The 144,179-nt window shown below is 47.5% G+C and overlaps 1 protein-coding gene across 2 annotated transcripts; it reads right to left on the bottom strand.

Annotated features, from left to right (window-relative positions):
• Positions 1-32,723: 32,723 nt before the first annotated feature.
• FUS (FUS RNA binding protein) lies at positions 32,724-132,832 on the bottom strand. Of its 2 annotated transcripts, none has more exons than XM_030208809.1 (15): positions 132,700-132,832; positions 120,391-120,415; positions 120,152-120,306; positions 112,395-112,536; positions 94,502-94,671; positions 93,993-94,260; positions 92,191-92,225; positions 90,577-90,615; positions 77,439-77,548; positions 54,089-54,218; positions 53,592-53,693; positions 34,555-34,702; positions 34,125-34,213; positions 33,041-33,191; positions 32,724-32,948 (listed from the first exon to the last, which is right to left on the bottom strand). In XM_030208809.1, exons 1-15 carry the CDS (start codon positions 132,710-132,712, stop codon positions 32,909-32,911), a joined length of 1,617 nt encoding a protein of 538 aa, XP_030064669.1. In that variant the 5' UTR covers positions 132,713-132,832; the 3' UTR covers positions 32,724-32,908. The 2 variants fall into 2 exon arrangements, with proteins under 2 accessions (XP_030064669.1, XP_030064670.1); XM_030208810.1 differs by having other exon boundaries at positions 94,502-94,668; positions 132,700-132,831.
• Positions 132,833-144,179: the final 11,347 nt, after the last annotated feature.

Genomic DNA, 144,179 nt, shown 5'->3' with positions numbered 1-144,179 from the left:
AGCTTTGTGAACTCTGTATTAGGGTTGGCCTTCTTATTAAACCAGATTTATTGGGGGGGGGGGGGGGGGCATGGGCACTGTCACAGCTTCCCTCAGGGAAAGGGGGTCATCAAATTGAAGGATATCCAACTTGGCCCTAGGCTCATTCTCAGAATCCAACTCAAATGGGATAGACTTAGCCATTTCCTTCTCTGAGAGGGCCCAGGAACAATCCGAATCAGGCTCATTACATATATATATATTTTTTTTCCTCAAAGGTGTTTGAGTCTGTGCCTAAGTCTCCTTACACTCTGGTCAGGCCATGGGCAAGGGTGCTAAGGAACCAGTGACCTCCAAAACCCTGAGGGAGCTTCCTCCCTGAGGGTCTGGAGATTAACATGGTTTTGGTGCTTACCAGCTCTGATGTGCTTTGAGGCACCAGTGTCAATGCATGCCTCGAGGATGAGCTGGAGCCCAAGAGCAGCCAATGTCAATGCCTTAGATGCTGCAGCATCATGCCGGGTCAGAAGACACCCCATCTCTTCCTGCATCATGGCCTGGATTTGCTCCTCAAGGCCGCCATCAGTAAAGGCTGGGACTCAGCTGGTGTGGTCATGTCTGAGGAAGTCATTGGGGCCAAATCAGTGACCTGGTCTTGGCTCAATGGAAATCATAAGAGGATGAGTTCTCTTCACATCAGGAGCGCTTCGAACATATCGAAGAATTTGATGCCTTGGTGCTATCAACACTGTGCTTTGAAAGGGATCAATGCATATGCTTCTTGGCCTCCACCCTATACAGGGCATTGGGGGTCCCTCAGCCTCCAAGAGGATGAAGACAAATCCAACCTCGACCTCGGGTGTGGAATTGGAAGATTCCCACTCCTGATGGGTGCTACTGATGCTTGATGTTGAGGCAAGCCTTGATTTCAACATCAATGAGTCCCAGTGTCCAATGAAACTCTCAGAGCCATTGAGACCAATATATCTGATGTCAAAGTTGATGGACCAGACTTGTAGATGTCAAAAATTAATTTGTGATGTTTCTGATGACCTCTAATCCCTTTGACATCTGTGAACAGAGTTTACAAAGACAGGAATTATGGTCAGGCCCCAAGCATCAATTCTGGATGTCTGTAAGGGACATAGTTATGTTGCATCTGGTGCACTTCTCAAAACCACTAGGAATTTTAAGGGACATATCCCTTAAAATTAGCCAAAGTGAAATCAAACGACTTGAAGTTGAAGAAGAAACTGACCAGAATTTCTATGTCTAAGGGGGCCTGGTGAGCTTGGGGGGGGGGGGGGGGGGGGACGACAAAAAAATGCTGAACATTTGACTAAGAGAAATTAAGGGACACACACAAAAAGGGACATAGAAAATGCAGTACTGGCAAACCGCTGCAGAAAGGTCTGATGTGCAGAGAGGAGACAAACTAGTGTCCTCACTGCTCCACAGAAAACTGAACACTGACCTCACTTGGTTCCATGCGATGACAACAGGCAGGAAAGACATGCGCATGTCCAGTGAGGTATGATCAAAAGCTTCTGCAAAAGAATGTTGAGGAGTGTCTCTGCACCAGGACTCCCATCGGTGACATGAATATCTTCATCCAGCTTGTCCTTGGAGAAATGTACTTCCTATTGTTCTGAGCAAAATACAAAGACATCAGTGATCCACATCCCAAAGCTCACTAACCCCATTTCCCCCCTTTTATAAAGCCGTGCGGCTGGGGTAAGTTTTTAATTATAACAGCTCCCCACATTGATATTTCAGAATTACGGTTGTATTTTGACAGCAACTACCTGAAAATGTAATTGGAATTTAAAATACTGGGTATTATGATGGATAAGCATGTCTATGGAAAAACATTCCCAACAAATAGTCAAAAAAGCATTTAATGTACTAAAAACAATGAGACAAATATCATTGTCTTAATAAAGATAAAATCAAAGATTGTACCAATATTCTAAAATTATCACAGATTACTGTAATGTTTTAAATGTGGGTTACAGAGCACAAAAGCACAAATGGGCCTTCAAGACTGGGCTAATCAAGAGTTTTTTTATTGAAAAGACCTGACACGGGCTGTGTTTTGGCAAACAACCATCTGTATCTGAACTCTTGAATATATCAAGGGTAAGCCATTAAAAAGCAAAATGAAGTAGCTGCATCAAAGCACACTTGTCTAAATGTTACTATGTCAGCAAAGAACTAGAGCGGCAGTCAACCTATGCTGGATGTGAAGAACACTGTGTTTAGTGGAAAACTGTACACTCCCTCTCCTCTCAAAAACCTCTTGAATATCCCAGTGTTGAAGGCCTATTTGTGCTGTTTTGTTTTTTGCTCTGTTTGGTTTGTGTACTTGTGAACCCTGTCCCCATTTCATTTTATATGTGGGTTGCAGCACTTTACATAAAATTAACATAGCTGCTACATTTTGCACTGTTTGTAATCCTTTCCTTACTAAAGTTAAATATGAAAGTGACCCCCCTTTGTACATAGAATTACACTGGCTCCCAGTGGAGGGAAGAGGGATTTTTAAGCTTTGTACTATGATTCATTCAATACTGTATGGAACAATGCCTGAATATCTGAGTCACAGGATTTTACTTCCCAAGTATAGGAATAGGAGACTAACGGGTAATCGTTTGGACTTCATATTTCCCTCACCAAGAGGAATTAGATACAAGACATTACATGAAACAACTACATATTTAATCAGAAAAATGGTGGAATGATACACCAATCCAAATAAGAACAATATCTCACTATTGTATGTTCTGCAAGTCTCTGAAAACCTATTTGAGAAATATGCTTTGGGTATAATATAAGACGAACTTGTTTCTTTCTATTAATTTTTATTTTACAATAATATAACTTTCAGATGTACTTAATTTATTGTACCTGAATATAACTCACCTTGAGCTACTACTGAAAAAGGTGTGAGCAAAATCTAAATAAATAAATAAATCATAAATCGTACTGAACTCTTCTGGGTATGTTGGTGATTAATAACAAACCAACCTTTTTTCTACCTTTGCTGTCTGGGCTTTTACTTTTCCAGTCACATTGGTCCTAGTTTCTCTTTTTTCCTTTCCATCTGTCTTCTGCTCCCTTTTCAGTGGCTACTGGCCATTTATTCTTTTCCTTTTCTTCCATTCCCTCAACTACATTTGTCCCTCATATTGATGTTTCCCTTTAAACTTTCATCTTTTTTTGCATCTTCCAGATTTCACCCTTTTTCTTTCTCATTCTCCAATCTCCATTTTCCTTTCTACTTTTCACCTATCAACTTTCCATCTTGTTTTCTCACCTGTTGCCTAGCTCATCTCCTCTAGTTCTCCCATTTTCTGTTTCACTCCTTCCCCAGTCTTATTTCCTTCTAGATTTCACCCACTTCCCATTACCACATCTACTCTCAGTACTCATGATATTTCTCTCTACTCTCAATCTTGACTATCTTATATGGCTTCTACACGATTCCACTATGACTAGTATCCCCCCTCCCTTTTAAACCAGCATCTCCTCTTTCCCTTTCCCCCTCCCCACCCCCACCCTTGTAGCCTAGCATCCTTGTCTCCTCTCCTTTCACTCCCATGTTATAGTATCCTTTCCCTGTCCGTTCTTTCATCTCTATAGTCTAGTATAGCGAAGATACTTACCTGTAGCAGGTATTCTCCGAGGACAGCAGGCTGATTGTTCTCACACTTGGGTTGACGTTCACGTCGGTCCAGGATCAGAAGTTTTGCTAGCAAAAATGTCAAAAATCTTCCAGAGTCATCTGGCATGCGAGCAGCGCGTACTGCGCATGCATGGACCGTTTCCCGCCCGTTGCGTAAGGACCTCAGTGTTGTCCAAAAGCAAGAGGAGAACAATGAACAACTCCAAAGGGGAGGAGGGCGGGTTTGTGAGAACAATCAGCCTGCTGTCCTCTGAGAATACCTGCTACAGGTAAGTATCTTCTCTTTCTCCGAGGACAAGCAGGCTGCTTGTTCTCACACTTGGGGTATCCCTAGCTGCCAGGCTCACTCAAAACCATGAACATTGGTCAACAGGGCCTCGCAACGGTGATGACATAACATAGATTGACCTGAAAAGAAACACAATTAAGTGAGAGTGCAGCCTGGAACAGAACTGGGCCTAGGAGGGTGGAGTTGGATTCTAAACCCCGAACAGATTCTGCAGCACAGACTGCCCAAACCGACTGTCACGTCGGGTATCCTGCTGAAGGCAGCAGTGAGATGTGAATGTGTGGATTGATGACCATATTGCAGCCTTGCAAATCTCTTCAATAGAAACTGACTTAAAGTGAGCCACTGACGCAGCCCATGGCTCTGACATTATGAGCCGTGACATAGCCCTCTAGAGTCAGTCGAGCTTGGGCATAAGTAAAGGATATGCAATCCACTAGCCAATTAGAGATAGTGCGTTTTCCGATGGCGACTCCCCTCCTGTTCGAATCAAAAGAAACAAACAACTGGGCGGACTGTCTATAGGGCTTTGTCCGCTCCACGTAAAAGGCCAATACTCTCTTGCAGTCCAAGGTGTGCAACTTGTCTTCACCAGGGCGGGTATGAGGACAGGGAAAAAATGTTGGCAAGACAATTGACTGGTTGAGATGGAACTCAGACACCACCTTCGGCAAGAACTTAGGGTGAGTGCGGAGGACTACTCTGTTATGATGAAACTTAATATAAGGTGCATGCACTACCAGGGCTTGGAGCTCATTAACTCTACGAGCCGAAGTAACAGCCACCAAGAAAATGACCTTCCAGGTCAAGTACTTCAGATGGCAGGAATTCAGTGGCTCAAAAGGAGCTTTCATCAGCTGGGTGAGAATGACGTTGATCCCATGACACTGGTGGAGGTTTGACAGGGGGCTTTGACAAAAGCAAACCTCTCATGAAGTGAACTAAAGGCTGTCCAGAGATAGGCTTACCCTCTACACGTTGATGATAAGCACTAATTGCACTAAGGTGAACTCTTACGGAGTTGGTCATGAGACCAGACTCTGGTAAGTGTAGAAGGCATTAAAGCAGGGTCCGTGTAGGACAAGAAAAAGGATCTAGGGCCTTGCTGTCACACCAGAAGGCAAACCTCCTCCATTTGAAAAATTCTTTTTTGTGGAATCTTTCCTGGAAGCAAGCAAGACTCGGGAGACACCCTCTGAAAGACCTAAAGAGGCAATTTCTAAGCTCTCAACATCCAGGCCTTGAGAGCCAGAGACTGAAGGTTGGGGTGTAGAAGCGACCCCTCGTTCTGGGTGATGAGGGTCAGAAAACACTCCAATCTCCACGGTTCTTTGGAGGACACCACCAGAAGAAGAGGGAACCAGATCTGATGAGACCAGAAGGGAGCAACCAGGATCACTGTTCCGTGGTCTTGCTTGAGTTTCAGCAAAGTCTTCCCTACTAGAGGTATGGGAGGATACGCATACAGAATGCCTGTCCCCCAATGCAGGAGAAAGGCATCTGACGCTAGTCTGTCGTGGGCCTGAAGTCTGGAACAGAATTGAGGGACTTTTGTGATTGATCTGAGTGGCAAAAAGATCCACCGAAGGGAGTGCCCCACGCTCGGAAGATCTTGTGGACAACGCCCAGGTTTAGCAACCACTCGTGAGGTTGCATTATCCTGCTCAACCTGTCGGCCAGACTGTAGTTTACGCCTGCCAGATACGTGGCTTGGAGAAACATGCCGCGATGGCGCACCCAAAGCCACATCCGGACGGTTTCCTGACAGAGGGCGAGATCCGGTGCCACCCTGCTTGTTGGTGTAATACATAGCAACCTGATTGTCTGAATCAGAATGATTTGGTTGGACAGCCGATCTCTGAAAGCTTTGAGAGCATTCCAGATCGCTCGCAATTCCAGGAGGTTGATCTGAAGAACCTTTTCCGGAAAAAACCAAGCTCCTTGAGTGTGAAGCCCAGCGTGGAATGTTGCTACTAATTGGGTTTCTGCCAGGTACTTGTGACCTGGATTGGCCACCGTTGGAAGCAAGATACTGGGCTAGATGGAACATTGGTCTGACCCAGTACGGCATGTTCTTATGCATCCGTTGTCAACACTTTTTGAAGTTGAGGAATTTGGAAAGGATATCCCCAGGTCAAATTGGATCAAATGGTCCACCACTGAAGGGAACTGCAAAAATCGGTGGAGGATCTCACCCTCTAGATCCCCTGTGGCCTGACACCACTAGGAAGCTAGGGTCCATTGAGCTGATCTCATATGCAGGCGTGCCATGGGAGTTACATGAACTGTGGAAGCCATGTGTCCTAAGAGTCTCACCATCTGTTGAGCTGTGATCTGTTCAGACGCTTGAGCCATGGACATGAGGGCCAGAAGATTGTCTGCCCTTGCCTGGGGAAGATAAGCTTGAGACGTCCGTGTCCAACAGAGCTCCAATGAACTCCAATTTTTGAGCCGGGACAAGATGGGACTTGGGATAATTGATCACGAACCCCAGTAGCTCTAGAACTCGAATAGTCATCCGCATGGACTGTAGAGCGCCTGCCTCCGAAGTGCTCTTCACCAGCCAATCAATCATCGAGGTAAGGGAACACATGCACTCCCAGTCTGTGTAGCGATACTGTGACAACAGCCAGGCACTTTGTGAAAACTCTGGGCGCAGACGCGAGGCCAAAGGGCAGTACACAGTACTGAAAGTACTGAGTTCCCAACCAAAATCGAAGATACTTCATGTGAGCTGGGAGTATCGAGATGTGTGTATAAGCATCCTTTAAGTCCAGAGAGCAAAGCCAATCGTTTTCCTGAATCATGGGAAGAAGGGTGCCGAAGGAAACCATCCTGAACTTTTCTTGGACTAGGAATTTGTTCATGGCCCTTAGGTCTAGGATGGGACACATCCCCCGTTTTCCTTTGCACAAGGAAGTACCTGGAATAGAATCCCAGCCCTTCTTCCCCTGGTGGAACAGGTTCACCCGCACTGGCCTTGAGAAGGGCGGAGAGTTCCTCTGCAAGTACCTACTTGTACTGGGAGCTATAAGAATGAACTCCTGGTGAACAATTTGGAGGATTGGATTCAAGATTGAGAGTTTATCCTAACCGGAATATTTGAAGAATCCACCGGTCGGAGGTTATAAGAGGCCACCTTTGGTGAAAAAATATTATCCTCCCCCCAACCGGTGAGTCGTCCGGAACGGACACTTGCACTGTGGCTATGCTGCACTGGAGCCAGTCAAAAGCCCGTCCCTTGCTTTTGCTGGGGAGCCGCAGGGGCCTTAGACTCACGCTGTTGACGAGAACGAGCGCGCTGGGACTGAGCCTGGGTAGGCTGCTGAGAAGCAGGAGTGTACCTACGCCTATTATAGGAATAGGGAGCACTCCTCTTCCCTCCAAAAAACCTCCTAGATGAGGAGGTGGTAGCAGAAGACGACTGGCGGGAGAGAGAATCCATAGCATCATTGTGCTTTTTGATCTGATCAACCACATCATCTACTTTTTCACCAAAAAGGTTATCCCCGGCAAGGAACATCCGCCATTCGCTGCTGGATCTTATGATCCAGGTCAGAGACATGCAGCCATGAGAGTCTGCGCATCACTATACTTTGAGCAGCTATTCTGGATGTCACACCAAAAGTGTCTTAAGTACCCCTGGCCAGGAATTTTCGACACGCCTTCTGCTGCCTGACCACCTGATGAAAAGGTTCGGCCAGCTCCAGAGGAAGCACTTCGACCAAACTAGACAGTTGCCTCACCGAGTTCCGCAAGTGGATGCTCATGTAGAGCTAGTAAGTCTGAATCTTGGCTGCGAGCATAGCAGCCTAATACGTCTTCCTCCCAAAAGAATCCAAGGTCCTAGACTCTCTGCCTGGGGGCGCCGAGGCATAGTCCCTAGTACTCTTGGCTCTCTTGAGAGCAGAATCCACCACCATGGAATCGTGAGGTAGCTGAGACTTCACCATTACAGGCTCTCCGTGGACTATGTACTGGGACTCAACTTTTTTGGGGACCACTGGATTAGAGAGAGGGAACGACCAGTTTCACATAAGAACTTCCCTGAGTGTGTTATGCAAAGGAGCCGTTACAACCTCTATAGTCTTAGAAGGATAATCGAAGACCTTGAGCATCTCGGCCCTAGGCTCATCCACAACCTCCATAGGGAAGGGAATATCCTTAGACATTTCCCGAACAAAGGAGGAAAAAGAAAAGACTCTCAGGCGGAGACATCCTTCTCTCAATGGCTGGAGTAGGATCAGAGGGGACCCCATAGGACTCTTCTTCAGAAAAGTATCTGGGATCTTCCTCTTCCTCCCACGAACGCTCATCCTCGGTAAAGGACAAAAGCTCTCTAAGAGCAGCCCGAACCCAAGCCTGTCTCGACATCGAGGAACGACGACCTCAAGGGTGATGTTGAGAAGTCGACCCTGTGGCGAAGCTTCCTCCGCCGAAGAGGAGTCGACCCAAGTGGCAGCCGATGCCGCAGGCAGCACCGAGGTCGGGGACCTCACCACAGGCGAAGGACCAGATGCCGCTTCAACAGACGGTGCAGAAGGCGCAAGCACCCCTGACACCGAAGTAGACTGGAGCAGCAATCCCTCCAAAAGCTCTGGAATAAGGGCTCTTATGCGCTCGTCGAGAGCCACCATCGGAAAAGGCTGCGGGGTCGGTGCAGGAGCAGGTGGCAGAATCTGTGGGGGGCTCGAGAGCCGGTACCAGGCTGCCAGAAGGCCGACACATCGGCATCTCCTGTATAGAGGGTGAGCGGTCCTCTCGGCGCCGACACTTCTCAGGTGCCGAATCCCTCGGCTCCCCGGAGCTCTCGATACCGCGCATGGAAGGAGATCGATACTGTGCTTCTTAGCCTTCGCTCAACACCCGTCATCAAGACTCCTCGGTACCAAAGAGGACGTGGAATTCTCACGCCTCCTCGGGGCCGGGTCCAACGAAGGGCGGTCCTGGGGGGCCTGCAAAGCAGTAGGCCTCAAGACACGTGGAGACCCACTCGATGCCTCACTGCTCCCAGCGTGATGTGGTCGTTCAGCAGCCATTACCTGCGCTCTCGAAGTCGATGCTTCCCTCAACGTCGACGCCGCAGACCTCGGTACCGATGCCAACATCGAAGGACTGGACCGATCTGCAAAAGGTTTTTCTCGTTGAGCCTCCCAAGACACTTGGGTCCGTTTTTTCATCAAAGGACACCGCTTACAAGCAGCTGATAGATGATTGAGCACAAGGCACTGGAGACACCACGCGTGGGGATCAGTACCCTTAAAGCCACTGGGTGTCTTCGATGACATGGACGGAAAAACGGCATCTGCAAAATTAAAGGATGCGATTGTGCCAATTAAAAAGGCAAAAAAGGGAAACAAAAGACGGCCGCGGCGAAAAAAAAACCAAACCTAGTGACTAAAACTAAGAAAATAAAGGGAACTACTCTTTTTTTTTTAAACTTTGTATAAAGCGACAAAAAAAGAAGAAAAAACTAAGAAAAAGGAAACAATACGCACAGACTCTTTCCTGGGCCAAGAGGAACAAAGCGGTAAAACACAGGAGGCTCTTAAATAAACTGGATGGGCTGAAGATAGGACCCGAAGTGGTGAACTGGATTAGGAACTGGTTGACGGACAGACGCCAGAGGGTGGTGGTGAATGGAATTCGCTCAGAGGAGGGAAAGGTGAGTAGTGGAGTGCCTCAAGGATCGGTGCTGGGGCTGATTCTGTTCAATATATTTGTGAGTGACATTGCAGAAGAGTTAGAAGGTAAAGTTTGCCTATTTGCAGATGATACTAAGATCTGTAACAGAGTGGACACCCGGGAGGGAGTGGAAAACATGAAGAAGGATCTGAGGAAGCTAGAAGAGGTCTAAGAGGTCTCAGGTTTGGCAATTAAAATTCAATGTGAAGAAATGCAAAGTGATGCACTTAGGGAATAGAAATCCACGGGTGACCTATGTGTTAGGCGGGGAGAGTCTGATAGGTACGGACGGGGAGAGGGATCTTGGGGTGATAGTATCTGAAGATTTGAAGGCGACAAAACAGTGTGACAAGGCGGTGACCGTAGCTAGAAGGTTGTTAGGCTGTATAGAGAGGTGTGACCAGCAGTGTTGATGCCCCTGTATAAGTCGTTGGTGAGGCCCCACCTGGAGTATTGTGTTCAGTTTTGGAGGCCGTATCTTGCTAAGGATGTAAAAAGAATTGAAGCGGTGCAAAGAAAAGCTACGAGAATAGTATGGGATTTGCGTTACAAGACGTATGAGGAGAGACTTGCTGAACTAAACATGTATTCTCTGGAGGAAAGGAGAAACAGGGGTGATATGATACAGACGTTCAAATATTTGAAAGGTATTAATCCGCAAACGAACCTTTTCCGGAGATGCGAAGGCAGTAGAACGAGAGTTCATGAAATGAGATTGAAGGGGGGCAGACTCAAGAAAAATGTCAGGAAGTATTTTTTCACGGAGACAGTAGTGGATGCTTGGAATGCCCTCCCGCGGGAGGTGGTGGAAATGAAAACGGTAACGGAATTCAAACATGCGTGCGATAAGCATAAAGGAATCCTGTCCAGAAGGAATGGATCCTCAGCTTAGTCGAGATCGGGTGGCAGAGCCGGTGGTGGGAGGCAGGGATAGTGCTGGGCAGACTTATACGGTCTGTGCCAGAGCCGGTGGTGGGAGACGGGACTGGTGGTTGGGAGGCGGGGATAGTGCTGGGCAGACTTATACGGTCTGTGCCAGAGCTGGTGGCGGGGCTGGTGGTTGGGAGGCGGGGATAGTGCTGGGCAGACTTATACAGTCTGTGCCCTGAAGAGCACAGGTACAAATCAAAGTAGGGTATACACAAAAAGTGGCACATATGAGCTATCTTGTTGGGCAGACTGGATGGACCGTGCAGGTCTTTTTCTGCCATCATCTACTTTGTTACTATATCACCTCAGACGCGGAGGAAAAAATACTGAGGTCCTTACGCGATGGGCGGGAAACTGGTCCTCGCATGCGCGATGCATGCCACTTGCACATCAGAAGACTCTGGGAGATTTTTGCTAGCAAAAGTTCCGATCCTGGGCCGACGTGGATGTCGACCCAAGTGTGAGAACAAGCAGCCTGCTTGTCCTCGGAGAACACCCTGTACTCTCTCTCAACAGTAGACAATACCAAGCAAAACTGAGACCGGTACATGAGGCTCCTTCATTGCACCCATCCCACTCAGAATCTGGCAACCCCTCATCCCCACCAATAGCCCCCAACCTCCCCCTCCCCAACTACCCTCCACTACCAAACATACATACAGAAATAGTAGCCCTTTGTCAATTAGGCTAAGGTTGGAAATGTTTTCCAGGCATGACTCCCCCCCCCCCCCAACACTTAACAAAAGAGTGGGTCCTATGATATTTATGGCATCAAGTTTGTACATATTATACCATCCATCCAGCTTACCCCACCACCTGCTGCAAAACAAGAGACAGCCTGCCACCTGCAAGAAGCTACGACAATACAGGCAGCCACCAACCCCAGATGGAGCAGCTGCTCCTCTCCTTCTGCCAACCCTGGTATTGACATACTGAAAGCACAAACTTGAGGGAGCAAGCTGCCTATGGCATAGTTGAGACAACAAATGAAAAATCTAATTCCAAAGCTGGTTAATCACTCCACACTCCCACAGTTTTTCCAACACCTCCCATCCCCAACCCCGAACACCTTGCCGACCAAAATCAACATGGAATACCAGCAAAACAGTATTGTATACCCATTTTCCACAATAACAGTTGCAATTCCCAAAAGCTTGCACCTACTGCCATACAGCCTTCCACTCCCTCACCAAAATCTCCCTCCCACAATCTCTACTTCAATTGCAGTCCCCCTCCTACTATTCAAACACTTGTAAATTTGTGAGTTAGCCATTGGACCTAACAAATAATCAAAGCCATCTTCCCCTGTTCTAACTCAAGTTTTAACTTTGTAGATTGTATATAATGCTTCACCTGCAGATAAACTGTAATTTAGTCACAATTATTTAAACTGATTGCATCCTTCATATTTCCAGAATTCTTTCATATTTTCTTCATCTTTCTGCAATCTGCTTCAAACCTGTACTGGTGTAGGAGGAATGTAAGTACTGGATAAAGGAAATAAATCCCTCAGTTGCATATTTACCTCAACCTTGCTTACCAACATTGTCCCAAGTATACTGTGCCTCCATCAACAAAAAACAGCCAAGGTAAAATTATGCCTTACCTGCTGATGATTTTCTTTCCTTTAGTAGCAGCAGATGAATCCAAGAACTGGTGGGTTTTGTCCATCTACCAGCAGGTGGAGATAAAGATTACAAAGCTGAAGGCAGTGATACCAGACGGCCAGCTCCTCCTTCACCTCAGTACTTGTCTCATCACCAAGCAGAATCAGACAAGAAACCAGGAAGCCTTCCTCACCAACCATACAAAACAGAAACTTGTCAGTCTGACTTAAGAGAAACCACGACTGCAATGGACTCCTCTTCAGTGGTTTCTGTTCTCTTTCCTCATTTTTTTTTGTGTGTGTTATTTTGGAAACTAAAGACCACAACAAGAACAGATAGGCAAAACAAGTGTGGATGACAAAGGGAGGGATCCTGCATTCATCTGCTGCTACTGAAGGAAAGAAAATTATCAGCAGGTAAGGCATAATTTTACCTTCCTTAGCATATACAGCAGATGAATCCAAGAACTGGTGGGATGTACCAAAACAATCCCTAACTAGGGTGGGAAGTCACCGCTCCCAGAGACAGAATCGCTGCTGTAAAGGCAGCATCTGAATAGTGAAACCACACCCGTTCCGCCCAAGAAGTAGATAGCAAACTCGTGAAACAAGCCTGCAATACCACCAGCGGGACACAACCTTTCCAAAAAATCCAAAGTATCTGCAATCCAACAACAAAAAAAAAAAAATCAGATCAGACCAGAGACTGCCATTCCACAGCAAGAACCAGTGACAAAGACAAAGAGAAGATCTGAATGCTGAAAAACATGCAACATCTGCAAATACCGGAGAGCCCTCTGAACATCCAGAAGACCAAGTGCCGTGTACTCCATGTGAAAATCCCTCTCCCGAAAGGAGGGAAGAAAGATAGGCTGAAAAAGAAAAGCTAAACCACAGCTGGAAAAGAAAGAAAGAACCAAAAGCAAGGTCACTCCTGACTCAGCAAATTGCAGGAAAAAACAGCTGTGCTAAAAATTCAGACACTCTGCGTGCCAAAGAATTGGTGACCAAGAACAAAAGGAGTCGGAAGCAGTGCTTGGTAGACCAGGATCCCCAAGCTAGACTCTGAGAATACGAACGAGGTTTCAGGGAGAAGAAGGTCGCAGCAGCGGAGGAGCAAAGCACTCTGCCAGAAACGCACCACCTCCGAGTGCAAGGCCAGGCCAGGATCTTCTGCAACCCATCCTGCAATAAGAACCCAATCGCTGAGGAACAGACGCCTGCAATGAAGACCAAGCGTGAGCTGCACCCAGCCTCAAAAAACCCTAAACACCCGAGAATACACGATTGCAGTGGACCGCAAACCACATAAAAGATCGCAACAGAAGAGAATCCAAAGAACTCTGTTCCTTAGAGTTGGCCTCTCAAAACACCAGGCTGTAAGACCAAAGTGAGAGGGATCATCCACTCAGGAGTGGACCCAGAAGGAAGAGCCCGCAGTCAAGCGGATCCAAAACGAAGGCACCACCAGGAGCCTCACTATATCCGCATACCATGGGCGCCATGGTTAATCCGGAGCTACCAGAATGACTCGACCCCGGTGGAGAGCGATCCGAAAAGAACTCGGTCGCAGAAAGGCCACGGAGAAAACACTATCGAAGAACATCCTCCAGCTAAGGAAGAAATAGAACAATAGAACCCAGGTGCCCAGGGTTTCCAGGTGCTTTTTGGCTAAGATCAGCTGACCCTCAGGAGGAGGAATGCTGGCTTCGGCCTAACCCCTGGTAAGCCTTTCCTTGGCTGAGAGGTGCCCAGCTCTCCCACTGGCTGCCTTTCAGGTGCTGTGGAGGACTTGCAGCTTATCCACATATCCTCACAGCCTTCTCCGGGGTGACTCCCAGGTCCACTTCCATCCACTCAGGGTCTCCACTCTAGGTGCCCAGCGCTCTTCTTGGGGATTTTAACATTCGTGTTAATGATCCCTCTGACTCTTACGCTTCTCAGTTTCTTGCTTTAACATCCTCTTTCAATCAACTGTGCTCCACTACCCCCACTCACCAAACTGGCCACCGTCTTGATCTTATCCTCTTCTCAAACTGATCACTCTCCAATTTCTGTGCCTCAACTCTTTCCCTCTCTGACCATTATCTGATAACTTTCACACTTAAACACCCTCCTCCCCAACCCTGTCTAATCTTAACCAATACATTTAGGAATCTTCAGGCTATTGACCCTTCTATTCTGTCCTCCAGTGTTTCAAATCTCTTCTCTACCACTATGTTATCCAAGTCTGTCAATGAGGCTGTCTCTTCCTATAATACTATTCTCTCCTCTGCTCTGGATACTCTCGCTCCTCCCATTCCACGTTCTGTAGAACATACCAAACCCCAGCCTTGGCTGACCTCTAGAATCCGTTACCTACGTTCCTGAGCCCGCTCTGCCGAACACCTTTGGCTGAAATCCCGTGCCCATGCTGACTTCATACATTTCAAATTCTTGCTGACCTCCTTCCAGTCTGCTCTTTTACTTGCCAAACAGGACTATTACATCCAGTTGACTAATTCTCTTGGCTCAAACCCTTGACGTCTCTTTGCCACACTGAACTCTCTCCTCAAAGTGCCTTCACCTCCAACTCCCCCTTCCCTTTCTCCCCAGACTCTGGCTGAGTACTTTCATGATAAACTTCACAAGATTAAACTCAAATTCTCAACCAGGTCACCTCCACCTCTCCTTCCCTTAGTACATTCTCTCAACCATCCAACCCCTGCCTCCTTTTCTGAAATTACTGATCTTCTTTCCTCCTCGAAACTAACTACCTGATCCTCTGATCCTCCCCCCCCCCCCACCCACCTACTTAACACTATCTCTCCTACTGTCATCCCCTCAGTCTTTCACTTTCCACTGTGACTGTTCCTGATGCCTTCAAACATGCCGTAGTCACACCACTCCTTAAAAAACCTTCATTGGACCCTACTTGTCCTTCCAACTATCGCCCCATCTCCCTCCTCCCTTTCCTATCCAAGATACTTGAACGTGCTTGTTCACCACCGTTGCCTTGACTTTTTCATCTCAAGCTATTCTTGATCCACTTCAATCTGGCTTTTGCCCTCTTCATTCAACTGAAACAGCGCTTGCTAAAGTCTCCAATTACCTGTTCCTGGCCAGATCCAAAGGTCTCTATTCTATCCTCATCCTTCTCGATCTATCTGCTGCTTTTGCACTATTGATCACAGCCTACTCCTTGATATGCTGTTCTCACTTGGATTTCAGGGCTCTGTTCTTTCCTGGTTTTCTTATCACCCACAGTGTACTTTTAGTGTATACTCTGGTGGATCCTCCTCTACTTCTATCCCACTGTCAGTTGGTGTACCTCATGGATCTGTCCTGGGACCTCTTCTTTTCTCCATCTATACTTCTTCCTTAAATACTCTGATCTCATCCCATGGTTTTCAGTATCATCTTTATGCTGATGACTCCCAGATCTACCTCTCCACACCAGAAATCTCAGCAGGAATCCAGGCCAAAGTATCAGTCTGCCTGGATATCTCACCGCCATCTGAAACTAGACAAGACCAAGACTGAGCACTTCTTATCTTTCCCCTAAACCAACCTCTCCTCCTCCCCTATTCTCTATTTCTGTGGATAACACTCTCATCCTCCCTGTCTCATCAGCTCGTAACCTTGGGGTCATCTTCAACTCCTCTCTCTCCTCAGCACATATTCAGCAGATCACTAAAACCTGTCGTTTCTTTCTCTACATCACCAAAATTCGCCCTTTCCTTTCTGAGCAGGGACTGTCTTTCTTCTATGTTTGTGCAGCGCTGTGTTCACCTTGTAGCGCTATAGAAATGCTAAATAGTAGTAGTAGTAGTATCAGAACCCTCATCCACACTCTTATCACCTCTCGCTTAACTATTGCAACTTGCTTCTCACAGGTTTCCCACTTAGCCATCTCCTCTTCAATCTGTTCGAAATTCTGCTGCACGACTTATATTCCACCAGTGTCGCTATGCTCATATTAGCCCTCTCCTCAAGTCACTTCACTGGCTCCCTATCCGTTTTCACATACAGTTCAAACTCCTCTTATTGACTTATTAGTAAAAAAGGCCCGTTTCCGAAACCAATGAAACTGGTGCTAGCATGTGGCTTTTTTGTGTGTGTGTGTATGTGTCACAGAGTTTTCGTGTGTGTGTATGAGTATGTGAGGGGGTGTGTGTGCAGGTGTGATGGTGTCTTTTTTTTTTTAATTTGTTTTTTGGTGGGGGTTGGGGGATGTGCTGTGCTGTGCTGGCAAGTGGGATGGATTGGTGTGTGGCTTTGAGGGTGTGTTTCTGTTGTATTGTGTGTATGTGGTTTGTGGAGGGGGGTCTTTCTGTTGGTGAAATGTAAATGTGGTTGTAGGGGGGGGGGTCAGCCTTTGCTGAAGAGTGGATTGTTTTTTCCGGGTTTTTTTTTTTTTTGTGTGTTGTGCTGAGGCAGCAGTGTTGTTTTAGATGGGCGGAAGGTAGAGAAGCACGTTCTTGGTCTGTCTGTATTTTTTGGCTGTTTCAGGGCTGCTGTAGGGGAACGCTGGAAGTGAAATGTGCTGTGGGAAGCAGCGCCGTCTTTTTCCGTTGGGCTGGGGTTCTGGGCATCCTGGAGGTGGGAGACGGCTTGCCTGAGGACGCGGATGGTTGTTTTAAGTTGGCGGAATGGAGAGGAGCACGGTCTCTGGTCGTCGGGGGGGGGGGGGGTGATCTGGTATGTTCTGTCCATTTCAGGCCTGCTGCAGGGGAATGCTGGAACATTTATGCGCTGCGGGAAGCAGCACCATCTTTTTCCGGGTGCTTGGGAAATCCCCGAGGTGGGAGATGGCTTGCCTGAGGCTGGGGATGGTTGAGCACGTCCTTGGCCGCTTCAGCAAAAGGGGAAGAGGAAGGGGGTAGGGAGTTACCTGCAGCCGCGTGAGAAACCGGGTATTCTTTGTTTGTTTTGTATTATTAGTTTGCATTTCTGTTGTATAAAGAGTGGATGCCTTTCGAATGATGGAGGTGGTGTGTCGGTGTGCGGTTGTTTCGTTAGTTTTGCAGCCAATCTCCAGCGATTCCTAGGCAGGGAAGGAGTAGGGAAATTTGCTGCTGGCTGGGTCGCGGGTAATCCTTCCAGCTGGGCCACAGCTTGTCCTGTTCGCCCACGTCCCAGATGGTGAGGGGCACACTGTTCTCCGGCTCCACGTCTAGCGAACCCAAATATAGTCTGTGCTATAGGCCCTCCGGCACTCTTCAGTACCGGCATTAGGCATTTAAAAATTTCTTCCCCCCCCCCCCCTTCCGGTCTATTTTTGCACATACCCACAACAGGAATATTCTTCTCTCGTTCAAGCAGTGGTTCTGTGCTCTCCGTGCTGCACAGATAATGAGCCATTCTGCTAGTGAATGCTCCTCCCTTATTGCCACGTAGTGTCCTCTGATAGGTCCGTCTTACGTTGCCTAGTGTTGCCTGGGAACGGTTTTGTGATGGTCCTTTGTGTTTCAGAACATTGAGTGTGTTTTTTCTGATTTGTCCGGCATGCGAGGGCGGGGCTGAGAGACATGGTCAGTGTTGTGGCTTCACCACCATGAATCCATGAACCCTTCAGGGAGTGACTTCAGAACATTGAGGGTGAGTTTTATTATAGTAGATAAGTGCATTCACTCTGCAGCTCCTCAGTACCTCTCCACTCATCTCTCCCTACATTCCTCCCCTGGAACTTCGCTCACTGGGTAAATCTCTCTTATCTGCACCATTCTCCTCCACCACTAACTCCAGACTCCGTTCCTTTTCTCTTGCTGCACCATATGCCTGGAATAGACTTCCTGAGCCAGTATGTCAAGCTCCATCTCTGGCCGTCTTGAAATCTAAGCTAAAAGCCCACCTTTTTGATGCTACTTTTAACTCCTAACCCTTATTCACTTTTCAGTACCCTTATTTTATCATCCTCACCTTAATATTCCTTTATCTCCTGTTTGTCCTAATTAGATTGTAAGCTCTGACGAGCAGGGACTGTCTCTTCATGTTCAAGTGTACAGCGCTGCATACGTCTAGTAGCGCTATAGAAATGGTAAGTAGTAGTAGAACGACCAGCCCTGCCAAATGTCAGGTTCTCAGGTTCAGAGCCCGCGGGGCTGGGCTCTGGAGCAAACGTGAGCCCTTGGGCTGCTGACGAGGAGCGACAGCAGCAGGCAAAACCCACCAACCAACGCTGGGCAAGCACACCGGCAGGGACTGCAGGCACCGCCCAGCGAACCGGAACACATGGACTGGAATCCCCCGGACTGGAGGACACAGGACTGGAACACTGGACTAAAATCCCCCGGACTGGAGGACACAGGACAAACACTGGACTGAAACACCGGACCGGAACACACTGGACTGGAACACACACCAGACCGGAACACACTGGACTGGAGCACACTGGACAGGTCCGCACAGCTTCACCTGCACTTAGCCACTGCCCACCAAGGGTTGAGCCCTTGGGTTCGAGTGGCCGGCAGGACTTACCGGATACTGGAGGACACGGACCAGGACTGGAAACAGTAGTACTCCTAATTCCTAAACTGACCTAAGTGCTCCCAAGCGCTAAACCAACAGAAGTGTTCCTCACAGTAAACTAACAAAAGGACTTCCTAAGCCCTATACTAACAGGAGTGCCCCTAGGCACTGACCTAACAGGATTGCTTCTCACAGCACCAAAAGGAAAAGCAGGGGAGCCACAAGGAAGAACAGGGAAGCTAAACACAAGCCAAAAGTGCTTCCAAAGCACCAGACCCAACCGTGCTTCTAAAGCACCAAACACAGCAGAGCTTCCAAAGCCCTAGACACAGAAGTGCTTCTAAAGCACCAAGAGGGAAAAGCAGGGGAACCACAAGGGAAAAGCAGGAAAGCTAAACACACGGTCACAAGTGCACACTGCACTAACACTAACCTGGACCTAAAGCAAGTAGCAAAAGCAAACGTTGCAAAGGCCCTGAAGGGAAGAACACCACTTCCTTATCAAGGCCCTCCCTGATGATGTCACACTCCCTAGACCCAGGCAGACAGCACACTGAAACCCAGAGAGGCCCAACCCACACCAATGCAGCACCGTGATGCACTTGAAGCCAGTACACCCAGAGAGAGGTAGAGCTAACTCAGTCCACACACACAGCTATAGTAAAGTGAAACAATTAGAGTAATGCTGCTGGAAGCTGCCAGCATAGAGAGAGAGAGCCAGCTCAGAAAGGACAGACACAAGAAACAGAAGCCAGCTAAGAAGCTGACCACCAGGAAAAAGGTAAGTTTGAGAGGGGTTCTGACCACAATCATAACAGCACCTCCCCCTCAAGGCTCCCGTGTCCCCACGGGAGCTCCAGGTCTCCAAAGAAAATTTAGGTCTCCATGGGTAACTGTGATGAAATTTCCCAATGGGTTTCACAACATAAATCTGGACGGCTGGGCAGGAAGTAACTACTACATCTGGAATTTTGAAACCAGAGTGGCTTTGGCAGCCACGAGGCTCTTTAGGACAGCTGCCAGGCAGGATCAGAGTCTTGGATGCAACAAGTGGAGTCCAAGTCAACAGGAACCCTCTCCTGAAGGAGTCCATAATTTCCTTGACCTCCTGGCACTCCACTGTAGCAGCCGGAACTGGGCTAGAGCCAACACCCATCTTGAAGTCCGAAGCCGGACAGGGACTCAAACTGGACTTCGGACTGGACCTCGCCTCTTGGCTGGAACTGGAACTCAGAAGTGATTCCACATCTTGCCTGAAATGGGAACTTGGAGTCGCCTCAGCCTCTTGCCTGAGACTTGGTCCGGATTCAGCATCTTGACCGGAACTGCAACTCACCCCGGACTCAGCATCTTGGCCAGAATCACAACTTGACCCAGACTCAGCATCTTGGCCGGAATCACAACTTGACCCGGACTCAGCATCTTGGCCGGAATCACAACTTGACCCGGAATCAGCATCTTGACTGGAACTACAACTCAATCCAGACTCAGCATCTTGACTGGAACTCAAAACAGACTCAGGCACTGGGCTGGAACTCAGTGTGGACTCAGAAGCTTGGCGGGCAGAGCCCTTCAGGCTGGACTCAGAAGTTTGGCGGGAAAAATCAGGAAGCCACCTTCTTTCAGCTTGGGCTTCAGGAGTATCCCGCAGGGCTGGATCCGAGAGAAGCTGGAAGCGATAAAAGAAGAGCTTGGTAGAAGGATCAATAGCAGAAACTGGGTTATCTATGAATCCAAGCCAAGTGACACGCTTCCTCTCCGCTGCAGCTTCAGGAGTACCCGTCAAGGCTGGATCAGACAAAAGTGTGGCATGGTAATCACGAAGCGTCATAAGCGGATCCAGATCAAAAATGGGGTTGGAACTAGGATCCAAACTGATACTAGGAGGCTCAGTTGACAGCCCCACTCGAACTGGACTCAGAGGCTCGGTTAGGAGCGTCCCTTGGACGGGACTCAGAGGCTTGAGTGGAAGCGCCACTTGAACTGGAGTCGGCGACTCGGTTAGTAGCGTCCCTTGGACTAGGCTCCAAGGCTTGAGTTGAAGCACCCCTTGAACTGGAATTGTAGACTTGACTGGGCGCGCAGCTGGGACTGGACCCCTGCTGGGCCCAGAGCGTGGAATTCCCAAGATGTCTCCTCTCAGCGACAGCTTCAGGAGTATCCCCACAAAGCTGGATTCAAGACAAGGTTGCGTCGATACTCAGAGAGCGTGATAAAAGGGTCAATGTCCGAAACGGGGTTTTCCACGATCCCGAGCAGCCGGACACGTTTTCTCTCAGCTGCCACTTCAGGGGTCTTCTTCAAAACAGGATGAGACAAAAGTTTACCACGATACTTATGAAGCGTCATGGAAGGATCAAGAACTACGATGGAGCTGGACCCCACCTGGGTCAGCTGGGCGGGTGATCTTGCCGGGCTCAAGGCCTTTGCAATCTGTCAGGTTCTCAGGTTCAGAGCCCGCGGGGCTGGGCTCTGGAGCAAACATGAGCCCTTGGGCTGCTGACAAGGAGCGACAGCAGCAGGAAAAACCCACCAAAGCTGGGCAAGCACACCGGCACCGGCAGGGACTGCAGGCACCGCCCAGCGAGCCGAAACACATGGACTGGAATCCCCTGGACTGGAGGACACAGGACTGGAACACTGGACTGGAATCCCCCGGACTGGAGGACACTGGACTGAAACACCGACCGGAACACACCAGACTGGAGCACACCGGACTGGAACACACTGGACCGGTCCGCACAGCTTCACCTGCACTTAGCCACTGCCCACCAAGGGTTGAGCCCTTGGGTTCGAGTGGCCGGCAGGACTTACCGGATACCGGAGGACACGGACCAGGACTGGAAACAGTAGTACTCCTAATTCCTAAACTGACCTAAGTGCTCCCAAGCCCTAAACCAACAGAAGTGTTCCTCACAGTAAACTAACAAAAGGACTTCCTAAGCCCTATACTAACAGGAGTGACCCTAGGCACTGACCTAACAGGAGTGCTTCTCACAGCACCAAAAGGAAAAGCAGGGGAGCCACAAGGAAGAACAGGGAAGCTAAACACAAGCCAAAAGTGCTTCCAAAGCACCAGACCCAATCGTGCTTCTAAAGCACCAAACACAGCAGAGCTTCCAAAGCCCTAGACACAGAAGTGCTTCTAAAGCACCAAGAGGGAAAAGCAGGGGAACCACAAGGGAAAAGCAGGAAAGCTAAACACACTGTCACACGTGCACATTGCACTAACACTAACCTGGACCTAAAGCAAGTAGCAAAAGCAAACGTTGCAAAGGCCCTGAAGGGAAGAACACCACTTCCTTACCAAGGCCCTCCCTGATGATGTCACACTCCCTAGACCCAGGCAGACAGCACACTGAAACCAAGAGAGGCCCAACCCACACCAATGCAGCACCGTGAAGCACTTGAAGCCAGTACACCCAGAGAGAGGTAGAGCTAACTCAGTCCACACATACAGCTGTAGTAAAGTGAAACAATGAGTCATGCTGGTGGAAGCTGCCAGCATAGAGAGAGCCAGCTCAGAAAGGACAGACACAAGAAACAGAAGCCAGCTAAGAAGCTGACCACCAGGAAAAAGGTAAGTTTGAGAGGGGTTCTGACCACAATCATAACACCAAATTACCCTCTCTCCGAAGACAGAAGAAAGAAGGCGCCTGGGCGTCCATCTGGCACACTATCAGATCTACCTACGGAGCTCTCTACCTGAGGCCATGTTGGAGAAGCACTGGTGCAGAATAACCATTCTGCTGAGACCAGAAGATGGCAGAAAAAAGAACTCACCATAGGAAAAACCCGCAAAGTGGGCAGTGTAGAAACGGAACACGAGGTCCTCTGCCCACTCCATGAGGGCGACACGCCCTGATCGCCAGAGTCTGACTCCGAGTCCCACTCTGTTGAAGAAGCAGCCACTCATCTCCGATGGCAGAAGCACCACCTAGCCCACAATGTGTCCTGAAGTGCTAGAAGACAAACAGCATCAAAATTCAGGTCCAGGCGGGGGAGACAGCACAAGCACCGCCTGATCTGCAATGTGTCCTGAAAGGCTAGAAGACGAACACCGCTAAAAGCAGATCCAGGTGGGAGATCGGCTACACCGTCCCCTGTGCTATCCACCACCCCAGAGACAGAAGGGCTCTCCAGTCCGAGAGACTCGCATCAGTGACCACCACCATCCACTGTGGAGGCGCCAAGGCATCCCTTCCAATTCATGTGAAGGCATACAGAGAACAGCCACGGAAGACACTGCTGACACTCCTGGAACACAGACCACCCGTCGAGATGCAAGAGCTGTAGATGTTGTCTATGAGCACCGCCCACAGCACTACCTCCAAAGTGTCCACCACAGAGCCCAAGACATGAATGCATAGCCAGGCTCAAAGAGTCAGCGCCCTGAGCTGACTGCGCACCTCCAGCCCTCAGTCAAGAAAAAAATCGTACCAGAGCTGTCTGGAATGGGACGAGATGGCTCATTTGAAGAGTGACCACCCAGCTCAAGGATTCTGAGAAGATCTGGGAAGATAAACTCTCAGATCTCGTTGTCTAGAGCGAGGTGCACTCTGATGCTGTCCTTGCGGAGAATGCCGCAAAACTCCCAAACCTAGGAAAAGGTGAATGGAGCCATAGCCATGCCGACAGGCAAAGCCTGGAACTGAACATGAGGGCTCAGAACGGCCTAACAGAGAAACCACAGATGAGGGGGCCAAACAGGATTCCAAGATCAGAGATCAGGCACACTCAGGGTGGTGTGCTCATAGGCAATGCCTGTACTGCCAGTATAAAAAGTTTCACAAAGGAAGGAGGGAAACTTCCAAGCTGTTCAAGTAACTGCCCTCAGAAAAAGTGAGGGAACAGAAAGTCTGTAAATAAAAACACTAAATAGGCCCTTTCAGCAGCCCAACATACAAGGAGCCTTGCTTTGTTGCTGTTCACTGTTTCTCACACCAGGAACAGCCTTAGCCAACGCAGGAACTATAAGAAAATCTAAACTCACCAGACAGTGAGGCCTATTGCTATCAATGTACCCACTTAGGCAAACATGGCTTTCCAGCTCAGGTGATTCTTGCTGCCTTTGTGCAGAAAGGGACTGCCCTGAAAAGAGTCCTTCCAAATAGAGGAAGACAAGGGAGAAAAGGACCCTACTACTGAGCTGGAGAGAAAGCATCCCCTCTTCGGGGCAGGGTCCATCAGAAGAGATAGGGAACAAGCCAGAAAACTCCAAAGGCTGAACTAAAAAGGAACTGTCGGTTCCCCTACCAGACTTCTGCAACATATATGCATACAGAGCAGCAGAATGAGCTCGGGAGGGGGAGGTCAGAAGCCCCTTGCCCCAGAATGGCTGAAGTGCATTCTGAAGAAAAAAAAAGGCACATCCCAGGACCATCAGATTCGTTCTGGAAAACTTAGCCCTCTAGAACCCATCTGCCCGAGATGGGCATAAAAACTCCCCCAATCACAAAAAGGGCTAGAGGCCAAGCTCTCTTAAGAAGAAAGTTTCAAATTAAGGGTCCCAGAGCAGAGGACATCCTGCTCAGAAGATATAGAAACAGCTTAAATTAATTCTGTTCTTCCCTTGGATCCCTTTGCATAGTGGGGGCAGTTTAAGAATAAGTTATGCCACTGCCCCAGCTACATGCAAACAGTTTCTGACTCAACAGTGATTTTGGTAAAGAAAACCAAAGGCTGGAGAAAATAAAGGGGAATCCCCTGTACCAGCAGTCTCTAATGGAACACAAGGTCCTTTAGAAGCCACCCCTCCCCCAGCCCACATTAAGGCCACAGGGCGGGAAAGGATCAGAGCTGATATCAGGAGAAAAGAGAGGGCTGCGCCAGCAAAAAGGCGTGCATTCCTGCCATTCTAGTGCTGCTTGGGGAAGGGGAACTGCAGCACTTCCCTCCCCAGCGTTCAAACACACCACCACGCAGAGTCCCTCTCATCTGCTACCACAGCAGGAACAGCTTTCAAATGCCAGCATCACCCACATTAAAGCACAGTACCCCTGCGCCAAAAAGAGAAAGGCAGGGACTCATCGAACAGCAGGTGTGTTCTCCAGAGAAGCAGAGTCCCACAGACCCAGCAGCCTGCTGCCTAACTGGCACACAGACTAAAAGCATAGCACTAAAACAGGGAAACCCTGTACTGCCCGGTCCTGACAGAAATCTTCTGTGTCTTCGGGGTTTTTTTTTTTAACACCAAATGAAGGCAAAGGGGCTCTCTTGGGTTGTTAGCTGCTGGAGATAGAGATGTACAGAGGTGAAGGAGGAGCTGGCCGTCTGATATCATTGCCTTCAACTTTGTAATCTCTATCTGCACCTGCTGGTCGATGGACACAACCCACCAGTTCTTGGATTCATCTGCTGCATACGCTAAGGAATGCTGCATTAAAATGCTTTTAATAAGTATCTTCAAGGAAATATGACTATACACGGGCCATGTCTCAGCTCAATGGCCTGGCTCAGGAGTTGTGTATATGTAAATGAATTACAAAAATATTTATAAACTGCCATTAAAAAAAAACATACACACTAAAATTATGCACATAAATACAAAGGTGAATTGTACTGTTTTTTGATGAAGATACTGTATCTCTGTTTACTGCAAACATCGGGTGCCACACCTATTGGGCATTTTCAGGTAAAATAACTTCTTACAACTGTATCGTTTCTAGGTCTCCATGTCTAAAAATGTAGAGGCATATTTTCAAAGTACTTAGACTTACTAACCTATGGAACTTTGTAAGTCAAAGGACCTCTTTTACCAAACTGCGCTAGCGATTCCTGTGTGGCAATGCCAATGAAGCCCATTCAAAGTGAATGGGCTTTGTCAGCATTGCTGCACCAGGAACCACTACCAGTTTGGTAGTAGAGGCCCTAAGTGCTTTGAAAATCAGCCTCATAGGATGAGGTCTTATTTTGGATGCTGTTATCTAGTTCCCTCATTTGTTGTTCATTAAAGTCCTCTGACCTCATGTTGTTTTTAAAAGACCAATTCATGCCTGTTTCTGCATACACTTTTAATGTCTCCCGTGTGGTCATAAAATTATTTAAGCTTTTGTCATTTTAATTTTTACTTTGCATTTGTAATTTACATGTGCTCCTTTTATTTAAGTTTTAGTGTGTTTGTTAAGGATTTCACCTTTGCATTTATTTATACCCATATAGTTTATGTTTTTTACATAAGTTTATAAATATTTTTGTAATTGTTCATTTTTAGATATAGATTTTGGGGCAGGCCAATTGAGCCAAAATACAGCTGTTTTTGTATGTATTGCAAAGTGTGAAGTTTTGTTCTGGCATGTAAGAATAGGATATCTGGCCGCTCCCTCTACTCCAAACCTCCCACTATGCATGCCTGCACTTAAACTCCAATAAAGCCCTCAATTCTGCAGCCTGATACCACTTCTGTAAATTAATCTCAGCTCGCTAATTCTTTGGGCCAGAGGCTCAAAATCAGTAGCACAAGACTGGAGAAACAGGGCACTCCTACCAGGTGCCCCTATGTAGCTCAAAAGCCACCAAGTAGCTACCATTAACCTAGCAGAGCATTGTACAGTTCCTTAATCCAACCAAGCAAACAGGACCCCAACCCAATTTTATCCAAAACTGGAAACATAAAAGGCCAGGCCACCACTCAACAGCAGCACTAAGACCTTGCTCTAAACATGTTAAGTACCCACCGTACATCATTCCCATACCTGTCTACCTTGTATAAACCCAGATTGATCCAGGTGCACTAACTTCAGCACCCAGCTCATAAGACAATTGACCAAAATCCTAGTGAAAATTTTAGATCAACTCCCAACAAGGTGATAGACCAATACGAGCTAAAATCAGCACCCCTGCTACTTGCATAAAAATAAGGAAGTTTAGCTCCCTCACAAGTTCACAAACACAGTTGCACCAAAAGCTCATTATTGCTTATGAAATTTTAAGTGGACCAATCCAACCCCAGGGCCTTTCCAGGCTTCATGGTTCCTGTACCCTCTCTCTTGCTCAACAGTACATCATCTTCCCTCTCCCCTCCCCCCATACCACAGCACCATAGGGCCCTTGATTTGATTTCACTTCTGGTATGCTCTGGCCTATAAAATGGATACCTTTTGAAAGTTCTTAGGCCTTCATGTTTTATGCTGCAAACCCTGAGCTGCTTAATAAAGATAGTGGTAAGGACTTCTGTGACTCTCAAAATGACTGTGCTAAGTTGATGAAGAACTCAAATCTCCAAAGAGATGTTACAGATTATACGAATGACTTAGCTTACCTGTCATTATATCCTGCGCATCAGCCATTACATGCATGGTTTGGAGGATGATATGGCTCCGAGGGTCCGGGTTCTACTTGCTGATGCACCCTTGGAGACATTTTGTGAAATCTGGATGCTGAAGCAGTACCTAGGACCAGTAGTGTTTGTTTTTCAAGCTGAAAATAAGCACCTTCCCAATTCCTACCCATCTGCATCAGTGGAGATAACAGCTTTCAAACCCAGCTAGCTACAGTATATCTTGAACTTTTTTTTTTATTGGTAGGATAAGACGGCAATTCAACACAGCACCCTGATAACACAACGTTAAAGCTTATTCTACATGGAGACCCAGGCACCTGTATACATTTAGGCACCTCTATTTACTCCTTCTGTAAGGCACGATGGCAACTTTACAGTATTCCGTAAGTTTCCTACCTAAGTATCTGTCCCACCTTGTGAACATCCTACAAGCTTTGCCACTTGCAGACCACCAGTTAGGTACCCAAATGACATTGTCACGGGTCAAGTGTAAGCTTAGGCACCTAATAGCAGTATTCTGTACAGTTAGCACGTAGATGTAAGCAAATTGATATAGAATTATCCTGTAATCTGAGAGCTGAAATACTCCTGCTATTTTTGGAATAAAGTATCTAATGCAGAGGAGGCTCTTTGATCACTACTTGATTGGTTCACCTCCACCTCGTGGAAAGTGTCGAGATGGATGCTTAGAGGTCATTGAGAGTAATTTGGGTGGTGAGGGAAATTGGGAGGATGGTCTTTTAGCCTTGAACTATAAACCTTCAGTTCTCACCAATGTCTCAAGGGATTGTTAAAATAGATCTGAAGAAATGGGAGGGCTGCATCTCAAGCCCAGGAGAAACTGTGGTTGGTATTGACACCTACAGACTACAGCTACTACACAGGGAGCAGATAGCCTTTGATCTGTCGATTATGCTCAAAGTTTACATAAGGTAAATTAATGATCCTCAGTACAAGAGACACTGTCCTTGACCTTCTCAGAGGCAAGGGCCATCAGCAAGACAGTCATGCATATCCTTCTTAAAGTCCTGCTGCCCAGAATCACATCAGCCTCTGAACCCCAAAAGCAATGGCTACTGCTCCGGATATGATCCTAAGTATCTGTCAACCATATAAGGTACATTATATTAATTACAAATGCTATAATACTAATGTCAAGTTCAACAGAGCACTGGTACACTCCCCCACCCCCCACCCCAACTGTGCCCAGGGTACTGGGGTATTGCTAGGCAGTACGTTGGCAAAAGATCTGGGGCTCTTTTGTCTGATGGCTGCCTCAGTTATGTCCTGGGGCTGGATGCTTGTTGTAAAGGTCCAGTTAGGACAGATGTTTGACAGATCTAACCTGAGCTTCTAAAGAACATTGGCCAATTGCAATAGAACGTTAACATGTTTATTTTGCAAGGGTTTCTGGGGAGGCAAAGGGGATAGTGGGTGGAAAGCTCACGTAGGAAAGTAGGGGGGGGGGTCATGCTTAGGAACCTCAGGTTCAGTTTTCTAGGTCCAAGAATCAGCAAGAATACCTTGATAATCACCACTGTTGGCGCATATGCAAGATCATCCCCAGCAGCATCCTAGTCCTCATAGTATGGTAGTTATTTCAATTTGAATAAAAAGTGCTGTTGGGAAGGTGGAACAGGTAAAACTGAAGTGCTATTGAGCACTGCCAGTAGAAAGTTTGGGCCACTTACGGGGGAGACACATGGTGTCTAAAACCCATTTCTCTAGCTCCAAGAGCTGTTTGGAATAGCCCATTGGAAAACAGCTTCTGGCTTTCGTTTAATAAATGCATTTTCAGATACATTCTTACAACTACTGAAAAGAGAAAACTAAAGTTATTTTACATGGACTTGAAAACTCATTTTCATAAATTACACTAAGTAAAAAAATCCTGAAGTATCTCCTCTGCTTAACAAAATTCACATGAAACAATACACAAAGAATTACATTACAAACAAAAAAAATACACAATTAAGACATTAGCCACATCTACTAGGTTCCTAGAAGTAATCTTACCTGTAACAGAGGTTCTCCATAAGACAGCAGCATAATGCAGCCACACTTACAGATGAAATCTCCTGTGCCAGTGCACTCCTCCAAGTCAGTGGTCTTCATTAATTTTTAAGCTTGGGCCACTTTGGATTTCAATGAGCTGAACGAGAGCTGCCAAATATCCAACCACTGTGTGCCAATGCCTTGTCCTTCTGAGTACATTGGTTCTTCCTCCTACTTTCCGTTTTCTATTCTAAGTCTCGATAAAGAGGCACTCAAACACAATAGAGGCCCCCCCAGGTCTTGCATTAAAGAACTACATAAACCTTTTGGCTTAATGAGCATGTAGAAGAGTTGCTAAGCTTAGAACAGCTCCACCTTGTTTCTTCACTTTGGTGTTCTAGTTAGCTCATGGGGTTGACATGGACATAGAATAGTAATAGCAGGTGCATAGTGGGTGGGCAAGTTTTGCTTATTTGCACTTCGTATACCACAAAATTGCAAGTCAAAGCGGTTTACAGCTAAAACAATAGGAAACAGAAAATAACAACCATAGGAAAGTTTAAAGAGGAGTATGGCTGCATGGCCCTACTGACTACAGGGAAACCCTTTAACAGGTAAGCAACTTTGCTTTCTCCAGAAACAAGCAGGGGAGATGCAGGGACACTTGCAAGTGAGACCCTGAAGGTCCTCCACCAATCTCAGGAGGAAAAGAAGTTTCACAGAACCAAGTAACAATGCTATGTCTTTTTTTTTTTTTTTTTGGGGGGGGGTAGGGACAAGTTGCTGCCTTCCAGACATCCTGAAGGGAGATTATCTCTGTGGCAAGGTGGACTGCCGTGGCTTGGTCCATTTTTCTTTCTGGTAGCAAAACTCAATACAGTCACATACACAAGTTCATATGTTTGAGGACAGAAGGCCAGGCTTGTTTAAGTTCACCATAATGAAGAGTTGAGTGGATTTTCATATTTGTGTGCTTGAGATAGAGCACAGCATGACAACACCCTAGTATATGAAGGGTCAGGAAGAAAGACTGGTTCATGTGGAAGCGCATGCAACACCATCTTTCAAGTGATATGCTTCAGAAATGCAAGAACCCTTTGAACCTCAAGGCCTTTCGTGAAGCAGTCCAAAGCTATGTTGAGATCCCAGGATGGAGATGGATCTTTGCTTCCGAGGATAAGCCTGGTAGTTTTGATGTTGCAGAGCTGGGTTGCATAAGGTGTGAATTGTCATCAGGGATAAAAATTGGGTGAAGAAATGTTCAGACTTTCAGTAAGCAGTTGCAAAGGATCGCACATATTTTTTTTCCCCCAGTGGCTGGGTGGATAGTTAAAGGACAATTGTTCTACAACGTGTCATCTCAGACGCTCATCTAGCCTTTTCTACGAAAGAGAGTCTCCAAGGAGGGGTGGGAGAAACCAGCAAGTCAGGCATGCATGTCTTTCGCTAAAGTCAGAGGCTTTGAGCCATGCCAAATGGCAGGTAATACCATTGCTGCAGAAATGAGCTGCTGACTGGAAATATCATGATGCATCACAGGTGGAGCATAAGTACAATCTGAAGTTAGACAATAGTGATGGCATGTTTTTTTCCAAGTTGCTGTAGGATGGAATGCTGATAATTCTCTTTACTTGATTGCCTAATCCACTCTGTTCACCTGCATTATAACTATGTATTTCTCATTCCGGAATTGGTGATTGCCATTATGGAATTATGTAAGCCACATTGAGCCTGCAAATAGGTGGGAAAATGTAGGATACAAATGCTACAAAATAAATAAATGAGAATTGGAAGTTTATGGGCCTCTATTTTGAGAGTACTGACCCATGATTGATATCACCAGGCAGAGCTCTTTGGCTGAGGGAATATGGAGCAGAAGTTTGGAAGATTTAGTCTTCTTGATTATGGATTCAGAGACCAGGGAATGATTTGAGAGTTGAGGAAAAGTCCTGACCTGGGGCTTTCTGATCTGAGTGGAGGAGTGGCCTAGTGGTTAGGGTGGTGGACTTTGGTCCTGGGGAACTGAGTTCGATTCCCACTTCAGGCACAGGCAGCTCCTTGCGACTCTGGGTAAGTCACTTAACCCTCCATTGCCCCATGTAAGCCGCATTGAGCCTGCCACGAGTGGGAAAGAGCAGGGTACAAATGTAACAAAACAAAACCTTATATTTGAGCTCACTGAGCTTGGAACTGGATGGAGTTGCAAACAGGCAAACCTTCTCAAGCTGGAGCTCCTAGAGAACTTTATGCACCAGGAGGACCAGGACCTCCTTGCTGGGAGCCCCATAAGATTCAAGGGTAGTGAAGAAATCTTTCCTATTCCTCATCTCAGGATTTGAGTTAAGGGCTGAGGAGGAAGTCTTATGAAAGAAGATAGTAGTAGCTCCTGCTACATCTGTTTGCTGGATAGCAGTTGGTGCAATATGCAGTACAGTTGGGGTGGTTGTAGTCTGTGAAGTGGAGGTAATATCCTCTTCACACTTGGATTTGGAATAGATTTTGGAGAACATTCTGAGCAGTCAGAGGAGCAGGGTTCCCACTGGAGTTGGAACTATGTCCCATTTGTGGGGAAGGCAATATGGTCTACTTCTTTAATGTTGGGAGGATGCTGGGGGCAAATCCACAGTCCAAGGTAGGAAAGGGCAATGCAAGTGATGTGCAGAGTAGACACTGCTGCTTGCCATGGCATTCTGGCCAGCAGCCACAACACAGAAAGGATGCCATAGAAAGGGTTAATGTAGGCAAGCAGGAGGAATCAAATCCAGGAAGTTACAGGATCTGGTGAAGTGCCTATGTTCCGGTTGCTACTTTGGGATTTTTTATTTTTTGGGGGGGGGGGGGGGGGGGGGGGGGGGAGGGAGAACAGCTGAGACTATTCAGAAATAGGATATTAAAGAAAACTGAAAAAGCAATGGGGAGTTACTCCAAGTAACTCCCATACATGCCCAGTAAACCAAAAGGTTACGAGCACAGGTACGCAGGATCAGAGATTTCACCTGCAAGTGTGACCATCATCCCTGCTCGTCTATGGAGAACCATTAGTACCCAGAGCTACCTGTTTCAAAGCCAGAAGGCTGTACACCTCTCCTGTATAGCTTCAGAAAAGTTAGGGAAAACAATTTATCTTGACTTTAAAAAAAAAAAAAAAAAAAAGGAAACTATATTAAAGTTTCATAATCTAGGTTCCTGTTCAAGGTGACCAAGCAGAGTGCTTCAGCTGCAATATATTTAGATTCTAGGATTTCCACAGCCACCCTGCATTCTGGCTTTTGGATCCTGTGCCCAAGATAAACACAGAATGCCCTGGAAAATGGGAGGTATTTCCTTGGAAATTTACAAAGTCTCACTACTATACCCCCTTGACAAAAGCTTGGGGGGAATTCTCTTAAGGAATAACCTGATTCAGAAGCCATTAGCCCTAGAGTCCGATGGAATAGTTTGCATGTAAGCCATTATAGTTTAGTCCAAGCCAGTTCTGGGCTATCAAAGTTTATCATAGGAATCTGGAAGAATTTCTTTCCAGTTTAACAGTATTGCTGTCTACAAAGCTACTTAATCTTTGGTATAATGAGCAAGTGAGTAGTCACTAATGGGGAAAAGGGTCCTAAAGAAAAATGTGTATCCTAATTAGCATTGATCTCAAACAGATATGCAACCCAATTCAGCTCATTTAGAAAAATAGCCATTCTGGCTGCAAGACTTGCGTTTCTGGAAAAATCTGGCACATACGATTACAGGACAGAGAAACGGAAAGAAGTGAGCCAGAAGTACACCACCTTTCCTCCAGTTCATTTATTGTTCCTTGGGTAAAAACAGCAAGAACTTCAAATTGTTTTCCTGTTTTTAATGTGTACACTTCATACAGGCAAAGGGTAAAATTCAAGAAGGTACAAAGTTTTACACAGATGGAATAAGTTTACACAACAATTGACACCACATTTCGACACTATACAATATAAAAAAAAATACTAATGGCATTAGAAATTGCATGGTGGCCTTGGCTGATGTTTAATAGGGTCGCTCCCTTCGGTCCTGTCTGTGATCACCCCTGCAGAAGACAAACAAGATGTAGAATTATGTTCCAACAAAAATGAACAGCAGCAATATAAAAAAGGGAGAAAGGCAGAGACAGGTTCTTACCTGGAGTCCATTTTGCCTGCACCATATCCACCACGGTCTCCGCCTCTGCCTCCTCTGAAGCCCCCCCTGTCGCCACCCCGGCCTCTGAAACCTCCACGATCAAACCCACCTCTGCTTCCTCCTCTGCGCTCCTCCCCAAAGCCACCACCTCCTGAGATAAGGGAAGAGGAGGACAGCAACACAGCTGGTTAGCCTAAGAATTTACCAGATCCAAATTCAATATCCTTTCTAGTACAGTTTTTCAAAAGCTGTTGCTATGTTAGTCTGTCCTTTCTTTCCATTGTGCAGTATCTTCCATACTGATGGAAGTAAAGCACAAAAGGAAACTCACCAAAAAAGTTATTTTTTATTCTTTAATCAGGTCAGCGCAAAATTATCACTAATATAGTAAGAACAGTTTTATTGTAAGGTATTAAAAGCTGCTGATTCTGCATCCCAATTAATGAGAATTTTGTACATTTAGCCTTTCAGTGCACCAATGTGTTTGTTCAGCACACTTCCCATTGACTACAATTTAACAAAACCTTTTACAGATCACTACAGAAAGACCAGATACCAACGAAAGCTGTGTTGCATAGAAAATAGTATCAGTAGATAAAAGGTGATGGTCTAATAGTGATTTGTGGAATGGGATTATCTAGAGACTACCTCCAAAATGATGTAATATACATACAATACAAAAACCCTGCCCCTTATTCCATAAATATGTACACCTAAAGAACAAGGCATTCAAAAGATGTAAATAAGCTTTTCCAGTGGAAAGACCTAGGTATAATTCATGAAAGGAGAATTCAACAGGTTAGGACTCAGAAGTAACCTAAGGTGATATACCTCTACAAGAAAGAGAATGAATGTAAGGACAACCTTCCATTGAAGGGTGCAGCAAAACAGCAACCCAGTTCAAAATGGCATAGGATAGAGAATAGTATGCTGTGAAGAGGTAGGCTATACTCAACAGTATTGGAAAAGAAATAGAAATGGGTATACTATGGGGCAGCTGCAAATTAGCAACTTCTTGATCCAGGACAACACTTTCCTTCCCTCTTCTCCATTCAGAAACTTGGCAGAAAAGAGTCCAACTTACCCATGTGTGGCCCTCCAGGCCCCTCTGGTTTGGGTGCTTTGCACTGATTACATTCATTTCTCCAAGAGAAGTTCATGTTCTCACATGTCCTGAATACACAAAGGAAAAATATGTTTTGACAACTCATATTTCTACAAAATGTATGAATCTGAGGCATGCCTCTGTAGACATTGAACCAATGTATAGAGCACGAGAAACTGCAGCATAGGATTCAAAAGACTACAAACAATTAAAAATAAAATGTGAATCCCTTCCATAATGATTCTTTTGGATACAACTATTAAGTTGCTTGTAAAACCCAAGCAAAAGCCTACAAGACATGCAGAAGAAAATTTAGTATCCAGAAACAGGTTGAGCAGTATCTAGGAGTTACTACTACTACTACTATTTATCATTTCTATAGCGCTTTACTACTCTGAGCATTACTCACGGGTTAGGACACTTCCAGTCACCAGCTCGTTGCTGCCCTCCACCACTGCTGGGGAAGCCACCACCACTGTTGCCACCGCTACCTCGATTACTATTACCTCCTGGACCACCACCAGCACCTCCCCCAAATCCACCACGTCCCATGGGACCTGAAAAAAAAAAGGGAACACCATAATTAACAATAGAGTATGCAATGCAATTCTACAACTGCTCTTGCCAGACAAAGTATTTCCATGATTTTTGACTGAGGAGAGGTAAAGGCTTTTATTTTTCTAGGAGAACCACCACCCCAGCTGTACTAAGTCTCATTGAAAAGCTATATATATTCTGATCTCTCAAATTTTTGCAATCTGAATTACTCTCTACAACAAAGGAAAATTAGGTTTTCTAATTCGCTCCTTTAGCTCCTCCAGACCAGATGCATAGTTTGCCTTCTCCTGCCAGAAGAGGTTGAGAACCACTAGCAACATAGTTTAAGTATCCTGTACAGTCCTCACTAAGGAAACAAGGAAGTCTCTGCAAAACCCAAGACGGCAAAAAACAAAGCAGAAAAGGCAAAATAAAAGCCCCAAGTACGTTTTATTAGTAGATTTTGTTTTCAAATAAATGTACTCTGGACTTTTTTCCTGTTCTGCTCTGTTTTTTTTCACAGTCCCCTCACTAATCAGTATTTCAATAAAGCAGAAAGGACACAGTAAACCCCAAAACAAATCAAAAATTGAAGTTTAAATTGAACCAGGGCCAAACCAGCAAATGCAGAAGACAGCTACAGCATTCACAGCCTTATATATTATCTAAGCCACCTAGATTACTGTAATGCCATTTATGCAGGATGCAAAGAACAAATCATTAAGAAACTTCAAACTGCCCAAAACATAGCAGCCAGACTCGTATTTGGAAAAACGAAATTCGAAAGCGTCAAACCCTTAAGAGAAAAAAAACTACATTGACTCCCATTAAAAGAACACATTGCGTTCAAAGTTTGCACCCTGGTTCACAAAATCGTTCACGGAGAAGCCCCGATCTATATGTCAGACCTCATAGATCTGCCAACTAGGAACACAAAAAAATCAGCACGCAAGTTCTTGAATCTCCACGACCCCAGCTGTAAAGGACTTAAATATACATAGTAACATAGTAGATGATGGCAGAAAAAGACCTGCACGGTCCATCCAGTCTGCCCAACAAGATAAACTCATATGTGCTAGTTTTTTGTGTATACCTTACCTTGATTTGTACCTGTCTTTTTCAGGGCACAGACCGTATAAGTCCACCCAGTACTATCCCCGCCTCCCAACCACCAGCCCTGCCTCCCACCACCGGCTCTGGCACAGACCGTATAAGTCTAACCAGCACTATCCCCGCCTCCCAACCACCAGCCCTGGCACAGACCGTATAAGTCTGCCCAGCACTAGCCCCGCCTCCCAACTGTCTCTGCCACCCATTCAAGGCTAAGCTCATGAGGATCCCTTCCTTCTGAACAGGATTCCTTTATGTTTATCCCATGCATGTTTGAATTCCGTTACCGTTTTCCTCTCCACCACCTCCCGCGGGAGGGCATTCCAAGCATCCACCACCCTCTCTGTGAAAAAATACTTCCACATTTTTCATAAGTCTGCCCCCCTTCAATCTCATTTCATGCCCTCTCGTTCTACCGCCTTCCCATCTCTGGAAAAGGTTAGTTTGCGGATTAATACCTTTCAAATATTTGAACGTCTGTATCATATCACCCGTTTCTCCTTTCCTCCAGGGTATACATGTCCAGGTCAGCAAGTCTCTCCTCATACGTCTTGTAACGTAAATCCCAGCTTTTCTTTGCACCGCTTCAATTCTTTTTACATCCTTAGCAAGATACGGCCTCCAAAACTGAACACAATACTCCAGGTGGGGCCTCACCAACGACTTGTACAGGGGCATCAACACCTCTTTTCTTCTGCTGGTCACGCCTCTCCCTATACAGCCTAGCAACCTTCTAGCTACTGCCACCGCCTTGTCACACTGTTTCGTCGCCTTCAGATCCTATCACCACAAGATCCCTCTCCCTGTCAGTACCTAGCAGACTCTCCCCGCCTAACACATACGCCTCCCGTGGATTTCTACTCCCTAAGTGCATCACTTTGCATTTCTTCGCAATGAATTTAATTGCCAAACCTTAAACCATTCTTCTAGCTTTTTCAGATCCTTTTTCATGTTTTCCACTCCCTCCGGGGTGTCTACTGTGTTACAAATCTTAGTATCATCCGCAAATAGGCAAACTTTACCTTCTAACCCTTCGGCAATGTCACTCACAAATATATTGAACAGAATCGGCCCCAGCACCGATCCCTGAGGCACTCCACTACTCACCTTTCCCTCCTCCGAGCGAACTCCATTCTCCACCACCCTCTGGCGTCTGTCCGTCAACCAGTTCCTAATCCAGTTCACCACTTTGGGTCCCATCTTCAGCCCATCCAGTTTAAGAGCCTCCTGTGGGGAACCGTGTCAAAAGCCTTACTGAAATCTACGTAGATTACGTCTATAGCACGCCCACGGTTCAATTCTCCTGTCACCCAATCAAAGAATTCAATGAGATTCGTTTGGCACGATTTCCCTTTGGTGAAACCATGTTGTCTCGGATCTTTCAGCTCATTTTCTTCCAGGAAATTCACTATCCTTTCCTTCAGCATCGCTTCCATTACTTTTCCAATAATAGAAGTGAGGCTTACCGGCCTGTAGTTTCCAGTTTCTTCCCTATCACCACTTTTGTGAAGGGGGACCACTTCCGCCGTTCTCCAATCCCTCGGAACCTCTCCCATTTCTAAGGATTTATTAAACAACCATATATGCATCCAGCTTCTCCTACATTAGCACTCAACTCTGGAACGCACTACCGAAGACCATAAAAACAATGAACCACCTAACAAACTTCCAAAATCTACTGAAAACTGACCTATTCAAGAAGGCATACCATAACGATTCTTCCTAAATACCAGACAACTAGACGTTACACGAACTAGACAAAACCGAACTCTCTATTCTTGACGGACTACCTCGTTGCTACCAATATAAGCTACGCAATACCACTTTATTTCTTATGCTGGAAATGTTCTTCTATAGTTGACTATTTAACTTATGTTATAACCTATTCTATCAAGCAGGAACTTATATGTAATACCACTCTGTATTCCACTTTACCATCTATGTGCCTTAATGCAATATCATTTGTAATTCTTCACCTGGTAATGGCGATCGCCATTACGGCATAATGTAAGCCACATTGAGCCTGCAAATTGGTGGGAAAATGTGGGATACAAATGCTACAAATAAATAAAAATAAACCACTGCTAAACCTGGGTAGCATCGGGCTTGGTTTGAATGAACTAGAAGAAATTAAGTGGCAACACCCAATGTCTCTGTGGCAAAACAAGGAATTTTCCTGCTTGTAAACTGTATAGCCGTTTTTTCTGATGTGCATTTCCCTTGTTTGGCCAATAGATGGTGTCTGTCCTTTGTAAAGTTGTTACAGAAATGACAGTTTCTTCTTCCCTACAAAGATGAAGAAGTATCTGCACTGCTGTTCCTCAGAAGCCTCTCAAGTGTTGCTCTGCGTTCTGACTGAATCTGCTGGAAATCTTTAGTCTCAGAATGAGAATGTGGAAGGTACAAACCTCTATACTGAGACCCTGTTCAAAGACTGAGCAGCTAATTTCCTGAAGTTTCCCAGTCTCTACCCAGGTAGTGACAATGACAAAGTGTTTAGGCAGTATTGATACTTATTGCCTGTTACTTTTTCATCAGTTGTAACGTTGACTGTTCTAATTTTGTGCCAATAAACCTTATTGGCTCTGTTGTCCTGGACTAAGAATCCAGGTGGTTTGTGGTTTAGGTCTGTAGAAATCCTGAGTGTGGCCCCAGTAACCTAGAAATCAACAGGGAATAACTTGAGAGTGGGAGACTCGCTCAGAAGCAAGTGAGACCCAGTCGGTGGGGAGCAAGGTGCTAGTATATAGGATAAACGGCATGTGAATCTACGCAGGGCTGGGAACAGACCCTCCAGTGGCCGCAGGGTTAGCCCCAGGCGGGTGCTAGGCATTCCATGACAGTCTCCTTCCTTAGTATCCCTCCAGACCAGTCCAGATGCATTGGAAGTGCCAAAGGAGTAATCTTCAAGAGCAGAAAGACAGGTCAGTCTCAGTGTCAAACCACTGAAGCTTTTCAGTCCTTTAACAGGAGCACAACACTATGTACAAATAATGAAGCTGGTTCAAATCTGTACTTCCCATGTCCCCAGAAACACTGGAAGACACACCACTTTACAGAAACAGATGTAACCAGCCAAAGTCCACCTTCTCGCAAGGCATAACCAAGAAACGTTTGACAAGACTTGCAGCTCTGATATCATCCTTGCTGAATGTATACGATTATCTCTGGGAAAAGGTTAAAGTAGCAGATCCAAAATGTTGAGAATGGCCTATGTCCCCATGTCATGAGTCCGTAAGTACTTAAAAAATTACAACTATTTTTTTCACATAAAAGAATAAGGTTTGGACTATTGTATTAAAATCTTTTCAGAGATATAGCGAATGCTACATACCTGTAGAAGGTATTCTCAGAGGACAGCAGGCTGATTGTTCTCACTGATGGGCGACGTACACGGCAGCCCCTCCAATCGGAACACTTTACTAGCAAAGGCCTTTGCTAGTCCTCGTGCACCGATGCGCGGCCCTTTTCCCGCCCGAACCGGCTCGTGTTCGTCAGTCCCATATGTAGCAAGACAAAGACAAGGGAAGACACAACTCCAAAGGGGAGGCGGGCGGGTTTGTGAGAACAATCAGCCTGCTGTCCTCGGAGAATACCTTCTACAGGTATGTAGCATTCGCTTTCTCAGAGGACAAGCAGGCTGCTTGTTCTCATTGATGGGGTATCCCTAGCCCCCAGGCTCACTCAAAACAACAAACATGGTCAATTGGGCCTCGCAACGGCGAGGACATAACTGAGATTGACCTAACAATTTTTCCAACTAACAGAGTGTAGCCTGGAACAGAATAAACATGGGCCTAGGGGGGTGGAGTTGGATCCTAAACCCCGAACAGATTCTGAAGCACTGATTGCCCGAACCGACTGTCGCGTCGGGTATCCTGCTGCAGGCAGTAATGAGATGTGAATGTGTGGACAGATGACCACGTCGCAGCTTTGCAAATCTCTTCAATAGTGGCTGACTTCAAGTGGGCCACCGACGCTGCCATGGCTCTAACATTATGAGCCGTGACATGACCCTCAAGAGCCAGCCCAGCCTGGGCGTAAGTGAAGGAAATGCAATCTGCTAGCCAATTGGATATGGTGTGTTTCCCCACAGTCACTCCCCTCCTGTTGGGATCAAAAGAAACAAACAATTGGGCGGACTGTCTGTTGGGCTGTGTCCGCTCCAGATAGAAGGCCAATGCTCTTTTGCAGTCCAATGTGTGCAGCTGACGTTCAGCAGGGCAGGAATGAGGACGGGGAAAGAATGTTGGCAAGACAATTGACTGGTTCAGATGGAACTCCGACACAACCTTTGGCAAGAACTTAGGGTGAGTGCGGAGGACTACTCTTATGATGAAATTTGGTGTAAGGGGCCTGGGCTACCAAGGCCTGAAGCTCACTGACTCTACGAGCTGAAGTAACTGCCACCAAGAAAATGACCTTCCAGGTCAAGTACTTCAGATGGCAGGAGTTCAGTGGCTCAAAAGGAGGTTTCATCAGCTGGGTGAGAATGACATTGAGATCCCATGACACTGTAGGAGGTTTGACGGGGGGCTTTGACAAAAGCAAACCTCTCATGAAGCGAACTACTAAAGGCTGTCCTGAGATCGGCTTACCTTCCACACGGTAATGGTATGCACTGATTGCGCTAAGGTGAACCCTTACAGAGTTGGTCTTGAGACCAGACTCAGACAAGTGCAGAAGGTATTCAAGCAGGGTCTGTGTAGGACAAGAGCGAGGATCTAGGGCCTTGCTGTCACACCAGACGGCAAACCTCCTCCATAGAAAGAAGTAACTCCTCTTAGTGGAATCTTTCCTGGAAGCAAGCAAGATGCGGGAGACACCCTCTGACAGACCCAAAGAGGCGAAGTCTATGCTCTCAACATCCAGGCCGTGAGAGCCAGAGACCGGAGGTTGGGATGCAGAAGCACTCCTTCGTCCTGTGTGATGAGGGTCAGAAAACACTCCAATCTCCACGGTTCTTCGGAGGACAACTCCAGAAGAAGAGGGAACCAGATCTGATGCGGCCAAAAGGGAGCAATCAGAATCATGGTGCCTCGGTCTTGCTTGAGTTTCAACAAAGTCTTCCCCACCAGATGTATGGGAGGATAAGCATACAGCAGACCTTCCCCCCAGTCCAGGAGGAAGGCATCCGATGCCAGTCTGCCAGGGGCCTGAAGTCTGGAACAGAACTGAGGGACCTTGTGGTTGGCTCGAGATGCAAAGAGATCTACCAAGGGGGTGCCCCACACCTGGAAGATCTGGCGCACTACTCTGGAATTGAGCGACCACTCGTGAGGTTGCATAATCCTGCTCAACCTGTCGGCCAGACTGTTTACGCCTGCCAGATATGTGGCTTGGAGCACCATGCCGTGACGGCGAGCCCAGAGCCACATGCTGACGGCTTCCTGACACAGGGGGGCGAGATCCGGTGCCCCCCTGCTTGTTGATGTAATACATGGCAACCTGGTTGTCTGTCTGAATTTGGATAATTTGGTGGGACAGCCGATCTCTGAAAGCCTTCAGAGCGTTCCAGACCGCTCGTAACTCCAGGAGATTGATCTGCAGATCGCGTTCCTGGAGGGACCAGCTTCCCTGGGTGTGAAGCCCATCGACATGAGCCCCCCACCCCAGGAGAGACGCATCCGTAGTCAGCACTTTTTGTGGCTGAGGAATTTGGAAAGGGCGTCCCAGAGTCAAATTGGACAAAATCGTCCACCAATAAAGGGATTTGAGAAAACTCGTGGACAGGTGGATCACGTCTTCTAGATCCCCAGCAGCCTGAAACCACTGGGAAGCTAGGGTCCATTGAGCAGATCGCATGTGAAGGCGGGCCATGGGAGTCACATGAACTGTGGAGGCCATGTGGCCCAACAATCTCAACATCTGCCGAGCTGTGATCTGCTGGGACGCTCGCACCCGCGAGACGAGGGACAACAAGTTGTTGGCTCTCGCCTCTGGGAGATAGGCACGAGCCGTCCGAGAGTCCAGCAGAGCTCCTATGAATTCGAGTCTCTGCACTGAGAGAAGATGGGACACTGGATAATTTATCACAAACCCCAGTAGCTCCAGGAGTCAAATAGTCATCTGCATGGACTGCAGAGCTCCTGCCTAGGATGTGTTCTTTACCAGCCAATCGTCGAGATAGGGGAACACGTGCACTCCCAGCCTGCGAAGCGCCGCTGCTACTACAGCCAAGCACTTCGTGAACACTGGGTGCAGAGGCGAGCCCAAAGGGTAGCACACAGTACTGGAAGTGACATGTGCCCAGCTGAAATCGCAGATACTGTCTGTGAGCTGGCAGTATCAGGATGTGCGTGTAGGCGTCCTTCAAGTCCAGAGAGCATAGCCAGTCGTTTTCCTGAATCATGGGGAGAAGGGTGCCCAGGGAAAGCATCCTGAACTTTTCCTTGACCAGATAATTGTTCAGGGCCCTTAGGTCTAGGATGGGACGCATCCCCCCTGTTTTCTTTTCCACAAGGAAGTACCTGGAATAGAATCCCAAGCCTTCTTGCCCGGATGGCACGGGCTCGACCGCATTGGCGCTGAGAAGGGCGGAGAGTTCCTCTGCAAGTGCCTGCTTGTGCTGGAAGCTGTAGGATTGAGCTCCCGGTGGGCAATTTGGAGGTTTGGAAACCAAATTGAGGGTGTATCCTTGCCGGACTATTTGGAGAACCCACTGGTCGGAGGTTATGAGAGGCCACCTTTGGTGAAAAAATTTCAACCTCCCCCCCGACCGGCAGATCGTCCGGCACTGACATGTTGATGTCGGCTATGCTCTGGTGGAGCCAGTCAAAAGCTCGCCCCTTGCTTTTGCTGGGGAGCCGAGGCGCACGCTGCTGACGAGAGCGAAAGCGCACATCAATAAGGAGGTGAGCTTAGGAAGAGTGGCGGGCCCTTTCCATTATATGCCCTTCAAACAATTCATCGTGTCCCCATTGGCAATCATCCCCAAAAAAGAACCCGGAAAATACCAACTAATACATAATCTATCTTATCCGGCCAGCGACTCGGTGAACGATTTTCTCCCCCAAGAGGCAAGTTCAGTGCACTATGCCACCTTTGACATGGCGGTCCAGTTATTGCGAAAAGCAGGACAGGTATCCCTCATGGCCAAAGCAGACATCGAGACCGCTTTTCGACTCCTGCCGGTGCACCCCGACAACTTCCCCATATTAGGCTTCAAGTTCGATGGGCAATACTACTACGATAAATACATGCCCATGGGCTGTTCAGTATCCTGTTCCATATTCGAATGTTTCAGTACATTTCTGCACTGGGTAGTAGAAAGAGCATCAGGGAGCAAGATCATCATACACTACTTAGACGACTTCCTGTTTGTGGGTCCAGCAGACAGGCCGACATGCCAGTCCACATTCACTCATTTCCGCGCAGTCGCTGAGCCCTTTGGTATCCCCCTAGCTAAAGAGAAAACGTGGAGTCCGGGTTCGCGCCTACAGTTCCTAGGCATTGAGCTGGACTCCTGCGATATGGTTTCTTGGCTGCCCCTAGAAAAAATTGACAAGCTAAAAACGATAATAGCAGAAGTGTTGAGCAGAGAGAAGGTCACACTGCGGGAAATGCAGTCAGTGGTGGGCAACCTCAATTTTGCTTGCAGAGTTATTGTCATGGGTAGGAGGTTCCTGCACACGTTATCCAGCTCAATGTCCGGGGTGCGAAAACCATCACATCAGACTGACAAGGGACATGAAGGACGACCTCAGGGTACGGGACATATTTCTGAGGCACTTCAATGGCATAGTATGGCTAGACGCAACGATATCCAACACAGATTTGCAGCTATATACAGACGCAGCGGGTGGCGTAGGTTTTGGAATTTACTTCCAAGGGGAATGGTGCGCAGATGTATGGCCATCTAGCTGGAAAGAGCGGGCCATCACAAAAAATATCACCTTCCTAGAGCTTTTCCCAATAGTAGTGGCAGTCGCAATATGGAGGTCGAGGCTCAACAACAGGAGAGTAGTATTTTGGTCGGACAACAGAGCAGTTGTAGACATAATAAATAGGCACACTGTGCGATGCCCACTAGTATTAGGCTTGGCGCGCGAACTAGTAAAATTGTGTTTATTCAGCAACATATTGCTGCGCGCAAAGCATGTCCCTGGCGCATGCAACCCAATTGCTCTCTCGTTCAAAGTGGTAAGTCTTCAGGAAACTGGCACCACAAGCGGTGGCAAAGGGAGAGCCTGTACCTGGCTACCTATGGAGCTTCGGCGTCCCGAAGCATGGCGACTGCTGAAACAGTCCTTAGCGCCGCGAACATGGATGACTTACACAGCCGGTTACCAGAGAGTATGCTCCTTCCTGTATGCACAAGGATGGCACGGAGGCCCAGTGCCTGACAGCGCAATTACGGACTACATCGTCCATGCGAAACGGGCAGGAGGGACCCACAGCTCAGTAGCCAGACATCTGACAGCATTCTCGTTCTTTACGAAGATAGCAGGATGGGGTGACCCAAAAAATAGATTCATAATCAAAAAATTATTTGAAGGCTGGCGACGGGAACGCGGAGCCAGACCGGATTGGAGGCTACCAATCACGCACGACTTGTTGCTGGAGATATGGCACGCTCTAAAAAGCGTAGGCAATTCCAACTATGAGACCCGACTTTTCCAGGCAGCATTTATGCTGGCCTTCTTTGGGGCATTAAGGGTATGCGAGTTGGTAGCCCCATCCAAGAAAAACACGGCTAGGGCCGGTCTGAAATTCAGCGAGGTTACGATATCGGGCAACACGCTGCAAATCGTAATCCGCAGATCTAAAACGGACCAACTGGGCAAGGGGCAGACAATCACCCTCACCCAGGTGGAATCGCTCAGTACTTGCCCCTTAGCAAACATCAGAGAGTACCTAACTCTGAGGCCTACAGGTAGCGATACCCTATTAGTACACCTAGATAGATCCCTTCTAACCCTCTTCCAATTCACAGCAGTATTACGCAAATGCTTGACTAAGGCGGGGCGAGACCTGGGGAGCTACGGAACGCATTCCTTTAGGATAGGAGCCGCCACCTGCGCAGCATCCCTAGGCTTCCCACCACCGTCCATTAAAAAGTTAGGTAGATGGAAGTCAGAAGCTTACAAGGTATACATCAGGGAACAGTCTCTCGGACATCAGGGTCCCCCTTCAAACATGTAACATGCACACTATTCTATGTTGCAGGGTCACAAACGATGTGGATTGTCGGTCACTCTTACATTAAGTGGGCTGCGCGCAGAGCGGCAGTAAGGCCCGGTGGCCACCATTTAGGCCTGGCTATAAGAAGAGTGCAAATCCATTGGAGGGGGAGTTGGAGGTATGAAATGGCACCAGTTGGGCACATTACTACGGCGCAAAGCAGACACCTTGGCTGCTGCTGCAGCCATAGTCATACACCTAGGCGGGAACGACATCGGAACTCTTTCCTGCTTTGAAGTGGTACAGGCAGTGAAGCGCGAGCTGGCAATAGTCTCTCACCTTTTTCTCACACTAGCGTTGTTTGGTCCGACATACTGCCTAGATGGATACACAGAAACTCTAAATTGTGGGGCAGGCCCAGAAAGAAAGTGAACAGGCAGATCGCATCTTGGGTGATATGCAGGGGCGGATGGCAGATCACACACGAGTGGGCAGATGACATGTGCGAAGGATACTTCTGGAAGGATGGCACACATCTTTTCGCCATCGGAAACGACCTATAACAATGATTTGCTGGAGGTGTTGGAGAATAATTTCGGCACAACAGGCCGCAGCTGTTGGGGGGGGGGGGGGTGAGTGGGGCCAGCTGAGCTACCCCGGCCTGGTGGCGGGGTACCCAAGCCTGATGGTATTAGCTAGGCAGCTGGTAGCTGCACTTACAGTACGGCCCCCTTGCTGTGCGGCAGGGAGCTCGGTTCACGATTGGCCAGTCTTACTAAGGCGGCGGACTCGGCGTGGGGAAATGAGCCAGAGGCTGAAGCGGCTTGGGTATGCACAGATTGTATAGATGTTTTGTATCACAAAATAAAAGCTGCGGCCAAAATTGTGCCACATCAACAAAATACCAAGTGTGATGTCTTTATTAGGTTATGGTGGTAAATACAGTAAATGCTAGCTAGGCCCGAGGGGGTCTCGGCTGCCTATGTTAATATGCATATACACACATATACTCCCCCCCCTCCGTATACCTGACTAGTTGATAAATTTTGAATTAAAAATCCCTTATAATAAAAGGTCATCTTATCTATGAGGATGACAAAATTTTAGCACTCTTCCCCAATCCTGCCAGCTCCTAACACCTTTGCCACCCCAAGAGTCCAGCGTGTTATCAAGCAGCTCAGAGCTTTCATCAGCTCTGTAGAAACAATGTTGAGGTCCCATAACACTGTGGGTGGTATAATAAAGGGGCTTCAACAAAAGCAAACTGGATAGTTTATCACAAACCCTAGTAACTAACGTCCAGATAGTTCTTCATATTCATTCTTGAGCTCCTTCCTTTGATGTGCTCTATTATCCAATCATCCACATTGGGAAACAAGATAAAAAAATAAGAAATACTTTGACATATTTCAAGTGCTGAAGTAACAGCCACCAAGAAAATGACCTTCCAGGTTAAGTAGTTCAGATGGCAGGTATTCAGTAGCTCAAAAGGAGGTTTCATCAGCTGGGTGAGAACGACGTTGAGATCCCATGACACTGGTGGAGGTTTGACAGGGGGCTTTGACAAAAGCAAACCTCTCATGAAGCGAACTAAAGGCTGTCCAGAGATCGGCTTACCTTGCACACGACAATGAAAAGCACTGATTGCGCTAAGGTGAACTCTTTCGGAGTTGGTCTTGAGACCAGACTCTGACACGTGTAGAAGGTATTCAAGAAGGGTCTGCGTAAGACAAGAACGAGGATCTAGGGCCTTGCTATCACACCAGACTGCAAACCTCCTCCATTTGAAAAAATAACACTTCTTCGTGGAATCTTTCCTAGAAGCAAACAAGACTCGGGGGACACCCTCTGAAAGACCCAAGGAGGCGAATTCTACACTCTCAACATCCAGGCTGTGAGAGCCAGAGACTAGAGATTGGGATGCAGAAGCGCCCCCTCGTTCTGAGTTATGAGAGTTGGAAAACACTCCAACCTTCACGGTTCTTCGAAGGACAACTCCAGAAGAAGAGGGAAACAAATCTGATGCGCCCAGAAGGGAGCAATCAGAATCATGGTTCCGCCGTCTTGCTTCAGTTGTCTTCCCCACCAGAGGTATGAGAGGATAGGCATACAGAAGGCCTGCTCCCCAATGGAGGAGAAAGACATCTGACGCTACTCTGTTGTGAGCCTGAAGTCTGGAACAGAACTTAAGGACCTTGTGATAGTGATCTGAGTGGCAAAAAGATCCACCGAGGGGGTGCCCCATGCTCGGAAGATTTTGCGAACCACACCCGAGTTGAACGACCACTCGTGAGGTTGCATGATCCTGCTCAATCTGTCGGCCAGACTGTTGTTTACGCCTGCCAGACTGTTTACTCTTGAAGAACCATGCCGTGACGCGAGCCCAAAGCCACATCCAGATGGCTTCCCGACAGGGGGCAAGATCCGGTGCCCCCCTGCTTGCTGATATAGTACATCGCAACCTGATTGTCTATCTGAATTTGGATGATTTGATAGGACAGCCGATCTCAACTCCAGGAGATTGATCTAAAAACCTTTTCCTGGAGGGACCAAAGCCCTTGAGTGTGACGCCAATCGACATGGGCTCCCCCCACCCCAGGAGGGATGCATCCGTTGTCAGCACTTTTTGTGGCTGAGGAATTTGAAAAGGACGTCCAAAGGTCAAATTGGATCGAATTGTCCACCATTGCAGGGAATTGTGAAAATCGGTGGACAGCTGGATTGCATCCTCTAGATCCCCTGCAGCTTGATACCACGGGGAAGCTAGGGTCCATTGAGCTGATCTCATGTGAAAATGGGCCATGGGTGTCACATGAACTGTGGAGGCCATATGGCCTAGAAGTCTCAACATCTGACGAGCTGTAATACTACTAACTAGCATTTCTAAAGCGCTACTAGGGTTACGCAGCGCTGTACAATTTAAACATAGAAGGACGGTCCCTGCTCAAAGAGCTTACAATCTAAAAGACAAGAGAACAATCTAAAGACAAGTGAACAATCTAGAGGACGAGTGAGCAGTTAATCTAATAGAGGGGATAGATTGGGGCATTCTGTCTATCTAGAGCGGTTAGGCGCCGAAGGCAGCATAGAAGAGGTGAGTTTTAAGCAGAGATTTGAAGATGGGTAGGGAGGGGGCGTGGCGTATGGGTAAAGGAAGATTGTTCCAGGCATAGGGTGAAGCAAGGCAGAATGAGCGGAGCCTGGAGTTGGCAGTGGTGGAGAAGGGTACTGAGAGAAGGGCTTTGTCCTGTGACGCTCTGGCCATGGAAACTAGAGACAGAAGATTGTCTGCTCTCGCCCCTGGAAGATAGGCATGAGCCGTCTGTGAGTCCAGCAGAGCTCCTATGAATTCTAGTTCTTGAACTGGAAGAAGATGGGACTTTGGGTAATTTATAACAAACCCGAGTAGCTCCAGGAGTTGAATAGTCACCTGCATGGACTGTAGAGCTCCTGCCTCTGAGGTGTTCTTCACCAGCCAATTGTCGAGATAAGGGAACACACGCACTCCCAGTCTGCGTAGCGACGCTGCAACTACTGCCAGGCATTTTGTAAAGACCCTGGGTGCAGATGCCAGACCAAAGGGCAGCACACAATACTGGAAGTGCTGCGCTCCAAGACGGAATCGAAGATACTTCCTGTGAGCTTTAAGTATCGGGATGTGTGTATAAGCATCTTTTAAGTCCAGAGAGCATAGCCAATCCTTCTCCTGAATCATGGGAAGAAGGGTGCCCAGGGAAACCATCCTGAACCTTTCTCGGACTAAGTATTTGTTCAGGGCCCTTAGGTCTAGGATGAGACGCATCCCCCCTGTTTTCTTTTGCACAAGTACCTGGAATAGAATCCCAGCTCTTCTTGCACTGGTGGAACGGGCTCGACCACATTGGCGCTGAGAAGGGCAGAGAGTTCCTCTGCAAGTACCTGCCTGTGCTGGAAGCTGAAGGACTGAGCTCCTGGCGGGCAATTTGGAGGTGTGGAGATCAAATTGAGGGAGTATCCTTGCCAGACTATTTGAAGAACCCACTGATCGGAGGTTATGAGAGGCCACCATTGGTGAAAAAATTTTAACCTCCCTCCGACCAGAAGATCGTCCGGCACGGATACTTTTACGTCAGCTATGCTCAGCTGGAGCCAGTCAAAAGCCCGTCCCTTGGCACATGCTGTTGACGTGAATGAGCGCGCTGGGGATGAGCCTGAGAAGGCTGTCGAGAAGAAGTACTGTACCTACGCCTATTATAGGCATAGGGAGCATTCTTCCTTCCCCGGAAAAATCGTCTACCAGTTGAGGTAGAAGCAGAAGGTGCCCAGCGGGAGAGATTGTCCACCTGCTCGACTTTCTCGCCAAAAATGTTATCCCCCCGGCAAGTGACATCTGCAATATGCTACTGGACTGGATTGTCCAGGTCAGAGGAACGCAGCCATGAGAGTCTGCGCATCACTATAACTTGGGCAGCGGTTCTGGATGCAACATAAAAGAATCGTAAGCACCCCTGGACAGGAATTTACGACACGCCTTCTGCTGCCTGACCACCTCCTGAAAAGGTTTGGCCTGCTCCGGAGGGAGCTTATCGACCAAATCCGCCAGTTGCTTCACCGTGTTCCTCAAGTGAATGCTCGTGTAGAGCTGGTAGGATTGAATCTTGGCCACAAGCATGGAGGACTGGTAGGCCTTTCTCCTAAAAGAATCCAGGGTTCTAGATTCCCGCCCCAGGGGCGCCGAGGCAGTCTCTAGAACTCATGGCTCTCTTGAGAGCGGAATCCACAACCATAGAGTTGTGAGGTAACTGCGACTTCATCAACTCAGGTTCTCCATGAATCCGATATTGGGACTCAGCTTTTTTTTTTTTTAAGGATGGTGGGATTACTTAGTAGTTTCACCCAGTTCCTTAGAAGTGTCTCCTTAAGGACATTATGAAAAGGAACAGTCCTGGGCTCATCCTCTGATACCACAGGGAAGGGAATAGCCACAGATATTTCCCGGACAAATGAAAAGAAAGAAAGACCCTCCGGAGAAGAAAGCTTTCTTTCTGGTGAAGGAGTAGGATCAGAGGGAAGACCGCAAGACTCCTCGGAAGAGAAATACCTGGTATCTTCTCCTTCATCCCATGAGGCAGACCGAAACAGGGCCCGTCTCAATGCTGAGGAACCATGTCCTCGATGGTGTAATTAAACTCTGGAATTCGTTGCCAGAGAATGTGGTAAAAGCGGTTAGCTTAGCGGAGTTTAAAAAAGGTTTGGACGGCTTCCTAAAGGAAAAGTCCATAGACCATTATTAAATGGGACTTGGGGAAAATCCACTATTTCTGGGATAAGCAGTATAAAATGTTTTGTACATTTTGGGGATCTTGCCAGGTATTTGTGACCTGGATTGGCCACTGTTGGAAACAGGATGCTGGGCTTGATGAACCTTTGGTCTTTCCCAGTATGGCAATACTTATGTACTTATGGCGATGTCAAGAAGTCGACTCCCATGCTGGCGGCGATGAAGCTCCCCTCCAGCGATATCGACGGGGAGTCGACCTGGTGGCTGCCAACGCCGCAGGCGGTACCGGTATTGGGGTACCTCACCACAGGCATAGCGCCAGCTACCGCTTCTAGCGACGGTACTGGAGCAGACTGATGCAGCAACCCCTCCAGAAGACCTGGAAGAATGGCTCGGATGAGCTCGTCTAGAGTCGCTGTTGAGCAAGGCTGTGGGATCTGTGCAGGAACCAGCATCAGAACCCGTGGAGGTTGAGGAGGCGGTACCGGGCTGTCAGGAGACCAACACACCGACAACTCTTGTATAGAGGGCGAGCGTTCCTCCTGGTGTTGGCGCTTCACGGGTGCCGAATCCTTAGACGCCCCGGAGCTCCCGGTACAGTGCCATGGAAGGAGATTGATTACGATGCTTCTTCGCCTTCGCTCGATGCACGTCATCGATACTCCTCTGTACCTACGAAGAAAAAAAACGGAGCAAAGCTCAAAAAACGAAGGCTCTTTCTTTGAGCCGAGCAGTGACGGCCAAAGCCACTCTCCAACCGCGGAAAAGAAAAAAACTGAAGCGGGACTCTCACGCGACAGGCAGGAAGATGGCCGCACATGCGCCCCACGCTCTGGAAGGCTCTGACAAGGCTTTGCCTAATTTTGCTTGGGAAAATTGCCATTTTTGGGCCTGCTTGTCCTCCGAGAAAGAAATGTACCAAAAAGCTTTCTGAAAATATACACACACTACATCAACCGGCTCACCTTTATCCATGTTTATTCATGCCTTCAAGGAAATGAAGAAAACTGGTGAGGCAAGACTTCCCTCAACTGAACCCATGCTGACTCTGTCCCATTAAACCATGTCTGTCTACGTGTTCTGTAATTTAATTCTTTATAATAGTTTTCACTATTTTGCCGGCACCGACATCAGGCTTAGTGCTCTATAATTTTCCAAATCACCCCTAGAACCCTTTTAAAATATCAGCGTCATTGGCCATCCTCCAATCTTCAGGTACTACAGACGATTTTGACGACAGGTTACATATTACTAACAGCAGATCAGCAATTTCATGCTTGAGTTCTTTGAGTACCCTTGGATGTACGCCATCCGGTCCAGGTGATTTATTACTCTTTAATTTGTCAGTTTGGCTCGGTATATCTTCCAGGTTCACTGAGATTTTTCAGTTCCTCTGCATCACCTTTGAAAACTATTTCCGGTACAAGCCGATCTCTTACATCCAGTCCCACAGATTCTCTCACAGGCTGCTTCTAATGTACCTGAAGAAGTTGTTACTGTGAGTTTTAGCTTCTGCTGCAAGTTTCTCTTCATATTCTCTTTTAGCTTTCTTTATTAATGCTTTGCATCTGACTTGCCAGTGCTTATGTTGTCTCTTGTTTTCATTTGGGTCCTTTTTCCATTCTCTGAAGGACAATCTTTTGGCTGTAATGGCCTCTTTTACTTCACCTTTTAACCATACTGGCTGATGCTGAAAACCTCTAACATATTGGCTTCCAGGAAATGTATCACCCTTTCCTTCAGCATTGCTTCCATTACTTTTCCAATAACCAAAATGAGGCTTACCGGCCTGTAGTTTCCAGCTTCTTCTTCTGTCACCACATTTGTGAAGAGGGACCACATCCACTCTTATCCAATCTCAAGGAACCTCCCATCTCCAAGCATTTATTAAACAGCCGCAGGTGATTGTTTCCTGTTGCTAGAAAACTTTATACTTTGAAGCATCTCAATGCTGGGTGATCTGAGAAAGGCGCTCTCAATATAGAGCTGCAGATACTGAAGAACTTGATGGTCTGGCAAAGTGCAACTTCCTTGGGTGTCCCACAGACACAGAATAGACTGGAAATCCTTCCTGGCTACTTCAGGTAGTCATGGGGTAGCCTTTGATAGCTTTTGTAAAAACTTTGGCTATGAATATTCCTCTGAAAGCTCCACTAAAACAGTAGGCTGAAGACACAAAGGAGACTTACATGGACCTAAGTGATTCACTTAAGTCCTAAGCATGGAAACCAGGGAGAGAGTTGGTTTGTTGTGGTGAAGGGAAACCACCAGTGAAAAATGTTCTCAAGTAGAAATGAGAGATTGAGGAAGAGAATTGTCAACCACAGACAGCTGAAGCTGTGCCAACCTTCACCTTTCCTTTTCCCAAATATTCAAGTATCATTAGTTGCTGTTGTGTGGATGGGGGAATTGAGCAACAAAGATGGAGTAGAGTTTCAGTTCTGCTGCTGGGACCCATGTGCTCTCTAAGAACCAGCCAGCTAAGAGAGAAGCTGCTCCTAATGAACTAGTGGAAGCTACTGAATTTATACTGCTACCATAACAGCCAAAACTGGGCCCAGAAGGGTAGATGTGGCAGTTTGGAACCATCATATCAAAAGGAAAGACACCTCAGTGAAAAACAAAACTGCTTCTTGAAGGCATCAGATGCCAGGAAATCCCCCAAATGGAAGGACAGTGTAAAGAACTGAGGGAGAGAGGAGAGTTCTGTCCAGTTAGCAAAAATACTAGATTGGATTTGGTAGGATGCTGCAAGGCGGAAAATCAGAGACAAGCTCAGTTTAAAGAAACAGATTTAATCTGGAGGGCTATGGGTACGCCGGCTTTGTCAGATGACTTATCAGCAAGTATGCCTTCATTAGTCTGAATGTCTATAGAGAATCACCTATCCCAAGCCCCTCCAAGCCAGCCTAACAGACTAGTCAACAAACTCACAAGATACCTCACCTACCATCTGCTGGAGACAGAGAAATACTGATTAATGAAGGACTGCACAAAGTATTTGAAAAATGTCATCAGTAGTTAGTGGTTTCCACTCTCCACCTGCTGGCAGGAGACATCCCTGGACTAGTCTGATGTGATTCTAAAGAACAGTAGTTTCAGCTAACTTACTTTAAGAAGCAATTATGTACTGTAAACTAGTATTAACACACACTGGGTGGAACGTGCTAATAGCACTAGCTATACTGATAGAAGCATACAATGTCCACCTCCAGCTACAGGAAGTTTCAAAAGTAAACTTCCTGTAGCTGGGAGTCTACTCATTTCAATGTCATGTACAGCTGAGAACACTTAGGATACAAGTAGTCTAAAAAGATTAAAGAATTCTTTTTTTTTTTTGTTCTTCAGCCAAAAATAAAATTAATGTACTTTTTTTTGATATAGCAAAATACAATGAAAATCGATACTCTACATACCTCCTCGCCCCCTGCCTCCCCTTCCATTTCCACCACCTCGGGTAAAGTCTGCCCTCCGGGTGGCAAAGGAAACTTTGATCTGGTTGCCAGAAAATTCTTTTCCTAATATAGGAACATGGGAACAATAAAAAAAAAAAAAAAAGCCAATTAATTCTATGACAGATGCTAGACCACTCCCAAGTCAGGCCTTCCTCTGAAAACTAACTTGAGGCATTCTAGGTTCTAAATGTTTTTCTGTTGCTGAAACTACACAGGTCTATAGATTATAACAAATGCATGCTAAGAATGTTTGGCAATTTTATACCTGAATTTAGGAGGTAGGTTTCAGCAATTCATGAGAAACTAGATGTGTGGACCTTTTTCCTAGTAGAGTGGCTGCCCAACTGCTTAGAATCTTTAAGCTTTTGAACTGCCTCCTAATAAAATGTGCTGAACAAAGCAGCTTCTCATAAGTCACATGACCTATTTGTGCAACTGATTATGACCTGTATGCTTACCATCAAACCAATCAATAGCTGCTTTAGCAGATGGGGGATCATCAAAAGATACTGTGGCCTCTCCCTTCAGTTTGCCTGTCTCCCGATCTGTGTACAGGTTAATCATTGGCTGCCCCGTCTTCTTGTTGGTCTGAAAAGGCAGAGCAAAAAATTCTCTATAGCTCTTATGGTTCAGCATACTCTAATTTTGTTACTTCCAAGTTAACAGTGAATATACAATCAATCAGTGTGTTGTCTCTTGGTCTGCTTCAAGGTGCATTAGATTACCATATGAAATCTGAGTATTTGAATTCATCCATTTCTAAGACTCTTGAGTAGAGAATGACACAGGGAGAGGGACCCACAGTAACTGAGGGGACAGAGCGCAACGAAACAGGGACAAACTTCTGTCTCCATGTTATTTTCTACTTTGAAGCATGTTAATGAACTGGACTGCTACTTATGTTGAGTGATGCAGACGATATTTTGAAACAAGCAAACAGGCTGGCCACAACAAAATTTGCATGGGGGATGCTGTACATTCCTGGTCGAAACACATTGTGTATCATCTAGTCTTTTTTTTTTCTGGACACCTTCGCTGTGTTTGCTATTGTTCTTTGCAAAGAACTTTTGTTCTTGTTTTTTGTTGAGCTTACTAACACATCCAAAGTGCCTTAACCCACAATTAGTGCTGTATTTGACTAATACGTAAGGGTATATATGACAGGAGTTAGAGCAGACAAGCAGCACCAGACAGATTTGCTATGTTATCAGAATGGTTTAATGATTTTACTTATATGCCTCTGTCATAGAATAAACCCTCCAAAGTTGAGATCTAAGTAAAAAGAAAGGAGAAATTAGGTCTTGCCAGATAATTTACTTTCCTTTAGACTGTCAGATATGTTATGCACGCCCTACCAGCAGATGGGGAATGAAACCCACTCAGTTTCAGATATAGGTATAAGGGAGCTGTGCAGTCCCCTGAAAAATCAGTCTACAAATAGCTAAGCAGAATTACTGAAGAGGAGAAAATAAAAGGAACAAACCCCCAAACCACCTACAGAACCACAACCGGCACGTGGCCAGCAAGGCCCCAACACAGTCTGCTTCTGCCCAGCATCATAAGAATCCCAGCACGAAAAGGGAACTGACCTGACCACATGTTCTGAGGGTTGTTGTTTTTTTTTTTTTTTTAATCTTGCACCTGGTTTCTTACTACTTCTAAATACTGTACCGAGAAAAAAGAATCCAGTCTCAAAGCCAACCACCAACTTCATGCCTGCACCCAAAACTAAGCTGACCCGCAAAGAACATTGAAACAAACACACTCAAGAGACAGAATACAGCTAGGCAAGTTTGTGACAGTCTAGAGGGATTAAAGGAAAGTGAATTAGCATTTAAGACCTAATTTCTCCTTCCACAGCGTCCCTCTAGACTGTCACAGATGGGTAGTGACCATCATGGGAGGGACCCTCAAAACTAGCTCCAAACACTGCATCCTGCCACACATGCACATCCAATCTATAATGATGAGCAAAGGAATGCAATAAAGAGCAAATCACTGCCTTGCAGATATCCAGTGGAGACACCAATGAACACTCCACCCACAAGGCTGCCTGAGCCCGAGTGAAATGTGCTTGCAAAAAAAAGGCCTGATTCAGCCTGCCCTTTAAGCAAAAAAAGCAGAAGCGACTGTCTCCTTGGTCCTCCAAGCAATAGTAGCCTAGGAAGTAAAAAAAAAAAAAGAGCACAAATACGATCAGAGGGTTGGAAATCCTGAGTAACGCTTAAGTACCATCTGAGAATGTGATGAACATCCAGATAATGCAACTGTCATTGCTCCTCCAAACTTGCCCGATCACGAAGAACAGGCAGGGAGACAGACTAAATGACGTGAAAAACTGATACCACCTTAGGAAGAACAAACCAACCAACCTGAGCACCATTTTATTCTGAAGCAGAAGGGGCTCCCAAAACAACAGGGCCTGCAACTCCAAAACCCTGCGAGCCGAAGACACGGCCATAAAGAACACTGCCATTAAAAGGTCAAATCCTTCAGCGCACAGTAAGATAGAGGCCTGAAAGAGCGGAAACCAATACAGAAAACAACAGATTAAGGTCCCAAGGAGGAATAACTGATATGTAAAAAAAAAGGAAAAAAAAACCCACACACTGAAAGAAATGGACTGCACCCCAATGCGTAGCTAGAGACTTACTGCGGACAAGTCCCCTGAAATACAACAGTGCCACCACCTGTGCCTTAAGTGAAGACAAGGCTTGTCCAGCCCTGCGGCACTGTGTACAGGAGGAACAATCTGCAAAAAATACATTACACCCACACGTAAGCGAGGGAAACAAGACTGCTCGCGAGACCGCAGAAGCGTAGCAATAACTGAAGCAGAATATCCTCTCTTCCTCAAACACTCCCCTTAAGAGCTGAGCCATAGGAGAAAAGTGAGCCGGGTTGGCAAGCTGCACTAGACCCTGACACAGCAGGTTCCCCCATGGAGGCAGCCAAGTGGGTCCTCAACCTGGAGACGCACCAGATCACCGCACCAGTCTGAGTGGGCAATCCAGAGCCATGAGAACCACCCGTCCTCCGTGACCCTGACGAACAGCGGCCAAAGAGGAGACCAGAAGATGGCCCTGGATGCATCAGAGCATCCAATCCTTCTGTGAAGCTGTCTTTCCTCAGATTGAAAAACCAAGGAACCTTGCCATTGGATGCAGACACTCAAGTTCATGAGGATGAGTCCATCTGCAAAAGATAACCCAGCAAGAGAATTCAAAAGTATTGGGCTTCTGGAAAAGCAAGCTATGTTGGTAACTGGGAAGCCAAATCAAGTGAATAGCTAAGTGAGCTCCCTGGAACAGAAGCCATAGCCAGCCATAAGGTATAGCTTTCCCAATAAGCTGTATTTATCATGAGTAATGTACCACCTCTACAAGGAATTCACACAAGGCAGTGTATTACAAATAGCCACCTTTATTTTATTATTTTTTTAACCTTGTTGCCGATGCCTAAACGCCTCAAGGGTACAGAACGAGGTCTGCAGCCCTCCAGAAGAAGAGCACAGGGGGAGGGACTCGGCCACCCGGGTGTGACACCTCACAGGGAATAAGAAGCCCCTTAGGACTTACACCCTGTAATAGAGATCCAAGTGTGGGTTCTCTAACATTTACAACCCAACCTAGAAACCCCAAACGGGCCTACCAGACTGAGTACACTGCACAGGCTGCACACATCTACCCTCTGCTGAAACTGAGAAAATACTGGTTAGTAGACGGTCTGCTCAAGCTACTTGTATAAGAAGTTTTAGTGTTCTCAGTCTCCCTCTGCTGGTAGGAGTGCATAACCCAAGCGTCTTGAATGGTCTGGAGGATTGCTGAGAAAGCTGTATTTATCAGGAGTAATGTACCACCTCTAGAAAGAATTCACACAAGGCAGTATATTACCCTAGCACTCAGTCAACTGCATTACACAGAGAAGTGAGGCCAGGCTCCACGGAAACGGGTTGTGTGGAACCCAATCATACAAGCAAATCCTGCTTAGCATATGCCAAGGTGGTGGACCTAGCATGAGAAGCTAAAGTTGATCAAGCATGTGAAGCTAAGGCTAGTGAAGTCAAGGTGATAAGTTTACCTGAAACCAGGCCACTAGGCCTGGCTGAGTGCAGGCTGCCAAGCTCACTTGAGCTGGTAAGATGGATGAAATTAAAGCTTAAACTATGCAGAGTATCTTCTCAGCAGAACATATAAGCTCAGCTAATAGGCCCAAATAAGGTGAGCCAGAGAAGTTGGCAAACAAGCTGAAGCAATGAGGCTAAACTATTGAGCCCATGAAAGCCATGAGAAATGAAAAGAAAGTAACAGTGTAGCAGAAGAACGAGAGCAGCTCAGGAGAATAAGAGACAACTGAACTACATGAATGCAGGACTACTAGTACTTATCTGTATAGTGCTACTAGACATATGAAGTGCTGCCCACATGATATGTAGGTACTTTTTCTGTCCCTAGTGCGCTCACAATTTAAGGTGTGTGATTTTTTTGTTTTAGTTCCTGGGGCAGTGGAGGGTCAAGTGACTTGCCAGCGTCACAAGAAACTGCCATTGGAATCAAACCTAGTTCCCTAGCATCTCAGCTCACTACATTAACCTTCAGGCTACCCCTCCTAATGGCTATTGCAGCGAGCTTCACACCAACTGGTACTGCCAGAAGAAGACAAGATACATCAAAAATGTAGACCAAAGCATGAATCTGTAGAGTAAAAAGCAAAACTCAAAGGAAGGGATTTGGAGACTGATGCATGAAGTCCATGGAAAGAACCGCTCGCTATTTCCACCTCAGTAGAAGTTTGAAGGTGGAAATAAGCAAATTCTCAGAGGAAACTTGTATGCAAATGCAGCTGCAGACTTTTTACCATGCAGCTCATATGGAAGGCTGCCAGAGTATGCGCAGAGCACACTCGCAAAGATGTGCGTGCCCAAAACATCCCTCTGCAGCGTTTCACAGCTGTCATGTATACTGCTGAAATGCAGTTTTAAAACACTCACTTTTGGCAGTTCAGAGCTAGGAAGAGGCTCCTGCAGAAGGTTGAGAAGCAGCAGTAGTGGGAGGGAGCTGCTGTCCTCCCCCATTGACCACCAGAGCAACTCCCCCAAAAAGCATAAAGCGAAGATATTTACCTGTAGCAAGTATTCTCCCAGGACAGCAGGCTTTATATTCTCACAAGTGGGTGACGCCGATCTGTGTCACTCGATCAGGCATTTTGCCATAGCTAAAAAGAAAGCTTTATGAAGCACGAGCCACGCTCCACCACACGTGCGTGACTGCCTTTCCGCCCATCATGCAAAACGTGGTCTCCTCAGTTTAATACTATGTTATTTTTTTTTTTTTGCTAAAGGAGACAACACCAAGGGGAGGTGGAAGGGACTGAGAATATAAAGCCTGCTGTCCGGAAAATACATGCTACAGGCAAGTATCTTTGCTTTCTTCGAGGACAAGCAGGCTTATAATTCTAACAAAGTAGGGGATCCCTAGCATCCAGGCTCACCAAAACAACAAACATTGGTCAACAGAGCCTCGCAACGGCGAGGAAATAACACAGATAACTTGAAACTATATACATCTGAATGAGAATGCAGCCTGGAACAGAATAAAACGGGCCTAGGAGGGTGGAGTTGAATTCTAGACCCCAGACAGATCAGCACTGTCTACCCAAACCTTCACTTAGTTATCCTGCTCAAGGCAGTAATATGATGTGAAGTGAATGTGTGGACTGAAGACCATGTCGTAGCCTTGCAAATGGAGGTTGACCTCAAGTGGGCTACCGATGCGGCCATGGCTCCAACATTATGAGCAAATGACATGACCCTTCCAATGCCAGCCCAGCCTGGGCACAAGTGAAAGAAATACAGTCTGCCCGCCAAATTGAAATGGTGCGTTTCCCCGATGGTGACCCCTATCCTGTTGGGATTTAAAAAAAAAAAAAAAAAAGCTGGGCAGACTGTCTGTGGAGCCTGGTCTACATCATGTAGTAAGTCTACGGTCTTGCAATCCAAGGTGTGCAAGCTGCTTTCGCCAGGAAGGGCATGAAGTCGGACAAATCGACTGGTTCAGATGGACTCCGATACCACTTTCGGCAAGAACATAGAGTGCTGAGAACTACTCTGTAGTGATTAAACTTGTGTATAAAGGTGCATCCACCACTAAGGCCTGAAGCTCACTGACCCTACAAGTTGAAGTAACAGCCACCAAGAAAATGACCTTTCTGATCATGTACTTCAGTGGCTCAAAAGGAGCTTTCATCAGTTCGGTGAGAACGACATTGAGATACCACGACACTGGTGGGAAGTTTGACAGGGGGATTTGACAAAAGCAAAACCTCTCATGAAGCGAAAAACTACAGGCTGTCCAGAGATGGGCTTACCTTCTAAACATTGATAAGCACTAAATTGCACTAAGGTTATACATGTAGAAAGTATTCAAGCAAGTGTGTGTAGAGCAAGTAAGGGGATCTAGGGCCTTGGTCTCACACCAGACGGCAAACCTACATTTAGTGGGATCTTTACTGGAAGACAGCAAGACCCAGAAGATACCCTCCAAGAGCCCAAGGAAGCAAATTCTAGGCTCTCAACATCCAAGTTGTGAGAGCCAGAGACTGGGGGTTGGGATGTAGAAGAGAGCCCCTTGTTCTGCGTGATGAGTCAGAAAACACTCCAGTCTCCACAGTAATTTGGAGGATAATTCCAGGAAAGGGAACCAAATCTGCCACGGCCAGTATGGCATGATCAGAATCATGGTTCCATGATCTTGCTCAACAAAGTCTTCTCCACTAGAGGTATGGGAGGATACGCGTACAGAAGACCTGTCCCCCAATTTAGAAAGGCATCTGAAGCTAGCCTCTTGTGGGCCTGAAGCCTGGAATAGAACCAAGAAACCTTGCGGTTGATCCAAGTGGCAAACAGATCTACCAAGGGTGTGCCCCATGCTCGCAAGATCTTGTGGGCTATATCGATATTGAGAGACCACTCGTGAGGTTGCATTATCTTGCTCAGTCTGTTAGTGTAATACATTGCAACCTGGTTTGCTGTCTGGATAAGAACTTTGTGAGATAGCCGATCTCTAAAAGCTTTTAGAGCGTTCCAGATTGCTGAAGCTCCAGGAGATTGATCTGAAGATTAGTTTCCTGGGAGGACCAAGTTCCTTGAGTGTGAAGCCCATCTACATGCGCTCCCCATCCATCATCAAGCACTTTTTGTGGCTGAAGAATTTGGAATGGAAGTACCAGAGTTAAATTGGATCGAATGGTCCATCACTGAAGGGAGTGTACAAACTCCGGGGACGCTCAGATAACATCTTCTAGACTCTGTGTGGTTTCTCATACCACCCAAGGTCCATTCAGCTGATCTCATGCGTGTCGTGTCATGGGTTTAATGTACACAGAGGCAGCATGTGGCCCAACAATTTCAACATCTGCCAAGATGTGACCTGCTGAGAGGCTCGAACTCTGGACGCAAGTGCAAGATTGTCCACTCTCGTGTCTAAAGGCAGGATCGAACTGAGTATCGAGCAGGTCTCCGATGAACTGCAATTGCTGGACAGGGCAAAGATGGGACTTGGGGTAGTTAAAACGAACCCTAGTAGCTCGAGCAACCGAACAGTCATCCGCATGGACTCCTGAGCACCCTCATTTTGAGATACTCTTCACCAGCCAATCACTGAGATACAGGAATACATGGACTCCCACAGTAATGCTGCAACTACTGCGAGGCCAAAAGTGATGTGTTCCCAGCTGAAGTCGAAGATATTAAGTCCAGAAAGTATAGTCAATCGTTTTCCTGAATCATTGGGAGAAGTGTGCCCACGAAACTCTCCTGAACTTTTCTCAGACTAGGAATTTGTTCAGGGCTCTTAGATTTAGGATGTAACGCATCCTCCCTGTTTTCTTCTGCACAAGGTAGTACCTGGAGGGCAGCAAGAGTAATCCACCAACAGAGAGAGAACAAGACCTCCCCGAGGACTTCATACCACCAAGCAACCATTACAAAACAAGGTAGTAAAATGAAGTATACCTTACAAAGGCACCTTTAAAAATCAGAGTAACCCCACATTGAAATTTCACCTAAGACATACATAGAATAGAGGCTGAATTCCAACCACAGTCTCTCTAAACACTAATCTCTTTGGTGTTAAGCAAACAAGACTGTTTTGGAAGACCATCTCCCCCTCCCAAGTTCCAGCCTCATGTGCAGCACAAGCTAAGGGACTGTTAACGGTCAACATGGAAAGCTGAGAATTCTGGAATTCCATGCACTCACTCATAGGTGCCAAACACTGCAAAGCTGAATACAACAGTGATGAAATACTGCCTACCACGACCCCATGTGCAGTGCGCAATAAATTGAGGAACTGTTAATAGTGACCATGGAAATCTGAAAATTCTAGAACTCCATGCTCTTAGTCATAGATGCCAAACAATGCAAAACTGAAATAACGCTTCTGAAATAACCCTTCTGCACAGTTTAAATGATAAAATACACCTTACCAAAGGAGAAGGGGCTTTGAGAAGATTTGACCTATGCCGACAAATCTGCCACACGACAAAGGAAAAAACAAAACTGTTCTTATGCTAGGAAGAGGAGAGATACACTTTCACAATAGAATACTGGCATGGCTCAAACTCACCACGCAGTTACCAAAGGAGGCTTTCAAAAATCCGAGTGGGAGAAAGATGGGGAACTCAAGAAATCTCCGAGATGTACCTGCCCCCCCACCCCTTTTTGAATTGAATTTGTAAAAGGAGCTAGAGCCAAAGATGACAACTGTTAGCCAGATATAAGCCCCTAAACAGCTCTTCCATACTTGAATCACCTGCTTTTTGGCCGGGGGGGGGGGGGGGGGGGGGGGGGGGGCGGGGCGGGGAAGGAATGGTGTCCTCTGACAGCAGCTGAGCACCCTGCAGAGACTGGCCAACTTCTCGACATAAGTAAAAGGCCTTGGACATGGCCAACACAAAAGTCTGGAGGAAAATCCACCCAGAAGCCTGAGGGACCATCACAGACTCCAGACCAGACGGCGAAATGGCAGATGTGAAAGAACAGTGTGTTTTAAGCCTGCAAGATATATTGGGTATTTCCTGAAGTGTATTTCTCTAGCTTGGCCAGCAGGTGGTGCATGTATAGATTTTGAAGCTGCTGCAAAATCAACGCTGTTCTCTTTAAGCTTTTTGGAAAAGCGGTCTGCAGTATACTCTCAAACTTGTTGTCAGAGTTCTAATTAGCCCAGGAGCTTTTCATTTGGATTGTACGGGTTTTCCCCCCAGTCTTGGCCAGGAAGAAAAGGCAGACATCTTTGATGTGGCTCTGTGAACAGTTGTATGTCCTGACCTTCCCAGGTGTTATAATTGAGCCATGTATCAGTTTCCTATTTGATGATTGCACATTTTTTTTGTACACTTCAATTTTTAGAGACAAATTTAGTTTATTGCCTCTGTCTAGACTGTAAGAATCCTGGTGGTTTGTGTGTTGGGTCTGTGAGTGCTTTCTGAGAACTGTGGGAACACTGGGAGTGTGGCCTCCAGTAACCTAAAAAATAAAAGTCACTGGGGTTAATTTGAGAGGAGACTCGACCAGAGGCAGTTGTGACCCAGTCTGTGGAAGGAGGGTGCCAGTGTACAGCATAAGCAGCAGGTGCAGGCGGACTTGAGGTGTGCTGGGGACAGATCTCTAAGTGGCTGCGGGGTAACCCAAGGCAGGTGGCTAGGTGTTTCATGGCGTCCTAGCTGGCACAGGCTGAACAGTGCCCCACCATATCTACAGCACACCAATGACAGACCGTGCAGCGCTTCAGGCTGAGGGTGCAATGTGTTCACAGCGCCCATGGTGCACAAAATTGAAACCGCCTTGCAAAAGGCAAGAGCGACTCCCTGCATTGTTCATACTAATGGTTGTCTGCCAATATAAAACAAACCCCAAAACAGGCTGTGTGTGGGGTTTTTTTTTGTTTTTAATATAAACATCAAGATGTGGAAAAGATCTACAAGCACAGTCAAAGGCAGACAGGCACTCAAGACTGCCTGTCCGACAAGTAGAGAAGGACACCCAAGGCTCTTACACCCAAACCCAAAGAATGTGAAGGGACTCGGCCATCCAAGTGCGACACTCCCAGGGCACACAGACTCCCACAGGCCTCAACCCCAGTCCAGCAGCAGAGAGTGGAAGGAAGTTGGGAACAACATTGTTTGGAACCAGGGACCAATACACCAAACAGGACTGCACAGGCTTACCACTGCTACCATCTGCTAAAACTGAGAACAGATTGATTTTCAGGGGACTGCACAGCTTACTTTTACATGTATCTGAAACTCTGTGGTTCTGAGTCTCCATCTGCTGGTAGAAGTGCATAACTGATCTTCAATCCCTGTTTGCATACAGTACAGCACCGTATGTTTTTTTTTTTGTGAACAAAAGACAACCCTTTCAATAAGGTAAACCTTTTCAGAAATGGTAGAATGGGAAAAGCTATGTACTTCTGGCATCACTGTAATCTGATAATCGTCCAAGTTTTGTTTTTTTCAATACACATTTTGGTTACACTACACTTGCCTCAAAGGAATGTCTATCAGACCAACCAAGACTGTGTTCCAGTAGCTGACAAAGTACCTCATGAAAGACTCCAGAGAAAATTGGAGAGTCATGGGATATGAGGTAGTGTCCTATTGTGGATTAAAAACTGGTTAAAAGATAGAAAACAGAGAGTAGGGTTAAATGGTCAATATTCTTGATGGAGAAGGGTAGTTAGTGGGGTTCCCCAGGGGTCTGTCCTGGGACTGCTGCTTTTTAACATATTTATAAATGACCTAGAGATGGGAGTAACTAGTGAGGTAAATAAATTTGCTGATGACACATTCAAAGTCGTTAAATCGCAGAAGGATTATGAAAAATTACAAGAGGACCTTACGAGACTAGCCGTCTAAATGGCAGGTAACGTTTAATGTGAGCAAATGCAAAGTGATGCATGTGGAAAAGAGGAACCCGAATTATAGCTACAAAATGCAAGGTTCCACAGACCAAGAAAGGGATCTAGGTGTCTTCAATGATACGTTGAAACCTTCTGCTCAGTGTGCTGCCGCGGGTAAGGAAGCAAATATTAGGTATTATTAGGAAAGGAATGGAAAACAAAGCGAAGATACTTACCTGTAGCAGGTATTCTCCAAGGGCAGCAGGCTGATTGTTCTCACATGTGGGTCGACATCCGCATCGGCCCAGAAAACGGCAAATTTTCCACCAGCAAAATTAAAAAGTTTTGCCAGAGCCTTCTGGCGTGCCTCCTCAGTTTAATCAAAAAGCATATAACAAACAACTCCAAAGGGGAGGTGGGCAGGTTTGTGAGATCAGCCTGCTGTCCTCGGAGAATACCTGCTACAGGTAAGTATCTTCGCTTTCTCAGAGGACAAGCAGGATGCTTGTTCTCACATGTGGGGTATCCCTAGCAACCAGGTTTACTCAAAACAACAAACATTGGTCAGCGCTATAGAAATGATAAATAGTAGCAGTAGTAATTGGGCCTCGCAACGGCGAGGACATAACTTAGATTGACCTGAAACCATAAACAACAGAGTGCAGCCTGGAACAGAATCAAAATGGGTCTGGGGGTGGAGTTGGATTCTAAACCCTGAACAGATTCTGCAGCACCGACCGCCCAAACCGACTGTCGTGTCAGGTATAGTGAATGATACATACCTGTAGCAGGTGTTCTCCGAGGACAGCAGGCTGATTGTTCTCACGACTGGGTGACGTCCGCGGCAGCCCCCACCAACCGGAAAAAAGCTTCACGGGACGGTTGGCACGCAGGGCACGCCCACCGCGCATGCGCGGCCGTCTTCCCGCCCGTGCGCGACCGCTCCCGCCAGTTGAATGACTAGCAAAAGATGAAACACACAACTCCAAAGGGGAGGAGGGAGGGTAGGTGAGAACAATCAGCCTGCTGTCCTCGGAGAACACCTGCTACAGGTATGTATCATTCACTTTCTCCGAGGACAAGCAGGCTGCTTGTTCTCACGACTGGGGTATCCCTAGCTCTCAGGCTCACTCAAAACAAGAACCCAGGTCAATTGAACCTCGCAACGGCGAGGGTATAACAGAAAATTGACCTACGAAGAACAACTAACTGAGAGTGCAGCCTGACCAGAATAATTCGGGTCCTGGAGGGTGGAGTTGGATTTACACCCCAAACAGATTCTGCAGCACCGACTGCCCGAACCGACTGTCGCGTCGGGTATCCTGCTGGAGGCAGTAATGTGATGTGAATGTGTGGACAGATGACCACGTCGCAGCCTTGCAAATCTCTTCAATAGTGGCTGACTTCAAGTGGGCCACTGACGCTGCCATGGCTCTGACACTATGAGCCGTGACATGACCCTCAAGAGCCAGCCCAGCCTGGGCATAAGTGAAGGAAATGCAATCTGCTAGCCAATTGGAGATGGTGCGTTTCCCGACAGCGACCCCTAGCCTGTTAGGGTCGAAAGAAACAAACAATTGGGCGGACTGTCTGTGGGGCTGTGTCCGCTCCAAGTAGAAGGCCAATGCTCTCTTGCAGTCCAATGTGTGCAACTGACGTTCAGCAGGGCGGGTATGCGGCCTGGGGAAGAATGTTGGCAAGACAATTGACTGGTTAAGATGGAACTCCGACACCACCTTCGGCAGGAACTTTGGGTGGGTGCGGAGCACTACTCTGTTATGATGAAATTTGGTATATGGAGCATGAGCTACTAGGGCTTGAAGCTCACTGACCCTACGAGCTGAAGTAACTGCCACCAAGAAAATGACCTTCCAGGTCAAGTACTTCAGATGGCAGGAATTCAGTGGCTCAAAAGGAGGTTTCATCAGCTGGGTGAGGACGACGTTGAAATCCCATGACACTGTAGGAGGCTTGATAGGGGGCTTTGACAAAAGCAAGCCTCTCATGAATCGAACGACTAAAGGCTCTCCAGAGATGGCTTTACCTTCCACACGATAATGGTAAGCACTAATCGCACTAAGGTGATTCCTTACTGAGTTGGTCTTGAGGCCAGACTCTGATAAGTGCAGAAGGTATTCAAGCAGGTTCTGTGCAGGGCAAGAACGAGGTGCTAGGGACTTGCTCTCACACCAAACGACAAACCTCCTCCACTTGAAAAAGTAACTCTTTTTAGTGGAATCCTTCCTAGAGGCAAGCAAGACCCGGGAGACACCCTCAGACAGACCCAACGCAGCGAAGTCTACGCCCTCAACATCCAGGCCGTGAGAGCCAGGGATTGAAGGTTGGGGTGCAGCAACGCTCCGTCGTTCTGCGAAATGAGAGTCGGAAAACACTCCAATCTCCACGGTTCTTCTGAGGACAACTCCAGAAGAAGAGGGAACCAGATCTGACGGGGCCAAAAGGGCGCTATCAGAATCATGGTGCCGCGGTCTTGCTTGAGCTTCAGTAAGGTCTTCCCCACCAAAGGTATGGGAGGATAAGCATACAGGAGGCCGGTCCCCCAATGAAGGAGAAAGGCATCTGACGCTAGCCTGCCGTGTGTCTGAAGCCTGGAACAGAACAGAGGCAGCTTGTGGTTGGTCTGAGAGGCGAAAAGATCCACCGAGGGGGTGCCCCACTCTCGGAAGATCTTGCGTACCACTCTGGAATGGAGCGACCACTCGTGCGGTTGCATGACTCTGCTCAGTCTGTCGGCCAGACTGTTGTTTACGCCTGCCAGGTACGTGGCTTGGAGGAGCATGCCGAACCGGCACGCCCAACGCCACATCCCGACGGCTTCCTGACACAGGGGGCGAGATCCGGTGCCCCCCTGCTTGTTGACGTAATACATTGCAATCTGATTGTCTGTCCGAATTTGGATAATTTGGTAGGACAGCCGATCTCTGAAAGCCTTCAGTGCGTTCCAGATCGCTCGGAGCTCCAGGAGGTTGATCTGTAGATCCTTTTCCTGGAGGGACCACAGACCCTGGGTGTGAAGCCCATCGACATGAGCTCCCCACCCCAGGCGAGATGCATCCGTCGTCAGCACTTTCGAGGGCTGCGGAATTTGGAATGGACGTCCCAGGGTCAAATTGGTCCGGATGGTCCACCAGAGCAGTGAAGTGCGGCAACTGGTGGAGAGGCGGATGACATCTTCTAGATTCCCGGTGGCTTGGAACCACTGGGAAGCTAGGGTCCATTGAGCAGATCTCATGTGAAGACGCGCCATGGGAGTCACATGAACTGTGGAGGCCATATGACCCAGAAGTCTCAACATCTGCCGAGCTGTGACCTGCTGAGACGCTCTGGTCTGCGAAGCCAGGGCCAGGAGATTGGTGGCCCGCGCTTCGGGGAGGTAGGCCTGAGCCGTCTGGGTATTCAGCAGCGCTCCTATGAATTCCAGAGACTGAGCTGGCTGGAGATGGGACTTTGGGTAATTTATCACAAACCCCAGCAGCTCCAGAAGTTGAATAGTGCACTGCATGGACCGGAGGGCTCCTGCCTCCGAGGTGTTCTTGACCAGCCAATCGTCGAGATATGGGAACACGTGCACTCCCAGCTTGCGTAGGTAGGCCGCTACCACCACGAGGCACTTGGTAAACACTCGTGGGGCAGAGGCGAGCCCAAAGGGCAGCACACAATACTGAAAGTGCCGTGCGCCCAGGCGGAATCTGAGATACTGTCTGTGAGCTGGCAGTATCGGTATGTGAGTATATGCGTCCTTTAAATCCAGGGAACATAGCCAATCGTTTTTCTGAATCATTGGCAGAAGGGTGCCCAAGGAAAGCATCCTGAACTTTTCTTTGACCAGGAATTTGTTCAGGCCTCTCAGGTCTAGGATGGGACGCATCCCCCCTGTTTTCTTTTCCACAAGGAAGTACCTGGAATAGAATCCCTGCCCTTCCTGCCCGGGTGGTACGGGCTCGACCGCATTGGCGCTGAGAAGGGCGGAGAGTTCCTCTGCAAGTACCTGCTTGTGATGGGAGCTGAAAGACTGAGCTCCCGGGGGACAATTTGGAGGCAGGGAGGCCAAATTCAGGGCGTATCCGCACCGCACTATTTGGAGAACCCACTGGTCGGAGGTTATGAGAGGCCACCTTTGGTGAAAAAATTTTAACCTCCCTCCGACCGGCAGATCGTCCGGTACGGACACTTGTAGGGCGGCTATGTTCCCGTGGATCCAGTCAAAAGCCCGTCCCCGGCTTTTGCTGTGGAGGCACCGGGGGCTGCTTAGGCGCACGCTGTTGACGAGAACGAGCGCGCTGGGGCTGTCCCTGTGCCTGACGAGGCCTTCGGGCCAGCTGGTTGTACCTACGCTTCGCAAAAGAATAGGGTGCAGCCTGCCGGGCCCGGGAAAAACGTCCACCTGTGGAGGTGGATGCTGAAGGCGCCCGGTGGGAGAGCTTGTCGAGAGCGGTTTCCCGCTGATGCAGTTGGTCCACCATCTGCTCGACCTTCTCACCAAAAATGTTATCCCCCCGGCAAGGGACGTCGGCCAGTCTCTGCTGGGTGCGGTTGTCCAGGTCAGAGGCACGCAGCCATGAGAGCCTGCGCATCACTATACCTTGGGCCGCAGCACGAGATGCCACGTCACAGGTGTCATAGATACCCCTGGACAGGAACTTTCTGCACGCCTTCAGCTGCCTGACCACCTCCTGATAAGGCCTGGACTGCTCCGGCGGGAGCTTCTCGACCAGGTCCGCCAGTTGTTGCACATAGGTCCGCATGTGAATGCTCATATAGAGCAGGTATGATTGGATGCGGGTCACGAGCATGGAGGATTGGTAGGCCTTCCTCCCAAATGAGTCCAGAGTGCGAGACTCCCGCCCCGGGGGCGCCAAGGCGGTATCCCTCGAACTCCGTGCCCTCTTGAGAGCAGAATCCACGACCGCCGAGTCATGGGGCAATTGGGGCCGCATTAACTCTGGGTCAGAGTGGATCCTGTACTGGGACTCTGCTTTCTTGGGAATGGTGGGGTTAGTTAAAGGTCGCACCCAGTTCCGAAGCAGTGTCTCCTTGAGGACATTGTGCAGCGGTACCGTGGAGGACTCTCTAGGTGGTGATGGATAGTCGAGGACCTCGAGCATCTCGGCCCTCGGCTCTTCCACAGAGACCACGGGAAAGGGAATGCTGATAGACATATCCCGCACAAAGGAGGCAAAGGAGAGACTCTCAGGAGGTGAGAGCTTCCTCTCCGGTGAAGGCGTGGGGTCCGAGGGAAGGCCCGTAGACTCCTCTGAGGAGAAATATCTAGGGTCCTCCTCTTCCCCCCCCCGAGTCCTCATCCTCGGTGTCGGACATAAGCTCATGTAGCTGAGTCCTGAACCGGGCCCGGCTCGACGTCGAGGCACCAGGGTCTCTGTGTCGTCGAGCGGTGGACTCCCGCGCCGGCGGGGATGGAGCTCCCTCCATCGACGTCGACGGGGACTCCACTTGCGTGGCGGTCGAGACCGGCACCGCAAGCGGCGGCGATGTCGACGGCCCCGGCGCCGGGCTAGAGCTCGCCGGCGCCACAGTCATCGGCGCCGAGGGCGCAAGCACCCCCGGCGCCGGCACAGCCTGGCGCATCAGCCCTTCCAGGATCCCCGGAAGGATGGCTCTGAGGCACTCGTCCAGGCCCGCTGCCGGGAAAGGCGGTGGGGTCGGTAGGGGTGTCGGCGCCAGAAGCTGCTGGGAGCCAGGAGACGGCACCGAGGTGCCGGAACCCCGATGCGTCGGTACCTCCACAACAGACGGAGACCTCTCCTCCCGACGATGACGCTTCGGCGTCGCCTCCTCTCCGATATCCGGATGCACCGAGGGCGACCGGTGACGACGCTTCTTATCTTTCTTGCGATGCCCGGCGCCGGAGGGCATGGAGGAGGAGGAGGTCGATCCCCCTCGGTCTCGAGGTACCGGGTCAGACAGGGTTCGGTCCCGTGGCCCACGAGCTGAGGGAGTGACCGGGGCCGACTGCCCACGCGGCCTCTCACCCCCACTCTCACCGGAGGACCGGCGGGCCGACGGGACCTGTTCTCCTGGGGTCGCTGCCATCGGTGCCGATGTCTCGGGCATCGATACCGGTACCGAAGGGCCGGGCGTCGATACCGATGCCTTCGAGGTCGACGTCGAGGGGCCGGCGCAAGTTCCAAAAAGACGGTCCCGCAGAACTTGCCTCGCAACCTGAGTCCGTTTCCTTAGACCGAGACACAGAGAACACGACTTGATATTGTGCTCCGGCCCGAGGCACTGGAGGCACCAAGCGTGGGTGTCGGTCTGCGAGATCGGCCGGCCGCAGCGACCACACTTTTTAAATCCACTCGGGACCTTCGAGGACATCGACGGAAAAATCGCGTCGGCGAAGTCAAAGTCGTCAATGGTGGCTGAAATCACACCACGAAAAGAAAACGACCGAGCGGCCACTAGGCCGCAACGCGGCGTCCCCGCTGGAAGCGAGGGAAAAAGGGAGCGCGTGCTCCACACGCGCAGGGTTTTTTTTTTTTTTTTTGAAAAAAGAAGCCGGGCGGTAACTAGACCGAAAAACTAAGAAAACTAAGAAAAGGCGCGATCGCGTAAACGCGATCGAAAATCCGGCGGCTGAAAAAGAGAGAGCGGTTCGAAGCACGACTCTCTCCAGACGCGGAAAAAAAGGAACTGGCGGGAGCGGTCGCACACGGGCGGGAAGACGGCCGCGCATGCGCGGTGGGCGTGCCCTGCGTGCCGACCGTCCCGCGAAGCTTTTTTCCGGTTGGTGGGGGCTGCCGCGGACGTCACCCAGTCGTGAGAACAAGCAGCCTGCTTGTCCTCGGAGAACCTGCTAGGCAGTAGTGAGATGTGAATGTGCGGACTGATGACCACGTTGCAGCCTTGCAAATCTCTTCAATAGAGGCTAAGTAAGCCCCTGACGCAGTCATGGCTCAAATTATGAGCCGTGACATAGCCCTCTAGAGTTAACCCAGCTTGGGCATAAGTGAAGGAAATGCAATCTGCTAGCCAATTGGAGATGTTTTCCGATGGCGACTCCCCTCCTGTTGGGGTCGAAAGAAACAAACAACTGGGCGGACTGTCTGAAGGGCTTTGTCCGCTCCACGTAAAAGGCCAATGCTCTCTTGCTGTCCAAGATATGCAAACTGCTTTCTCCAGGGTAGGTATGAGGACGGGGAAAAAATGTTGGCAAAACAATTGACAGGTTCAGATGGAACTCCGACACCACCTTTGGCAAGAACTTAGGGCGAGTGCGGAGGACTACTCTCTTGTGATGAAACTTATATAGGGTGCATACACCACTAAGGCCTGAAGCTCACTGACTCTACGAGCTGAAGTAACAGCCACCAAGAAAATGACCTTCCAGGTCAAGTACTTCAGATGGCAACAATTCAGTGGCTCAAAAGGAGCTTTCATCAGTTGGGTGAGAACGACGTTGAGATCCCATGACTCTGGTGGAGGTTTGACTGGGGGCTTTGACAAAAGCAAACCTCTCATGAAGCGAACTACTAAAGGCTGTCCAGAGATAGGCTTACCCTCTACACGGCGATGAAAAGCACTAATCGCACTAAGGTGAACTCTTACGGAGTTGGTCTTGAGATCAGACTCTGACAACTGTAAAAGGTATTCAAGCAGGGTCTGTGTAGGACAAGAAAGAGGATCTAGGGCCTTGCTGTCACACCAGAGGGCAAACCTCCTCCATTTGAAAGAGTAACACCTCTTTGTGGAATCTTTCCTGGAAGGAAGCAAGACTCGGGAGACATCCAGGCCATGAGAGCCAGAGACTGGAGGCTGGGATGTAGAAGCCACCCCTCGTTCTGTGTGATGAGGGTTGGAAAACAGTCCAATCTAGACGGTTGTTTGGAGGACAACGCCAGAAGAACAAGGAACCAAATGACGGGGCCAAGAGAGCACAATCAGAATCACGGTTCTATGGTGTTGCTTGAGTTTCAGCAAAGTCTCTTCTACTAAAGGTATGGGAGGATACGTATACAGAAGGCCTGTTCCCCAATGTAGGAGAAAGGCATCTGACGCTAGTCTGTCGTGGGCCTGAAGCCTGGAACTGAGGGACCTTGTGATTGATCTGAGTGGCAAAAAGATCAACCGAGGGGATGCCCCACGCTTGGAAGATCTTGCGGGCTACTCCCATTTTCAGTGACCACTCATGAGTTTGCATTATCCTGCTCAACCTATCGGCCAGACTGTTTACGCCTGCCAGGTTTGTGGCTTGAAGAAACATGCCGGGACAGTGAGCCCAAAACCACAACAGGACGGCTTCCTGACAGAGGGCGAGATCTGGTGCCCCCCAGCTTGTTGGTGTAAAACATGGCAACCTGATTGAATCAAAATGATTTGGTTGGACAGCTGATCTTTGAAAGCCTTTAGAGCGTTCCTCTGAAGACCTTCTTCCTGAAAGGACCAAGCTCCCTGAGTGTGAAGCCCATCTAAAAGAGCTCCCCACCCCAGGACGGATGCATCCGTCGTCAGCACCTTTTGTGGCTGAGGAATTTGGAATGTACGTCCCAAGGTCAAATTGAATCTAATCATCCACCACTGAAGGGAATTCCAAAAGTCAGTGGACAATAGATTACATTCTCTACATCCCCCACAGCTTGATACCACTGGGAAGATAAGGTCCACTGAGCTGATCTCGTATGTAGACGTGCCATGGAAGTTACATGAACTGTGGAGGCCATGTGCCCCAGAAGTCTCAACATCTGCCGAGTCGTGATCTGCCGAGACGCTCGAACTATGGACACCAGGGACAGGAGGTTGTCTGTCCTTGTGTCGGGAAGATAAGCTCGAGCTGTCTGAGTGTCCAGCAGAGCTCCAATGAATTCCAATTTTTGGAGTGCGGTGAGATGGGACTTCGGATAATTGATGACAAACCCCAGTAGCTCCAGCACCCGAATAGTCATTCGCATGGTCTGTAGAGCGCCTGCCTCTGAGGTGCTCTTCACCAGCCAATCGTCAAGATAAGGGTGCACATGCACTCCCAGCAAGCGTAGTGACGCTGCTGCTACTACTGCCAGACACTTTGTAAACACTCTGGGCGCAGACACCAGACCAAAAAGCAATACACGGTACTGAAAGTGTCGCGTTCCCAGCCGAAATCGAAGATACACACACATCTTGATACTTCCAGCTCACAGGAAGTATCAAGATGTGTGTGTAAGTCCAGAGAGCATAGCCAATCGTTCTTCTGAATCATGGGAAGAAGTGTGCCCAGGGAAACCATCTTAAACTTTTCTCGAACCAGAAATCTGTTCAGGCCCCTTAGGTCTAGGATGGGATGCACCCCCCCCGTCTTTTTCTGCACAAGGAAGTACCTTGTGGAACGGGTTAGACCACTTGGGCCTTTAGAAGAGCGGAGAGTTCCTCTGCAAGTACCTGCTTGTGCTGGGAGCTGTAAGAAAGAGCTCCCGATGGGCAATTTGAAGATTTTGATTCCAGATTAAGGGTGCATCCTAACCGGACTATTTGAAGAACCCACCAGTCGGAGATTATAAGAGACCACCTTTGGTGAAAAAGTATCAACCAGCAAGTCGTCTGGTACGAACACTTTTATTGAGGCTATGCTGAACTGGAGCCAGTCAAAAGCCTGTCCCTTGCTTTTGCTGGGGAGCAGAATGGGCCTTAGACGCACGCTGTTGACTAGAACGAGCGTGTTGGGGCTGAGCCTGGGCAGGCTGCCGAGAAGCAGGAGTGTACCTACGCCTAGGATAGGAATACGGAGCAAGCCTCTCCCTCCAAAATACCTCCTAGATGAGGAGGCAGTATTAGAAGGCGCCCGGTGGGAGAGAGAATCCATAGCATCATTATACGTCTTGATCTGATCAACAAGATCCTCTACTCTTTCACCAAAAAGGTTGTCCCCCCCAGCAAGGAACATCCGCCATTCACTGCTGGACAGAATGATCCAGGTCAGAGACACGCAGCCACGAGAGTCTGCGCTTCACTATACCCTGAGCAGCGATCCTGGATGATACATCTAAAGTGTCAAATGTACCCCTGGCCAGGAACTTTCGACAAGCCTTCTGCTTCCTGACCACCTGGCGAAAAGGCTTGGCCAGCTCCGTAGGGACTGCATCGAGTCCCACAAGTGCATGCTCGTGAAGAGCTGGTATGACATCTTGGCGGCGAGCATAGCAGCCTGATACGTCTTCCTCCCAAAAGAATCAAGAGTTCTAGCTTCTCTGCCTAGGGGCGCCGAAGCATAGTCTCTAGTACTCCTGGCTCTGAGAGCGGAATCGACCACCGTGGAATTGTGGGGTAACTGGGACCTCATCAATCCAGGTTCACCGTGGATCTGATACTGGGATTCAGTTTTCTTCAGGACCACAGGGACCGACCAGTTTCGCATAAGGACTTCCTTGAGTACCTTATGCAGAGGAACTCTTACAGTCTCTTTAGGCGGAAAAGAATAATCCAAGACCTCGAGCATCTCCGCCCTGGGCTCATCCTCAACCGCCACAGGGAAGGGAATAGCTGTAGCCATTTCCCGGACAAGAGAGGAAAAAGACAGACACTCCGGTGGAGATAGTCTTCTCTCTGGCGGGGGGAGGGGGGAGGAGGATCAGAAGGAATCCTAAAGGACTCATCCGAAGAAAAGTACCTGGGATCTTCCTCGGACTCCCACGAATGCTCCTGCTCAGTGTCGGAAAAGGCCTGTATCAAGGTACGACACAACCTGCCTCGACGCCGAGGAACGATGTCCTCTATGGCGATGTCAAGAGGCCAACGCCTGATCCAACTGCGGCAAAGCTCCCTCCACTGACGTCGAAGGGGAGTTGACCTGGGTGGCAGCCGATGCCGCAGAAGGACCAGACACCGATGCAACAGATGGTACAGAAGGCGCAAGCACCCCCGACATCGAAGCTAATGTCCCTCCAGAAGTTTTGGAAACAAGGCCTAGATGCGCTCGTCGAGAACCGCCATCGAAGACAACTGCGGGGTCTGTGGAACAGGCGATGTCAATCTGTGGCGGCTCGGAAGCAGGCATCGGGCTGCTAGGAGACCAACGCATCGGGCACCTCCTGTATCGAGGAGGAGTGATCCCTCTCGGCGCCGACGCTTTTCAGGTGCAGACTCTCTCAACGCACTGGAGCTCCCGGTACTGTGCGCTGAAGGACAACGATGACGGTGCTTCTTCGCCTTCACTCAACGCCAGTCATCAAGAATCCTCAGTATCAATGAGGACGTGGAATCCTCATGTCTCCTAGGGGCCGGGTTCGACGAAGGTCAGTCCCGGGGGGGGGGGGGGGGGGGGGGGCTGCATAAGAGGAGGCCTTAAGACAGGTGGAGACCCACTCGACGCCTCACTGCTCCCAGCTCGATTTGGTCTTTCAGCAGCCATTACCCTCTGCTCCCGACGTCGATGCTCCTCTCGATGTCGACGCCAACGACCTCTGTACAGATGTCAAAGGACCAGACTGAGCCCCAAAAAACTTCTCGTTGGGCTTTGAGATGCTTGGGTCCGTTTCTTCATACGAAGACACAGACTACAAGTGGCTGGGCTATGGTCGGGCCCAAGGAACTGGATACAACAGGCGAGAGTATCAGTACCTGAGATGGTGCTGTTGCACCAAGTACGTTTGAAGCCGCTGAGTGTCTTAGATGACATGGAAGCAAAAACAGCTTCAGCGAAAAAGACGTGATTGTGCCTGTTAAGAGAAAAAAAGGGCACAGAAAAAAGGGAATAACCCGGCCGCGTCGAAAACAAAGGAAACTTTAAAAGGGGACAAAGTAAAAGAAACTACGGGAACCCTTTTTGTTTTTAACTGTAGAATTGTAATAAAATAAAGAAAAAAAAAAAGCGAAAAGCAAAAAAAAAAAAAAAAACTCGCAAATACTCTTTCCTGGGCCTGAGAGAAGCGCAGAAAAACTCTACTGCACCTCAATGCGAAAAAAAGAAAACTGAGGCACGCTCACGTGACGGAAAGTCGTCCACGCATACGCGCCAGAAGGCTCTGACAAAACTCTAATTTTGCTGGTGGAAAACTTTCCGTTTCCTGAGCCAACGCGAACGTCGACCCACATATGAGAACAAGCAGCCTGCTTGTCCTCGGAAAAAAATTGAGAACATTACAATGCCTTTGTATCACTCCATGGTGCGACCACACCTCGAATATTGTGTGCAATTCTGGTCACTGCATCTCAAAAAAGATATACTGGAATTAGAAAAGGCGAAGAGAAGGGCAACAAAAATGATAAAGGGGATGGGACGACTTCCCTATGAGGAAAAGCTAAAGCGGCTAGGGCTCTTTAGCTTGGAGAAAAGACAGCCAAGGGGAGATATGATAGAGACCTATAAAATAATGAGTGGAGTGGAAAATGTAGACATGAAGCATCTGTTTACTCTTTCCAAAAATACTAGGACTAGGGGGCATTCAGTGAAGCTACGAAGTAGTAAATTTAAAACGAATCTTGGAAAATGTTTCTTCATTCAACGTGTAATTAAACTCTGGAATGTGTTACCAGAGAATGTGGTAAAGTCAATTAGCTTAGCGGGGTTTAAAAAAAGGTTTGGACAGCTTCCTAAAGGAAAAGTTCATAAACCATTATTAAAATGGACTAGGAGAAAATCCATTGCTTATTTCTGGGATAAGCAGTATATAATGTTTTGTACTTTTTTGGGATCTTGCCAGGTATTTGTGACCTGGATTGGCCACTGTTGGAAACAGGATGCTGGGCTTGATGGACCTTTGGTCTGTCCCAATATGGCCATACTTATGTAGCTCTACTTGCCCTAGAGAAGGCTATTTTTATGTTATAAGTTTTTAGAAATGCTGAATATTTTAGCGAACGATATGACTTTCAAACCTCAAACACTATCACCAATCTAAAAAAAACAGAAAATACGAGAATATTAATGTGTGAAAAATAAGTAAAAGCATGAGGACGATACCTTAATAATGCCTATTTGCTTGAAGTAGTCAGCCACTGCCTCAATGGTAACATTCTCCCCAAGGCCTTGCACAAATATGGTATTATTGTCAGAATTGTCCTGTTCTGCAACTGCAAGGGAAAATTAGATAATCAGATATTTTTTTGTATCAGCTGCCCTTCTGTAACCATGGTGACATTTATAGCCCTAAAAGGTGAAATTAGGCCTTACCTGCTAATTTTCTTTCCAACAGATCCTCCAGACCATTCAAGACTCTTGGGTTACGCACTCCTACCAGCAGAGGGAGACTGAGAACACTAAAACTTCTTATACAAGTAGCCTGTGCAGACCTTCTACTAACCAGTAAGACAGTAACAAAGCAGAGGAACAAAACACCTCCACCTAAACAAAACCACTGAATCCACACTCAGATCTCCTCCCCTTAAGACGGGGGAATTCAACTGCAGATGGGCACAAACGGTACTACAAACTGCCCTTAGTAAAACTCCAGGACCCAAATCACAGGAGCTACTAGAAATATCAGCAACTTAAGTCTAAAGAAAATCTCATACTGAACTGTCCGATACACTGGGTGGGCTCCTGAACGGTCTGGAGGATCTAGAGGAAAGAAAATTAGCAGGTAAGGCCTAATTTCACCTTCCTCAGCAATCCTCCAGACCGTTCAAGACGCTTGGGACGTACCAAAGCAGTAAATACATCTAAGGGTGGGATCTGCGAAGCCCAGAGAACAGGACTGCAGCTCCAAAACTGGCATCCTCCCTTGCCTGTACATCCACTCTGTAATGTTTGACAAAGGAATGCAGGGAGGACCACACCGCCGCTCTACAAAATGTCCACCGGTGGAACAAAACTACTCTCTGCCCAAGAAGCCGCCATCCCCCTAGTGGAATGTGCCTTGAGCCCCACTGGCACCGTACGGCCATGCAATATGTAAGCCGAAGAGCTGGCATCCTTCAACCATCGAGCTATAGATGCCTTAGAAACAGCTGCTCCCTTCTTGGGCCCCCCATGAAAGACAAATCTGTCTGAAGACCTGAATTCCTCCGACCTGCGCAAGTAAACCTTCAACACTCTGCGCACATCCAATTTTGCCAAACGACGCTGAGAAGCATCCCCCGTCCGGTCCCCCAAGACCGGCAACGAAATCACCTGATTGACATGAAAGGAGGATACCACCTTAGGCAAAAACGAAGGGACTGGACGCAGCGAAACCTTTTCCTTAGAAAACCATAGAAACAGAGGCCTACATGAAAGAGCCTGAAGTTCCGAAATCCGGCGAGCCTGTCGATATAGCTACCAAAAAGACCACCTTCATAGTAAGGTCTTTTATCGAACAAGACTCCAAGGGTTCAAAAGGAGAACCCGCCAAAGAATCAAGAACGATATTAAGATCCCACTGAGGCACTACCGGCCGCTGAGGATGAAACAACTTCACCCCCTCAAAAAAACAGACCACATCCGGGAAAAGACGCAACCGACCTGCCCTGCACCTTACCCCGAAAACACGCCAAAGCAGCCAGTTGCACCTTCAAAGATGACAATGAAAGGCCCTTCTCAAAACCATCCTGCAAGAAATCTAAAATGCATGACACAGAAGCTGTCGAAGGGACACATGCGGTCCCCACACCAATCTTCAAACATGCGCCACACACGCACATAGGCCAAAGACGTCGCTCTTTTGCGAGACTGCAGCATCGTCTGAATCTCCTGAGGGGAAAACCCTTTCCTTCTCAACCATTCCCTCTCAAGGGCCACACCGTAAGAGAACAGAGCCAGATCCGGCATGACAATTGGACCCTGACACAACAGCACCGAGCCCCCCAGCCGCAGAGGCTCGCCTTCTAACAAGCGCATCAGATCCCCGAACCACGGCTGACGCGGCCAATTCGGAGCCAACAACAACACCGGACCTGCACGACATTCTACCCTCTGTAGGACTCGACCTATCAAGGGCCACAAGGGAAACATGTACAGCAACACCCGCTGAGGCCACGGAAGGACCAACACATCGATCCCTTCCGCTCGCGGATCCCGACGCAGACTGAAATACCGAGGAACCTGAGCATTCTGTGCCGACGCCATGAGATCCACTACTGGCATTCCCCACTTTAGAACTATCTGGTCGAACACCGACCGGTGCAGAGACCATTCTCCGGGGTCCAACACGTGTCTGCTTAGAAAATCTGCGTTCACGTTGTCCACCCCAGCCATGTGCGCCGCCGAAATCTGCACTAGATGCCTTTCCGCCCAACTCATGAGCAGAGCCGTCTCGATTGTGGACTCTTTGTACCGCCCTGCCGGCTGACATACGCTACCGCTGTCGGACATGACTCTTACCGCCTTTCCGACCACACTTGAGCGAAACACCAACTGAGCTAGCCGAATCGCCCTCGTCTCCAACCGGTTGATAGACCACTGAGCTTCCTCCATTGACCACCGCCCCTGCGCAGACCGACCGAGACACTGAGCTCCCCAGCCCAGCAGACTGGCATCCGTTACCAGACTCACCCACTGAGGAGGTTCCAACGGCATGCCCTTTTTCAGATAGGCCGAGCACAACCACCACTGGAGACTGCGCTGAGAAGCCCCCCTCAATGGCAACCACAACGCCAAACTGTGTACCTGGGGAGACCACTGGGACAAGAGCCGCCTGAAGCTGACGCATATGCGCCCTGGCCCATGGTACTACCTCTATTGTCGCTGCCATGAGGCCCAGAACCCGAAGGTACATTTGAACAGTCGGACTCTGAATGAACATTAACAGCCGGACCCTGCTGCTGAAGAGAGGCGATCCGAGAATCCGGCAGAAAAACACGACCCACTGCCATGTCAAACCGCACTCCCAAGTACTCCAGACTCTGCGATAGGATCAACTGACTTTTGACTACATTCACTACCCATCCGAGCGATTCCAGAAACGTGACCACCTGAGCCGTCGCCGCAACACTGTGAGCCCGAGACTTCGCCCGGATCAACCAGTCGTCCAGATATGGATGCACCTCAATTCCCTGCCTCCGCAAAGCCGCTGCTATCACCACCAATATCTTGGAGAAGGTGCGTGGAGCTGTTGCCAGACCAGAACTGAAAGTGCCTCCCTAAAACAGCAAAATGAAGGAAACGCTGATGGGCCTCTCGAATCGGCACGTGCAGATACGCTTCCGTGAGGTCCAGTGACGTGAGAAATTCTCCCTGACGAACAGCCACTATGACCGAGCGCAGAGTCTCCATGCGGAAAGATGGCAACTTGAGCGCCCCATTGACCCTCTTAAGATCTAAAATGGGTCGAACTGGTCCTCCGCCACCACAAAGTAAATGGAATAACAACCCATTCCCTGCTCGTGCCGAGGAACGGGTACCACAGCTCCCAACTGGATTAAGCGACCCAGAATCTCTTGAATAGCCTTTAACTTGACTCGAGAGTGACAAGGAGAGGGAAGAAACAGATCCGGCGGCGGGTGCTCGAACTCGAGAGCACAACCGTCGCAAACGACCTCCAGCACCCACTGATCTGAAGTAATTTGGGTCCACCCCTGATAAAACAGACAAAGTCGCACCCCGACCTTCACCAGAGGCTGGACCCGCACACCTTCATAAGGAGGACTTACCATTTCCAGCACCTTCGGAGGAGTCCCGACCTCCTCGACGACCCCCTCGAAAGGACTGCGTCTGCTAGAAAAAAAAACGGCTTTTAGGAGATACAAATCTGCCCGGCCTGTACTGCCTCGCATCCTTAAACCGACCTCTAGCAGAACCACCTCGACTAGCCGCCTCAGGCCGTAACTCCGGCAACCGTGAGACCTTGGTATTCCCAAAACCACTCATCAGTTTATCCAAGTCCTCTCCAAACAACATAGAACCTTTGAAAGGTAAAGAACACAACTTTGCTTAGAGGCCGCATCTGCCACCCAGCCCCTAAGCCAAAGAGCCCTGCGAGCCGTCACCACCAGAGCCATATTCTTAGCCGAAGCCCTTAGCAAATCAAAGGGTGTCCGCCAAAAACGAAGACCCCATCTCCAATTTGGCCAGGTCCTGAACCAAACCAGTCCTATCTAACGCAGGTTCATCCAAGAGCTTCTCCGCCCAACGGAAACAAGCTCTGGCTACCAAGCCCCCACACACAGAGGCTTGCAAGGTCAAAGCCGACAAATCAAAGCTGCGCTTCAGAACGGACTCTAGCTTCCTATCCTGAGGATCCCGTAAGGCTGTACCACCATCCACCGGAATGGCCGTAGCCTTAGTACCTGCCGTAACCAACCCATCCACAGTAGGTGGTTTCAGCAGGGCCAAATCTTCCGGAGGCAAGGGATACAGCCGCGCCATAGCCCTAGACACCTTACAAGCAGCCTCGGGCATTCCTGAAAAACCATGGCTCTAATGTCTGAATTCATGGGAAAGGAACGGGAGGCTCTCCGAATCCCCTTAACCAAGGGATCTACCTGGGGTCCCTCCGCAGAGGGAGTGGCCGCCAGAGCAAACTTCAAACTAGAGAGCACCTCATCAATGAGCTCTAACTCCTCCTCCTTATGAAAAATGCGAACCACTGAAGAATCTTCCCCAGGCCTTAGCCCATCCTGATCCTCAGACTCATCTAAGAGATCCTCCTCTCCTGAGTCACTCCAAACCTCCGACCCAGGCAGAGAAAGTATCTCCATAGGCTCCAAAATATCCACCCGCGGGTGCTTAACTCCCACTGAGCTAGCAGCCTCCGGGGAACAAACAGCCTCAGAGGGGCCAGCTCTCCAGGCATTATACAAAGACCAAACAAACTCAGGGAGGAAACCAGCCCCCCCCCCTCGCTGCTGATGCCCCAACAACACTTCCCGCAGTCTCCGTGACGGACCCCCTCGCTCCCGAGGTGGCAGGTCCACCGCGAGATCCACGGCTAAACTAGGCGCACTTCCTGCTACACACGGGTCCCCCCCGCGCTTGTACGGAATGCGCGGCCAAAAGGACTGCGCTTCCCGCCCAAAACAGCTCCGTCGAGGCCAACTCGGGACGCGAAGCCAAAATGGCCATGTTTCCCGCCAAAATCGGCCCCGCCTTTGCCAGCCCGGAATGTGCGGTCAAATCGCTGCCCAACACCTCCGCGGACTCAGGGGAAAGCACGGGGGCAAGAGCGCTGACAACGTAGGCTCCCCACAAAATTTACACTGGCCACCTTTCACTTCAACGCCGCGCTTTGCGCAAAACCGACACCTCGCCGGCTTAGACATAATGGCTGCGAACACAATAAAAACAAACAGTTGCTTTGTGCTCTGACAGACTAATAGGCAAAACCGGACCTAAGGCAAGAATGCCATTGAAGACGTTTTATCTCTGGACTGCCACAAGAACGGCCAAAATAGCCGCCTTTATTTTATTATTTTTTTTTAAACCTCGTTGCTGATGCCTAAACGTCTCAAGGGTACAGAACGAGGTCTGTAGCCGAGATCAAGCCGTCCTCCAGAGGAAGAGCACGGGGGGAGGGGGGGGCAACCGGGTGTGACACCCCACAGGGAATAAGAAGCCCCTTAGGACTTGCACCCTGTAATAGAGATCCAAGTGTAGGTTCTCTAACATTTACAACCCAACCTAGAAACCCCAAACGAGCCTACCAGACTGAGTACAGTGCACAGGCTGCACACATCTACCCTCTGCTGAGACTGAGAAAATACTGGTTAGTAGAAGGTCTGCACAGGCTACTTGTATAAGAAGTTTTAGTGTTCTCAGTCTCCCTCTGCTGGTAAGTGACCATATGTCCTGTAAATACCAGAAGAAAGCTAAAATGAAATATGAGAGGCTTCAAGGCAGTTGGGAAAGAAGGGAAGACATGAATAAAGCATGCCTGCTAAGGCAGCAGAGTGATTGGGAGCTTGGTAGACAGGACTGTCCCTCAGAGAATATGAGAGAGCTGATATAGCCCCATGGCATCTGAACAATCTACTGTATGCCTATAGAGAAGGCTTCTTAAAGTCTGAAAAAGAAAACACTGTATAACACTACAGCCATTGAGATTGATTGTTAAGTTCTTAAAACACTGTATAACCTCATAGCCATGGAGTAAAATGCTTGAAAGGAACTAAGATATTATGGTCAGAATTGCAAAGTACCAATCAATTGACTCTTAGACAATGTAGTCCTATGCACCAGGGAATGAGAAAGACAGAAATTTACTCTAGCCTGTAGAGAAAGTTTCTAAAGTTCTTAAAACACTGTATAATACTACAGCTATTGAGGAAAATGCTTGACATGAATTATATTATGATAATATGTAGATTTTCCAGCAGGCAATGAAAATGACTGAGCACCAGATAAAACTAGTGTTAACAGCCCCGTGATACATAGAAAGTTAAAACAAGAAAAGCTTATTATATATCCGTATATGAAAGGAGCCCTTTCAACCAAATATTGCCTGCTGATGTGATGTGCATTTTAGAATACGCCTTTCAGCACATACAAAAGTGTACACACCTTGGAGCTGAACAGCTCTATGAACTGCAGCCTTACCTTCAGCAGAGAGATCCCCGACTGATAAGACAGAGGGAGAAACAAAATGGCCGCTGTTCGCGCTACTGGCCCTGTGGCGATCGTCGACAGCGTGCCCGACACCTGCGAACAAGCGGAGCACAGCGGAACGGCGAAGAAACAACAGCCGGCGAAAAAGGCCCCGAAAAACTGGAGGCAGCCCCGGACCCGAAGAAAACCTCAAAGGGAGAGCAAAATTTACACGTTCCGGCTGCGTGAACTGCGCGACACTGACCGACAGCAGCTCTTCGAACTTTCCAGCCATATCGGAAAAAACGGGAGGCCGTGCTTACACGGTTCGCGCCTTTTTCTTTTTTTCCGTTTGTTTAAACTGCCCCCGCCAAAACGCAAGAAAATGGAGGAAATTAAATCTGACGATAAAAATCGCTGTTTAAAGTCACAGACACTGAATTATTTTCTTCTGTTTTTTTTATCATAACTCCTCAATCATAATAAAACACTGGAGCTGCCTGCTCGTTAGAAGTCTGGGGAAAGAAAGGCTTCCTTGAATTTCCTTTTATTTAATTCTTTTAAAGCAGCTGCCTATTAAAAGTGGCTGCCTCTCCCAAAGACGGTACACCTTTCCAGAGAAAGGGACGGCCCTTCCCTGCTAAGCCAGGGAGATGGGGAGGAAGGGGGGGGGGGGGGGTGGACTCGAGACACCCGAGTTTAACACCCCAGAGGCTGTCAAAGAAAGAAACCCTGTCAAGCCTCTAAATAAGATTCCAGGCACAGAAGAATTATTATAAATATCTGTAATATCTTAAAGAGAAAAGGAGAGAGACTAATGGGCTAACTTCCTACCTGCTGGGAGACTGAGAAAATACTGAGGCTAAGGTCACATGGCCAGGGCTCCTATTGGCTCTCTAGAGTCAAGAGTTTTTTTCTCAGTCTCCACCTGCTGGTAGGCGAGCACAACCCATTAGTCCAATCCTGGTCCGGTCCGGAGGGACGCTAAGGAATACAAGTTAGTAGAAGGTCTGCACAGGCTACTTGTATAATAGACGTTTTAGTGTTCTCAGTCTCCCTCTGCTGGTAGGCGTGCATAACCCAAGCGTCTTGAACGGTCTGGAGGATTGCTGAGGAAATAATAAATTAGAGTTAAACGTGTATCAGACAGCTGTAATAGATAAGGGTTGCTTCTTGAAACTTGCATTCACAAGCTAGTGCTATCAAAAATCTAATGTATACAAGTTATTTCTACAAATATTTCCCCACTTTGCAGAATGTTGTAAATTGCTACAGATAGGGACACTTCATGTTTGAGAGAAAACAGCAAGTACTATGTAAGGTAAGTGAAGTTGCTTACTTTTTGTAGACAGCAGAAGAATGCAGCCATACTCGATGGTGGTATCATAGTGATGTTGCCGGTGTACCAGAACTCTCTCTAGGCTCAGATGTCTAAATTTCTGTGAGCCTGCACAGTGGATCCTGCACTGCCAGAGTGCCCCTTCCCCCTCAGTCTATTCCAGTGCAAAATAGTTAAGATTCTTTTGTTTCTTTTTTATTTTTGTTAGAGTGCAAGATGGAAGAATGCTACTACACTTACCCTGTCACCTACAGAGAACCATCATAACAGGTAAGCAACTTTGCTTTCTCTGCAAACAAGCAGAGGAAAGGCAGGCACATTGATTCCCAATCAGAGGGCCATCATATCATGGGATATATTTTCTTCTCGTTTCTTTTTTGAACAACCCACACATGGTTGGCTGTAACAGATACTGGTCCTTTAAAATGGTGAAAAACTGGTTTGCAAAGACGTACTCAATACTTGTCCAAAAACTGCATCCTATACAGAAGGCTTGTCAGACATTAGTGCTAAGAAAAATTATATGGAGTTGACTGGCAGCTGAACAGATAATCAGAGGTTGTCCTAAAGCTTGCTAATGATGATACTTAAGATCACAGTTGACAAGCTCCAAAATATCTCTGGAGGTGGAACTTTAGCTTCAGTACAGTGGAAGAAAATTCAATATACCTAGGTGGAGAGGGTAAGTTTGGAAGCCTGGATTATTGGGATATAAATGACAAACAGTTAAGATGTTATATATTCTTTGGTAAGCTGAAAGTTAAGACAGAAGGACTTGTCTACAAACCAGAGTATGCAGAGAAGTCGCGACCTATGAGGTTTTGAAAGGAACACAGAGCAGAATGGATTGGTTTAGATGAAAAAAAAAACCCACAAATTTGGGTGATTTCTCAGAACCACTGTGTCATGTAAGAAGTTAGATATACGGAACTCACTTAGCCATCACAACAGCAAGAAGAGTATCGGCAACACTAACATCCAGTAAGATTCTTTTGCAGAAGCAGTTCCCCGTGTTTCAAAAGATACTCTAAGCTGAGCACCACATTGAGGTCCAAAGGCAGGGGAGGGATTTTAATGGAGATTTCATATTCATAAGGCCTCTCATGAGCCTCATGATTAATAGATATTCTCTACACACGATGGTGGTAAACTGAAATGGCTGACAGGTGAAGCTGAACTGATGGTTTGAGACTAGAATCTGACATGAGAAGCAGCTAAGGAAGAAGAGAGCAGACAAAAGATTTTGGCAATGCTTCTCTGTCCAAGCACCAAATCTGGTCCATTTGAATTAAGATATTCTGGTTACTGGTTTCCTAGCAGCAGGGAGGATGTCTAAACTATGGTGCAACTGGGAGATGATCACTGTACACTCCACAGCCAAGATGAGGAGAGGCTTTTAAGTTTGAGATGCAACCCCGATGTGTTAACATGGGAAAACCCTGATATGTAAACAGCGTGGGTTAATGCCCCAGGGGAATGGGCTGATCCTTTGAGAGGCTGGGACAGCAAAAAGCGAAAGATACTTACCTGTAGCAGGTATTCTCCAAGGACAGCAGGTTGATTGTTCTCACATGTGGGTTGACGTCTGCATAACAAGTAGGCTTTTTGCTAGGTAAAAAGTGCAACAGTTCTTGTTGTGGTGAAAAGGATTCTAGTTATTGCAAAACAGAAATGCTGGTAATGAACTTGGAATTGATATACCACAGTCTTTAAATTGAGCACTGCTCTTTCTAGGAGGGCTGTAGATATATGCTTTGGAAGTTTTTGATTTGTTTCAGAGTTGCTTCCGATACCAATGACTGGTAAGGTATTTACTGGTTCTATGTCCTGGCACTGAAAAGACTTTCACAAGGGTCCCCACACTGTCTCCAATACTATTTAATGTCCTAAAGAGATTGCAATTCACTGGAGAATATTGTGAACCCTATCACATTATTAGTTAAAATACCTGATGTCAAGTTTGAAATCAAATTGAGTAGACTTGTGTCTGAAGTGGAAAACTGGGTAATGCTATATCGTTTGAAACTTAAATGGTGAAAAAAAATACAATTCTTATGGTTAACTCCACCAAGACTAGTTATTCCTTGCCAACTTAGATTAACAGTTTATCAGAAAAAAGTTAAGAGATTTTTCTCTTGAAACTCATGCGAGTAGTTAAGATATAACCTTTGTGGTCTTAAGAATACTTTAAGAATTAGACATTTACTTCTGTTTAAGGATTTTCAATTACTAGTGCTATTGTTACTCCAGACTCAATTGACTACTGTACCATCGTAATGGTTGTTTGAGTTCCATTGGTTTCCAATATGAGCAATATGGACTTTTAAAATTTTTTCATGTTTCAATTGCTTCCTCCATTGTTAAAGTGCCCAGGATGTCTATAAAAATTTCACTTTCCTGGTACAAAAGGGATTAGGTATAAAAAGATTAGATCAAATCTCTTCCTTTTCAAACAGCTAAATTCTGGAACTCTATAAGGCTTGGTTCAAGGTAGGTTGAAAATGTTATTTCAGAAAGCTTTTAATTTAGTTGATATTTTTACTTTCATTGGAATCTTATTATGGCGTTACTATTATTCCAAGAGTTGACTAGTCTTTTTATCCACAGTGAACGGCAAAGGTATCTAAGCAGAAAGCAAGTTTTACTATTGTATTGTATATGGAGAACATATCTCTCTATTCTGTCCATCTGAAGGTGTCTTGAGCTCCGTTATGAGTCTTACAGGATCTGTTGAATTAGCATTTCCACAATTTTTCAGGGCCACACAGGATTGCAAAATTAACTGGTAACCCTCATTATTAGAAGACATCTGGTAGGTGGTGAAAGTAGCACATTTTGATTACCTTTTGTTAGGACATTCCTCTGCTGATGCATCTGGAATCAGGAGAGCCTATGAAGGAAGCAAGAAGCATGGTACCAAATCCCACAGATCGTAACTGGTAAATTATACACAGAGAATATTGTCTTCAGCATGAAAGCGAAGGAAAGCCATCTCCTCTCAAGGGGCCCAAGGAGGAAATGGTGACTGCCGCTAAACTGATAGTATTTGGGTCTCCTGAACTAGGAGTATAGGCGTGTCTGCCTGAGGTTCTGTAAAACAGCCACAGGATCCCTCACAAATCACTTCAGAAGATGTAGAAGTATGAAGATCTGCAACTTGCTGCCAGAGAATGTGGTTATCGGTGGTTAATATATCTGGGTTTAAAAAAAGGTTTGGACAACTTCCTGGAGGTCCAGTCTGCTATTGGGGGAAGGCACTGCTTGTTCCTGATATCAGTAGCATGAATCTTGCTACTATTTGAGATTCTGTCAGGTACTTGTGACCTGAACTGACCACTGTTGGAAGCAGGATACTGGGCTAGAACCACTGGGTCTGACCCAGTAAGGCTAATATGATTGTCTGATGACTCAAAGGGAAAGGCTACAGAGGACCTGAGATACGGGGCATTCCCAAATAAGAAAACCTCTGATTCTTTGCCAAAAGACCTCATGAAGAGAAGACACAGACGGCTTTTTCCATTTTTAGTATCTAGATAAGGAAAAGGTATTTTCTTGCATAGGTTGTTTGCACTGTGGAATTTCAGTATCATTGGCATTCATTTCATCCTTTTTTTTTTTTTTTTTTTTTAATTTGTGCTTAGTGTTATACACTGCAATTTCAGTTTGGCTCAGCTGCTAGTTGAATGTTCTGTCTGACATTAGGGGGGAAAAATGCCCATTTGGGTATTAGTGATGGTTGGTATTTGGTAGGTCAACCTTTACCTCTTGCAGATGGCCTTCAACAATCCTGGCATTGAATGGACCAAATTTAGACAATGGTGGCTGGTGACCACTTGATTCCAGGCTGCAGTAAATGCCTACATCATCTGATGCAGATTATCACTTGGATATTTCCAGTGTTATTTCATGCTACAAAGCTCTCAACTGGAATCAAGTAGCTGCAAATAGTATATTTAAACCACTTTGGTTGTATCCACAGAAAGGCGGTATATCAAATCCATAATCTTTTGCCCTTTTGATGACAGAGGTGTCCAACTGAGGGAAGAGATCGTGGATTTCTTCCACTCAACTGCCCTTGCTCAATGGCATGGGGCATAGTCATCCTAGAATATGCAGTCACTTGGAAGAAGTTTCTCTATTGATGGAATCATGCACTTCTGCAGTATCAATGTATTACTTGGAATTTACTGTGCCATTAATGATTTGTAGATATCCCAACACCGCTTGCTGTCATGCAACCTTGCATTCTTCACAAGGAAATCCTTACGTATGTGCAAATCTAGTCTCCGAAGAAGCACAAAGTACTTTCATCTTTCCCACATTGTGCCAGTCCATTTTGAGTACTGCTTTAACTCAATTGAAACTGTACTTCTGAGCCTCTATCTACATTTATTTATTTAGATTTTGCTCACACCTTTTTCAATAGTAGCTCAAGGTGAGTTACATTCAGCTAACACTGGATATTTCTCTGTCCCAGGAGGGCTCACAATCTAAGTTTGTACCTGAGGCAATGGAGGGTTAAGTGACTTACCCAAGATCACAAGGAGCAGCAGCAGGATTTGAACCGGCCACCTCTGGATTGCAAGACCGATGCTCTAACCACTAGGCCACTCCTCCACATGGGAGGATTTTCTCTTCACCTTTGCTTTGTCAAGAGCTTATCTGCACTACTCCAGACTTGATAATTTCAGCGTTTGATTTTTTTTTCCACAGTCCCATTGTCAGAAGCAGGTGGAGTCAGAGAAGAGCTATGATCGAGGGTGATAATTTGAATTCTTAACAGTAACCGCTAACTGGAAAGAATGTTTATGGCTCTGCAGCCAACGTAGTTACAGCCGGTGCCATCTTTTTACCATTTCCTGGCCTTGATATAACTGGGCCTGGAGTTTGAGCAGGAAGGAATGCACGCATGGTTCACAGCAAAGCTGTCTTTGGCAGGATTTGGCACTTTCCCCTTTAAAGTATGTTTCACTTGAGGTTTGTGAGAAGAGTGTCCACACCTAGCAGCAGATTGAAGAGACTGAAGAGGGGAGGGGGCAGTGTGGAACTCCCATATACAAAGCTTTCTTTGAGCCAAGGGAAAGCTCCAGTACATAGGCAATGACACCACCATTGGAATGTGTCTGCATTCCTTCTGCTTGTCTGTGGAGAATGGAACGAAAACCCAAGGGTGGTAGAATTTTATAGGCTGCTTTATGAAAATTAGCTCACTAAAGTTAAAGCAAGGTAAGGTATAGTTAGTGTTATACAACACAGCTACATACAAAAGTACAAAAAAATTTTTTTTTTAAAATTCCAGTGCTGCCATTTTCAAGTGTAGCTTACCAATATCATGCCTAGGAGCACCTTGTTCCCGGGATCCTCCTTTAGTACACATAGAAAAAAAAACAAAAACAAAGAAGTCAGCAGGAGCACACAAATCTGTCTGATCCACACAGTCCCAACACTATCCCCCCAAAATCTGCATTTAGATAAGCATAGGCCAGTGTTGGTACATGTGCTCAGAAGGCATATTACTTTCCTTCCAGTATTGGGAGGAACCTAACCACCAAACTTTACTACTACAGCCTTAGTAGTCTCAGTCTCCATCTGCGGCAGGAGGGCACAACCCACTCGTCTGGACTGGTTTGGAGAGCTGATGAGGAATCCGCATTTAAGCAAGCATAGGCCTATGTTGCAACATGTACTCAGAAGGCGTATTATTTCCTTCCAGTATCAGGAGGAACCCAACCACCACACTTTGCTACTAAAAAAACCTTTTGGAACACTGTACCTACATCTTTTTCCAGTGGCAGATGCATTTCATCTAGCAACTTTCATGTGGGTAACAAGCCTCCCTTCCATAACATATATACTAGCTAGGAAATGCCACTGCAAAATAGCTTGATTTGTAAGTCATGCCGACACTTAAGCCTATGGATGGTATATTCATGATTTCCCCGCTTTGACAGATACCAAAAAAATACCATAACTCACAGATTAGCACAAATGCCACATTTATACCTTGTAAGACCATGTCAAAAGGCCTCAGCTTCTATAAATCATGGTTTAAACTTTCTTCTTTTAAATTTGGCATATTGTTAGAAATTCTCCCATTGTTTCTCATTTGTGTACTTTTTTGCTTTAAACACATCAGAAAACATTCACCCATCTGTATATGCAGGGCTAGTTTTAAATAGTATCTGTACATCCCTGTCCACATCAGCAATCATGTTATGTTGCATTTAAATGAGTACTTACAAACTCTGGTTCAGATTCATACATGTAACAAAAACGTCCTTTTTCTTTTTTTTTTTTTAAAGAAAAGCCTAAGCCTGCATATGTCCAACACTGGTCTTTAACTAAACCATTTTTAATCATGTGTACACAACATGCCAAACCCTTTCCAATAATTCATGAGAAAAATTTAACTCTTAAAGCATGACGTGCTCATGTAACTTGAAATATATATAAAAATAAAAACAACCTTTGTAAAGTTCAACCATGATATACCAAATAACTATATGTTCTGAGACTCAAAACTTTATTCCTTTCTTATTTTCCATCCTGGCTGATGCCAGTAACATACTGTCTGACCTTTGCTCTGTCAAAAGCATGCAACTCAAATTCCCGCCCAAGGAGCATTGTATTTTGATTTAATTTTTTTTAATTAATTGCAAAATGGCAACCCAAAACACTCTTTGGAAATATTGCAACACAGTTCTGTTGAGGTTGCTAATAAAATTAGAGGCCAAAGATTTCTCCATAGCATCAACTCAGAAATAAACCTCCCCTCTATACAGGCTAAAGCATGAGCTCCTTTTGTTTATATTACCATTTATCATTGATCATTTAGTTTTTTCTCCCCTAATTCCATAAGAACACATGAAACATGGGTTTGACAAAAATAAAAAGCTTGGATTTTTTTTTTTTTTTTGAGTTTTAAACTCTTGCACTTACCACCGAATTTACTGAAGCCAACACGGTCACCACCACTGAGGAGATAAGTTAGAAGACATTGAAGCTGCTTTCCACTTCCAAGTGACACCTATTTTTTTATATTAATTTTTCTCTTTAAAACATGTCACACCAAACACTCTTTTATAGATACTGAAGAACAACTTGTCTTCCTGCAGACCTACACTTCTCCACCTCTCCTTGTATTCATCCTTAAATACATAGCAAATGTATGCGACACAAGGTATAGCCACATCTTGTGCTAGAAACGAGGTCATTTTCTTCACCACATTACAGGGATACATCTCTCGAGTCATCTGTTCTTTTCATCTTGCCCTTTACTGATTTCTTTCACTGGTTTTGGTTTCCAAGAGCTTGTACTTGTAGTTTGCAAAACCCTCTGTTTATATTATAAGCACCACCTGCATGCTCTGCAGTTTCAGCTTCTGAGGTATACATATGAAAGCAGACATAGAACTTGCTTTGAAAGCGCAAGGAAAACACCTCAAAGCATTAATATTTTTCAGCACTTTGTTTACCCCACTCCTATAGCTAGGCTTGGAGCTGGCTAACACTGTAATGCACTGTTGTCTTTAACTAAGACCGAAGGTGGAGTATTGATACAAGTTCATTCACTTTCAAACCTGAAGCACATAAAATGCAGAATTCGTTAACACATTAGCAGCAACAATAGCAGATAAAAATTGCATCAAGCTTTTTATTCATCTTATCCCCCCCACCCACAAGATATTACTTACCTCTCTGGAGGACACCCTCACTTTTATCCCATGCCTATTACTACCCCCAAAGGACATCCAACACTACTTCAGGACACTTCTGCATGTTCAGCAGAACAGAGCTGAACCCAGTGCTCCTCCAGCAAGCAGTCCCCAATTAGAATTTCAATGGCAACAAATCAATCACAGTCAGAAAAGAGGGTACCAAAGGTACAAATATAGATAACTCTGTATATAAAGCATTCCCTGGGAACAGTGAATCCAGTATGAAAACCCCTCTTTTACTGTCTTCTCACCCATCCCAAATCCAACATTTTTTTCATCTAATGGAAAAGCAACAGCACTGAATGTGGACTAGACCAGCCAAAGCAACTTTCATCTGCACATTATTTCAATAATTATTGGAACAAAAAATGCAGTACCAAAACACTCCCATAACAGCACAGACTCCAGACCATTTGGATAAGAGTTCACTGTTTTTAAAGTACACTTGCTAGCCCCAGTACAAGTTTACCCCAAAAGATCTGGCATTTTCAGTGACAGAATAGCAAAAGGAAATACTGTTGCATGTACCATGCCTATTTGTTAGTCTCTGAACAGCAAGTTAAACATGTTCCTCCTTTATAACCATGAACAGCTGCACAACTGGTGGTGCCATTATACTTTTATGATATACCAGTACTCAGTCTGCACCAATTCCACCATGGAGGTTTTAATTCTTGAAAGTCAATTGCACACCTTTAACTAATATGGGATCAACTACACCTTGTTTGTTGATCCTATTTGTGTGGTATAGACATTCCAAAAAGTAACAATTTTAGAAAACTCAAAATTCACATCTGACAGTGCTAGCCCTGCACATAAAACCATTTCAGTATTACCAGTTATATTTGTTCAATAAATTGAGAACCAACCAGCATTCCCTTTCACATCACTCCTTTTGTACGTTCCAGGCTGTTCCAGAATAGTCAAAAATATCCCTTTTTGCTAAGAAAGCTCTATACAGAATCATAAGTAAACTTAAGAAACTGAAACTTGCTCCCCTCTGCAAAAAGTCCAGACACCTACCCCATGCCGCCACCGCTGCCGCCGCCGCCGCTGCTGCTGCTGCTGCTGCTGCCGCCTCTCCCACCACGGCCCCCGCTACTGCCTCTCCCGCCACGATCAAAGCCGCTGCCACGGCCCCCGAAGCTGCCTCGGCCCCGGCTTCTGTTGTCTTGCTGCCCTCCATAACCACCCTGGTCCTGGCCACCATATCCACCAGGGCCTCCGCTATTACTGCCGCCACCACCACTGCTGCTGCTCATAGAAGACTGGTCCTGACCGTATCCTCCAGCTGCATTGCATACGAGAGAGAGGGGAAGAGAGAGAGAAGAGAAAAACAACATTTACTGAGAAACAAACCTTGTTGAATAATACCCAGGTCTTAACAGTAGAATCTTTAAACTACATTCAGTTTTCAATAAGTTAGTTTAATGACCAAACCACCACTAAACCTGCTTATAAATATGATGCACAGTGCACAGGCGCTCCCTCCCACAACTCATCACCAGTCTTTCAGCAGCACAGAACCTTACCTCCTCCATAGCTGGACTGCTGTCCATAGGGCTGTTGCTGATTACCATAGCTAGGCTGTTGCCCATAAGACTGCTGCTGCTGCTGTTGGCTACTGTAGCTGGACTGTTGGTTGTAGCCCCCACTCTGAGGCTGTCCATAGCTAGAGGACTGGGAGCTGCTCCCGTAACTGCTGACAGAAAAGGTTTGATTGAATACATCATATAAATCCATTGGCAGGATATTAGCAGGTTACAGCAGAATACTTTATTCATACAATTTACCAGACTTTGCGTACCATTTTACTGAAAATCTGTCATTGCAAATTGTTTGCGAAGTACAAAAAAAGGTAAGTGTAGAAAGGAAACAGGATGAAGATATTAAAATAGACCTAACAAGATCTCAAACAGTTAAGGAAACCACATCTTGAAAACTGTGTGCAATTCCGGTCACCGTATCTCAAAAACAGATACAGCGGAATTAGAAACTGTAGAGAGAAGGGTGACAAAATAACCATGACAAAAATGATAAAGGGGATGGGTCAACTTCCCTTAGGAAAGGCTAAAGCAGCTAGAACTCTTCAGCTTGGAGAAGAGATAGCAGGAGATACAATAAAGATATAAAATACTGAATGGAGTGGCATGAATTACTTGTTTAGCATTTTTGGAAGAGTCGAGGGCACACAATGAAGCTACAAAATAGCAAAATAAACTGGAGAAAATATTTCTTAATTCAATGTGTAATTGAACTCTGAAGTTTAGCGGGATTTTAAAAAAGGTTTCCCGAAAAAGTCCATAAGCCATTTCCTAAAAGAAAGTCCCCAAGCTATTAAAAGATGGACTTGGGTATGGTTATAAAACAAAAAACTGAATAAAAAAATATATATTTCAAATTTAAAAAAAAAATAAATAAATAAAAGATGGACTTGGAGTGCCAGTCTGGTGGGTACAGAGGTATTGGTTGGGAGGAAGGGGGGGAAATATTACAAAAGCATGGATGATGACAGTGAATACTATACTCCCACGACTATGGTATGTTATCTAATATGTTACATGTTGGAATTAAAGGTTGTATTGAAAATGCTGAATCAATAAAAATTGTTGAATAATAAAAAAAAAAAAAAAAAAAAAAAAAAAAAAAAAGATGGAAAGATCTCCACTGCTTATTTCTAAGACAAGCATTATAATATGTTTTACTGTTCTAAGATTTCACCAGGTACTTGCAACCTGGATTGGCCACTATTGAAAACAGGATACTGGGCTTGATGGATTTTCAGTCTATCCCCAGTATGGCAACACTTACCTGCTAGTTCTCTTTCCTCGAGTCCCCCCAGACCAGTCCACATGTGTGGGTATAAGCTCTCCAATCCACAGGTGGAAACTGAAAACAACTGCTTACAAATTGCTACAAATATCCTATGTAGTCTTAGCTAGCCAATATTTAGATACAGTAATAATGTCTCCCCAGGTAGTAACAAGTGATGAGCAAAACAAGGATCAACATTATCTTATCTGTTATTGCTTGCTGTACTTGTTTCACCTATTTTTTTCAACATTCACTGTTTTACTGTAAAAACAAACATATAGCTTATTGACTATGCTGTCCTACACTAAGAATCCTGGTGGTTTGTGTTCTAGTTTGTGGGTATTTCTGGGAACTGTGGGACCTCTGGGATTGTGGCCCCAGTATCCTTAGAAACCACTGGGGAATTAAGTAGCAGGTGGGAGACTTGCCCAAAGGCAAGCATAACCCAACAGGTGGGAGGAAGGGTATGCCTGAGTAGAGCAAGTGCACAGGTGGCAGTGGGCCTGAGCAGTATTGGGACAAACTCTCTAGGTGGCTGTAGGGTTAGCCCCAGGTGGGCGCTAGGCGTTCCATGACAGATGGGCTTACCTCCCACACGGTGATAAGCACTGATTACACTTTATAAACCAACGCTAAGGGTTCATCTAACTCTGAAAGGTGCAGGAGGTATTCAAGCAGTTTTTGTATAGGGCAGGTGAGGGGGATTCTAGGCCTTACCCTCATACCAGACAGCAAACCTTCTCCACTTTATGAGTAGCACCTCTTAGTAGAGTCTTTCCCGAAAGTCAGCAAAATGCAGAGACTCCCTCAGTAAGTCTAAGGATTCAAAGTCTACATTCTCAACATCAAAAACCATGAGGGACAGCAATTGGAGGTTGGAATGAAGAGATCCCGTGTTCTGCAGGATGGTCGGAAGATATTCTGATCTCCATGGATCTTCAGAAGACACCCCCAGGAGGAAACCAAACCTCTCGGCCAGTAAGGCGCAATTAGGATCATAGTTCTTGTCTTGCTCGAGTTTCATCAAAGTCTTCTCTATGTGAGATATTAGAGGATACAAACACAGAAGTTCCTTCCCCCAATGAAGGAGAAGGCATCTGACCCTAGTTTACTGTGTGGTCTGAGCCTGGAACAGAACTGGGGGACTGTTGATGAGATGAGTGGCAATAAGATTCACCAAGGGGGTGCCCTGTGCTCAGACAATCTTATGGGTTATGCCCATGTTGAGACTACTGCCCAATCTATCCACCAAGCAGTTGTCCTTTCCTGTTAGGTATGTGGACTGGAGTACCATTCTGTGAAGGAGGGCCCACTGCCACATTCCCACTGTTTCTCGACACAAGGGGTAGGATTCCATACAAGCACTACCACCTGGTTGTTTAGCTGGAGAACCAAATTATTCTCAATCCCTAAAAGCCTTTACAGCATTCCAAATGGCCCTCAACTTGAAGTTGATATGAAGATCCGCTTCCTGAGCAGACCAAGTTCCCTGGGTGTGAAGTCCATTTACATGAGCTCCCCATCCTAGGTTGGATGCATCCTTCAATACCTTCCAAGGAAAGGAATTTGGAATGGTAGTCTCACAGTTAAATCTGTCCACCAGAGAAGAGCATGAGTTAGCTCTGGTGGAATCTGCTAGATTCCCAGCTGCCAGAGACCATTAAGAATCTAGATCCAACTGGGCCGCTCTCAAAATGGAGCCGTGCCATGGGAGCGACATTCACTGTTGAGGCCATGTGACCAATTAATCTCAATATGTGCCTAGCTGTGATCTGCTTGCTGCTTTAAACCTGCAAGGCCAGTTCCGTCAAGGTGCCTGCCTTCGCTTGCTGGAGAAAAGCCCAAGCACCCAATGTACTGAGCAGGGCTCCTATGTACACTAATCACTGGACTAGGAGAAGTTGGGAATTGGGGTAGTTTATGACAAACCTTAGTTAGGCACACTGATTTTGTTGCCCCTTCCTGTGACGTGCTCTTGACCAGCCAATTGTCCAGACTAGAAGTGTTCGTGTGCTTCCCTATATGCGTAAATACACCGCTACTGACACTGAATGCCACGGAAGCTGGTGTGAGGCCAAATGGCACAATACGGTACTGGTAATAGTTATTTCCCTATCTGAAGATACCTCCTGTGACTGGGAAGCATTGAAATATGGGTATAGGAATCCTTCACATCCAGAGAGCATAATTTTCCTGATCATGGGGAGAAGGGTGCCCAGGGAAGTCATCCTGAACTTTTCCTTTGACCAGGAATATGTTCAGGGGCCTTAGGTCTAGAATGAAATGAAATCTCTCCTCCCCCCCCCCCCCCCAAACTGGTCTTCGGCACAAGGAAGTACCTTTCCCCTGGTGGCACAGGTTTGGCCTGTAGAAGGTGGAGATTTCCTCTAAGTACCTGCTTGTGCTGAGAGCTGATATACAAAGCTCCTGGTGAGCAATTTGATGGTCTTTTGTCACCAATGGTGAGTGTTACCAAGATGAACTAGTTTAAGAACCCACCAGCTGGAGGTTACAAGGTATAAAATTCTGCTTTCCCATTACCGGTAAGCCGCCTAAGTTACTTCCAGCACAGTTATGCTCTCCTACAGCTTTCAAAAGCTCGTCCTCTGCTTTGACTAGGGCTTCTGGGAGCAGGACTGGCAAAGCCAGGCCAAGCTTGCTTGGCCTGGGGGTTCGGAGCAGAATGAGAAGGCAGTGGAAACCTACGGCCTCAGAGCAGTAGGGATGCCATTTAGGCCCACTCAAAAAAACAGAGGCGACTGCAGCTGGAGATTACCAGGTATCTATTTTTGTTTTTATGAGGTTTGTGATCTCCTACCTTAACAGATAGTCATCTCAGCAAGGTACAGCCACTAACCTCTACTGAACCACTGGTTCTAGGTCAGACACACGCAGCCATGACTCTGCGCATCCCCACACTCATGGTGGAGAGTCTGGACGCTGTACCAGAAGAATTCTACATGCCCCTGGCCGGATATTTTTTGCATTCCAGCTACTTACTGGCCAACTGGCAAAGCTCTACGGCAGGCTCCTGAGGGAGAGAATCCGCAAGACAGTGTACTACAGACCAAAGATTGGAAGTATAGGCTCGTGTAGAGCTCATAAGAAACAAGCCTAATGTATAAGCCCCTCTACCTGTGGGCGCCAAGGCACAAGTCCTGGAACTCCTAGCTTATTTTAGGGCAGATTTGACCACCAGAAAGTGGCGAGGCAGCTGGGCTCTCTTGAATCTGGGAGACTTCTGGATGAGATTCTGAATATCCACCTTCTTTGGTGCGACCTGCACCAAGAGGGGAGATTCCCAGTTCTTGTGCATCCTTCCTTAGGAGACTCGTAGTCTATGACAGTTAACATTTCTGCCCTAGGCTCTTCTTCTGTCTCTAACTGAAACGGTATGGCAGAAGCCATCTCTCTAACAACCAGTTTAAAAAAAAAAAAAAACCCCACCAGGTGGAGATTGATGAGGTGCAGCCCTACCCTCCGACTCGAGAAGGGTACCTTATGAATTGATGTCAACACCCTTTGAAGGTGCCAGTGTTGAGGATCTCTACAGAAGAATGGACCAAGCCTCAGGATTAATATGGGACTGATCCGCAGTTGGCGCAAGCACTCTCAATGTCTGAAGTTTGCAGCTGCAGCATCTGCAGGATGGCTTAGAACCACTCATTGAAGGAAAGCATTGGCAAAAGGTGGGGGACCCAGGAAAGAGAGGCAGCCTGAGGAAGCGTCAGTACTGCATTGGTAATGGAGACCTGGTTGCACGGAAACTTGTGAAACCAGCAACTCTTCCAAAGAGGGCTCCCTCCCTCTGGCAACACTTCGAGTACTGGCAAAAGTAGATGCCCCAGTGCGTCTGGTATCGAGTGTCGAGAAACACCGATGCTTGTGCTTCCCCCTATGCTCAGCATTGCGGTCCTTCGGTGCCAAGGATGACATCAAACCCGAACAAGTCCTCGGAGATGGATTCGATGCTAACTGGTCCCAGGGCCTGCTCTCAGAGCCTGATGCTGAGAGAGAAGATCTTCTCGATATCAGTGCACTCCCAGTGGATATTGAAGTCTTGGCAGTCATCAAGGTAGATGCTTCTGGTGCTGATGAGGTACTGACCTTCGAGGAGCCAAAAGATTTCTCCTGTTGGACCTGCCCTCAACTGCATTTTTAAACAGAGACTCATGGTCAGGCCCAAGGCACCAAGAGTGCAGGTCAGTCACAGAAATTGTTCTATTACATTGGGTGCACCTCTTGAAGCCACAGGGGGTCTTCTAGGACATCGAGAAAAGAATTGCAGAAAGACTGAACTCCTCAGTAAAAAGGGGCAGCTTTCAAACTGGGGTCTGTGCTCCAGCCTACACTGCTTAGCCACTCAAAAACGAAGGGAAACCTTAAATGCCGAAAAACTACAATAATTAAAGGAAAGTAAAATAAAATAAAATTTGGAAAAACAAATCAGAAATACCTGCAAGGGAAGGCACTGCAATAGAGAGAAAAAACACGCAATGAAATGAGAACAAGATGACACGTGCTGTGGGTAAAATGACTGAGGGACCCACGCTCAAGCTTCGGGTGGGAAGGCACCAGCACATGCACAGTGGGATGGTGCTAGAAACTTCTAATACTCGTCAGTGCCCATGCTGAGCTCTGTTGGATGACATCACCCAGATGTGAGAATGCAACGGTGTGAACAGCTGAACTACAGATCCAATGGGAATTCCTGAAGAGACTAGATGAGCCTGAATTGGCCACTGCTGGAAGCAGGATACTGGGCTAGATGAACCACTGGTCTGATCCAGCTTGCAGAGTCTGTGGTAGGGTGAGAAGATGGGCAGACATCTGCTGGGGTGAGACGGACATGCTTTAACTGGATTTACACTGTTTAGAAAGAGGTGCGTCCTTCAGAGCAGGAAGAGCAGTTAGGTTTACTAGGTACGAAAGACACGGACAATGAACTACCTGCATTGAGAGGCTGATTAGCTGGTTTCCCTTTGACAGGGAAAGTGCTGCTCGACTTCTGGAAAACATGCTTTTATCATTGTTATTTAGTTTCTTTGAGGAAGGGAAGTAGGAGTGAGAGGGTGCAGACGCTGTTCTGGTTCTGCAGACCTTGCCACATCCCTGCTGCACGTAGCAAGTGTATCATGGGACTTTTCTGCCATTAGGAGCCCTGAAGATGACGACCGAGGCACTGCGGGAGCAAGTGATCAACATGGCCACAGGGAAACCAAGGACACAGAGCCACAGCTGAAAAAGAAAAAGTACCAGCTCTAGCGTTTAAAGAGCACGTCTTACAGAACCCCGCTGCTGATCTACATTTACCACAACGGGAGCAGCATTTAACTGCTTCAGCAGCCATCGTCCGACCGGACGGAATTATATAAGTAAAATGGCGGCTTCGCGCCAAAACTTACCCCGATCGGAACGGCATCCGCGCCAAAACTTACCCCGATCGGAACGGCATCCGCAGGACCTCCCCAGAGGAGTTGGGCAGCACTTTCACCTCAAAAGACAGAGTCAAACGAGCTCCGGTCAAGCTGCACGTGGAAAATAGCCTCAGAATAGCCACGCAGAACCAATGCGTATTCCATTTTTTTTTTTTTTTTTTTTTTAAACGCTGTGGGGAAAGTTGGAGGCAGGCAGCAATAGAGGTACTCCAGTAGGCAGGGGGACGGGTAAGGCAGGAAAAGGGCGAACCTATATGCCTTCAAAGTGGGCACCACCAGGCACAACACCCCTGCTTCAACTGGCAAAAGCACAGGAGCCACTCCAGGCAGAATTTTTCCAGGAGATGATCAAGCTACATCCACACCTGCTAGGAGATAAGAGTAATACTGAAGGCAGATGGAGCTAGCCGTCCATAGAGCACTATGGTTTTTCAGTGTTCTCTATCTCCATCTGCTGGTAGGCGGACAGAATCCATCAGTTAATGGATTCATCTGCTGCTGATGACAAGGAATTGTAGAATCTTCATTGGGGGAGCCTCTTCCTCTGAAAATACATCCTCTTCCTGGTCCACCCGAGGTTCGGTGGAGTACCTAACCTGTTCCAAGGATCCTGCTGACTCAACCAAACCTACCTTATCAAAATTCTTATCAAGAACCACCTTGGTCATCCCTCTCCAGAGGCTAACATTAGGTCCATAAAAGACTTAGTTCCTGTCCCAAAAGCCTTCTTCATACAGAAGACCTAGTGCATCAACAGCACAATTTTGGAGAGAGATCCTGTGTATAATGTTCTTATTCTTTGGTTCTTGGTTCACTTCCCAGAGGCAATGGGGCTTGTAGCACAATAATACAACGTACAGGTGTGACTTGAAAAAATGTATTTTATATAGAAATAAGCTTTACAGATATACAGTACTTGGAACAAAGTTACTACAGAGCTGCTTCTGTGTGTGTCAGTGTCTGCCTGTCGCTCTGTGTCCTCTTGTGTGAGTGAATAGTCTGAGTGGGGTGTGTAGACATAAGTGTCCAGGTTGTGTGTGGAATATCAGTTTATGTCTTCCTCTGTCTATATCCAGCATTTTCCTGTTCCAGAATTTGATCCGTTTGATCTCATATCTCCCTAGTATCTAGGAGGTGTGAATTCTTTTGAAGACTTTGTCTTGTTTCTTTTGTTATTCTTGAGCACTGGTCCTATAACATGCAAACTTAGCCTGAGGTTCTGTCTACCTACACAGATATCACCAGGGACCAAGCTGCTTGCATCTCCTAGAGGTCTCTGGCCAACTCTGGGTAGACTCTGAAGTCTCAGGCTAACTTTTATGTTAGGTGTCTTTTTGTGGCCATGCCAGACAGGCAGCTACAGCACACGACTGCGCCAACTTCATTCTGTTTGAGCTAACATGGCTGAACTGTGACCTGCAGCAACCGCAGAACTCTGTAGAGATCACTGCTCCTCCTCCCTACCTCCCCCACCTGGATATCCCTCTCCTCCTTAGGCTGCCTTAAACTTCAAGAGCTTCAGCACTGTCCACTGGACGCTCCCCAGAGTGAGAACGCAACAGCCTCCTTCCCAAAAGTAAGGCAGCCAACAACCTCTGAAGACCCACGGTCTGAATGAGGGCCCCTGGACACCCAGGTGTAGCATCAGTAAGCTTTAACATTACCACCAGCTCCAAATTTTCCTGAATTTTAGGAGTCAAAAAAATTGCCTACCAGACCTCTGCCAGGCTGCACAGGGTAGTTCATGTACCATTTGCCACAGACTGAGAACTACTGGCTAAGGAAGTCTGCATATACGTGTAAGGTGATGTCATAGCCAGAAGTGTGCAGTTTTCACCTGCTAGCAAGAACATAAAGCATATGGACTGGTCTGGAAGGACGAGGAAGGGAAAATTAGGTTCTTATGATAATTTTCTTTCCTTTAGTCATAGCAGATGAAGCCATTACGTATGGGTTGTGTCCATCAACCAGCAGGGGGAGATAGAGCACTCAACTTTTCTCAGTGCCTCATGGCCAGCTAGCTCCACTGCCTCTTCAGTATTTGAAGCTTCCTAAGCAGTATGGCAAACCGCAATGGGAATAACATGAACTTCCCTCTAAGCGAACGATGGCCCCTTAACGAGGGCATGAACTCCAAAAAGGAGGGAATAAACTCATCCTCCTGGAGGGAATAAACTCATCCTCCCAGAGGGAATAAACTCATCCTCCCAAAACATGAACTGGAGGGAATGAACTCATCCTCCTATAACTGTAACAAGAATCCTGAAGACTGTTTTCCGACTCCCCAAGGAAGGAATATAACTTCAGGAAACAAGAACAGCACCTAAAATCAGAATCACTGCAATAGAGAATCATACAGGGAGGGCTCATGGGTTCATCTGCTATGACTAAAGGAAAGAAAATTATCATGGTAAGAACCTAATTTTCCCTTCCTTGTCATCAAGCAGATGAAGCCATTACGTATGGGATGTAACAAAGCAATCCCTAAATAGGGTGGGAACAAGCCACACCACGCGCTAGCACCTGTGCTCCAAAACACGCATCCCTCCTGGCAGCCACATCCAGCCTGTAATGTCGGGCGAAAGAGAGCTTAGAAGCCCAGGTTGCAGCACTGCAAATCTAATGAAGAGATAGTGCTCCAGTTTCCGCCCAGGAAGAGGAAATCGCTCTTGTGGAATGTGCCTTAAAGGCTTCAGGCGGAGCCCGGCCAGACAGCAGATATGCTGAAAAGATAGCTTCTTTGAGCCAACGGGCAATAGTGGCTTTAGACGCTGAAGACCCTCTGCGAGGACTGGCAAACAGCACAAAAAGATGATCAGAGGTCCTGAAAGAATTTGTAATTCGCAGACACTGCAACAGAGCCCTGCGCACATCCTAAAGGTGCAACTGCCCAAATGAATCTGGAAACTCCTCCTCAACAAAGGAGGGAAGAAAAACAGGCTGGTTTAGGTGAAACGCTGAAACCACCTTAGGCATGAAGGAAGGCACAGTCCGAACCGTGACCCCTGACTCTGAAAATTGCAGAAAAGGGTCTCTACAGGACAGCGCCTGGAGCTCTGACATCCCTCTCGCCGAAGTAATAGCCACTAAAAAGACGGCCTTCAGTGTCAAATCTTTCTCTGAAGCACGCCGAAGCGGCTCAAAGGGAGCCCCCTGAAGGGACTTCAATACTAACCCCAGGTTCCAAGCTGGACAAGGTGCCCGCAAGGGAGGACGGAGCCGAAGCACCCCTCTAAGAAACCGTGCCACATCTGGATGAGCAGCTAAGGACACGCCTTCAACCTTGCCACGCAGGGAAGCCAATGCTGCCACTTGCACCCACAGGGAATTATAGGCCAAGCCTTTGTGTACACCATCCTGCAAAAAGTCCAGAATCGGCGAGACAGGAGCCCACAACAGAGAAAGCGCTCATGAAACACACCAGACTTCAAACTGGTGCCAAATCCTGGCATAAGCCACGGAAGTGGAGCGCTTACGGGCCTGCAGGAGAGTGGAAATTACCTTATTTGAGTAGCCTTTATCTCTCAATTGCGCCCTCTCAATCGCCATGCCATAAGACCAAAGTGGCAGGCGTCCTCCATGGCCACTGGACCCTGTGACAACAGGTGCGGAACCAGAGGTAACGGAAAGGGAGTCTCCAACAGCATCTGTCGGAGGTCCGCATACCAAGGCCTTCTGGGCCAATCCGGGGCGATGAGCACCACTTCTCCTGGATGCAGCCGAATCCGCAGGAGCACTCGCCCTATCAAGGGCCACAGAGGGAAGACATACAGCAAGCCCAGGGGCCAGGGTTGAGCCAAGGCATCCAACCCGGCAGAGCGAGGATCCCTCCGTCTGCTGAAGAAGCACGGGACTTTGGCATTGGAACTGGTCGCCATAAGATCCATCACTGGCTTGCCCCATTTGGCACATATCTGCAGGAATACATCGTCTGCTAGTTCCCACTCCGCTGGATCGATCTGATGCCTGCTTAGTCGGCTTGCACGTTGCTCTGACCTGCAATGTGAGCTGCTGACAGGGACTGTAGATGCAGCTCGGCCCAGTGGCAAATTTGTTTGGCCTGCGCGGCTAGAGCTCTGCACTGAGTGCCGCCTTGTCGATTTATGTAGGCCACTGCTGTCGTGTTGTCCGACATCACTCGGACAGCCAATCCTTCCAGGGTCACTTGAATGGCCAGAAGAGCCAGAAACACCCCTTTCAACTCCAGGCGGTTGATAGACCACTCCGACTCGTCGGGCGTCCACAGACCCTGGGCATGCTTCCCCTGGCAATGTGCGCCCCAGCCCTTCAGGCTGGCATCTGTCACCACTAGAGGAGCGCCAGCGGCATTCCCCGCCGCAACATGCTGTCCGAGAGCCACCACTCCATACTGAGGCGGGCCGCAGGGAGCCAAGAAAGTCTGCACTGATAATCCTGAGATACTGGAGACCATCGCTGAAGTAGAGAATACTGTAGAGGTCTCGGGTGCGCTGTCGCCCATGGCACCACTTCCAAGGTGGCCGTCATCGATCCCAACAGCTGGACAATGGCATCCTCAGGAGCAGACGGACCTGATTCTGAAGCTTGCACCGCCTTTGCTCGGGAAGAAAAACATAGCCCGAGGCTGTGTCGAACCTGGCCCCCAAATATTCTAGAGATTGCGAGGGGGTCAGGTAACTTTTGGCAATATTGACGACCCAGCCCAGAGATTGAAGGACTGAACCCACTCTGGCTGTAGCTAGATGACTCTCTTTTTCTGAGTCTGCTCTGATGAGCCAGTCGTCTAGGTATGGGTGAACCCGGATACCCTCTCGCCTGAGAAAGGCAGTTCGCGGGCCCACCCCGGAGGAGTCGGAAAAACTCTCTTACCTCACTAGACCGAGTATCACAGCTCCGGTCCTGCAGAAGAATCTCAAGGAAAAAAACAAACCTTTTTTCCAAGATCGCTGCGCTAAAGTGCGACGAGACTAAGGAGAAATTAGATCTTACCTGCTAATTTGCTTTCCTTTAGTCCCTCCGGACCAGGATTGGACTGATGGGTTGTGCACGCCTACCAGCAGGTGGAGACTGAGAAAAAACTGTGACTCTAGAGAGCCAATAAGAGCCCTGGTCATGTGACCCTAGCCTCAGTATTTGACTAACAAAGCAGAAAAGAGAGAAAGATAAGCTTCTGTGCCGTATGGAATTCTAGCAGCCACAAATCACTCGGCAATGCCAAGTATTAGAGCTCACCAGCAACTCTCACCAGAGAAGTGGTATGGCCCCTTAGGCATTAGAGCTCACTAACAACTCTCACCAGAGAAGTGGTATGGCCCCTTGGTATTAGAGCTCACTAACAACTCTCACCAGAGAAGTGGTATGGCCCCTTAGGTATTAGAGCTCACTAACAACTCTCACCAGAGAAGTGGTATGGCTCAGTTGTCTTATAGGTCTCCCGCAACACTCAGTTGTCTTATAGGTCTCCCGCAACTCTCACCAGAGAAGTGGTATGACCCCTTAAAGTGTTATCTATATACCAGGAACTGGGCACCCCCAACAACTCTCACCAGAGAAGTGGCATGGCCCTCTTAAAGTTTTATATATAGATACATATATACATACCCACATATAAAGATATAGACATATACCTACACATATATACCAGCCACTGAGGCCACCAGCAACTCCGACCAGAGACGTGGCATGGGCCACCTAAAGTTCCATATATACTAGCAGCTTGTCATTCTTTTTTTTTTTTTTTTTTTTTTTTTAATATTCCATTGAAAAGATGCCGAAATATGGGAGGGGCCTGGTTCGGAGGGACTAAAGGAAAGCAAATTAGCAGGTAAGATCTAATTTCTCCTTCCTTAGCGTCCCTCCGGACCGGACCAGGATTGGACTGATGGGACGTACCAAAGCAGTAATCTTAAGGGAGGGACCCTATCAAAGCCGCTAAGAATATGCGAGTTGCATAAATCGCCTCCTGGCGACAATGAACATGTAGAGTGCATATCAATTAAAACAAAATAAAGCTAAGCCCAAAATGGCACCTTCCAACATGAGCACCTAGGGCACCAAGAAGTAAGATAAGTGAAACACTCTCCAGAGATGGTACCCCAGTGAGCAGACAAATAGAGGATATGAATTCCATAATCTGTTGAGATATAGTGAGGCCGAAACAACTAAAAAAAAACCTCACTCCAACTGAGCAGAAGGACCAAAAAGAAGAACCAAATAGCTTGTAACAGCTCTCTAAATAAATAAGAGCTCTTTTCATAGGTAGCATATAATTTCCTGTGATCTTGACCTTCCGCAGAAGACCCCAGACCAATAAGAAAAAAGTGATGGGAAAAGATGAAAATAGGAAAGTACGGTAGATAGAAAAGAAGTACCCAGATGCAGAAGTACTGCCTACATAGACGTTCTTACTCCTTGGAAAAAAAATTCCAAAAAGAAAAAACGGAAACCTGCACGAAAGAAACTTGCAGAACCTACTCTCCTAGCTGAAGCCAAGACTACTAAAAGCACTGTCTGAAGACAGTAAGAAACCAGAAGATCTCGGACTATCTGGCGAAGAAGACTAACTCCCTGTCACTCCATGGTCTGACAATGTCGTTAAGGCACAGAGACTGAAATCGGAGAAAACTACAACTACCAAAGACGCCGTCCTACTTAGCAAGGCTGGATGGATGCCTGTGCCAGGTGGACAGCATGCACTAACCTGAGTAAGAGATAAAGAGACCAGACAGGGGAAACGAGAAATTGCAACTACGAAAGACCCCGTCCTGCTTATCAATTATGCATTCCCAAGCATGGTTAGAGTCACAGGGAATTTTAAACAACACTAATCTCCAGGTAACATATAGTTTCTTTTGCTAAGCCTCTAGTGCTTATACTATACTTTCTTACAGAAGCAGCATCTTAAGGCATTTTGCTGCATGGTGTGTTTTATACTTTCAGACATTTCTTCAGATATCGTATGTGCCTGAAGGCTGGTTTCTGCATATGGACCTATAGCTAACTCTGGGTTAGCAAGTACTTTACCTTTCTTCTCTGGTATGAACTCTGTTCTATATATTTCTTCAGAATTCTGGCGGGTCTGGCGGCTAGTTTCTGCATATAGCACTATAGCTACCTCGGTGTCAGCAAATGCTATGCCTTTTTTCTCTCTGGTATGACAGATGCTGTATGGGTGCATATTTATACTGTTGTCCTCATTTGTTTTCCTTTCTGTCATAATATCATAGTGGCAGGCCACTTTCACCTGTTTATGTCAGGAAACCATTCTTTTCTACTGGTCCATGGCCCTACTCTTACAGGGCACATCTTCTTGTTTCCTCTGGCCAGTGGTTCTTGTGGTGTATTTAAGACAGTTATGCCTTGCACTTCGCCATCTTTCTCTCGGATGGCTTTCACCAGTTTTCCCTATCTCTTTCACAGCAAGGCAGGTAACATAGGGAACTCCCTACAAGGGCTCTTGGTCCTTACACCATGGCCTCGCTCGATTCTTCAGAATGCAATTTTTTACTTTCTAGTTCCTAAGAAGGAAGTGTCTTTCATCCTGTTTGGACTCTCATTGCCGTCCAGCACGCTTTTAAAGGCTCAAGTCTTTATCACCAACTCCTTCGATTCCTCATTGTGGAGTTTCGTGCAGCACCTTGGCTGACAGAATCTGTTCTGCATATTTCTCTCAGACTCAGTCTCTAAAAGTTCACCATTGTTATGCTACCCTAGACGCCTAGCTATTTAAAAAAAAAAAAAAAAAAAAAAAAAGACCTGGCTTGCCACAGTCCGAGAGATGCAATTTTTATTGTCTTCAGGATGCATTTCGGGGTTACCTGCGACATGGTGGCAAGGTTTTTCCCTTGGCAATTGCCTTTTGCAGCTGCACTTCCGTGCTCTTTCTCTTTTTGAGTGTCCTGAAGCATTTCCAATCTTCTTTATCAGTGTTAACCTTTGTGTGTTGGTTATGGGGCCTTCGGTTTTTTCGTTCCAGGATTACAATGTGGTCTCTTTTCATGGAAACTTACTTTTCCTCCATTGCTATTGGCATTTGATTTGCTTCCAGGGCTAGCATCTGGTCTCTTTACGTTGCCATTTACCTTTTCCTCTGGGTGGCATTTTGGCACTCTAGGGGACTGTCAGTTGCTCTCAGATCAAGTAAGTTTCCCTGGGGGCTACCGATTTATTATGAGCACTCTGTCTTATGTTGGCATTGTGACATATTCTATTCGTCCGGAATATTTTTCCTGTGCTCTGGTATTTCAAAATACTCAATCTTGTTCTCTGGCAGGACTGATTCTATCTTATGTTCTGGCAGAATGGTTTTCGGTCTCCTGGCAAGTCTGGGGCCTTCTTATCTTCGTCCATTCGGGCAGGACGGTCTTCTCTTCAAGGTCAGCATTTAGGCATTTCGATCAGGCATTGGGATCTTTTCCCATTGGTCTGGGGTCTTCTGCGGAAGGTCAAGATCACAGGAAATTATATGCTACCTATAATTGGAAATCCTGGCCTCTGTAAAAACTGAAAGTACAAACGCGTAGTATGTACAAACGTGTAGTATGTACATACCCTCTAGAGAAAGAAAGAAATAGCAATATGAGACAGCCCCAACACTGGGAACCCAGAAACCAAGATTACCCCAGTTACCAGAGCAAGCAGCCTAAAATAATTTGTGCAGAGCTACTGTTTGCAAATTGTGAGGACAAAGGCAAGCAAGCCAGCCTTCCGTATAAAACAGGCTAAATCTGGGCGAGCCATGGATTTATTTGTGGAACTGAATGTGAAGGTCCCTTAAATGAAGAAAATAGTGAATGACTCCCCTGAAACATCCGTAAAGCCATACCTGTTGGAACATGTGGAGACCAGGTCAAGGCAAACAAATAAAATTTTCCATCTCCTGAGATTCGTCAAACTCCACTGCTTTCGTTTCTCTCTGCACCGTAGAAGAAAAAGAAAAAACAGAGAAGTGCTGTGCCTGAGAAGCTGCAGCTGCGGTAACAAAATGGCGGCCTTCCGCACCACAATTGAAAGAAATAACAGAGAGCAGAAAAAACAGGCGCGACGGACAGGGCAAAAATGAAGACATATGGAAGCGCTGACGCCGCCCGAAGAGCTCCCAAAGAAACGCGTAACTCCGCAAGAACTGTTACACTCCGGCGCTGACAAAAACATGCCCCGTCGAAAAACAAAGCTTCTCGCCTTTATGCCCCGTCGAGAAACAAAAACTTTGTGCCCTTGTCTTCTTTATTTTATTTTTTTTTTTAAAGAAAACGGAAGAAAAAATTCTGATGAAGTAAAGACTAGATAAAGCCCCGAAAAAAAAAAAAAAGTCGGAGCCGAAAACGATTAGACTCCGGCGGAGACAAAAACCTGCTGCAGCGTCTCTTGCATAATGGAGCTCTCTACGCCCAAAAAAGCAACATCGTTTTTTTTTTTTTTTTTAAAGGAGCTGACTTAAAAAAGAAAATTGCTGAAGAGTAAAAGAATAACACAGAGCTGCCTGCTCATTAGTAGCCTGGGGATTTTTTTTTTTTTTTTTTAAACAGCTTGCTCGTTGGAACGCTGGGGAAGGAAAAATATTTGTACTTTTAACTTGCTATAGTGGCTGCTTCTCCCAAAGACATACACCTTTCTAAACAAAGGGTAGCCCTTCCCAGCTACGTATGGGAGAGATGGGGAGGAAGGGGGGAGGGACTCGGGGATACCCGAGTTTAACACCCCCAGAGGCTGTAAAAGAAAGAAAGGAAAAGAAATCTCTATCCGACCAGCGTCTAACAGAGAATTCATAGGCACAGAAGAAGCAGCAGCATTGTTGTTATTATTAACTTCTAAAAAAAAGAGAAAGAGAAAGAGAGAGACGGGCTCGCTTCCTACCTGCTGGGAGACTGAGAAAATACTGAGGCTAGGGTCACATGACCTTATTGGCTCTCTAGAGTCACAGTTTATTCTCAGTCTCCACCTGCTGGTAGGCGTGCACAACCTATCAGTCCAATCCTGGTCCGGTCCGGAGGGACGCTAAGGAATTTTTTTTTTTTTTTTTTAACGCTGTGAGGAAAGCAGAGGCAAAAGAGGTAAATAAAAACACCCCGGAGGCTCAGGTAAGTGGGAAAGGCAGGGAAAGGCGAACCAATGTGCCTGCATCCACTGAGTGGGAAAGGACAGGGAAAAGCAAGCTAATATGTCCACATCCACGGGGGCACGGGTAAGGCAGGGAAAGGGCTGACCTATGTGCCTTCAAAGTGAAGCTGCTATAGCCTCTAACACCCCGGCTAACAACTGGCAAGCCAGGAGTCACCCCCAGGCAGATTTTTGATGGAGCTTGAAGAAGCTGCAGCCACCCTGCTTGGGGAGATAGAGAATACTGAAGAGGCAGTGGAGCTAGCTGGCCATGAGGCACTGCGAAAAGTTGAGTGCTCTCTCTCTCCCCCTGCTGGTTGATGGACACAACCCATACGTAATGGCTTCATCTGCTTGATGACAAGGAATGCCTATACGCTAAGTTTCCATTCTTAAACCTACCAGAAAAAGGTTCCACCACACAGGGCTTAACACACTAGAAGCTTTGGATCTCCAAATAACCCTCTTAAATACTGTAGCTCGTATTTAAGGAATTATGTAATTTTACATCCTATGTATCTAATGTGCAATGGGTTTCTGGTTAAATACTAAACTTATCCATCGTACATTTATAGGAAGTCATTTAGTCCAGTGTTTCCCCAAGTCTGGCCATGGAGCATCCATAGCCAGTCAGGTTTTCAATATATCCACAGTGAATACACATGAAAGACATGCATATAATGGAGACAATGCATGCAAATCAAGTTCATGCATATTCATTGTGTATATCCTGAAAACCTGACTGGCAAAGGGAAATCCAGGACTGGCCTTGGAAAACACAGATTTAGTCTACCTAACAGCAGGTGAGCACTCTCCCACTGTTTTCCTCCCACTACCAGCCTAGCTACAGCATTCGGAACAATCTGAAATTTCATTTTATATTAAGCCAGCAGCCCTACACAGAGAACACTGCAATAACCTAACTCAGTAGCAGGGATTGCACTATAGTCAATGCTTTAGTGTAGCTTTGCTTTGACAATGCATTCTTTGTGACCTCAATCAAAGCCAACAAAAATACTCATGAGAATAATAAAGACCTATACAAAGGACATGACTGCTAGTCACACTTCAGATACAGCAAATGCAAAGCTCTTACCTTCCAGTGGTGGTGCTACCTGTTGGCTGCTGACTGTAGCTGGGGTAAGAAGACTGCTGTCCATAGGAGGCCTGAGATGTCTGGGTATTTCCGTAACTGGAAGTTCCATACCCTTGTTGTGTGGATGAAGTGTTGTATCCAGCTGTGAAATTTTTAAAGGGAGTTTAGTGCTTTATTCAGAATATAACCCAACAGCCATTTATTTCAAGTGCATGCTATATTAAGGACATTGTTAGAGAATGTTTGTATAAAAAGAAACAAGCAGGACATGGCTCACAGAATTCATATGTGCACGTTCCTCCCTGTCTGCTTTATTTCTTCAGAAGTAGCATAGTGGGAAAAAAAAAGTATGGCAGCAGAGTGAGCAGTGACTTGAGTAACCCAAGGTTTAGTGAACTCCTTGGAGTAACCACATGCTTTTTCAATGGCACAGCCTTGTGGTTAGAGTAGTGGACTGAAATCAAGGAAATCGGGCAAGTCATTTTCATCTGCCACTGCCTTTCATATAAACCAGAGAGAACGAAGATGCACTGTCCCAAAAAGCGAGATTTTACAGGTGATATGCAAGGTATCAATCTAGGAAGATTCAAGAGTAAAAAAAAATAGTAATAATCCAAAGGGGTATTTTTTGTTCCATTTCCGTTCAATGGCACCAAAACAGCTAGAGAAGAGACAGTATTTAAACAGTTTCCAAAGGAATTTGGCCAGCTAAATCAAATATGGCTCTCTAAGTTCACAATACACAAAAAGTAGGGGTGGGTTAATAGTCTTCCATAACAAACAGAAAACAAGGACTCCAGAGAAGAAAAGGATAAAAAGTTACGTATTACCACAAAAATCCAAAATAGGTAATAAGTCCAACTGAGGATTAAATACAAGAATAGTAATAAGAGACATGTTTAAATGTATTTATGAGCTCAGACTCTAAGAGCCCTGTTTCAGCAAACGACACCTGCATCAGGAGTCAAAGCATCTGGCCCAGGATCTTGCTTCTAACAGTGGCCAATTCAGGTCACAAATACCCAACAGCAATATTCATAATGATCCCAGGGACAAGCAGTGGCTTTCCCCATTTCATATATCAACAGACTACGGACTTTTCTTCCGGGAACTTGTACAACCCTTTTTTAAACCCAGATACACTAACTGATGGCAATGAGTTCCAGAACTCAACTACTCGTTCAGAGAAAAAATACATTTCCTCCTGTTCGTTTAAAAATTTATACCATGTAACTTGTGTGTTTCCTAGTCTTTGTACGTTTGAAAGAGTATAAAAATCAATCTACATTTACCCGTTGTTCCACACCATTCAGTATTTTCTAGACTTTTATCGTATCGCCTCAGCCATCTCTCTTCTAGGCTAGAGTCCTAACCTCTTAAACCATTTCTCATGAGAGGAGTTCCATCCTCCTTAATCATTTGGGGGGCCCTTCTTAGAATTTTTCTAATTCTGCTATATATATATTTTTTTTAAAGATACAGCGACCAGAACTGCACACAATACTCAAGGTGTGGTCACACCATGGAGTGAAACAGACATAGTAATATTTATAATCTTATTTTCTATCCCTTTCCTAATAATTCCTAGCACTGGTTGCTTTTTTTTGGTCGCCGCCACACACTGGGTAATGGATTTCAGCTTATCCACAAAGACACTTAGATCTTTTTCTTGGGTTCTAACTCCTAGGGTAGAACGTAGCACCAAAGAAACTAAGATCTGGATTATTCTTCCCAATGTGCATCACGTCACACTTGTCCACATTAAAGCTCAATCTGCCATTTAGACGCCCAGTCTTTCTGCAATTTAACAAGCCTCGTGCGTTTTACAACTTTGAATAGTTTTGTGTTGTCTGCAAATTTAAGTCACCCCATTCATCATTCCCATTTCCAGATCATTAATAAAATGTTGAATAGCATTGGTCCCAGAAAATTCTTGGGGCACTCCACTAGTCACCCTCCTCCACTGAGAAAAAGCGAATGCTACATACCTGTAGAAGGTATTCTCTGAGGACAGCAGGCTGATTGTTCTCACTGATGGGTGACGTCCACGGCAGCCCCTCCAATCGGAATCTTCACTTAGCAAAATGCTTTGCTAGCCCTCGCGCGCCGATACGCACCGCGCATGCGTGGCCGTCTTCCCGCCCGAAACCGGCTCGTGCCGGACAGTCTCATATGTAGCAAGACAAAGACAAGGGAAGACACAACTCCAAAGGGGAGGCGGGCGGGTTTGTGAGAACAATCAGCCTGCTGTCCTCAGAGAATACCTTCTACAGGTATGTAGCATTCGCTTTCTCCGAGGACAAGCAGGCTGCTTGTTCTCACTGATGGGGTATCCCTAGCCCCCAGGCTCACTCAAAACAACAACCATGGTCAATTGTGCCTCGCAACGGCGAGGACATAACTGAGATTGACCTAACAATTTATCCAACTAACAGAGTGTAGCCTGGAACAGAAAAAACATGGGCCTAGGGGGGTGGAGTTGGATTCTAAACCCCGAACAGATTCTGAAGCACTGACTGCCCGAACCGACTGTCGCGTCGGGTATCCTGCTGCAGGCAGTAATGAGATGTGAATGTGTGGACAGATGACCACGTCGCAGCTTTGCAAATCTCTTCAATAGTGGCTGACTTCAAGTGGGCTACCGACGCTGCCATGGCTCTAACATTATGAGCCGTGACATGACCCTCAAGAGCCAGCCCAGCGTGGGCGTAAGTGAAGGAAATGCAATCTGCTAGCCAATTGGATATGGTGCGTTTCCCCACAGCCACTCCCCTCCTGTTGGGATCAAAAGAAACAAACAATTGGGCGGACTGTCTGTTGGGCTGTGTCCGCTCCAGATAGAAGGCCAATGCTCTCTTGCAGTCCAATGTGTGCAGCTGACGTTCAGCAGGGCAGGAATGAGGACGGGGAAAGAATGTTGGCAAGACAATTGACTGGTTCAGATTGAACTCCGACACAACCTTTGGCAAGAACTTAGGGTGAGTGCGGAGGACTACTCTGTTATGATGAAATTTGGTGTAAGGGGCCTGAGCTACCAGGGCCTGAAGCTCACTGACTCTACGAGCTGAAGTAACTGCCACCAAGAAAATGACCTTCCAGGTCAAGTACTTCAGATGGCAGGAATTCAGTGGCTCAAAAGGAGGTTTCATCAGCTGGGTGAGAACGACATTGAGATCCCATGACACTGTAGGAGGCTCGACAGGGGGCTTTGACAACAGCAAACCTCTCATGAAGCGAACAACTAAAGGCTGTCCTGAGATCGACTTACCTTCCACACGGTAATGGTATGCACTGATCGCACTAAGGTGAACCCTTACAGAGTTGGTCTTGAGACCAGACTCAGACAAGTGCAGACGGTATTCAAGCAGGGTCTGTGTAGGACAAGAGCGAGGATCTAGGGCCTTGCTGTCACACCAGACGGCAAACCTCCTCCACAGAAAGAAGTAACTCCTCTTAGTGGAATCTTTCCTGGAAGCAAGCAAGATGCGGGAGACACCCTCTGACAGACCCAAAGAGGCGAAGTCTACGCTCTCAACATCCAGGCCGTGAGAGCCAGGGACCGGAGGTTGGGATGCAGAAACGCCCCTTCGTCCTGTGTGATGAGGGTAAGAAAACACTCCAATCTCCACGGTTCTTCGGAGGACAACTCCAGAAGAAGAGGGAACCAGATCTGACGCGGCCAAAAAGGAGCAATCAGAATCATGGTGCCTCGGTCTTGCTTGAGTTTCAACAAAGTCTTCCCCACCAGAGGTATGGGAGGATAAGCATATAGCAGACCCTCCCCCCAGTCCAGGAGGAAGGCATCCGATGCCAGTCTGCCGTGGGCCTGAAGCCTGGAACAGAACTGAGGGACTTTGTGGTTGGCTCGAAATGCGAAGAGATCTACCAAGGGGGTGCCCCACACCTGGAAGATCTGTCGCACTACACGGGAATTGAGCGACCACTCGTGAGGTTGCATAATCCTGTTCAACCTGTCGGCCAGACTGTTGTTTACGCCTGCCAGATATGTGGCTTGGAGTACCATGCCGTGACGGCGAGCCCAGATCACATGCTGACGGCTTCCTGACACAGGGGGCGAGATCCGGTGCCCCCCTGCTTGTTGATGTAATACATGGCAACCTGGTTGTCTGTCTGAATTTGGATAATTTGGTGGGACAGCCGATCTCTGAAAGCCTTCAGAGCGTTCCAGACCGCTCGTAACTCCAGAAGATTGATCTGCAGATCGCGTTCCTGGAGGGACCAGCTTCCTTGGGTGTGAAGTCCATCGACATGAGCTCCCCACCCCAGGAGAGACGCATCCGTGGTCAGCACTTTTTGTGGCTGAGGAATTTGGAAAGGACGTCCCAGAGTCAAATTGGACCAAATCGTCCACCAATACAGGGATTTGAGAAAACTCGTGGACAGGTGGATCACGTCTTCTAGATCCCCAGCAGCCTGAAACCACTGGGAAGCTAGGGTCCATTGGGCAGATCTCATGTGAAGGCGGGCCATGGGAGTCACATGAACTGTGGAGGCCATGTGGCCCAGCAATCTTAACATCTGCCGAGCTGTGATCTGCTTGGACGCTCGCACCCGCGAGACGATGGACAAGTTGTTGGCGTTCGTCTCTGGGAGATAGGTGCGAGCCGTCCGAGAATCCAGCAGAGCTCCTATGAATTTTAGTTTCTGCACTGGGAGAAGATGGGACTTTGGATAATTTATCACAAACCCCAGTAGCTCCAGGAGGCGAATAGTCATCTGCATGGACTGTAGAGCTCCTGCCTCGGATGTGTTCTTCACCAGCCAATCGTCGAGATATGGGAACACGTGTACCCCCAGCCTGCGAAGTGCCGCTGCTACTACAGCCAAGCACTTCATGAACACACTGGGCGCAGAGGCGAGCCCAAAGGGTAGCACACAGTACTGGAAGTGACGTGTGCCCAGCTGAAATCGCAGATACTGTCTGTGAGCTGGCAGTATCGGGATGTGTGCGTAGGCGTCCTTCAAGTCCAGAGAGCATAGCCAATAGTTTTCCTGAATCATGGGGAGAAAGGTGCCCAGGGAAAGCATCCTGAACTTTTCCTTGACCAGATATTTGTTCAGGGCCCTTAGGTCTAGGATGGGACGCAATCCCCCTGTTTTCTTTTCCACAAGGAAGTACCTGGAATAGAATCCCAGCCCTTCTTGCCCGGATGGCACGGGCTCGACCGCATTGGCGCTGAGAAGGGTGGAGAGTTCCTCTGCAAGTACCTGCTTGTGCTGGAAGCTGTAAGACTGAGCTCCCGGTGGACAATTTGGAGGTTTTGAGGCCAAATTGAGGGTGTATCCTTGCCGGACTATTTGGAGAACCCACTGATCGGAAGTTATGAGAGGCCACCTTTGGTGAAAAGCTTTCAACCTCCCTCCGACCGGCAGGTCGCCCGGCACTGACACTTGGATGTTGGCTATGCTCTGCTGGAGCAAGTCAAAAGCTCGTCCCTTGCTTTTGCTGGGGATCCGAGGGGCCTTGCTGAGGCGCACGCTGCTGACGAGAGCGAGCGCACTGGGGCTTAGCCTGGGCCGCAGGCTGTCGAGAAGGAGGATTGTACCTACGCTTACCAGAAGAGAAGGGAACAGTCCTCCTTCCCCCAAAAAATCGTCTACCTGTAGAGGTAGAAGCTGAAGGTTGCCGGCGGGAGAACTTGTCGAAAGCAGTATCCCGCTGGTGGAGCTGCTCTACCACCTGCTCGACTTTTTCTCCAAAAATGTTATCCGCACGGCAAGGCGAGTCCGCAATCCGCTGCTGCAATCTATTCTCTAGGTCGGAGGCACGCAGCCATGAGAGCCTGCGCATCACCATCCCTTGAGCAGCGGCCCTGGACGCAACATCAAAGGTGTCATACACCCCTCTGGCCAGGAATTTTCTGCACGCCTTCAGCTGCCTGACCACCTCCTGAAAAGGCTTGGCTTGCTCAGGGGGGAGCTTATCCACCAAGCCCGTCAACTGCCGCACATTATTCCGCATGTGCATGCTCGTGTAGAGCTGGTAAGACTGAATTTTGGCCACGAGCATAGAGGAATGGTAGGCCTTCCTCCCAAAGGAGTCTAAGGTTCTAGAGTCCTTGCCCGGGGGTGCCGAAGCATGCTCCCTAGAACTCTTAGCCTTCTTTAGGGCCAAATCCACAACTCCAGAGTCGTGAGGCAACTGAGTGCGCATCAGCTCTGGGTCCCCATGGATCCAGTACTGGGACTCTATCTTCTTGGGAATGTGGGGATTACTTAATGGCTTGGTCCAGTTCGCCAGCAATGTCTTTTTGAGGACATGATGCATGGGTACTGTGGACGCTTCCTTAGGTGGAGAAGAATAGTCCAGGAGCTCAAACATTTCAGCCCTGGGCTCGTCCTCCACAACCACCGGGAAGGGGATGGCCGTAGACATCTCCCGGACAAAGGAAGCGAAAGACAGACTCTCGGGAGGAGAAAGCTGCCTTTCAGGAGAGGGAGTGGGATCAGAGGGAAGACCATCAGACTCCTCGTCAGAGAAATATCTGATGTCCTCCTCCTCCTCCCACGAGGCCTCACCATTGGTATCAGACACAAGTTCACGAACCTGTGTCTGAAGCCGTGCCCGGCTCGACTCCGTGGAACCACGGCCACGGTGGGAGCGTCGAGAGGTAGACTCCCTCACCCGCACCGGCGAAGCTCCCTCCGCCGACGTCGTCGGGGAGCCTTCCTGGGAGGCGACCGCAGTCGGAGGCGTCACCCCGGGCAAGGGGCCAGCCGGCGCCTCACTCGACGGTACCGGTGGCGCAAGCACCCCCGGTACCGGAGGGGAAGGGCGCAACAGCTCTCCCAGGATCTCTGGGAGAACGGCCCGGAGACTCTCGTGAAGAGCGGCTGTGGAGAAAGACATGGAAGCCGATGCAGGTGTCGATGTCAGAGTCTGTTCCGGGCTGTCCAAAGTGGAGCGCATCGACACCTCCTGAACAGAGGGTGAGCGGTCCTCTAGGTGCCGATGCCTGCTGGGTGCCGACTCCCTCGGCAACCCAGAGCTCTCGGTGCCGACACGGGAAGGAGACCGGTGTCGATGCACATAAAACTACAGCAGCAGGAGACTGGGGGGTGGGGAGGGACCTATTTTAGGTGTACTCCTAGAATACGAAGGCAAAGCCCAGATACCCCCAGGCTCAACTGAACCAGGAAACCCAGAACAGGAGCAAAACAGGCCAGGATCTTGTGAGACCATCGCCTGCAGGAGACAATAGAGTATTAAACTGAGCCCTATCATGCAGGTTCCTTGGTCAGCCAACATTCTCTATCTCCACATGCGGATAGATGGTCATAACCAAAAAAGTCTTGATTTATCTGCTGATGACAAAGGAGTGGAGGAGTGGCCTAGTGGTTAGAGCACCAGTCTTGACATCCAGAGGTGGCCGGGTCAAATCCCACTGCTGCTCCTTGTGATCTTGGGCAAGTCACTTAACCCTCCACTGCCTCAGGTACAAGCTTAGATTGCGAGCCCTCCTGGGACAGAGAAATATCCAGTGTACCTGAAGGTAACTCACCTTGAGCTACTACTGAAAAAGGTGTGAGCAAAATCCAAATAAATAATAATAATAATAAAGGAAAGTTGGGTTTTTTGTACATTATTCATATTGGGGGGGGGGTCAATAAAATAGGTATTAAATTACCTGGATTTCAATTATTTTGATTAGATAGCAGTATCTGATCTCACTTGTTTTATTACATACAGACTACTGCATTATTTCTTTAGTCAACCACACCACCAGTGAACTTACTATTTTGTGACTGTCCATAGGAAGAATTGTAACTGCTCTGCCCATATGATGATGTGTCTGCTGACTGCCCATAGCTGCTGTAGCTCTGCTGCCCATAGGGCTGGTTGGTTTGCTGGGAATAACCTTGCCCAGGCTGAGCAGAATAGGCCCCATAGCTAAAAAGAAATTGAAGCCAGATCAGTAAAAAAGCATATTTTGGACTCAAAAGACATCAACAGTAGGCTTGCACTAAAGCTTACCTCTGAGAAGACTGCTGAGAATAATCTGCAAGAGAGAAAGCATTAAGATTAATAACCGAGTCTTAGAAGCCTATAAACTTAAGGTGTTCTCCCCTTAGGTGTCTAGAAGAAAGTCACTTAGTACATTATTACCACTATGTGACAAACAATTTCCGTAATTTAGCAGGTGTCAGATGTATGAAATAACCTGCTGGCAACAGTGGTGAAAGCAGACTTTTACAATGCTTAAAGATAAGATACAGAAAGCAGCATAGCAGGACTCAGAAATCAAATAAAGCATATTTAATGAGGGAGTACAAATGTAATGCACTAATTTCTATGCTTAAACTATATACTGAAGATGATAGAGGAGGTAAAACAAAAAGAACCGGGAAGAAATGAAGTGGTCACACTTGTAGGGCTTACTTTAGATCAAGATTATCTAGCTGTAACTGACTGCTGACACCTTACAGACTTGGCTACCAATTTACTGTGGCATAAGTAGGTAGACTCTTGTCCTTGAGATCATGCTTTATTAAATTGGTTAAGTACCTAAGGCTGCATCAGTTTTGCACTACATATTAACTTAACTGACCCTTTGGAAGCTTTCATCTTTAGCTAAAATGGCTTAAGCAGGAAAATACCAGCCTGGGTGAACTGGTTATCAGTTGTCACTTACATTTATGGACACCCTCCCTCCCCCCCCCCCCCCCCCCAAAAGAGTCACTACACACAGCTTACATGCAACTTGGTTGTCTGAAATTTACACTCCTGAAATGCAGCCTAAAGCATGTGTTACATTTTACATTTTAACAGCATTGGTAGGAGGCCTACCCAGACACATTTAGGTACCTTGTACACTGGAACTACATTAAAAAAAAAAAAAAGGTACATGTGTACCCCCCTCCTAGGCTGAAAACTGGTGCAGAGCCTACAGGTTAACTGTAACCATGAACTTTGTAACCATAGCACACAACTCCCAGTAGCTTAACTACAAATGTTCCCTCCCCTATCATTCCCCACGCCTCAAGCAGGCATCCCAACTTGCATTATAGTTAGTACTGTCTGCCATGGATACTTTGTGCAGATGCCATCTATCATTTCTCAAGTGCTACCAAGTATACGTGGTGCTGTTCAAATTTACAGAGTGTACTCCAAGGTTTACCACCAATTAAGCCAGGAAAATATACAAAATTCACAAATATGGCTACGTAAAACTGCTGTGAAAAAGCAGCCTGGTGATGAATACTGGCTATCCTTGTTTGCAGTCTGAAGCTAACATCTCATTGATGCTCCTCAAGACCTTGGGCAGATTACTTAACCCTCTACTGCTTCAGGTACAAGCTTTATCCCTGCCAGAATTCTGCACAGAATTCCCCAGTTGTACAGAATTCAATTATTTCTGTGCAGAATCTGCACCCCCCCCCCCTTGACGCTGCAGCTCAACCCACCTGTTGCCACCCATTTTCTGCTCTCTCCCACCCGCCTACCTGAACACAGCTCACCCTGGTGGTTTAAGTGACCTCTTCGTGGACAAGAACCCCACTCTTTCCTGCCCCGCTGCCACCACTCAGTCTCACTGCTGTGCTTTTTCAAAATGGCCACCGAGATGTCAAGCAGTACATGAGACTGCTTGGAATCTCGGCAGCCATTTGAAAAAGCATGGCCCTAGCGAGAAAGCAGCGGCAGCAGGGCCGGAAAGAGGGGTTCTTTCCTACTCTGAAACGGTTCTCCCGGTGCAGATCCTCCTACATCACAAGTAAGGGGATGGTTGGAGGAGGGGCTGAATAAAAAAGGGGGGGATGACGTGGGCAACCAAAAAAAAATAGATCTGTGGGAGGGGGCTGCATTAAAAGGGGCATGCTTTGAGGGAGGGACTTTTTAATGGGGATGCTGTAGGTAGCTATGTGTGGGGGAAGGAGTGGCTGTAAAAAAAAAGGGGTGGGGGAATGCAAAACGTATTGGTAATATCAAAGCCCCCCCCCCCAAAAAAAAAAAAAAAAAAAACCTTACAACATTTACAAATTTTATGCACAGAATTTTGCAGAATTTTTTTTTTTACTTTTTTTTGGTGCAGAATTCCAGCAGTAAAACTAGTTACAAATGATGCTGCTATTATGTTAGCACCTTACTTTACCACAGGTCCCATTTAATTTGCAATTAGTTTGCATCACATAACACATTAACAGTGATAGTAACATCCTACTGCCGCATTAGTGTGCACTAACTCCAACTGTCAGACAGTAAAGTCTCCTAGCGACAAGAACTACTCCTGCCGGAATTCTGCGCAAAAAAAAAAAAAAAGTCTAAATGCTGCGCACAAAAATTTGCATATTCTGCAAGTTTGCGTAATTTAACTATTACAGCCCCTTCTCCTTGTACACAGATACCATCCACCTTTTTTTCAGCCCCCTCCCTCCATCTTTTTATAGCCTTCCTCCCTCCCCAGCATCCACTTTATGACCCCCCTCCCTCCACCTTTTTCCCCCACAGCACCCCTCCCTCCATTCCCAGCATTTATTTTAAGGGGCCCCTCCTTTCTTCCCTGCACCCACACACCATCCATACTTTTTTTCAGCTGCCCCTACAAGTCACCCATGAGCTGCTGGGAGTACCTTTTCGGGGCTGGAAAGAACCCCCCCTCTTTTTCCAAATGGCTGCAGAGACTACTGCTTGTTCTCAGCAGCCATTTTGAAGAAGCAGCGGCACCAGCCAGGAAAGAGTGGGGTTCTTTCCTGCCCCTGAAAAGACTTCATTACCAGGGAGCCAACCAGGCCATCTTTACTGCAGGGTGGGGAGGACCCCACGCCCCTCACAGATTCTGTGTAAAAATGTTGAATTCTGTGCAAATTCTGCACTCCAGAGTCACACAGAATTCTCGCAGAAATAAACATCTACCTACACACTAATTCAACTTGAACTACTTCTAGAAGTGTATGAAGTATTCTAAACACACGTGTACAAATATACAAAGGATTCAAACCCTGGACACCAGATCATCATGGCAACCCAAAATTTATCCACAACACCTACACAACCTAGGTGGCTGAACAGATCTCCACAGACTTTGGAGATGCAGCGACATTAGTGCTACATCAGGATAACCCACTGGGCAAATAAGGGCACTGACCGACCAATGGACAAAATATCCTGGGGGATGCAGCACTTTTGAGTGAAAAGAGTGCTGGATCCAGATAAGTGCAAGTGTTCAGCACTGCGTGCGTCTGGTAGCGCTATATAAATGCTATTAGTAGTAGGTGAATGAGGGCTGGATCCAGGGGAAAGCTGCCCTTCGGGGGGGGGGGGGGGGGGGGGGAGTGAGGGCTGGATCCAGAGGAATGCTGCCCTTCTGGGGGGATTAAGGCTGATGCATGGGAAAGCAAAATAAGGGCTGTATCTTGGGGAACGCTGCCCTTCTAGGGGGAGGAGAATTAGCGCTGGATCCAGGGGAAAGTCGCCCTTCTGGGTGGAAATAAGGGCTGGATCTCAGGAAACATTGCCCTTCGGGGGGGAGGGGGGGGAAGAAATAAGGGTTGGATCTCTGGGAACGCTGCGCTTCTGGGGGGGAGGAAAATTAGGGCTGCATCCAGGGGAACGCTGCTCTTCGGGGGGGGGGGGGGGGAAGAAGAGGAGTCCTGGATCCAGGTGAAAGCAGCCCTTCTGAGAGGAAACAATGCTGGTCCAAGGCAGACCTAGCCCTTTACAGAAGAATGTTTGCTGGCTTTGAGGAACAGGGAGGGAGGGAGCACAAAGAGAAGAAGGGGCTGCCAGCGAGCGAACAGAAAATGGAGGTTAAGACGTGCAGAGAGAGATATGTGATGTGGTGGCCTGGAGTGTAGGGAAAAGCAGGAAGGAAGAATCAGATGTCAAACTACAAGAGGGAGAGAAAAGAAGAGATGCGGGGGGGGGGGGGGGGAAGAAGCAGAGAGCTTAATGCATTGATCTCATTTAATTTTTAACTGTTAAGGGTGGTGGACTCTGGTCCTGGGGAACTGAGTTCGAGTCCCACTTCAGGCACAGGCAGCTCCTTGTGACTCTGGGCAAGTCACTAACCCTCCCTTATTTCCTGTTATACAATATGTAAGCCGCGTTGAGCCTGCCATGCGTGGGAAACGCGCGGGGTACAAATGTAAAATAATGATAAAAAATACCGTATAGACCTTATTCTTTTATCTTGTGCACCACTATATAGCATGACGAAACAGCAGTATATTTAAACATGAACAAAGTGTTTTAGGCTCAAAGTCACTCTGAGGAAGCTATTTTTTTGTTTATAGGGGAGGGTGGGTGGTGGACGACAAAGCCTGTATCTGATTCATGTTGTCCCTGTTTTCTTGAATCTCTTAGGGAAAGAAGGACTGAATGGGCAAGCACTGATAGGCTCAACATTTCCCAAACTGTGCGCACCAGTATACCTACATTCTCCAACCGCAGGTCCAGCATATGCCACTTCCTGCTTCTTCCCCCCACCGCCGCTGCAGTGTTGCAGCTTACATTTTCCAGCCATTTGCGATTCACATAGCACTACGGGGACTTCCCTCTGCTGCGTCGGCCCTTGCAACAGGAAGTTGCACCAGAGAGCTCCGACGTGGCAGGCTAGGAAGGCCCCGGAATGCCTGTGAATCGCGAACCCAAAAATGTAAGCTGAAAGCACTGCAGAAGCAGCAGGGGAAAAGAAGGGATGGTAAAATTATGTATAATACCTGATAATTTTCTCTCTCTTAATCATAGCGATCATCCATAGGACTGGTGGGTTGTGTCCATCTACCAGCAGGTGGAAATAGAGAGCAATCTTTTGCCTCCCTATATGTGGTCATGTGGTGCTGGAATTCCCAGTATGTCGATATCAAAGCTCCATCTGCAGGACTCAGCACTTAGAGAATTACACCACAAAGGGACACACTGCCCGCTCACCACCACCGAAGCGGGGGAGGGAAATATTCCAGGGCACCACCGCCGGGGCGGTGGGCGGGAAACCACACTCGCCAACGCGGGGGGGAACTGGCTTATCCTGCTACCGCAACCGCGGGAGGAGCTGGCTTACCCTAACACCGCCGAAGCGGGAGGGATACAAAGCTACCTACAGCCGCCCGAAGCGGGAGGAGCGCCGGCATAATTTAGTTATCAATCCAGCCACCGCCGAAACAGGGGGAGAGGAAGCAGCAGCTCACTGTAACACAAAATCGAAGAGACTTCAATTTGAAGAACTTGAACATGAAGTCCTCGTGAACAGGAAATGAAGACTGAACTTGAATCTGAAATATAACCAGAACACAAACAATACAGATATCTGGGAGGGGCTATGGATTGATAATAATTAAGGGAAAGAAAATTATCAGGTACGATACATAATTTTACCTTCCCTATCATCAAGCCGATCAATCCATAGACTGGTGGGATGTACCGATGCAGTACTCACCCAGGGCGGGACATGGAAATCCCTGAACGCAACACTGAAGCCCCAAACTGGGCCTCGGCCCGAGCAGCCACATCCAAGCGGTAATGTCGTGAGAAGATATGAGCAGACGACCAAGTAGCCGCTCTGCAAATCTCTTCCAAGGAGACAGATCTGGACTCCGCCATCGAGGCCGCCTGTGCTCTAGTAGAGTGTGCCTTCAGCTGAATAGGCGGAATCTTCCCCGCCGCCACATAAGCTGACGCGATCGTCTCCTTGACCCAACGTGCCACTGTAGGCTTAGATGCCTGCAGACCCTTACGAGGGCCTGCGAACAGCACAAACAGATGATCCGACTCCGGAAATCATCATTTCATTTCCAAGTATCTGATGATGACCCGTCTAACATCCAGGTATTTGAGCGCAGGGTACTCTGGGTAATCCTCCCTACTAAAGGAGGGTAGGTAAAGCTGCTGATTCATATGGAATCGAGAAACAATCTTGGGCAGGAAGGAAGGCACTGGGCGAATCGATACTTCTGCCTCAGTGAATCGCAGGAACGGTTCTCTACACGAGAGTGTCTGGAGCTCGGAAACTCTTCTGGCTGATGTGATAGCCACCAGGAAGACTGCTTTCAACGTCAGGTCCTTCAGTGATGCCCTTGGCAAGGGCTCGCAGGGCGGCTTCTGCGAAGTCCGTAGTACCAGATTGAGTAGGCACTATCGAGTGCAGAGGGGGGCGCAGGTGATTAACTCCTTTGAGAAAGCGTACCACAACCGGCTGTGAAGCCAGGGAAGCCCCCTTCAGACGACCCCTGAAGCAAGCTAGAGCCGCCACCTGGACTTTCAGCGAACTGATCGACAAGCCTTCTCCAGCCCCTCTTGCAGGAACGCCAACACTGAAGATATTGGAGCAGTGAAGGGCGATATAGAGCCTGCCTAGCACCACGACGCAAAGGTAAGCCAAACCCTGGCGTAAGTGGTGGAAGTAGAGTGCTTCCTCGCTCTCAGCATAGTGGCGATGACCTTGTCTGAGAAGCCCTTCTTCCTCAGCCGCTTCCCAAAGGGGGAAGGATCCTCCATCACCACGGGACCCTGATGTGAGAGGCCCCGCTCCGCTGGCAGCCGCAGAGGGCCGTCCACCGAGAGTCTGACCAAGTCCGCATACCAGGGACGTCTGGGCCAATCCGGACCCACCAGGATCACCCGGCCCGGATGCTTTGCCACCCGGCCTAGCACCCTGCCCATCATGGGCCAGGGCGGGAACACGTAGAGAAGCTCCTGTGCCAGCTAATGCTGGAGAAGAGCATCGACTCCCAGAGATCGAGGGTCCCGTCCTCTGCTGAAAAAAATGCAGCACTTGGCAATTGGCCGAGGACACCATCAGATCCAGGCTCGGCCGGCCCCAGCGGTTCGTGATGTCCAAGAATGCCCGAGCAGATAGTTGCCACTCTCCGGGATCCAAGGTATGGCAACTGAGAAAGTCCGCCTTGACATTCATGACTCCCGCAATGTGGGCCGCCGACAGCTGTTCCAGATTCGCTTCCGCCCACAGGCATAGCTTCATGGCGCTCCTGGTACCTCCCTGGCGATTGACATAGGCCACAGCCGTGGCATTGTCCGACAGGACCCATACAGGCCTCAGCACCAGTACCGGGAGAAACTGTAGAAGCGCCAACCGAATGGCTCGGAGCTCCAGGTTGATGGACCATTTCGTCTCTGCAGGAGACCAGAGCCCCTGCGCTGTCCGTCCCAGGCAGTGGGCTCCCCAGCCCGTCAAGCAGGCGTCCGTCGTGACGACAACCCACTCCGGGGTCGTAAGAGGCATTCCTGCGGACAGCTTGCCTGGCCTCAACCACCAGCTCAGCGCCTTTCGCACCGCTGGATCCAATGGAAGGCGTACGGCGTAATCCTCCGAGACTGGAGTCCACCGCCACAGAAGAGAGTGCTGTAGTGGTACCAAACAAGAACGTAGCAGTAACACTGGAGTGAAACAGTAACCTAATACACAGCTGAAATTCCAGTGACAGTTAACGTGCTTTTTAATAAATGAAGAAAAAGCCCTCAGAAACCGTGGGTAAAATACCCAAGGTTAGTGTGCGGTCATATAAATTTTTATGACACGTACCACGATTCGATCATAGGGCTAAAAAACTTCATTCTATAGTGAGCTTTCAATTTTATGGCTTTTACTATATTATTGATATTTTTAATTTTTTCTAATGCATTCTTATTCTTTCCCACATTGAAATAGTCATTTCAAATATTCAATCACTGAGGCATAGAATATTATGCTACTTAGCTTTTTTTTAAATTCGGGCACTCTCATTTATCTGTTCACGCCGCTTAGCTTTAGAATCCGGCACTCTCCATTGTCCGTTCTACGGGAACCCGTTTCGCCTAGAAACGTGGCTTCTTCAGGAACGGAGTGCTTTAGAGATATTCAAGGAAGCACAGACATGATTCAAAAAATGGCGCCATTTTTGAATCATGTCTGTGCTTCCTTGAATATCTCTAAAGCACTCCGTTCCTGAAGAAGCCACGTTTCTAGGCGAAACGGGTTCCCGTAGAACGGACAATGGAGAGTGCCGGATTCTAAAGCTAACGGCGTGAACAGATAAATGAGAGTGCCCGAATCTAAAACTAAAAAGCTAAGTAGCATAATATTCTATGCCTCAGTGATTGAATATTGAAATGACTATTTCAATGTGGGAAAGAATAAGAATGCATTAGAAAAAAATTAAAAAATATCAATAATAGTAAAAAGCCATAAAATTGAAAGCTCACTATAGAATGAAGTTTTTTAGCCCTATGATCGAATCGTGGTACGTGTCATAAAAATTTATATGACCGCACACTAAACCTTGGGTATTTACCCACGGTTTCTGAGGGCTTTTTCTCATTTATTAAAAAGCACGTTAACTGTCACTGGAATTTCAACAGTGCTGTAGTGGTCTCATATGAGCCCTGGCCCAGGGCACTACCTCCATCGTGGCCGTCATGGAGCCCAACAGCTGCACATAGTCCCAAGCCCGAAGAGTAGAGGAGGCTAGGAACTGGCCCACCTGGGTCTGAAGCTTGACTCTCCGGTTGTCCGGCAGGAACACTCTGCCCACTTGGGTGTCGAATCGAACTCCCAGATACTCCAGGGACTGAGTCGGGGCGCAGCTGGCTTTTCTCCCAGTTGATGATCCATCCCAGAGAGCTCAGAAGAGCAATGACCCTGTCCGTAGCTCTCCCGCACTCCGCATAGGAAGGGGCTCGGATCAGCCAGTCCTCCAGATAGGGATGGACTTGCACTCCCTCCTTGCGGAGGAAGGCCGCGATGACCACCATTACTTTGGAGAAGGTCCGCGGGGCCGTAGCCAACCCGAATGGGAGGGCTCTGAACTGGAAGTGTCGGCCCAGCCCCGCAAAGCGAAGAAAGCGCTGATAAGGCGGCCAGATGGGAATATGTAGGTAAGCTTCCTTGATGTCCAGGGAGGCCAGGAATTCTCCCTTTTTCACCGCAGCTATTACGGAGCGGAGGGTCTCCATACGGAAGTGCCGAACTTTCAAGGCCTGATTGACTCCCTCGAGGTCGAGAATAGGCAGAGCAGATCCTTCTCTTTGGCACCACAAAGTAAATGAAGTAGCGCCCCTTGCCAAGCTGATCTACTGGCACTGGGACCACCGCGCCCAGGCGGATCAGGTTGCTCAAAGTCTGCTGCACGGCAGCTGCTTTGACCTGAGACTTGCAAGGAGAGTTTACAAACCCGTCTCTTAGGGGTCGGCAGAACTCTAGCTTGTAGCCGTCTCTGATGACTTCCAGAACCCAAGCGTCTGAAGTTACCCTGGTCCACTCGCCCAGAAACGAGGACAACCTTCCTCCTATCTGCACTGGGCCATGGACCAGGTCCCCGTCATTGGGTACGCAACCCTGGGGGCGGGCCGGAGGACGAACCTCCTGGACGGCGGTCCCTATGAAAGGAATGCTGCTTGGGGGAGAAGTTCCGTTTGAAGGAAGCGGAGGCAGAGGCGGCCGACTTGCCCGAGCGATACCGACGGGCTTCCTGGAATCGGCCCTTAGAGGGACCAGGACGGGCACTGCCAGCCCGAGCCCTGACCTCTGGCAACCTCTTGCCCTTGGACGTGCCGAGCTCCGTCACGATCTTGTCCAGCTCGTCCCCAAAGAGCAGCTTGCCTTTAAAAGGCAACTTGGCTAGGCGAGATTAAGAGGCATGGTCAGCAGACCAGTGCTTAAAAGCCAGAGTCACCGCCGCGCAGAGACTGAGCCATGCCCTTGGCCGAGGCTCTCAAAACATCATACAGCAAGTAGACCAAACCAGACTCCAGGGTCGGCCATTCCGCCCTCCAGGAAGGGTCCGAGGGGAAGCCCGCTGCAAAACAGTCAGGCACGCCCTAGCCACGTAGGAGCCGCAAACCGAGGCTTGCAAACTCAGAGCGGCCGCCTCCATTCTCCTGTCTTGGGCGTCCTTCAGGGCAGTGCCACCTTCCACGGCAGCAATTAAGGAATCTACCGTGGTCCAGACAAAGGCTTCCCGTTCCCCCTCAGGAAAGGGGTACAGACAGGACATAGCCCTGGCTACTTTCAGGCTCGCCTCAGGGGCATCCCATTGCGCTGAAATTAAGGTCTGCATGGCATCATGAACGTGGAAGGTTCTAGGCGGGCGCTTCGTTCCCAGCATAATGGCGGAGCCAGTAGAGGCTGAGAGAGCGCCTTCCTCCGGAGAGGCAATCTTCAAAATGCTCATGGCCTGCACAAGCAGGTTGGGCAAATCCTCTGAGCGAAAAAGCCGCGCTGCAGAGGAGTCGTCCGCTCCATCCGAGCAAGGATCAGTCTCTTCCATCGATTCCGCTAAGTATCTCTGGGAGAACTCAGACACGCTGCCGTCATCCACATCAGTGGGACAGGATCAAAGGAAGTGGCAGTGATCCTGGACCTGCAGGAAGGGAGGCAGAGGTGTGCAAGGAGGGGGCTGCAAGGAGGCAGAGGTATGCCAGTGTGAGAAGGGGGGGGGGGGGGGGGGGCTGCAGGGAAAGGGAGACCCGTGTGACGGGGGAGGGGGGCCCACAAACCAGAAAAGTTTGCAAACCCCTTAGACTAGACTATTTGGCCTTTATCACACTTCCAAGTTTTTGGTTCCTTCTTACCTAATGTCACATTTATTCCTACCAGATCAGTTGACATAACCCACATGTTCTGGGACAACCTACTCTGGACTAGAGAATGACATGGGGACGGGGACCTGCAGTAATCATGGGGATAGTGATGGGAACACAGCTTGCAGGGACAGATTGAGGACAAACTTTGTCCCCGTGTTATTTTCTACTTTGAAGCCCGTTAATGAACTGGACTGTTATTTATGTTTGAGTGATGCAGACAACAAAATTTTGATTTGAAAAACAAGCAAACATGCTGGCCACAACTAGCAAAATTTGAATGGGGAATCATGTACATCCCGCTACCGGCACATCTTCTATTGCAGGAAGGACTGTGGAAGACAGGAGAGCTAAACTGAATCCTGAGATTGTTGATGACATTCATCCACAGATTAAAAAATCATAAACAGTGCTTCATAGTATTTCTCCCCTCTGTGGCATACAGAACAGGTTGCATTTCGTACCCCTAGACATTTTAACAGAGTGGAGTAGGATTCCTTTGGGGTAATAGATATCAACTGTTTTGGGGGATGATAGGGTAGAGGGCAGGCTATTTTCTATTTGTAATTTATACACAACAGTTACAGCATATTGTCTCTTTTTTATACTTTAATAAAAAGTTGAAATATAAAATCATAATTATTAGAGGCTTATGCAGATGAGGCCGGAGCCCTGGGGGTGGAGACAGAACCCACAGGGACAAACTTTGTCCCCATATTCTCTACTTTGGACTCTTAACCTTCACACTATATGCAGGGCAGAGATAGATGTAACCTGAATCAGCAGGTACCACTTTGACTGCCTTGCTGTACAGGATGGTTGGACCACACGAGTCCTTAACTGCCCTCTACGTTACAAATAAAATACAACTTATCCTAACCGCTAACAAGGTTCGCACACCCCCCCCCCCTCCCCTGCCGCACTCTCACACATTCAACTACTAAACTGGTTAGTTCAGGGGACTTTTTTTTTTTTTTTAACATTTCAGAGCCCCACAACACAATGGATAACGTCACCGACAACAGGACAAAAAAAAGAAGGCGGGGATTAAAAGGCCAGGAGGATAGGCTGAAGTGCAACAGCTCAGCTACTGCCGCCATCTTAAGTCTCCATTCCAACCACACAGTCAGGTCCGTTTCCGCTGTACGTTTCCAGCTCCCAGAACGTATGTCCCGGGAAACAACCACTGCTATCCATCTCAAACTCTCTTTCTTCACGGTGCGGTTTATCCGCGAATCGTCCTCCCATTCGCTTCCCTACCACCCTTCTCTCCCTCCTAAGATGGCGACAACCATGACGCAGTAAATTATTATCCAAAATGAAGTTCTAAACAGAAAAGTACTAAACATGCAATTCACCTTGTGCTATCTAGAGAAACACCGAATACCGCTAAAAAGACAAAAATGCTCTAAATAAAAGGCACGGGAAGCATAGCAAGAACAGAGAGCAGGGTGAGCTCTAGTCGCCATTTTACAGTCTCAACAGCGAGCACAAAAGCCCTAACTGTTCTTCACCGCAAGGCACTTACATTGCAAAAATTATTACTATTCTACATTGAGGAAAACTGAACGAACAAACCACGCCAATCCGCGAGCAGAACTAAAGCTCTAATTAGAAAAAAAACATCTTTCTCCACAAAGACGTAATTATTCTGGCTTGAGTTCCTAATCTTCGTCCTACGTCTTATCATAAATCAACTACCTACTTTACGTGCTCTATTTAAGATTTTGATTTCTATTAATCGTGATTATTTTAATTTCCCCCATCACTCACCGTTAGAAGCCATGATAAATACTCCCTACCGCGTACTGAATGACCGCAACTCCAGCTGAGTGAGTGAGAGAAAGAAAGAACACACGCTTACGAATTAACTACTGCACCTAGCCGGAAGCGACTATCTCCAGCACAACTTCCGGGGGGAGGAGGAAGAGGAGGCTGCGCAGCGGCACTGCACATACCATTCACTATAGCATAGACTACTTCATTTATTAGTGAGGATTCAAAGCAAATAATATCAACTTTATTTCTCCTGTGTAAGTGACGAAGAAGTTGAAGGGCTCTACTAACTATAAATATTGCTCATAATTTAACCACAGCCTTATACGCAGCTCCTCGTTAATCTATTTTTAAGGCAGGTATTTTCACGGCTTCGCTCGTATTGCCCCATTTCTCTGGAAATAGTTTTTTTCTTAACCCTAAATGTTTCTTCCTTCCCTAGTTCGTTGCCGTAGCGAGGGCGGCTGACACCTGGGGCGGGGCGGGGCGGGGCGGAGCGGGTCGCCCCCCCCCCCCCCCCCCCCCCCCGGCGCACACCCTGCCCCCTCCGGAGTGCATTCTTCAATTAGGAAGCGAGGGGCGGGTGAGAGGGCCGATCCGCCCCGAGTGCACGTCGGCTCCGCTGGTTCCTTGCTCTCTCTGCCCCGGAACAGGAAGTAATCTGTTCTGGGGCAGAGGGAGCAGGCAACCAGCGGAGCCGACACTCCCCCAGCAGCGTGCACCCGGGGCGGACCGCCCCCCCTTCCTACGCCACTGCCCTAGTTCCCCATTCCCCAGGCATGGCTGCTACACAAATGCTATCATGCTATGATATACCATGCTATACCAACCCGTGAACAAACTCCTAGACACCAACCAGGTCACTACATCGAATACAGACATCCCATCCGCAGATAAACTTGCTAGGTATTTCAATGAAAAGACTGTAAACCTATGCAACACGCTACCTCAGTACAACACTGACATCGAAAACTTCCTTAATGAATTGGACCCAACCTCTGGAGAATACCCGGCTGACCGAACCTGGTTAAACTTTGCCCTCCTTACTGTCGATACAGTTACACAGGCGATCAGCAGGTTCTCCAACACCCACTGTAAACTGGATACTTGCCCCAAATACCTAATGAAATCCACCCCAGACCGCTTCATAGCAGACCTCACATCCCACCTAAATTACATCCTACAGCAAGGTCTCTTCCCTAAGGAAAATGGCAATATCCTACTCACCCCAATACCAAAAGACACCAAGAAAAAAAAACAATGAAATCACTAACTACCGTCCAGTAGCATCCATCCCGCTGTCAGTCAAACTGATGGAAAGCATGGTAGCCAAACAACTTACAGATTATATAACCAAATTCTCAATATTACACAAATCACAGTCAGGCTTTCGCCCCCTCCACAGCACAGAAACGGTACTACTCATTCTCCTAAGCAAATTCAAGCAGGAAATAGCAATAGGCAAAAACATCCTCCTCCAATTCGACATGTCTAGTGCATTTGACATGGTTAACCATAACATATTAATAAGATTACTAGATAAGTTTGGAATTGGTGGAAACATAGCTGGATCAAGGGTTTCCTAACCACAAGAACATATTATCACCGTGGAAAGCAGACTACGGAGTACCACAAGGATCACCACTATCACCGATCCTCTTCAATCTAATGATGAACCCACTAGCCAAGTCCTTATCCAACCAAGGCCTTAACCCCTTCATCTATGCAGACGATGTTACAATATACATTCCTTACAAATCTAAACTGACAGAAATCACCAACGAAATCAAGTACAGCTTGAACATCATGGACTCCTAGGCAAATGCATTTCAACTAAAACTCAACAAAGAATAAACACACTGTCTCATCCTCTCATCCCAACACAGCGCGGACAACCCCACAATCATCAACACCCCAGATTACACCCTATCTCAGACAGCCTGAAAATCCTCGGCGTTACAATGGACCGCAACCTAACACTAGAGAGCCAAGTGAAATCCACAACAAAGAAAATGTTCCACTCAATGTGGAAACTCAAACGCGTAAAACAATTCTTCCCGGGGGAAATATTTCACAAACTGATACAAACAAATGGTACTAAGCCAGGTAGACTACTGCAATGGAACTTATGGGGGATGCAAAGAACAAACATTAAAGAAACTTCAGACCACTCAAAACACGGCAGCTAGGCTTATCTTCGGAAAAACGTGATTTGAAAGCGCAAAACCCCTCCGTGAAAAACTACACTGGCTCCCAATCAAAGAACGCATTGCCTTCAAAATCTGCACTCTGGTTCACAAAATTATCTACGGTGAAGCCCCGGGATACATGACAGACCTGATCGACCTACCGACTAGAAACACATCCGAATTAACATGAACGTACCTACATCTGCACTACCCAAGCTGCAAAGGACTCAAATATAAGTATACTTACGCATCCAACTTCTCCAACATAAGCACACAACAGTGGAACGCATTACCAAAAGCCTTGAAAACCACGTACGACCACCTAAACTTCTGGAAATCACTAAAAACCTACCTGTTTAAAAAGGCATACCCTACCAATACAACATAAATGCTGATCTCTACAACACATCAAAACTAAAGTACGTAAAGGACATGACACAACTCTTCCGTTGTACGATTTTCAAATGTGGCCGTGCCACATGAACTTTATCTTACCACAACATCACTTTGTATTTGTTTATACCGGAGTCTGCAAACACCGCTCCGGTACTATGTAAGCCACATTGAGCCTACAAATAGGTGGGAAAATGTGGGATAGAAATGTAATAAATAAATAAATAAAATGATGATGATTCTCGAGGGGGGTGGGAGAAGTTGGGTGAAAAGCTTTGGAGAGGACAAGAAGTAAAAAGTAACAAAAGCAATAGGTCCTGGAAGCATTCTGAAAGGTGGTAAAAAGAGGATAAAAAGTGTCAGCAGCTCTTCAGATGCAGTTTCATACATTTTGTTGGTTCAGGAGTAGCCCCTGCAGGATCTTGTGTGGGTATTACTGCCTTGGCCCCTTGCAGGCCTCCCTTGTGTTGTCTGTATTGCTATTAACAATTTTTTAAAAGCAATGAGAGATCTACCAGTGGAACACAGTAGCACCATTCGGCCTCAATTGTGAAGTTGAATGGTAGGCATATTTGCATTAATTTAGATTAATGAGGGGAAAAGGACAAGGGATAGTAGTAGGCAACAGAATGGTGTGGGTCACTGGGGCCAGCACTGATTTCCACAAGCATTAGCAATGAGAGAACTTGGGGGCACATCTGGGGATTAGCTTGTTTGGATGGGTGATCAAAAGGACTAATCTTAGCATGGTAAGCATAGGAAATACATAGGGAGTTAAGGGTCAACCACTTTCCAAACACTTTCTGGAGAAAGGCCAGAATCATAGAGAACTTGGCTTCCAGGGAGAAAGAGCGCCCTGCTGGCACCAGGATTCAAAGATCTTCCAGATCTTAACATAGACTAGTAAAGTAACATAGTAAACATAGTAGATGACAGCAGTAAAAGACCTGCACGGTCCACCCAGTCTGCCCGACAAGATAAACTCACATGTGCCATTTTTTGTGTATACCTTACCTTGATTTGTACCTGTCTTTTTTCAGGGCACAGACCGTATAAGTCTGCCCAGCACTATCCCCGCCTCCCAACCACCAGCTCCACCTCCCACCACCGGCTCTGGCACAGACCGTATAAGTCTGCCCAGCACTATCCCCACTTCCCAACCACCAGCCCTGCCTCCCACCACCGGCTAAGCTTCTGGGGATCCCTTCCTTCTGAGGAGGATTCCTTTATGTTTATCCCAGGCATGTTTGAATTCCATTACCTTAAAAAGGTCTCCACCACAATGGTTTTTACATCTCAAATGTCACCTATCTTGGGCCAAGCTGTAAGGGATCTGGGTCATCTTCCATGACCACAGGCGCCTGTCTCAGCAGCCCCTGCCCTCTCAGAAAAAGGAGGGGCCTGTTCACCATCCGCATAGCAAGGACAACACCGCCAGTCTAGGGCCTCCAGAATTATCAGGCCCGGATGCTTGGCAGTCTTCAGGAGATGACCCACAAGGGGCCAAAAAAAACTGAAATAAACCCACAGTGTAGCTAAGTTACATCATTTTAAATTACCTAGTGCAAACATTTTCTTTGGGTGCTCGAAAAAAAATATGTGGAGAGCAACATGGATTCAAATATCCTAAACAAAGCCTCATACATTTTCAGTCTCTGCACACAATGTGTCTCAATCTTCAAAACAGTTTAAAAAACTTGTAAAGAACAAAGACTGGTGATATAAATAATGTAAACATCCAATAACTACAGTCTCATTAATGCATTAGTTTGAACATGATTTCAAAAAGGACTTACTTAGTGGCTGGCTCCAGGTCTCTGACATGGACTCTGTTTCGCCTGCTGCAGCTTCAGGAAACCCAAATATAAACTTTTAAACAACAATTCTTGTTGGAGATGGTCTCTGCAAAGAAAACACCAAATTAATGTTGTTTAAAAGAAACTTATGCACTCATTCATAGTCTCTGAGATCAGTGTTAAAAAGGGATATCAGCAGACAAACAGGGGTTACCTCACATTCCTTAGCGTATGCAGCAAATGAATCCAAGATCTGGTGGGTTGTGTCCATCTACCAGCAGGTGGAGATAGCAGTGGCATAGCCAGACCTGACATTTTGGGTGGGCCCAGAGCTAATATGGGTGGGCACTATGTATATATAGGTATGAGTACTGTTTATTGGGATACTCCTAAACAGGGCTTTTTTTAGGGGGTACTGAGTACTGGCACCTTTTCCATTGTCTGCTAAAATTGACCGATAGAACCCAAGTTTTAATGAAAGAACTCAGGCTCTACACACTAATTCTGCCTTGTCATAGATTCTGTGACTGGTTGCAGGGGGCCTGGCTATTGTGGGGTGGGTCCCTCAGTGATCACCTCACCCCTGAAGGGTGGCCTAGCTTTTGAGTACTGGCACCTTTTTCGCTAGAAAAAATGCACTGCTCTTAAATAATGCCTTAGAGTGTACTCGATGATGGATTTCTAAATAAATAATCTGCCCATCTGTCCTGCATCAACATAACCACATAAATACTCAGAGCCTATTTTGCAAACCTTAACACCACCAATTCTGAACACACAAATACCAATAACAGCACCTTTAAAAAGGCAGCAGTGAATATACACAACACCAATGTGTGTCCTACTGAAAAAGCCAGACAAGTCAGACTGATATAGATCTCCACACAAACCACATGAAAGAATCTCTCACATGCAGAACACAGATCAACCGTCATCAATTACAGCATAAAGGACCAAAACTTTTAAATTGTCCTGTAGCCTAGCATCAGCCCTGCCCTTCCCTACCCCACATCCCTCCTTGTAGCCCAACATCAGCCCTACCTTTCCCTTCCCTATCCCCCATCCATTCGTACAGCCCAGAATCAGCCCTACCCTTTCCTACCTCCCTCCATCCATCCCTGTAGCATGGCATCAGCTTTACCTTTCCCTTCCTACCACCCCATCTATACCTATAGTTCGGAATCAGCCCTACCTCTCCCTTCCTACCTCCCATCCATCCCCATAGCCCAGCATCAGCCCTTCCCTCTCTACCCTACCCCCATCCCTGCAGCCTGGCATCAGCCCTTCCCTTCTCTACCCTACCCTCCATCCCTCACTGTAACCTAGTGTCAGCCCTGTCCTACCCCCTACCCATCCCCCCATAGTCTGTCATCTCCCCCATCCTGAGGCACATCAGCATTAAATATAAAACCTTTTTTTTTATGTCCTGGGCACAGCAGAGCCCCCACCCCACCCCCACCCACATTAAATATAAAATTGTTTTTTAAATATAATTTTAACCTGGGCACTGCAGAGACCATCACCACCCAAAAACCCACCAAAATAAGAGGAATAGACAACTTTTTAAAAATTAAGCTGGGCACTATTAAAATTTATTGTTGGTAAATTTCTGGGTGGGGATGGGCTCCTCATTGCCTAGGGCAAAAGAGAAATATTTAGTGATTAAAATATACCTTTTTTGCCCTAGGCAGTGGAGAGCCCACCCCCATCCAGAAGCCAACCACCACCAGCCAACATTTTGAATACAAAAATTACATGACATAAAAAATGTATTTAAATGTTATTACCTGATGTGCTGGGTAGCTGCTTGCAGTTGCACATGCCACGTGGTGCAGAGCACCCTGGCTCCTGTAGCTGACTCAGACTGTGTTGTGGGGCCGCGGGGGAGTGCTACTGTTGTGAATGTGATCGAAGATTCGAGTGACTCACTGATAAGAACCCAACCGGTACTGAATCATCTAGACCCAGACGTGGACGGCAGGGCACCAGTCAGGCACAGCTGTGGACTAAGCAGTCATGCCCATGACACAGCCAGGCCAACAGCAGCCTTTCCTATGCGGCACTGCGTGTGGCCCAGCCGGCACCATCGTGCCGTGTGCACTGCGGACCCGGGGTGGGGGAAGCAGGCAATGCCGCGTGGCTGCGGCGCAAGCAGCAGCTGAGCTTATGCTTACTTATTTTAGTGCGAGAACGAGGCTGAGCGCGCACGGCCGTGGCATGGGATAGAAGGCAGCGCTGGCCGAGGAGGAGAAGGACCAGAAGTCAAGAGCTGCTGAGACTGCCAAAATGCAGGTGGGAGGGACTGGGAGGTCAGCTGAGCAGGCTGCCACCGCGATGGCAGAAACTAAAGATGTGGCCCGTTCAGCTGCTGCTGCTTTGCTGTGCACTTTTCGCAGGCGCAAAACTGGGAGGGCCTGAGCTGAGATTGGGTGGGCCCAGGCCCACCCATAGCTACACCCCTGGGAGATAGAGATTACAAAGCTGAAGGCAGTGATACCAGACTGCCAGCTCCTCCTTCACCTCAGTACATCTCCATCTCCAGCAGGTGATGGACGGCTCTTCAGCAGCTCCAGGATTTGTCTGTTGAGGATACTCCTGGGTCCTGTGGGCCAGTTGAGTTTAGGGGTGTCTTGCTGGTGGTGCTGACTTTGGGAGCATACTCAGTCTTCTGTTTCCCTGCTTCACCCTTTCCCCCTTTGCCTCCCGGTCTTTAGCCTTCTCCTCACCAGTAAAAAAATAAAAAAAAACAAGAGTGCTCCTTTGCTTTCATTCGGTATTAAAAAAAAAAAACAAAAACAGAAGATTTCTGACAGGACCGGGCAGTACAGGGTTTCCCTGTGTAGGGTTTCAGTCTGCATGCCGGTTAGGCAGCAGAGTGGGACTGTTTCTCCTCTGGAGACACCTGCTGTTCGGTGAGTCCATGCCTTTCTCTTTTCGGCGCGGGGGTACTGTGCTTTAGTGTGGGCAATGCTGGCATTTGAAAGCTGTTCCCACTGCGGTAACAGACACTCCGCAGCGGGACTCTGTGTGATGGCGTGTTCAAACGCTGGGGAGGGAAGCGCTGAAGTTCCCCTTCCCAAGCAGCTTTTTCTTTTCCCACACTAAAATGGTGGGAATGTTTGCCTTTTTGCTGGCATGGCCCTCTCTTTTCTCCTGATATCGGCTCTGATCCTTTCCCGCCCTGCGGCCTTGATGTGGGCGGGGGCTTCTAAAGGACCTTGTGTTCCATTAGAGATTGCTGGTACAGGGGATTCCCCTTTATTTTCTCCAGCCTTTGTTTTCCTTTACCAAAATCACTGTTGAGTCAGAAACTGTTTATATGTAGCTGGGGCAGTGGCACAAATTCTTCTCAAACTGCTCCCATTATTAAAGGGGATCCAAGTGAAGAACAGAACTACTTAAGCTGTTTCTGTATCTTCTGAGCAGGATCTCCTCTGCTCTGGGACCCTTAATTTGAACCTTTCTTCTTAAGAGAGCTTGGCCTCAGTAACCCTTTTCGTGATTGGGGGAGTTTATGCCCAACTCGGGCAGATGGGTTCTAGATGGCTAAGTTTTTCCGAAGGAATCTGATGGTCCTGCAATGCGCCTTGTTTTTTTTTTTCGGGATGCACGTCAGCCACTCTGGGGGCTTCTCTGGGGCAGGGGGCTTCTGACCTCCCCCCCCCCCCAGCTCATTCTGCTGCTCTGTATGCTTATATGTTGCAGACGTCTGGTAGGGGAACTGACAGTTCCTTTTTAGTTCAGCCTTTGGAGATTTCTGGTTTTTCCCTGTCTCAGTCTCTTGTGATGGACCCTGCCCCAAAGAGGGGATGTTTTCTCTCCAGCTCATCAGTAGGGTACATTGTTCCCCTGTCTAGTGGCGTACCAAGGGGGGGGGCAGTGGGGGTGGTCCGCCCCGGGTGCACGCCGCTGGGGGGTGCCACGGCGCGCGCCTGCTCTGAGTTCGCTGACTTCTTCACACGCTCGCTGCAGCTCCCTCTGCCCTGGAACAGGTTACTTCTTGTTCCGGGTCAGAGGGAGCTGCAGCGAACGCGCGAAGTCAGGGAACTCTGAGCAGGCGCGCACTGCGGCACCCCCAGCGGCGTGCACCCGGTGGGGGGGTCCGCGCTGTATCGGGGGAGGGGGTGCTGCACCCGGGGGGGCGGGGCGCCGCCCCGGGAGTCCGCCCCCCCTAGGAACGCCACTGCCCTTGTCTTCCTCTATTTTGATGGAGTATTTTTAGGGCAGTCCCTTTCTGCACAAAGGCAGCAAGAATCACCTGAGCTGGAAAGCCATGTTTGCCTAAGTGGGTACATTGATAGCAATAGGCATCACTGTATGTGGTGAGTTTAGATTTTCTTATAGTTCCTGCGTTGGCTAAGGCTGTTCCTGGTGTGGGAAACAGTGAACAGCATCGGAGCAGGGCTCCTTGTATGTTGGGCCTTTGAAAGGGCCTATTTAGTATTTTTATTTACAGACTTTCTGTCCCCTCAGTTTTTCTCTGAGGACAGTTGCTTGAACAGCTTGGAAGTTTCCCTCCTTCCATTGTGAAACTCCTTTTCTCCGAGGACAAGCAGGCTAATATTCTCACATGTGGGTGACGTCATGTCGGCCCGGAGGACTTTCTAGCAAAGTCTGGAAATCTCTAAGTGTTCCTTGTCGCGCAGGTGGGCACACTGTGCATGCGTGCGCTCCTCTTCCCGCCCACCACGCGGACACGTTCCTCAGTTGTTTTTTCTCCGCGTCTGAGGTGACACGGAGTTTCTTCGTTCGTGTTGCTTCGAAGCCCGGAGGTGAAGAAACTATCAAAAATTGTATCCTTTACTTTCTTAGTTACTTCTTCCATCGTTTTAAGTTTTCTTTCTTTTAGTCGTGACTGTATTAAGTCGCTCGTTCGCGTTGTTTTTGTGCTCCTTTTTTCTGGCACAATCGCGTCCTTTGATTTGGCAGGGGCTGTTTTTCCTGACATGTCATCAAAGACACCCAGCGGCTTTAAGCCTTGTGCCCGATGCCACCGGACCATCTCTGGCACTGACCCGCACTCCTGGTGCCTTCAGTGCCTTGGGCCAGACCATCGTTCAAAGCAGTGGCGTAGCCAGACCTGACTTTTTGGGTGGGCCCAGAGCTAATATGGGTGGGCATTATGTATATAGGTATGAGTAGTGTTTCTCGGGATACTACAAAATAATGCCTTAGAATGCTGCCCAACAGCTGCCCTGCATCAACATAAACAACATACATACATAAAAAAACAATATTTGTAAATATAGTTACATTATACCATATCAAACTTGACCAGACATAAGTCTACTATAATAGCAAACATCTCAACACACATGACAGGATCCTGCATTATAATTACAGCAGACATATAAAAATGTATTCAAATTCTGGTAGCACCTCAATAATAGCAATAAAATCCCATCACTGCCAGGTATTTTGTGACGTAACACTAAATCCTGCAGAGCCTATATTGCAAACCATAACACCAGTTCCAATAACAGTACCTTTAAAAAGGCATCAGTGAATATATACAACAGCAGTATGCATACCATTGGAAAAGCCAGACAAGTCAGACTCATAGATCCCTATACAAACCACATGCCAGCAGAAACTCTCACCTGCTCAGTTACACGCAGACAACAGACCAACCCTCATCAATTACAGAATACAGAACCAAAAATTTATTGAGTTAATTTCTAAGCAGATCACAATTCAATACACATAATTTTAAAACATATTACAAAAACATAAAGACCTTCCCTACCTCCCCCCCCCCCCCCATTCATCCCAGCAGCCCCTGGCATCAGCTTTTCCCTTTCCTACTCCCAATCCGTCCCCATAGCTCAGCATCAGCCCTTCCCTTCTCTACCTTACCCCCACTCATCCATCCCTGTAGTCCAGTATCTTCCCTTCCCCACCATCCATCCCATAGCTAAGCATAAGCCGTATCTTACCACCCCACCCCTCCCTGTAGCCTAGCTCAGCCCTGTCCTAATCCCTACCCACCCACCCCCATGGCATTAAATATAAAATACTTTTTTTAATGTCCTGGGCAATGCTGAGCCCACCTCCGCATTGGTCCACCCAGAGAAAACTGCCTACATTTTTTTTTAAACCTAGGCACTGCAGAGACCATCCCCACCCAAAAACCTACCAAAATGAGAGAACTAGACAACTTTTTAAAAATGAACCTGGGTACTATTAAAATTTATTGTTGGTGAATTTCTGAGTGAGGATGAGCTCCTCATTGCCTAAGGCAAAACAGATATGTAATGATTAAATATACCTTTCTTTTTTTCCCTAGGCAGTGAAGAGTCCACCCCCCACCCAGAAGCCCAACACCAGACCAGAGTAATAAAAATGCTGGCTGGTGGTGGGCTTCTGGGTGAGGGTGGGCTTTTCACTTTCTATGGCAAAAAAGAAAGGTATATTTAATCATTAAATATACCTTTTTTATCCTAGGCAGTGAAGTGGTTATCCCACCCAGAAGCCCACCACCACCAGCCAGCATTCTGAGTACAAATACAATTGCTACATGACATGTTAAAAATTTTTTAAAACATATATATGTATTTACTACCTGGCTCCTGTAGTTGTATGGGGCCACGGGAAAGTGCTACTGCTATTACTGCTACTGTGACTGCACTGCGATCAATTAACTCCCCAAGAGAACCGACTTCAAATCATAGACCTGGCCGGCAGGGCACCATGCACAGGCAGGCACAGTGTGGACTTGAAGCTGCACCGGCGAGCTTTCCCATGCAGCACTGTGTGTACCGGCATGATGCCATTGTGCCATGCACAACTGCGCACTGCGGGCCCCGGACGGGCCCGGGGGGGGGGGAGAGACAACAGTGTGTGGTGGCGTGCTGGCACATGCATGGCGCGTGCAGCTGAAGTTGCTTGCTTCAAGAATAACAGTAGCCGCCCGCAACTCCGCATCTCTGCGAGATTACATGAGGCCCCGCCTGGTGTCGCGCACTGGCTGAGGAGGAGGAGCTGCCAGTGAGTGCCGACTGATGAGAAAAGCATGTGGGAGGTGGCTGAGCGGGCCACCGTCTCCGTGAGGGAAGAAACAAAGGCCGTGGAAACAGTGTGGCTGCTCGGCTGCTGTAAA

Source organism: Microcaecilia unicolor, chromosome 7 (genome assembly GCF_901765095.1).
Source record: "Microcaecilia unicolor chromosome 7, aMicUni1.1, whole genome shotgun sequence".
NCBI classification, from domain to species: Eukaryota; Metazoa; Chordata; class Amphibia; order Gymnophiona; family Siphonopidae; genus Microcaecilia; species Microcaecilia unicolor.
The sequence above is the reverse complement of the archived record's forward strand: the minus strand, read 5'-3'. Positions and strand labels throughout refer to the sequence as shown.

Excerpts from the sequence above, each read along its gene's own strand:
- FUS (XM_030208809.1), bottom strand. Across the intron at positions 77,549-90,576 it reads TGCTCCTAGGCATGATATTG|TTGCAGAACAGGACAATTCT; the intron begins GTAAGCTACACT and ends TTTCCCTTGCAG. Across the intron at positions 53,694-54,088 it reads AGCTATTGATTGGTTTGATG|GAAAAGAATTTTCTGGCAAC; the intron begins GTAAGCATACAG and ends TTCCTATATTAG.